Consider the following 139,910-nt stretch of genomic DNA (forward strand, 5'->3'; position numbering starts at 1 on the left):
GGTACTGGGCATAGCAGAGACTCAGTCAATATTACTGGAATATCTTTTTTTTTTTTAATTAATTAATTAATTAATTAATTTATGGCTGTGCTGGGTCTTCGTTTCTGTGCGAGGGCTTTCTCCAGTTGCGGCAAGTGGGGGCCAGTCTTCATCGCGGTGCGCGGGCCTCTCACCATCGCGGCCTCTCTTGTTGCGGATCACAGGCTCCAGACGCGCAGGCTCAGTAATTGTGGCTCGCGGGTCCAGTTGCTCCGCGGCATGTGGGATCCTCCCAGACCAGGGCTCGAACCCGTGTCCCCTGCATTGGCAGGCAGATTCTCAACCACTGCGCCACCAGGGAAGCCCTGGAATATCTTTAAATCTTAGTCTTCATCAGCCAGCATGTGAGTCTTGGTGACTAGCATCCTATACCTCTTCACCCTGGAAATAGACTTGGAATAGCTTCTGCAGGGCACAGACAGGGAGGCTTTCCTTGAGAGACGTGACATGACTTCAAGTGGCAGTTTTCATACTTTAACATATATACAAATCACCTGGGGGGAATCTTAATAAAAACTCAGGTTCAGATTCAGTAGGGCTGGGGCCGGGCCTGAAAGTCTGTTTTTCTAACAAACGCCCAAGTGTTGCAGCTGCTGCTGGTCCAGGGGCCACACCAAGGGTTTTCTGAACTGGTGCATGAGGACTGTATTCTTCTTGACTCTCCTACCAGCCAGCTGTGTGGCCTTAGGTGGTCTCAGTACCTCTCTGGGCTTTGGTTCTTCGTCTGGATATTATATAGGTCAACAAACATATATGAACAGCTCACTACAAGTCAGACTGCCCTGGGTGGATGCTGGAAAAACAAAGATGAATGAATCACAAGCCCAGCCCAGGAGGGGCTTACAGACTGGGGAGCCTAAAGTTCCAAAGATAATATTTAAAGACCACTTGGATTCTAAAATTTCATGGCTCACTGGTAGAAAAGGCTTAAAAGATCTTCCTCTACTAGAAAACATCTTTCCAAACACTATGACAGGGAGCCTCTACCAACTACTGTTCTCAGAAGCAGGGAACATTTAATCCAGAAGTAACTCCCTGAAAATTTAGCCCAAACTATATCTTGCCATTTAGCTGATGGGGGAACTAGAGAACAGAGGCAGAAAGTGTTGGGTCCTGAGCGAATTACTGGTTTCCAACTATGCTTTTTGGAGGTAGTGCTCTCCAATAGAAATTAAATGTGAACCACAAAATTTTAAATAGGTAATTTAAAAATTTGTGCTGGTCACATTGAAAAGATTAAAAAGAAACAGGTGATATTCATTTTAATTCTACGTTTACCTAAAGGTCAAAAATATTATCATTTCAACATGTGATCAATATAATCAAATTATTAATGAGATATTTCATACTCTTTTATGTTGTCCTGAGACTCAGAAATCCAGTGTAAGTACACCGACAGCACATCTCAATTTGCACTAGCCACATTTCCGGCATGGCTCTCATGTTGGATGGTAAAGATCCAAGTTGTATCGTCCTAGTCTAACCTAACTGTACAAACACAGACCAATTTTCCAGTGGGCAATAGCATCATTCCCATGATCAGTGATCATTTTTTATAGACACTGGACCAGAAAGTTAACTGTCCAACAGGAGATGTAGCTTTCTGTGGCCAAGTTGAATAGCATTCCTTTTCTGGGAGGGACCTTAAAAGTAGCCTAAACTAACTTGATGTATGATTTTATGAACACCCGGGGCAGCAAAATAGCCTGCTGTGGGTCCCAGTGATGGCAGGCTGGCAGTTGGAACCCACAATTCCGCAGTTCCGTGTGTGAATTGCTTAGAACACTGTGCCAGCCACCCAGCAAGTGTCCGAGAAACCTCCGCAACCTTATCTCCTTTCTCCTCTTCCAGTTTTGCACCAAACGGGTCTGTCCCCAGAGAAGTTGCTCCATTCAAGTGAGATAGAATTCAGAGCACATCTTGGAGGCAGAAGTGTCGTTTCCAGCCTGCCTGGTAGGTGCATCTCCCTAGGTGACATTCGTTACAAAGCCGCAGCATGACACACCTAACTGATGAATGTCGGCCGCACACCCATTTCAGCCAGGAAAGCCACACCGGTTTCCGCCGGGAAAATAGTGGTGTGGAACTGAGGCATGTAGTTGCAAAAATTACTTTTGCCATCTGACGAGTAGGGTCAGTTCTTGGGTGTTCTACCCAAAGCGCTTTTCTACGGCAGCTCGACCTCAGGAAAAACCAGTTTCGGGGCACCACACCTAGGATCATATGATGCAATCTGATATTAGCGTCTCATTGCATCAGTGTTTTTGACGCATGTGTCTTTTGCGCAGGCAAAAGGCTTTATAATTGGGAAAGAGAAAAAAGAAAAAGACTCGCTGGCTGACATCTAAAGGTACTGTCAGTACTGCTCCTAATTGGCCACACAGGGTGTTTGGAGGACAAACACCCACCTAACCACTGCAGCTTGACAAGCATCGGCATGCCATTTCCTGGAGGGGACCTGATGGCATATTTAGGTGAAATTCTTGTCTGGTTGGCTCTACTTATGTTTTATACCAAAATATCAAGGTTTAATCTCCTAGATCTTTTTAAATACATGACTATTAAGAAGAGGCTTTCAAAGGGTGTTTCGCCTTTCTGAAAAATCTCTGAAATGTACCAGATGATTTCTCATTTCCAAAGTTCTTTTACATAAGTGCTCTTGGCTCCCTGGACACACATACACTTTTGACTCTGATCAAATACCTTAGATTTAGGCCTCTTGGTTTCTCTATCTTCCTTTAAACATTTGTTGCCTCCTGAATCCTGGTTTTTTGTTTTTGTTTTGTTTTTTTGTGGCACCACGTGGCATGTGGGATCTGTGGGATCTTAGTTCCCCAACCAGGGATCGAACCAGCGCCCCTTGCCGTGGAAGCTCGGAGTTTTAACCGCTGGACGGCCAGGGAAGTCCCATGAATCCTGCTTCTTCCTATAGTGGTTAAGGAATTAATTGACTGCAAAAATCCTAGTACTCTAGCCATCTTCAGGAAGTTGCCTAAAGTAGGAATTTCCTTGTGCAGAATGCTTAAGGAAAAAGGAAGCCGGTAAAAATCTTTGGTAGGAGACCAAGTGATACTGAGATCATAATGTAGAAGGGGAGACCAGGCCTGCCTCTTCACCTCAAGCCATACTGTTCTTCTCTCTCAACCCCACGGGACACTTCTCCCAGGAGGCATGTCAAGACCCCTGGACTTTTGTGTGTATGGCTCCCTCCACCCGCCCTGGAAAGTCTTCTCACCCCTGTTCATCTGTTGAGTCTTACTCCCCCTGTCAGTCACTCAGCTCAGATGATTTTTCTACAGGGATGCCTTCCCCGACCCCAGAATAGGATGAATTCCCTTGCCATAATGGTCCTACATATGTGTCACTTTGCAATGCTTATGTAGGGGAGAAAAAAAGCTTTCCTTGACCCGGTCCCTGGTTGGGTTTGAAAATTATGCTGAAGGAGACAGATTAACAGGAGAAAAGCCTACAAATTTATTTTAACCTAAGTTTTACATGACACAGGAGACTTCATAAGGAAATGAAGACCCAAAGGAACAGATCTGTGTATCTTTCTGCTAGTTTTGATGAAGCCTGGACAGTCTGGAGAACTAGGAGAGGTTAAGGAGCTTGAGGCTAAATGTAGTGGTGGGGGGGGCAATTTAACAAGGCTTGTTTATCAGGATTCTTCTTGGTTTCCCTTTGTTTTCAGAGATAAGGATGTCCCTGTCCTCCTGGAACAGGGAGGGCATCTCTCACCTGAGGGTTTTATGACTGTTTTTTGGGAAGAAGGTCAGAATGACCTTCCTGCTTCTGCCGTTTTCTCAAAACCTCTTCAGTTGATTCAATATGCCAAGGTGGCATAATTTGGGGTAGCATGTCTTGAACCCCATCACTTACACTTGCAATTACTTGTTGAATTATCTTTCTTTACCGTTAGACTGTGCATTCCACTAGGGCAGAAATCTTGTTCTCTAGCTTTGTTTCCCCAGCATCTAGCACTGTGTGTCTTGCATGTACTGGGGCCTCAGTAAATATTTGTAAAAAAATGAAAAATTTCCATCAGAACTAGCCTCCAGTGCCTCCTTGGCTTCCAAATTAATTACTAATTAATTCGCTAATACAGCAAACCTTTATGTATGTAACTCTACCGTGTAACAGCACCTTGCTACATACTGGGGCACATCCATAGGCAAATAAAATAACAGTTTCTCTCTGCACAGGAGAAAATTATTCAAATTGTATTCATCTTTCATTCCACTCAATTAGGACACGTCCCTTGTTGGCGGATTCGTGAGCGAAGTAACTATTTTCCAGCGAGTGTCCTCAGGTGACCTGTCTAGACATGCCCAGGAAAAACAATCTAACACTCTCCTAACCCCCAAAGTAATCTCTGACGCGCAGGACGTGCTGCGCCGCCTACGAAACGCGCAGGACCGGGGAGTGAAGGCTGGCGGCGTGGCGCCCAGCGCAGGCTTCGGTGGGCCGGGCTGCCCCGCGGGCGAGGGCGGGGGCCGGGCCGCCGCCGGGTCCGCCGGCCGGCAGGGGGCGCGGGCGCCCCGGGACCCGCGCCGCCGGCCCCGTCGCGCGCTCGCTTGCCGCCCGGCAGCACATGTGTTTCTGTTTTGTGTTGTAGCATTTGTTCTGGAAGCTTGTATTTACATTTTAAGTGTATCTGGTGAGTGGGCTGGAGCCCTCCTCTGGGCTGGGGAAAAAAAAGCGCTTCGGTTCGTCTTTTAGTCTCTCCTCTTCCTTTTTCTCTCCGGTTTCTCATCACTCCACGCAGGTAGGGGCTGAAAATGAAATCGACAATGATCAGTTTGCGGGGTCTGGGAAAGTTTTTTTTAAAAGAGGAGAAAAGGTAAAAAAAGAAAAAAAACCTGGGGGAGGTTGGGGGAATTGAATGAATAAAAAGGGGAAGGAAGGCGGATCCACGTGGTTTAATCGGAGACAGACAGAGATCCCATTGTTCAAAATCAATCAAAAAAAAAAAAAGCAGACAGGACGAAGGCGCAGGGACGCTGGGGGAAAGTAGCGGCGGAGCCGGGCACTTTGCAGCCGGGATCGGAAGGATCGGCTGAGCCGCACGCTCGGGGAGGGGCCGGGAGAGTGTCGGGCACCATTAAAGTTTTTATTTTTCGTGTCTGTGCGAGCAGGTGTTTGGGGCCGGGGGCCGGCTTTATTTGCGCCACCACCCACCGCACCCTTCCGTGGGGGGCAGCCAACCCTAAGGGATTCGGCTAATTAGAGCCCGAGGTCGGAACCCCCAGGCTGGAGCGGAACTGGGGACTCAGGCGGGGGGTGGAGAGAACTGCGTTTGAGTGGGCTTGGGGAGGGGGGTGCGGAGACAAAAGCAGCAGGTGGGGCCGCCGCGGAGGGGGGAGTTCCTTCACCGGGGTGCCAAAAGGGGGTCTTTGAAGTGTCCCAAAGCCTTCTCTAATTAAAGCCTCGGGGATCAGAGACTTCCCTTTTCTTTCCCTTTACTTTTTTGGGGACCTGGCTGCAATTATGATGCGATGTAGGCAAACCTAACTTGAGGATGGGCCCGGGGGGGGGGTCTCCATTTTTTTCTTTTCCTGAGCGGATTGCAGTCGGGGACCTGGACTCCCGTGCGGGATTCCCCGGAGGAGGCGCGCCGGGGCCCGGGAGGGGCGCGATTTCCTCCCGGCTCGCCCCCTCTCCGCCCACCCCGCGGCCGCCACTTTGGGGAGGGCAGGGGAGGAAGTGGAGGCCGGTGGCTCGGCTGGCTCCCCTCCCCCCGCGCAGTTTATAACCCGTCCATTGTGCGCCGCTGCCCCGTGTCTCCTCCAGCGCGACCATGCCCAGGAAGAAGGCGGCGGCGGCCTGGGAGGAGCCGAGCTCGGGCAACGGCACGGCCCGTGCCGGGCCCAGGAAGCGCGGTGGCCCGGCCGGTAGGAAGCGCGAGCGGCCCGAGCGCTGCAGCAGCAGCAGCGGCGGCGGTAGCAGCGGCGACGAGGACGGCCTGGAGCTCGACGGGGCCCCCGGAGGGGGCAAGCGCGCGGCGCGGCCGGCGGCAGCCAAGGCGGGCGGCGCGGCCGTGGTCATCACCGAGCCTGAGCATACCAAGGAGCGCGTCGTGAGTGCGGGGCCGGGGCTGGGGGCCGGGGGGCAAGGGCCGCGGCACGTCACCGCGCGCGTCCTGACCGGGGGCGGCGGGGCCGGCGCAGGCCGCGGGCTGAATCATCGCCGCCGCCGCCGCCGCATAACAAAAGGGCGCGGGGCGGGCGCGGGCCGGGGCCTACCCGACCCCGCCGCCGCCGCCGCCCACCCACGCGGCCGTTGGCCGTTGGGGCGCGCGCCCCGGGCCCCCCGCCGGGGGAGGGGCAGCGGGAGCCCGCGCCCGCCCGCGCGAGGGGGTCATGGCCCCGCCCCCGGCGCCGCTCGAGCCGACTCCCTCCGCCTCCCCTCCCCCTCCCGCCCCGGGAAGGGAGACTTTTGCAAGTTGTCTGCGGCCGGAGGAGGGGAGGCGCGCACCGGGCCCGGGGCGCGGCGCAGCGTGTCCTCGGTCGCCCCTGGCCCCCTGCGGCCGCCGGTCGGCCCCGGCACCGCGGGGGAGGGGGCTGCCGGCGCGCTGCGGGAGCGGCGGTTCACGCCGGGGCTTTGAGGTTCCCGCCGCCTCGGCTCCGGCGCTCCGGGGGGGCGGGGCTTGGCGGCAGCCGCGCATGCCCCGTGCGGCCCTGCGCCGTCTCGCGCCGCCGGGGAGGCGGGGGTGGCGGGCGCCGGGGCAGGGTGCGAGGGCGCATGCTCTGGAGAGCCCTCCCCCTGGAGGTCGGGAAGGGCCCCCACACCCCCAGAGGTGTTTGGGCTTTGTTCGTCGATTGTGGTCTGAAGGAACGGGCGCTTGGTGTGGTCTCTGTGCAGCGCCCCCCACAAACCCCCGTAGTCTGAGTGGGCTTCAATTTGCTCATTAGAGTTGGGCCTTCAAATCTTCATTAAGATCGTGACCAATTTATATGCCTGCAAAACCCTGCGGAGCCAGAGATCTTACGTGGGGTCAGTGATGCTCAAACCCCACGGGTTTAGTGTGGGACTTGTGTTTAGGGAGAGGGTCAAAGCTTTCACCAGTTGCTCAGATAGCTCCAAAAGAGTAAGAACTTGCACTTAGGGTCTAGAGTCTCACGGTCTGGAGGGATCCTTTTCTCAGTCCGTACCAGCGTGATTTCCCCCAGGGGAGTTCAGGCAGTATTTAAATGGTTAAAAATAATTGCACTTCTAGGTCCACTTTATAGGTGCGAAAACTGGGGCACAGAGTCTAAGGGACCAGCCCAATATCACATGGAGCTAGATTTCCACTGGGCTCAGGGTTTTTTTCTGATGTCATCCTTAACGCCTCTGCAAATTGTTCATGTGGAGATGGCTTTGTAACTGCCATCTCAGTGGAAAGGGCCAACGTGTTAGATGGTGGAGGAGGGTGATGTTAAGGAGAGCCTGTATCACTGAAACGTGTCACCTGGGGTTGGGGACCAGGCCAGGGCCATGGCCACAGTATTGAGAAAAGGGAGCGCAGGGACTGTTTTCCTTTAACAAATGTGATCTTCTGTGCGGGACTCCAGACATTTTCCCTCCAATCCTGGTGTTAGGAGGGAACTGAAAAGAAAGGTCAGCTGGGCTCTGCCTCTGCTACATTGTCTCTCGAGTGTTTCCAGTCAACCTTTTAGAGTAATGAGTTTTGTTATCAGGAAGTAAAAGATTCTTACCGTGATGCTGAGATTCACCCAAGGAGGTAGTCACGGAGAGAGAGCATGTGCAGTGGACTGGCCAGCACACCATCAGGAGACTGAGGGTCCAACGAAGGATGCTGTTCTGTGCTTCATGGAAAGTGCACACCTCAAGCTTTAAGTCATTTTCACTTTTAGCATCCGTTGGTCCAGGGTCAAGGCCAGGCCCAGGCTGTCCCACTGCGTTCCCAATGCCTTGCCCTAGGTGGGCATTGCCCCCAGTCCTGGGTGTATCCCTGGTCCCAGGTTCCTAGACTCCAGGGGAAGCGCCTGGGAAGCAGTCCTGAGAATCCTGTCTGCTGCCACAGGCCAGCAGCCGTCCCCAGCTCTTTTCAGAAAGAGAATTTTTACTGAGAATTTCGCAAGCCTCGCTGCTGTTCAGGGCTGTTGGAAGGAGGTTTGTATGAGAGCAGCTGCCATGAGTTGTCTGAAGCCGTGTTGCCTTCAGTTACCTCAAAGCGGCAGATGTTGGGCTTGTGAAAGATGAACCCCAAATACTTGTATGGTTGAGGGACAGAGTTGCCTTGAGAAAAAGCTGTGTATTTTTATAAAACATTCTTAGGATTTCAGTCTCGGAAAATGCTCTCTCCAAGGACCTACAAGGTTTCCGTGTAGTTGTATCAGATGAGCATTTTACGACCCTCTAGGGTTGATGCAGCCTGAATTCCCTGTGAACTTCATAACGCTGTAGGTAAAGCGAGCAGCCTTGGCTGACTCCTAGAAGACAGGTGAGTGTCACAAGCTGTCCAGGTCTTTGTAGTTCTTCTAGTGTTGGGTTGCTCAGGTTTTGTGGACCCTGAGACAACTCTGTCCTGTCTGAAAGGACCAAATAAATACAATTGAAAACTGAGCTTGAAGCCTGTCTTAGTTGATAGCCCACTAGGGAGTAGTCATTGCGGCCCTTTCTCTGAGTGGTCTTCCCTCCACGGAGAGTGGCAGCCTTCTAAATGGATGTATGTTAACGATTCACTCTCAGCCTCGTAAACATGCTCCTTGCACTTGGGCAGTAATTCAAAAATCGCTTTGGACCAGAAACCCCATTTTGTTGATTGAAGAAGGTCGGTGCGTGTGTCCCAGCCAGTGAAATTACCCATCCTGTTGGGAGACTGTTCTCCCAGCTTTTCTGCCACATGATATTTAGACATGGGCAGCATGTCTGCTGATTTCATCCAGAAAACAACCTCTTGGCCCATCGGTGAAGCCCAGGTTACACCTGGGAGGGTCCCGTAACCTCTGGTGCTCACAGCCCTGGCAGCTGTCCCTGGGGTTTCTCTGGATGGAGCCCCCCGCATCCGGGGTCTCTCCCACCTGTGGGTGGGTTCAGCTCTGTGACAAAGAGGGACATGGGCTGTGTTTTTTTTAATTTTATTTATTTATTCATTTTTGGCCGCGTTGGGTCTTCATTGCTGCGTGTGGGCTTTCTCTGGTTGCGTCGAGCCGGGGCTACTCTTTGTTGCGGTGCGCAGGCTTCTCATTGCGGCAGCTTCTCTTGTCGCGGAGCACGGGCTCTGGTGCGCGGGCTTCAGTAGTTGTGGCACGTGGGCTCAGTAGTTGTGGCATGCGGGCTCTAGAGCGCAGGCTCAGTAGTTGTGGTGCATGGGCTTAGTTGCTCCGCGGCACATGGGATCTTCCTGGACCAGGGCTCGACCCCGTATCCCCTGCATTGGCAGGTGGATTCTTAACCACTGCACCACCAGGGAAGCCCATGGCTGTGATTTTTAAGTGGGTGTTAGGAGTTCTGGTCCTTACTTGAATTTTTTATTTCATATAAGGTGGAGGGAAGAATTGAATTATAAGCAGCCTACAGCAAAGAGTTATATAGATGATGACATCTAACGTGTGAGGAAATGAGGCCCATGACATAAAAACACAGTTAAGGTACGGCTTACCACCCTCCTTGGACCACTGTCACTGGAGGAAACACAATTGACCAGTTGATCAAGGTTTCCCACAAGGTGTTTACCTTGTGTCAGAAGGCTTGGGGTTTTGTATAAATGCTCCGCTGGCTCGATGGGCCAGTACACATAAACCCTTGTCCACTTGTGCAGGTGCTGGCATCTCCAGGTCACAAAGGAGACCCTGCTCGTGCCCAGGGTGATGGCAGCTAGTTCTGGCAGAGCTGCAGGTCCCGCAGCAGCCAGCAGCACTTCTGACCTGCTGCTGTGCTGCGCGCACCTTGGTGTGGAGTGGTTTAACCGTCTCTGCCCACCTAGGGGCCAGGGGGGGTGGCCTGGCCTGAGGTCACGGCTATTCCGGTGTCCTCTCCCCACCATCTGGCCTGGTAGCTCATCCCACGGTGCTTTGGTCCATTCTGAGTCTCTGCTGCCCCTCCACGCAGACCTGAGGAATAGTGGAGAGCAAGTCAGTATTGTGGGCAGAGACCCAGGGCTGCTCCTTCCACTGGGAACTTGACAATCCCCTGATGCTATTTGTCTCCTGCAGTAGACCTGTAGAATGTTCCAGCCAGGCTCGCCAGTTAAACAAAGAAGGGGAGATAACCAGGGGAAACTCGGCTCCCATTCAAGTAATTGGAGTCTGGGTGCCGTGGGGTTGGACTACCCCGATTAAGGTCATTCTCTGAATAATTGAAATGTGGCGAAGTCATCCTCCAGCCCTGACTGCTTTGTCGCCCCTTTGCATGCTGACCGTGGGCGCGCCTGTAGATGGACCGTCTGCCTCCAGCCCTGTACTCGTGGCCGAGCGGGCGAGCATGACGGGACCGGGGGTGGGTTGTGTGTGTGTGTGTGTGTGCCCGTGACATCGGGTTTGGGTTGCCCAGAGTTCCCTAAGAAACGGAATCCCCCCTATGAGGATGTGTTCCTCTTACACATGCATGTACTAGGCTGCCAGAACGTACCGCCAGGGCAGTCACTGTGTAGGGGTTAGAATGACTGGATTTGCAGCTGTGTGGCCTTTTTTTCCTCAAAGCCTTCCAAGAATGCTTCTGTAAACCGAAGGAAAACTCTTTGCTTTTAACGTCCTGGGATGCTGATGATGTAAAGGATGAAAGCAGAACGGGAAGTTACTGCTTCCCTTGCCTGTGTGGAACTAAGTGGAGCCTTCAGAAGTGGATCTTTGACTAACAGTCGACTTTAAAGAGTGTACTGGGCATCTCAGAATCGAAGGGAAGGGCTGAGCACAGGACGAGTGCCACCCGGAATCGGACAGTGGCCTTTTTAAGTAGTACATGCTCCCCCTGTGACAGTGAGAGCATGTGGCCCTAGTGATGGAGGATGGGGACTGAGTTATACTGGCGGGGCCGCTGGCCATCAGTCCCCTGGCTCTCGGCCAGCAGTGAGGACGAGCCCATCGGAGGCTGCCCCGTCAGATCCGCCAGCCCCCCGTGGGTCTTCCTCCCTCCAGTGGAGGAATGAACACGGGGCTCTGCTGTTTTCCCCGCGGAAGGCTCCTGGCAGCGAGGGCAGTGCACGGGGAGGATAGGAAAGTCGACCGATGTGATCTCTGTGCAGAGATGCCCCGGGGCCCCAAAGCCTTCAGGTCCACGTGTGGTATGCTGGGCTTGCAGTGGGAAGATGCAGCCTTGGCCCCGAGGACAGCAGTTTTAACATTCACTCCCTGTGTGACGCAGCAGGCCTATTGCAAATACCTGTACAAGGCAGTCTGCAGAGCGGAGGGGAGGAATAGCATTTGGCTTCTTTTGTAGGGTTTTGCCAAAGATGTTTTTAAAGAGAAAGGATTAAAACGACCTGGGCTTAACCAATGAGCTGCAGGGGCAGGTTCGGGATTCCACGTATGGAAGGGGCTGGCGAGGTGGTGCTTATTTCAGCTCCCTCTGTCTGCTGTGTGAACCGCTGAGGGAGAGCGTTAACAATGAATTATTTTGTTTCCTGCTGTCGTTGGACAGATTTGGGAAGCTAGAAGCAGCGTTACAAGCTAATTCTTTCTCCCTCTCTCTTTGTCTCTGTAGAAACTTGAAGGGTCTAAGTGCAAAGGGCAGCTTTTGATTTTTGGGGCAACCAACTGGGACTTGATTGGTCGAAAAGAAGTGCCTAAGCAACAAGGTATGAGAAACAATTTCTAAAGAATAGAAGACGCTACTGTTGATTGAGTGCTTCCTGTGTGCTAGGTGTCCAGTGTGATTCTGGTGACTGTCCGCCAGGTAGGTATTCTCTTTACGGAAGCGCTCAGAGAGGCCAAGTGATTTGCCCAGGGCCACACAGCCACTCTAGTGATGGGGCTGGATTTGAACCCGGGTCTTGGGCAAGTCTCTCACTTGGGTACAACTCTGCTTTTGAAAATTCCGTTGAGATTAAACAGAAAAATCTAAGTAGTAGCCTCAAATAAACCTCGACACTTTTTTCCCATCTTCTCATGTCACTTACTTTCATTAAAATGAAGAGGCTGGTGCTGTGGAATGTCAAAATGTCCTTGATTTTTGTCACGTGTCAGATGGCGGACTTGTTAGACATTTCAGAAGAGTCCACGTTTCCTTGCAAACTGCCAAATTGTTGCGGGAACTGGTTTGACAGAGCAAGTAGCAGTCTGGAGTGGGGGAAGCAGGGAAATCCTAAGAAGTATCTTAGTTCCCAAATGTTTTTAGAAAATTGGTGTCTTTTCTCAGGAGAATACTGGCCCATCCAAGAGAAGTAAGGCTGGTACTTTGCCATATTTTATGGCTTCTTGATTTCATTTGGAAAAATTCCCAAAGTACTTTCCAGCATTGCCCGGTGAACAAATATTTGCACGCTGACACTCCCTGCGGCCTCAGGATGGGCAGTGGAGATCATCTTATTCCATGAAAACAGCGGGCGGGGTTTCAGCGGCACTCAGGGTCCAGATGAGTTAGAAATGGGTTTGAGCCATTTTCTTCCTGTTGGGGAAAGTGCCCAGCCTTCAGGACCAAGCTCTCAGCCTAAGCTGCCTGATGGCTGGTGTCACCTGGAACCTCTCCTGATAACACCAGTCTCCCTGCCGGCCCTGGCGCAGGTGTCGCATTGTTTCTCCAAGCTGTTCTGTAAATGAGTGGCCCAGTTGCAATTAGAGACACTCAGGCCCCAAGCGGGAAGTAGATTCCAGAGGGGAACCCATGGCAGAGCAGGGCTGCCTCGAGTTGAAGGAATTTTGCCCCACTTGGGCTCATTTTAAGAGTGCCTTTTTGTCTTCTCCGAGGCCCACCTTTGCTTCCCAGATGTTTCTCCCTCTGAATGAAGTTTTATGTCATTAAACAAACATTTTAAAGTCTTTCAGTGTCTTTCGGCTCTCCGTGAACTTGCCAGTAGACATAATGGGAAGGGAGGGAGAATTTGTTTTCCCACGGGTGCCAAACATGAAGGGAAGAAGGATTTCCCCTCCCGCCCTCACCTTTCCCAGTCCCTCCCATTCTCGAAGCTGCCTTCCTTCCGAGAGCCCATCGGCTCTTGGGTACGCGTCACTGGATCTCATAAAGTCAGCAGCCTCCTTCGTTTTCAAGATAACACAGTGATTTTGTGCTCCACTTCTGACTGGGACCAGGCCCTGGGCATTAACGACCTCCAGGCAGGCCGAGTGGCCCGGGACTGCTGCTCTGCATTTCGTATGACTAGGATCCCTCTGAAGAAGGTTCCTTGGGAGGCCCCGAGAATCCCTGCCTCTCATGAGCTGATGACGTCTTGGGCACTGACATTCGTGGAGCTCATGCAGGGAAGATGCTTTGGCAGATCAGACCATCTACTCACCTGTGAGGGGGTCCACTTAGCCACTCTGGGTCAGCCGTGGTGTCCCCTGGCGCCTCCTGGCACCGCGTGTTGTCCACAAGCACGGCACACGGCAGTCATGCCACCGTGATGAGCAGACGTTAGCATAGGTGTGAAGGCTGTCGTTTCTGGTTTGCTCTTTCCCAGGAAATTGCTGGGTCTTCTTTCACCTTTCAGTGGTAGAGGAGCGTCTTCAGGTGGAGAAGCTCAGGGGTGCCCTGAATCATGGTGGGGAACTTCCCTCGCTTGCCTGACCCGCCCCAGGTAGTTAAACGAGAGGCCGCGCCCGGCACCCTCTGCTGGTGGGGTGCGGGCAGGGTGGGGATGGGCGGGAACAGTTTTACAGACTTTCGCGTGGAGCCAGGTACTTGATGGAGAAGTTGACCTCTCAGTCCGTTCCTGCATCCAGGTCAGTCTGACACAGTTGATTTCAGCAGCAGCTAGCATTTCATAATAGTCACCACGGACCTAAAAATGGGCTCGTTTTTCTGTCCTTGAGAGCCCCAAGTTGAGGAAATTAAGCCCCAAATTGGCCACGCCCTGTCCACTAACAAGGTGAAGTGGCGGGTGTGATGGAGGCCACTGTCTCTCCTCGCCCCCATGCCCTTGAATGGTTCCCAGTGCCCTGCCCCAGGCACGGGGAGGCCCTGGCCCTCGGGGCGGGAGGCACGTGAACTCAGTAGGATAAGTGCTGTGACAGGATTCACAGGGCGCCGGGGTCCAGAAAGCAACGAGTTGAAAGGGGGATGCGGGCAAGGAAGGCTTCCCAGAGCAAGGGGTGTTTGACCTGAGGTGCAAAGAACAGAGGCAGGGGGCAGGGAAGGGCCTTCCGTGGGAGCAAATACACGGGCGGAGCTAGGGGTCATGACTCGGCCAGCATGATGGGACCCCTGAGAAAGATGGCATGAAGGGGTGCAGGCTCGGGGTTGGCCCCCAAGAGAGCCTCGTGGCTGCAGGCCCCCAGCCTCTCCCCACCCCCAGGTAGAGGGCCGGGAGGGAGCTGTCGGGAGGGTGAGGGAGACTGGGGGTCTGCTACCTGCTCTTCTGGGTCAGTCCCGAGCCCGGCGGGGCTGCAGGGCAGAGGCGGTGGCACCTGCTTTCCGGCCACCGGCTTTTTGGCACATTCGGCAGGTGGGTTCGGGCCAGAGACGGAGGTGGAGCAGTGTCTGTTCAGATGGCCACTGACGGGTCCACACCGCTGGTGCGCTGCCCCAGGGGCCCCCGAGGGTGTGCTTTACGTGGGGAGTTGGGGGGTCGGCCCTCTGGCTGGTGACACTGGGGCAGCTCTCAGCACCCACCAGGGCTCTGCGACTGTTTGACGTGTGTTCCCTTTGCCTTTGCAGCCGCCTACCGCAACCTCGGTCAGAACTTATGGGGGCCCCACAGGTACGGGTGCCTTTCCGGGGTCCGGGTACGGACGGTGGTGTCGGGGTCATGCGCCGCCCACAGCCTCCTCATCACCACGGAAGGGAAGCTTTGGAGCTGGGGTAAGTACCACAGGGACGCGGCGAGTCCCGTGGCGCGGCCCGCGGGTGGGCTCCCTTCCTCCACCCCTGGGGGGAGACCCTCGTCCGCCCTCCGGGGCTGTGCTGCTTGCTGTGCGTTTCCTCGCTTCCTGATGCCCAGCTAGTCTGTGCCCCGTGAACACATCACCTCCTCCCCTCTTCTGCCAGGTTTTGGTCTGACGTAACCCCCGATTTCTCTGAATCCTCTTTAGGCAGCCTTTTCCCGAACGTTCTGACTGACTCTGGATCTGATATCGAGGTGTGCCTAGTATTGAATTCCTATTTTAGGTGTGCTGTCCCCCCAGCACACAGCACAGTGTGACGTAGACCTCTGTTCTTGCCACTTTAAATGCCACCAGCTTTTACATCTGCCACGTGGTGACACCAGCCCGAGTCTATGCAGTCTTGTTCCTCTGTTTCCTGTTCCATTGCCCCAGAGAGTTGAGCTTGCTATTTCCAAGGTGATCTGCTTGCCCTGCCGCTGGACTCCCTCGCCTGGGTGCTGGGGGGCGCTGTTCTTGTCTTTTAGCCTCCCTTCCCTTTCAGGGTTCCTTGCAGAGTGCTTCCACACCGTCTGCCCTGTTTCCTCTTCCAGATCCTTCACACAGGTCCTGGCTGGGGCTCAGTTTCCCCCACACCCTCTGCTGGCTCCTGGACTCTTCTTCCCGCAGGGGGTGTTGGCGTTTGTCCTCACCCTTTGTTTCTGGCCCTTTGGCTAGCTTTGGGTCCATAAGACTGCATTTTTATTTCGGGCTGTTTGAACCTTTTTTTTGCAATTTCATGAGTGGCTGTACCAAAGTCCAAATACATTAACATCTGTTGTCTTCCCTGCACTCTGCTAATTTTGTAATTCTGGTGAAAAAAAAGCTAACAAGTGTGTCTGGCCCAAATTTAAACTTCGTAGTTTCTTAGTGACACGCTGACATTGCCACGATTTTCGTTTGTTCCCAGTTGGCACGGGGTTGTGTCCCTCCCCCAAAACCCCCTCCGGCTCACTACGCCAGCACTGAACACAGCCTCCCACGTCAGGGTTCCCAACTTCAGGTGTCCTCTTTCTGATCTCTCTACTGAATGTCACTTCCGTGTTGCTTCTAAAAACGTCCCCTCTGCTGACCCCCTGGGCAGGGAATGATTCTAAAAGCTGTGCGTCTGCCCTGCCCCAGAACAAAGACATGTCCCATGAGCAGACTCGCCGCTGTAGGGGGGATGAGACACTGGGAGTGTCACGAGTCCACAGTGAGTCCCCGGAAGGCTCAGGGCCCAGTCCAGGGCCCGAGAGCATCAGTGCTGCAGCCCGGAATTCACGGGGTCTGCACCCGCTGACCACCTGGGCCTCTCGAGCCGAAAAACTGCATCCGGTGCTCGTTCGTGCCTTTCACAGTGAACCTGGGCAGTTTCCACTAGAAGCTGGTGTCCGCCTGTCCTGCTGGAGCACCATAATCAAAGCCTGAGGACGGTTTTCCTGTAGTAACGGCAGCTGGTCACCCTTTCTCGAGTCCCATCCAGGACAGTTGAGGCTCATCTTTGTGGCTCTGCTCCCCCTCTTTCACGACTGCAAGGTCAAAGTTCATTGTTGGGGAAGGATGTGGAAACCTCCCCCGCTTTCCGAATTGCCTGGCTTTCTGGCCCCATAAAATCTCCCGAAATGTTCGGTTACAAGTGTGGTTCTTCTCTTAGAGGGACCTGGGAGAGGCCCACTGAGGTGCTGAGTTTGGAACCCTTGTAGCCTGTGTTGAAAACTAGGTACGGTTTAGGGGGGCCAGCCTTCGGCCCCCCAGCTCTCCACACCTGCTTTGAGCCGCAGGGCTGTGTGGGGCAGAGGGCCTGGCAGGTCTCGGCCTCCGGCACCTGCACTCCCCCCCCCCGCCGATGCCACGCCAGCGCAGCCCCAGAGCTGGAGGTCGGCCAGTGGCCGGGGAGGGCCTGTGTTCAGAGCAGGCCTGGCCTTTGGCCGTCGCTGGGGTTCACGTGGCTAAGGGTCCTGCGAAGGCTGGTCCGTGGGAGGTGGGCTTAGAGAGAAGGAGAGAAATACAGGGTCCACGGTAGACGCCTGGGGCACTGAGGGAATCAGACTCCTGTGAGGCAGGTGTTACCGTCTTAAAATACCTCAGAGTGAAGCAAATGAAGGAATTGGCGTCTGGCAGGTGCGGTGAGAACTGAGAGCTGTGAGCTTCCCTGAGCTCATCCGCTCGTGTGTGCCATCCAGGTTGAACCTGGCTTTCTTCCATTTCCCTCGGGGGCAGAGAGCTGGCGAAAGTGCTCCGATCTGTCCCAGCCGCTGCCCCAGAAACGAGGGTCAGAGCAGGTGAGGTGGTGGCCGGCAGCTGCACGCCGAGGCGACTCTGGGGACAGCCCTGCGTATCTCATCTAGTCACCCGACCCCACCAGCAGCCTTAAGGCTGGCATTGCCTGCGGAGCCGGGCTTGCTGTCCCCCGGCGCTGGGCTTGTGGGTTTGGAGGGCGCCTTCTGGGAGACCCAGCCTCGCCCGGCAGCTGCTCCGGCCGCCCTCTCTCCTCCTCCCCGCTTTATCTATCCTGCTCCTGACCCGCAGGGCGAAATGAGAAGGGCCAGCTGGGCCATGGCGACACCAAGAGAGTTGAAGCCCCCAGACTCATCGAGGGGCTCAGCCACGAGGTGATCGTGTCCGCGGCGTGTGGGCGGAACCACACCTTGGCCTTGACAGGTAAGGAAGGGCCGCTTCCCTCAAAATGGGGTCAGAGGCCAAATGGTCCACCTGGGGCAGGGGGTGGGGCTGCCCCCGTGACCCATGGTCACGATCAGAAAGATGCCCAGGGAGCCCGGTGGGCAGCTGCTTGAGGCATCGGGAGCCTCGCCCACGGGCACCAGTGGCCGGGACGGCGGGAGGGTCTCTGCTGGGGAGTGGGTCTGCTCTGAGGTCTCCGCCCCACCCCGTTTTGGAGAATTGTCTCACTTGCATTCTTCCCTGGCAAAGGAGCTGTTTTTATTATTTTAGAGCCTTTGATTCCAAGTCTAGTTCCGAATACTCAGCAGTATTTTCCCTCTGGTGATGAATGTTGTTCTTTCCTTCCAGAAACGGGCTCCGTGTTTGCGTTTGGGGAGAACAAGATGGGGCAGCTGGGCCTCGGCAACCAGACGGACGCTGTGCCCAGCCCCGCACAGGTGCCCGCCCTCCTCCGCCTTCAGGGCCTTTGTTTCTCGTTGCTTTGGGGTTGGATTTTCTGGGGTGAGATCAGACATTCCTCTCCATTGTTTGAGTTACTGGGTCCCTTGTAAAAGCAGGATCTCGATGCTTTGAGTGGGTCAGGTTTAGTAGATGGTCACAGTTGAAGAACATCCTGGAAACAGTTTTTCATTCCGACTGAAATAATTTGTTCCAGAGGCCTGTTTGAAGCCTGTTCTATTCCAAAGTGAGAATTGTTACATGGATGTGATTGGTCTTTATCTGAGAATACTCTGAGTTTTGACTTTGTAACAAGTCACCGGCCAGGTACTTAGAACACAAATAGGAGGTCGGTCGTCTCTTATTCCTCAGAAACTTTGGAGTCATTTGGAGGAGTGGGATTTATACCTAAAAAGTGAACTCCTGACATAAGGCAGCAGGATGCTACAGCGAGTGTCTGACGAGGGAAGAGACTTGGGTTTCTTGGTCTTAAAAAGAGACCTTGACCTTGGCCAAACGTACCTGTAGTCTGGAGGATTTTCAAGGTGTTGCTGTTTTGTTAGCCACTTGCTCTGCAGCGGAACGTGACGGTTTCCAGAGTGAGCCGGGGCCGGACAGAGCCCGGGACTCAGCATGCCCTCCCCAGCCGCATCGCCTTTCCCCGCGATTTCCCGCGATGTCGGTACTTCACACCCTCCAGTTCCTCCAGTCTGGCTTTCCCAGACTGATTAGTTTGCAAGAGCGAGTCTTCTAAGCACTTTCTCAGATTTGTTTCCAAATCCCATGTTAAATTACTCAGGGCCTTTGCTGTCTTCCAAGTTCCTAATTTCGAACCATTATATTTCTTCTTCACACCTTCAATTAAGGCTAATTAGCAAGCGGCTCTTACAGTAGTAAAAGAGAGTGTAAAACAGTTCATTTTACTGGTTGGCAATAACGCTTATAAAAGCTTTTCTTTTTAAAGTTGCGTGACATCAAAACTAGTGACTAGAGTGGGATTTGGGAACTACATGTGATTAGTTCTGTTTTCTGACACCTTCGTGCCCACGCCAGTCAGTTGAATTCAGCATTCACTGGGCACCAGGATGTGTGAGGCACAGCGTTGTGCATTTTGAGGGTTACAAAGACCCGGGGACATGATTTGCTTGTCTGAACTGACTCTGTGCTGGGAGGTGTTTCTTTACATACATTCTAAGCCTTTGCCTTCAGCGTTGTTGGGTCCATTAGAAGTCCTTTGTAGCCTAGTAATTGTTTCACACCAACCTGTGGGGAGGTAGAGACTTTATCAATTAAAAAAAAAAAAAATGTCTAAAAGTCTGCTGTCTTTTCTTTTCAGATAATGTACAACGGGCAGCCAATTACCAAAATGGCCTGTGGGGCTGAATTCAGTATGATAATGGACTGCAAAGGAAACCTCTATTCCTTTGGGTGCCCTGAATATGGTCAGCTGGGTATGCAAAGTACATTTTTTAAAAGCTCTGTAATCTAACCGTATGTTTAGAACCAGAAGTCGGTGTGGGGCTGCACACACATGGTAGAAATGTGGGTAATTGATCGCAGATAATAGCCTTGATCCATTAAGTGGATGTCCTGTTTAGTGGGCCAGCATGTCGTCATTCATGGGGTTGTGGCGTCTGACAGTGACTTGCCGTAATGAAAGTCAGGGCTTGAGTCTGCCAAAGGTTTTTCTTCTGATTTGGGAATTCATTTTTGTATAAAAGGATTTCAAAGCTTTTTTTTTTTTTTTAATCAAACCACCTTCATTCATTTTCATATTTAAAGATTTGCCTTCATTGAAAGTGAGGAGATTATACAAGAGTAAGGTTGTTTTGAAAACCTCGGCCTGGGCCATTATTTCAGGTATACACGTGAAGAGCCCAATATCATGAAAAAGTGGGATTGTCTTCCGGATTTTCATCCCTAAACAGAAGGGATGGAATTTACTTATTATTCATTGAGTAGAAAAGTAAAACTCAGAAGGTAGTTCTCCTCAGTTCTCAGTGAGTGGAAAATGACTCTCCATCCTGACTTTACAAGGTCTCCATTTTCTTTTCCCATCTGACACCGAAGTGGTTTTTTTTTTTCCCTTTCTGGCGTCTTCCCACCTTCCAGCTCCTTCCAAGTGGGAGGTGAGGAGTGGGCGCCCTCTGCTGGCGCCTGAGTTTCACGCTGCTCCGGATCCTCTGCAGCCCCTGGATCTGGGTTGCCTGGGTCTCCACGTCATTAAAAGCAGGCAGATGGAAGACAGTATAAATAGAACAAGGAGCATCTCGCTGGCCTTTAGACTTCAGGGAACAGTGACTTTGTGAAACTAAATATACCTAAGTCAGAAGTGTATAAGAGAGAACAGCCCCATGTGCGTTCAGCTTTGGTTGCCAGGGAGTTGCCAGAGACTGTTGGAGAGACCGTTTCCATGGCCACAGGCCCTGGTGCCGTCCCCAGCCCCGGTCAAAACACTGGAAGCAAGTTTCTGGTTTACTTCTGGAAACGTGCGCAGCCCCCCTGCTGCCTGTGGCTGCCCCAGATCTGCAGACAGGCAGCTTGTCGCAGCAGGTGGATTTTCCTTCAGGGAAATGAAATGCCCTTGGCAATGATGATGACAGCTAACATTTAGTGAGCAGTTACCATGAACTAGTCCCCATTGCAGCACTTTATACCGAATCTCGTTTGCTTGGTTTACGCTTGTTTAAAGGTATTTTGAGAAGTTGGCTTGATTTATATCTACAGAGTCAGTTAATCTTCCCAGCTTATTTTAAAACCGGTTTTCAGTGTGATTGTCCAAACCCAGAGAGATCCCTTTTCAGAATTAGAACTTGACCTCGGAAGGTGCATCCCCAGCGTGCACTAGCCCCCGCGCTCGCTCCCACGACGTGTTTACTGGGTCAGGCAAGGCAGAGGCGAGAACGTACGTTGAGTTTCTGCTTTAACGACCACGATGATGTATTAGGTTACTGGTAATTCATAAAAAAGCAAGCCTGGGAAAGTGGGTTGAACTTTTTTGTCCGTTCTCGGCCCATGCAGGGCTCCTTGAGGCCCCCAGGTGGGGCACAGATAAGACCATTCCTTTGGATCTGGAGCTTCCCACTTTTTTGGCCACAGCCCAGCCCAAACGTAGACTCGCAAAGAATTTTCACAAAAGTCCTCTTTACAGATGGTGTCCTTGGGTGTTTCTTACTCTGTTCTATTCATTTTTCAAATAAAGAAAAAACTCGTTTCAACCCACAACACCGATTCTATGCCCCTCAAGTTGGGTCGTGCCTCAGGTTGGAGGACACTACCTTGGTTGACAGGAGTTCCCACGAGGACCTGCCCAGCCAGGCTGGGCAGGTGCTCTGTGCTCTGGCCGCTGCTGACGGCCGGCCCTGTGGTCGCTGCAGGACACAACTCGGACGGCAAGTTCATTGCCCGGGCGCAGCGGATAGAGTACGACTGCGAGCTGGTGCCCCGGCGAGTGGCAATCTTCATCGAGAAGACGAAAGACGGCCAGATCCTGCCGGTCCCGAACGTGGTGGTACGGGATGTGGCCTGCGGCGCTAACCACACGGTAAGCCTTGAGCGTTTTTGGCCTTTCTTCTGGCTTCCAGGGTGTCACCTCAGTGGAGACCCTTGGCTTTGCAAAGCCAGGAACTGACCCTGGCCCCCTCGACATCCTGCCCTCCTCAAGGGCTTCACACCCTCAGTTGTCCCGGGGCGTCATTCTCACCTGACTGCTTCTGCGTGGCGTCCACAGATGTAGCTGAACGTGCAGACGCTTTGGGTTGGGATCATACAGTAAGAGTTTTTCTGCTTTTGTCTTTTGTCTAATAGAACATCACGGATGTTTTTCCACGTCAGTAGACAATATCTCAGACGGGGTGTTGAATAGATTCAGTCATTAAGGGTGTTTCCTTAAAGGTCAATCTAGATAAACGGCAATAAAATTTTGTATGTGCATCTTTTTTTTTTTTTCTTGGCCGCTCGGCATGTGGGATCTTAGTTCCCCGACCAGGGATTGAACCCGTGCCCGCTGCACTGGAAGTCTTAACCACTGGACCGCCAGCGAAGTCCCTATATGTTCATCTTTTTAACTTAGTTGCCTTCCTGTGGTTATTTTGCCTGAAAATGCCTGAGAGTCAGACTTGGTTCTCGTCTCGCTTGAAGGACCAGGGCCGGGGCTGAGAATTCAGAGACAGGTCGGTCTCCTGTGTGCAGGCAACTGGCTGAGTGACCTCAGGACTGGGAGCTTTCAGTCCCTTCAGGTCCAACAACTGATTCTCCCTTGTACAGCGTAGTCAGGAGAAATAGATCTTACTTAGGCCTCTGGTGTCAAATCATGTTAATAAGTTGTACATTCACATGATTCAAACATGAGACATCAAGGATGCTGTGAAGAAAAGAAGATGGATTTTTAAAATGTTTTATTTTTTTAATTGAAGTATAGTTGATTTACAATGTTGTGTTAGTTTCTGGTGTACAGCAAAAGTGATTCAGTTATATATATTCTCTTTCATATTCTTTTCCGTTACGATTTGTTACAGGATATTGAATATAGTTCTCTGTGCTATATGCTAGGTCCTTGTTGGTTATCTATTTTCTGTATAGTAGTGTGTATCTGCTAATCTCAAACTCCTAATTTATCCCCTCCCTGCTTCCCCTTTGGTAACCATAAGTTTGTTCTCTATGTCTGTGAATCTGTTTCTGTTCTGTAAATAAGTTCATTTGTGTCACATTTTACATTCCACATATAAGTGATATCATATGGTATTTGTCTTTCTCTTTCTGACTTACTTCACTTAGTATGATACACTCTGGGTCCATCCATGTTGCTGCAAATGGCATTATTTCTGTTTTTTTTCACGGCTGAGTAGTATTCCATTGTGTATATGTGCCACATTTTCTTTATCCATTCATCTTTCCATGGACATTTAGGTTGTTTCCATGTCTTGCCTATTGTAAATAGTGCTGCAGTGAACATAGGGGTGCATGTAAGAAGATGGACTTTAAATTGTTGAGATGTCACTGCACACTGCACCTGTGACCAGGTGGAGGTCACCTGTGTGAACCCGCCTGAAGGAGAATCCAAGGTGGGCGGGGCTTTTCCTCTGGGCTCTGTCTGCAGTTTAGTCAGGATTGAAATAGGAAGTGGAGTGCAGTGGCCTGCTCTGGAGACATCACCCTCGTGCTTCCGATGAGGGAAAGGGGAAGACTTGCGGCTTTAATAATGATAATTTGTTAGGAATGGAAAATGGTGTCCCTGGCCGGGAAAACAGCAAACATCCTCGCCATGTGGACCCGCTGCTGGCGCCTCCCCTGTCCGAGGCCGGTGTGGGTCATCTTGGGTGCTTCTGCCCTCAGCCCTGGCCACAGGCTCTCAGAACGGCAGCCACCCCACTTGTCCCCCGTCCCAGCGCTGCCTTTTCTCTCTCCTGCAGCTGGTCCTGGACTCCCAGAAGCGCGTCTTCTCCTGGGGCTTCGGGGGCTACGGCCGGCTGGGCCACGCCGAGCAGAAGGACGAGATGGTTCCGCGCCTGGTGAAGCTGTTTGACTTCCCTGGACGCGGGGCGTCCCAGATCTACGCTGGCTACACCTGCTCCTTTGCCGTCAGCGAAGTGGGTCAGTGCTTCCCCGTCTGGGCCTCGGGAGGAAGGCATCCAGGGCCAAGTCTCGGGTTTCCCTCCCTGGCTGTGTGCTCTGGTGGGGAGTCCCGTGACCTTTGCCCTGTTCAAGACCAGGGACCTTGACTTCATCGACCTCCCGGATTCTTCGGACAGAGCTCCTTGTGGTCACCGGTGCCAAGCGCTGTGCCTGGCGGGTCCCGATCCTCTTCCCTTTCTCCTTTGATGTTGCTGAGGTGAGCATCCAGCTCTTGAGATGATGGTGACAATGGAGACGCGTTTGTCTTTCCCAGGTGGTCTGTTTTTCTGGGGGGCCACCAACACGTCCCGGGAGTCCACCATGTACCCGAAGGCCGTGCAGGACCTCTGCGGCTGGAGAATCCGGAGCCTGGCTTGTGGGTATGTGGCTGTGTCTCGCGGTGAGTGGGGACGTCTGTCCCCGTGCCCGGCATGTTGGACACACCCGGGAGGTGCCCTGTCCCTTGAGGGCTCCACTCTTCCCATGGGGCATAGGGCGCACCAAATTCTAGAGTCAGGAGGGGGAGGGTCTGTGCTCTGGGCAAGAGGGGTCGGGAGGTCTTAGAACAGGTGACTCGCTTTGCTGCTTCTGAGGGTTTCGTTCTTCGAAGGCTTGGTGTGCTCTGTTCGTATTGCAGGTTCAAATCATATTTAGTTAGGAAATTTTAGTTACTGTGATACAGTGGGAACAAGAAAGTATCCTCAGGTCAGTGATTTTCCGTTTATTTTGAGGACACCCGTTGAGCTCTGTCGCACCTCTTGATGAGGAGTTTGCTAATGTTCATCACCTGCCAGGTTTTGGGGAGATGACAGTGTAGTTGTTGGGGGTTCGGTGTGGTTTTAATCTGAAACCTCTAGCCCCGCCCAAGTCATCTGGCAAGTTCCGCCCCCTTTGGAATAAACTCTCACTTCATCCTGATTTGTTCTCTTCTCCTTTTCCCAGTGTGTTTGTTCATCTAAAAGTGACCCCCCCCACCCCAAGAGCCCTAGAGCCCGAGTGGGGTGGGGCGGGGAGATCTGGGGCCCCGAGGCTCCTGGCTCTAAGGGCTTCTGCAGTTTGGGCCTGCGCGGGGCAGCATTTGGGCTTCAGAAGCAGCCCATTGGCCCTGTGCTGTGTTGTTTGGAATGGAGTTTTTAGTGGGACCAGCTTGATGTTAATGCTAGTAGGTCACACCCTGCAGGGAGCCCACGGGAAGTGCCTGGGGCTGCTGGGTGGCTGAGGTGCAGCGCTGGGCTGCCACCCTCGCCGGTGACAGCCTCTGCCCACCGGTGACAGCCTCTGCCCGCCGGTGACAGCCTCTGCCCTCGGCGGTGACAGCCTCTGCCCGCCGCTGACAGCCTCTGCCCGTTTGCAGGAAGAGCAGCATCATCGTGGCTGCGGACGAGAGCACGATCAGCTGGGGCCCGTCGCCGACCTTTGGGGAACTGGTAAGCTGGTCCGCGTGGCAGAGGCAGAGCCCGCTCTGGGTTCCCTGAACCACCCCTGAAAGCTCGCAGGAGGAAGGTGCGTGTGTGTGTGTGCGTGCGTGCGCTCGCTTGCGTGTGTGTGTGTTTCCTTGTTGCACGAAGGTCTGCGGTATTCCCTGATGTTTAGGTCGCTTGAGGTTTCATGAGTGTTCCTTTGCTTATCAAATAATTGTGAAAGTTCTTTCTGTCCACATTGTTAAGTTGAAATTGGGAAGTTTCAGATCCCATTTCCCCTCATGTTTTGTAAACCGTAATTGTGGGATGATGTCAGTAGGAAAGAGGGTGGTTTCTCTTCCCTCTCCCCAGGAGAATTTCAGTCGACAGGAACAGCTTGTCCTTTTAAACGGTGGGGTCAGTTGTGACCATGCATTGAATCTTTCTGGTTTCCAGCCTCTTAGGTCTTTTGGGGACATTCTTCTCTTATTTTTCCCAAATAAGTTTGTCTGTGTTCCAGCTTTTAATCTCAGTTACTTGAGTGACTAGAACCCATGGCCCTCGGATTCCCCCACACCTTTGGCCTCAACCAAACATCTGATTCTTAGCTTCTGGGGCGTGGTGAGTCTTCATCAAGAACAGCGGGGCTATGGAGCTCATCCTGACGGTCTGCCTGTTCTACCTGCAATTTGATCGTCAGCCTGGCTCTTTTATTTCCTGCTGGGAACTCGGCCTATTTTCCCTTCCCTCTGCTCTCATGGGTAGGAGCTGATGGGGTGATGGAAGGAGGCGGGTGCTTCTTGACCCCCTGCGCCATCTCCAGGGCTGGTGGCCTGAACACACCTTTTCCTCGGAGCTCTGTGCCCGCTTTCAGTCCGGTGGCTTCAGAGGGGGCCCCACGTGCCGCAGACACTGGGGGTCCCTTCAGAGGTGGCCCCATATGTGGAAGCTTGAAAGAGACTGAGAACCTGGCCCAGTTTTTTTTTTTTTTAATTTATTTGTTTATTTTATTTTTGACTGCGTTGGGTCTTTTGTTGCTGCGCACGGGCTTTCTTTAGTTGCGGCGAGCAGGGGCTACTCATTGCGGTGGCTTCTCTTGTTGGCGGAGCACAGGCTCTAGGCGTGAGGTCTTCAGTCGTTGTGGCGCGCGAGCTCAGTAGTTGTGGCTCGCAGGCTCTAGAGCGCAGGCTCAGTAGTTGTGGCGCACGGGCCCAGTTGCTCTGCGGCATGTGGGATATTCCCGGACCAGGGCTCGAACCCGTGTCCCCTGCCTTGGCAGGCGGATTCTTAACCACTGCACCACCAGGGAAGCCCCCTTGCCCAGTTTTTATGGGTTGTTCTTAGAGAAGGACAGATGTTCCTAGGGCCTATCAGAAATAGACTCTGAGTATCGATTTAGAGACTAGAGGGGAACGAGGGGGACTTTGGGGGCAGCCTCTCGGGTGAGGAGTTGGTGTGGCACTCAGCCGGTGGCAGATGAAGCTCACCTGCCATGTGGGCCCCTCTTTGAGCTGAGCTGAGGGACCTGTCCACCTTGAAATCGCCCATCTTCACACCACAGCATGTGACAGAACCCCCACCCCCACCCCCCCCGCCCCCGTTCCCCAGGCAGTCCTTGACCGTCCCTTCCATGTCCGGTGTCCTGGAGTCATTGCTAATCATGGACACAGGTGGGGATGGGGACAGCCAGCACTCCTTGTGACCTGGTGGCCCTGAAGGGCCGCAGTTGCCATTTTTTCCTGCCCTGGCCATGGTGTCATCTGACCAGTGACTCTCCCTAAAAGGTGTCCTTATCACATAAACCCCTATAGCTTACATCTTAGTGTCTCGGGCCTGGGGTTAGGAACCGGTCACCTGCTGGCACCTGTGGATTCTTGTTGCTGCCCGGGCCTGGCTTTGGGTCTGAGACGGCGGGGCTCGGCCACAGAGGCTTCCGGGTCCGTGGGCGGTCCAGCCACATGGTGAGGTTCCCTCTTTCTGACTGGTGTTGGTGACCCAGGTTCTGTGAGCATCCCTCTGTTTGCCTCACCAGGGCTATGGGGATCACAAGCCCAAGTCTTCCACTGCAGCTCAGGAGGTGAAGACGCTCGACGGCATCTTCACGGAGCAGGTGAGTGAGGAGCCCTGGGCCCGGGCGGAGCAGGGGCGCGGGAGCAGAGAGAAAAGCAGAGACGAATCGTGCCTCTCCCTGCTTCTGCTGTTTGCAGCCAGCTTGAGCCTCATCTGACATCTCCTTGGGTAGCTTTCCTGTGCCCCGTGCTAGAGTTTTCTGCTGGGTGATGGGAAAGGCACAGAGGTGTGCTGGCTAGGCCCCGTGGCTGCTGTCACCCTGAGGGACACCGGCCAGGATCCAGCCATAGCAGATTTGCTCCAGGCCGAGTGCATCACTCACGTTGGCTTGGTACCTTCACCCAAGCCTCTATACACCATTAGGCTGTGGGCAGCTGGTGGGGCGAGGCCTCTGCTGTTGCCGCACCAGACTGCCAGCCCTTGTCACCGATACGCACCTGGGGCTTGTGCCCTTGCACAAGGCAGGGCTGTGGTCCAGAGAGGCGGAGGGAACAGGGAGCACGGTCCCGAGTCCCCGCAGCCTCTGCAGGCAGTTGGCGTCCAAACACTGCTTGGGGGGGCCTCCTTCCACCTTGTCTCCCCGGGGCAGCCCAGAAGGCAGGCTAGCAGGGCACTGGTGGCAGGTCACGTTGACACTGGTGGTCCTCAGCAAAGGGCTTTTTTGAGCTTTTCAGGATGCCTTTGTTTTGACCTCTATACTGACCCCCGTTGGCGAGCCCAGCTTCCTGGTGTCCCGCCGTCTGCCTTGGGCTTGTCGGCCCCAAACTCTGCCTAGCCGAAGCACCCTTGCCCACCCAGCGCTGGTTTGTCCCCCAGGTTGCCATGGGTTACTCACACTCCTTGGTGATAGCGAGAGACGAAAGTGAGACGGAGAAGGAGAAGATCAAGAAACTGCCAGAGTACAACCCCCGGACCCTCTGATGCTCCCGGAGCCTCTCCAGCTCCACACCTCTCGCGGCAGCTGTCATTTCCACGTGCACTGGGACGGGAAGTCAAACGAGGAATTGTCAAAAGCAAAAGTTGACCGAAGGTGCATTTTTGTTAAGACTCCCTGAGGTTCCGTTTTATACGTGATTCAACGTCAACTACCTTTTCTGTATGCTTTCCAAAGTGTTTTTTTTTTCCCCCTCTTAATGATTAATTAAAATAATTTGCTCATAGTTGACTTACCATTCCTACAAAAGAGGCAGAAACTTTGAGCAATCTAGGTTTGTTTTTTGTTTTTTTGTTTTTTTTAAGTTTTCCTTTTTTACCCCTCTCTCCTACATACACTTGTCAAAAACACCCCTTCCCGGTTGTGATTAGCATTGAGCCCAGTGGGTGCTACCTGGGAGAGGAGTCACCACACGCTCAGAAAAAAATGTCCCTGTGGGGGCCAGCAGCATCTAGGCAAAGACCGTCCCTGGTGGTCAGTCTCCATCCAGAATGGCGCCCGTGTGCTCGGAAGCATCTGGGTCACTTCTCTCCTGCTTTTCCTTCTAGCCCGGCTCAGGCCGTGTGTGTTCTGCTTCTCCCCTTGGCTGCTTCTAAGCCCCCCGCCGCCTTTTGGCCGCGACATTAATAGAACCTGCCGTTTTCCCCCCTGGTGGGGGATCTGTGTTTAGCCATTTATACCTGCTTTAGCTGTAAAAGAAGTCCAAATGAAAATCAGGTGATTGTGGAACCAGTGGGGACTTCGGGGGGTGGGCAGATGTGGGGACAGTGTATCTGGTTCCAGATCCGGCTCGAAGGCTCCTCTGAGCCGGGGCCGCCTCGCCAGCACTCGCCATTAGAGATTGACCAGCCAGCAGTAAAAAGTGCATTCTGGAGTCCTTGCAAAGAAGGATCAGCCCTTTGTGTACCAGCCTTTATCGCCTTTGTGCTTCTGTCTTTATTCCGACCCCCTTCCCCCCGCTGGATCCTGCTGGAAGGGGCCCAGTCTGTTTCTGAGGCCTGGGTTCCTGTTCCGCTAACCCAACTCTCTAGTCACGTTTGCTTGGCTGTGTAACCAAATAGTTGGGATCACGGAAGAAGTCCCCTTCCCTGCGTGTCAGCACAGAGGCTGTGACTGCCACCTCGGCTCCCCGCCAAGTGCCCTGTGCCCGAACCCGTCCCTGGCGTCGTGCTGCGTGAGTTATGAGGTGCCTTTCCCGGAACCCTCCTCTCGCTTGGACCCAAGAGAGGCGACAGCTCTGGCTGGGGCTCTTGGTTTCGAGAGGGTCTGGACTGGTTTGGGTGCTTTAAAATAGATTTTTTAGTTCAGTGGTGCTTATGGGGGAAACGGGAATAGAACTTCAGTGTGAGACTTGGGTGATGGGAAAGTTAAATATTGGTCTTTTTTATTATGAATTTTTGCTTTGCTATTGTTACCACTTTTGTCTCCATGTTAAAATGCCAAAAATGATCTAGTCGTTGTTGCTTTTTTCCCTACTCGTCCCCCCCGCCCTGTCGCTCCTGACAGGGGCTTCTGCCTTCGCAGGGCGCGTAACGGTATCTGTCCTGGCCAGTCCCAAGGCCTCGCGGGAGGAGGCCGGCCTGCCTCTTTCTAAGATTTAGTCTGACTTCATGCTCGTCTCAACTGTCCTGTGTTTATAGTCCAGGGGAGAAGCTTCTGCAACTTCAGAACTTCTGCTAAACTAACCTGATCTGTCCAAATCACCCCCCAACTACCATTGCTGACTCAAGCTTCCCTGCATAGAACCCCTCGGTTTCCTGACAGACCTCTCTCCTGGAATGGGCTTAGGCGCACGCGCTCCTCGTACCCTTGCAGCCTCCCTTGGGTGGTGCAGTCACCGAGAGGGTCAAGGGAGCAGTAGCCTGGGTGGTCCTGGCCTTTGCAGGAGCTGCCCTTGGCCAAGTGGGGCTTCAATCTTCAAGTGGACTCATCTGAAACCCACCGCCAGCCCGCTCTGGGGCCCCCTGCCAGGAACTGGAGCAGGAAAGGGATGTCCCTTCCACGTGGAGACTGCCCTCTTCTCTCCCACAATCACTCCTTTGGGCTTAGAATTTTAGAATGAACTTCCTAAGGGGGAAAATCCTTTAGGACAAGGAGTGGGGGGGAGACGGTCCTGGGCTCCCAGAGGAAGGGACACAGCCACGGGGCTGGGGTGCGCTGATCCTTCGGGCTCCAGACGTGTCTTCCAGCTCAGGAAGGAGACTGGACGAGGAGGCTTAGCGTGAAGGGGAGAGTCCAAGGAGAGGTTGTGATTTGGTCGAAGGTGCCTGGTTTAGTGCTGTAATTGTCTTTTTTTATATATATATTTCTTGGAGTAAACATTTGAAATAAACGACATCATTGTTTACTCTGTTTTGGCTTCTGCACTTCTTTTTCAGCGGAACGAACGTAAGAACACGCAACGGCTTCTTGCGTGAGCCCGGCCCAGGCTCCCACTCTGGGCCCCAGGGGAGCGGGTCGTTTTAGCTTCTAGGCCTGACCCCTGCTGGGGTTGGGAGGTGAGTGGAGCTCCCAGCTCTGTTCCTGGAGATGTGTGACCCTCAGGGAGGCTTCAGCACCCCATTGGCCCAACTCAAAACATGGAGTTTTTCATATTCATCGCACTGGGGCTTTGAGAGGATGAGGCGGGAAAGCACCTGAAGAGGGCTATAAAACGTGCGCTCTTCCCCACCCTCCTCCACCCACTCCTCATAAGGGAGCCCTGTTGTCACTTCAGCACTGGTCACAAATGTGCCCCTTTCAGGCCGTGCTGGCCCCTCACTGGCAGTGTGGCGAGCTGTCTACCCGGGGGCGCCAAACAGCCAGTCATGGGTTCAGAGGCCCCAGGCCTTCTCTGTTCTACCCAAGTTGACAGCCTTTGCTCTAGGCCACCAGCCACCAGCATGCCAACACGGGTGCTGTTTGTGGAGCCTCTGGGATGCCGGCTGCTTTATGTCATCAGATCCAGGTTGGAATGGGGCAGTGCCTGTGGACCTGGACTGCTTGGAGCTTCCCATCGGCAGAAGGAGGGGCAGGGTGGGAGCAGCTGTGGTTCAACCTCAGGATCATTGGACTTAATAGCATTTTTGTGCCATCAACATAGGGGTGGGCAGAGATATGGCAATAGGCAACTTTGGGTCCTAGAGTGGGTGTTTGTTTCCTCTCCCCTGGACACTTCGGGCTTAACAAGGGTCCATGCAGGCCTGCGGGTCGCAGCTTGCCCTTCAGAGTCATACCTGCTGACGCCCGCTGTCCACAAGGCACGGGGGTCACTCTTCTTCGGGCCTGGCCTCCTGCAGCTCCTACCAGGCCGAGGGGGAGTCCTCTCCCTTCCCCAAGCCTAGAGTCTGTCACATTCAGCTCAAGCATCTACATCCAGCTCATCAGATGCTTGAACTGGAGAAGAATTTGCATGGTCCGAGCCCAACCACTTCACTTCTTCACTTCCCACTACACACAGAGACCTTAAAGACGAGGGACAGCAACTCCATGGTAGCCTGGTCCCCTGCCCCTCCCAGTGGGACAGCCTGACCACAGGTGTCCCAGCTGCTCCGCTTTCCATCCTTAGCCATTACCCCCTGCCCCGAAATGAGGCCATGGCCAAAATGCAGTGAGAACGATTAGAGCTTTAATGGACATTCAGTAACTTCTCAGTGACCATTTTCCATCTTTTTCCAAGGGGCTCAAGCCGCCAGTATTGCCACCCCACTGAATGCTGAGGGACGGGGGTGAACAGGGTAAGGGATGTAGTACCCTGACTCCAGGCCCCTGAGCAGGGCAAGGGTCAGACACTGTTGAGTGGTGATAGTGGGCCATTCATGCTGGGGCAGGGCTGGCAGCGCTAAGTTGGGTCTAGGGCACCATCCTCCACCATTTGAAGGCAAAGGGCACCCGGCGGATGTTGGCACAGGAGCAGAAGTCTCCAATTTCAGTCAGGTAGCAGTCAAAGTCGTTAATGAAGGTGCATTGGAATCCCAGGGGCTCTAGCAACTGGCGGATCTTTTCCTCCAGGCAGCAGGTACCATTGATCTGGGGCCCAAAAGGCTTGGGGATGCCCAGGTTCTGGCCCATCACAATCATCTGCAGCTGTCAGAGAGGCAGTGAGGATGAACAGGGGTCAGAGCCGTGGAAGAAAGTCCCCTGTCCCTTCTCTAAGGAAGGAAGGCCACTGGGTTCATTGCAAGGGAAAACCCAGCTGCCTCTGTGGTTGGGCTAGACCAGGAAAGACAAGCACAGGGTACCCCTTCTCCAAGCCTGTGCTCAGACAGACATCGCTAATCCATCCGAGCAAACTCCACCCCGCTATGCCTAACCCTCCAATGACTCCTGATATATTTCTCAATAGCAAAACCAAAATCTTGCCCAGCTGAGGCCTGCCAACTTCCCTGGTTCAGTCCTCTACTGCATTTCTCTTGTCCTGGCCTTTTAGTCTTGTTTCTGCCATAATCTTGCCTACCTCTTCTGGAATGCTCTCTACCCCTGGCTTTGCCATCGGACTTCTGTCCATTTTTCACGTCTTAATTCTAGCATCTCTTCCTCAAAAGCAGCTTCTCCCACCATTACCCATACCTCCCTACTCCCAGGGCCTATGAAGCCTCCTACTGCATGCCCAGAGGGCCTCACTGGTCTTGTAAAAAGAACCATGTGCGATTGAATGCAGGGCCTGTGTCCCTGGGGCTCAGAGAAGAGGCCTGCAAGTGTTTAAGGAATTGATGAGCCCAAGCATCTCAATTCATTCTAAGCACCTACGTGATGGGTCACAGTGGTGAGAGAAAGGTCAGATATAGGCCACGGTTGGAAGGCTTGGCCTAGCAGGGGTCTCTCGTATACCCACACCCCCAAATTCCCAATTCCTGTTCTAAATAGGATGCTGCCCGGATACACGGACAGGAAGACCTCATCAGGGAGCTTGCCCACGGTCTCATGGCCAGCGGACGGCTTTACCCCCTCAACTCTGGTGGAGCCCAGCGTCCCCGTCCGTGAGGAGGGCCCTTGAAGTCGGTCCCTGTTTGGCAAGTCGTCCAGCCTGGGCCCCCGCTCACCTGCTCCCTGGAGGGGTCTTCCCTAACTGGGAGAGAGAAGGGCTTTCACCTCCCTTCCTCTCAGGCGCCACTGTCTGCTGGGCCCTGCCTCCGTAGTCTAGCACTGTGTCCGTCAAGAGACCGGCCAGAGCCGGCCAGACTGTCCCCAGCCCCAGCCCGGGGACACCCAGCCTGCACCCTGCGCCCCTCACCAGGTCAGGGAAGTAGGGCCTCGCGTAGAGTTTCTCGGTCTGCTCGCTGGAGGGGATGTTGGCGATACGCTCCAGGCAGAAGAGCTGCGGGATGTCGATGATGTCCTGCTCCTCCAGGCCCAGCTCCCTTTTCAGGATGCTGCGGTTCAGGTCGATGCACTTCTGCGGGGCGGGAAAGGGCCGGGAGGGCAGCGAGTTTGTCGGGTACCGGGTACCAGCCCGAAGCAGCTGCATCTCCTCGGCACTGACTGCAGGCGGGGAGCCATGCAGGGCGGGGGGCCAGCCCTCTGAAGTCGGGGCTCAGAGCAAAGGCCTGGTCTCGAGAGGCTGGGACCCCTCAGCTCATCAGCGCCAGGGCAGTTCCTAGTCCTAATTGTACAGTAGCGTGGGGCCCCTGGCCCTCAGTCCTGGCCAGAGTGGGGGACCTGGGCAAGGGCAAGAATAGGTCCTCAAACCCAGGCACTTGCTCGCATCCTTAGGAAGGGACACCAGCAGCGGACCCCCGGGGCACTTCCCTGCCCAGACCAGCTAATACCCGACGCCTGAGCATCTCCTAGGTCTTGACGTAGGGCTCATGACCTCACACCCAGGGTGCGTGTCACCAGGGCTCAGAGATGCTGTTTGGACCCCCACCTGGCTGCTGCCCACCCTGCCGTGCCCGGAGGCCTCCCCTGTTTCAGCAAAGGTCAGGGCACAGAGCATGCCTTGGCCGGGAGCCATAAGGACTCAGCGGACCAAGCGATTTTGTGCTGACGGGTGACCTTGGGCCTGTCATCGTCCTTTTTCCAGGCCATGGCTTCCCCGCTAGAAGTTGTTTAATTTCTGGAAAATCTGCTTCTCACAGCCTGTGATTCACATTTTAAGGGACCTGAGGTGCTGGGTGATTCTGACTCTGAGCTGAAGGGCCGCTTCATCCAGAAGTGTTGAGAAGGCCCTGGTGTGTTCTCTGGTGCCCAGAGCTTCCTAGAGAAGTCAGGGTTGGGGAGGTCCTCTGTCGGGAGGTTGAGCTACAGCACTGTCTTCGGGTCCAACACTAGATGACTTGGGGCTCAAACCTGGTTCCCCAGTTCATCGGCTCAGGCTGGAGGCTTTCTTCTGAGCCTTGCTATCCTCGTAGACAAGGTGGGTTTACTTCATACGGTTATTTTGAGGATTAGAGTAAGGTATCGTGTGTGATGCTTGGTCATAGTTATTGCTCAGTTAGGGACCCGTTGCCAAGGTGGTCACTGCCTCCCACTGCCTTTTGGAGAAGGTCCCCAGTCCTTGGCCCTTACCTCCGCATAGTCGTTCTGCTTCCTCATGTTTTCATCAGCCAGAAGTTGATTGATGGTATTGGCCTCCCTCCCTGTAGGAAGGAGGAGAGGGCGGGCAGGCCTGTGAGCCAGGGGGTGGGCCACGTGGTCCAGGGCTGGGCAGACTCCAGTCCTGGGCACAGCTGACTGGGTATATCCTCTGGCCAGTGACAATGGTGGGTGGCCTGACTGGCCTCCAGGGACCCATTCTAGGTCAAACGTCACATGTGGGGACTCAGCAGGGTCCATGAAAGCCCAGGGAGGACTTACACTGCCACAACCGGCCACTCGGTCCCGAGTCGGAGGGGAGGAGCCTGGGATCGGGTCTGAGGCAGGCAGCCTGGACCAGGTGAGCAAGTGCCATCGGCCCCCACTCACCTGGGCACCTCTATGCCTTCTGTGTACAGCCTGGCTACCTGCCACTTAGGATCTTGCCCGGGTTATTTAACTTTGTTCTTCAGTTGCTCCACTTGGCCATCAGCTGAGATAACACAGGGTCTTTGGTGTGTGACAGGTGGCTCATGCTCAAGGTCGCCTTCCATAAGCCCTCCTAGAACCATGAGGTCCTGGGCCCCACCTCAAAATTTGATCTGAAATTCTGCATTTCTCACAAGCTCCCAGGTGATACTGAAGCTGCTGGGCCTCAGGCCACACTTCGAGAACTTCACTGCCCCCCTCACTCCCTTTCTAGGTTTCCAGAAGGTTTAGAACAGAACTGCTGTGGCACCAGGCCCCACAATCTCTGCTTGTCCACTTATGTCTTCCTGCAGGGTGACCAGGAGACCCTGAAGTCCCAACACCCAGGTACTTAACCCAACCTTCCCCGAAGAGATCCAGACACCAGTGCTGGTAGCATCTGGCTTGTCCCCCACCACATGGAGCCATCCGTGTGTTAAGTTCCCCCTTTGCATATATTCTAGCAGCCTCTCAGCCATCCCAGAATTTCTGGCTGATCTGCCTGTCCTGTCCTAGTACCACCAGAATTACCCTGAAAGAGAACAAGATGTTCTAATATGGTACATTTCATGCTTTTATGCTTCCCTAGGATCCTTTTCTATCAGGAGGAACCAAGTAGAAATGGTTCTCTAGAAAGGACATCTGGGACCGAGGAGCCGCCCTCTATTGCAGGGGGTGGGGGGGGCTCCCCTTACCATTAGAAAGGAGCTGATCTTTTCTAATCCCTTCAAACAGATGTGCGTCTCCATAGCCCTCCTTCTGTTTCTCCTTGAACAGTTTGTAGCAGGAGCTGGGGCTGGCCAGGAGCAGCCGGAAGTCCTGGGAATCAAAGAACTAGGGTCAGATTCTAGCTTCCCTTCCAGAAACTTCCAGAAGTCTCTGAAAGAGGGTGGGAGACATCCTCTCCAGCCCCCAACACAGACCTTTTTGTCCTCCACCTTGTACTGTGCAGGGATGAAGCACATGAACTCATAGGCATGGCCGATCATCAGCCAGTCGGAGAAGAGTTCCACTGGGGCCTGGACTTGCTGGGCGTAGAGGAAGTCCCGGAGGGTCTTACTCAGGTTCCGGCAGTCCTTGCTAAAGGGAAGATGGAAAGAACAGCCCGTGAGCCGGCATGGCCCAGCTTGGCTGCCAACTACTCGGTGAGTGCCAGGCTACCTTCGGGTAACTGGCTGCTCTACCCATTGGCTAGTCCATAGGGGGGTGGGGTGGTTATTAAGAATCCCTTACCACTGTATAGCACAGGGAACTATATTCAATATCTTGTGAGAAATCATAATGGAAAAGACTGTGAAAAAGAAAATGTATACAAGTATAACTGAGTCACTTTGTACAGCAGAAATTAACATGACATTGTAAGTCGACTATACTTCCATAAAAATTTAAAAAAGAATCCTTTACTCTGGCTCAACTCAGGACTGAGCCAATGGATTCTAGATGAAGACTGAACCCTGGGACACAAGTATTTCCTGGATTTAGATGAGCGGCCACCAAGAAATCTAGCCACACATCTTGTGGCAGTAACATCATGTTGGGTCAATAGGCCAACCAAATTTAGCATGCTTCAATTTAAACCCTGGAATCACCACTCAATGAGTGGTTTGTCTGCTTTTTCTACCTCTAGTCTCCTACATGAATCAAAGACTCAGAGGTCCTGACTTGACGGTTTAAGGTCCAGAGCAGATGACCTGCTGAGTCCTGTGGGAATCAGGTGGGTCCAGGTGAACTACAAGAGTCCCTCCCTTTGGTTTTAAGGCATCTGGCCACCACCTGGCCTCTTGCCTCACCTGGGGTAAAAGCTGCTGCCAATGAGGATCCTGCCTAGAGGGTATTCTTTCCCTTGGGCCTTGACAGGTGGGGACACCATCAGGTTCCCAATGGAATCTATGCTGGCCACCGTATGGTCCTGGGTGCGTTGGGTCATGTAGCCAACCCCAGGGCTCTGGAAGGAGACCCAGCAGGGGCAGGGTGTTAGGAGGGACAGGCGTCAAGCCTCAGTCTTACCCCATTCCAGACTCAGTAGATTCCCACACCCCCTTCCCCCAGAGGCCACCTGGGCCCTCTCCCCTGGCACCCATCACTTCCAGCAGGCACCGGGCCTGAGAGGTTGGACCAAGTTCAGATCAGTCAAACCGAGCCCCCACCAGTGAGTATTTCATGGGGAAATCGTCGAGCTTGGGGAGCCGAGGGGTGTCGAGGACCAAGGAAATAGTCTTGTGGGGAGCCTGGGTATAGCAGAAGGCCATCTCATCCTGGAGGACACAGGGAAACAAGTTGTGAGTTTCTCTCGCTCCATCAGCTGCTTTCCCGCGTCCAGTGTTCCAGCCCCAAGTGCTCCCTGTGCACGGGCCACCTCCAGAGAGCAGGTACAGGGAGAACCCCCGTCTTCCTGCCACCTCCTGCTCAGCCCTCAAAACCCTGCGCAGGCATCCCCCCCTTCTTGGGGATTTTCCCTGGCCTGTCCTTCTGTTCATCAGGTTTAAAACCTGATGAGTCACCTAAGATTCTTCCTCCTCTCATCTCCTGCACCAAATCCATGAACAAGCCTTGTTGGCTTTATTTCCAAAATATGTTCCAAGTGGACTCCTCTCTGGTACTATTCAGGGAAGCCACCTGGGGAAGACCACCTCTTCCCCATGTGACTGTCAGGCTCTCCAATCAGCATCTCTTCTAGTCCTGCCCCTTCCTAAGGCCGGCTCTCTATTTCTCAGCCAGAGGGTCTTTTTAAAACCTAAGTCAGAACGTTCAACTCCCCTGATTCATACCATTCAATGTCATCTTGCTTGGTTTTGTTTTTGCTGCACCAGCGCGGCTCGTGGGCTTTTAGTTCCCCAATCAGGGATCGAACCCGGGCCCTTGGTGGTGAGAGCACAGAGTCTTAACCACTGGACTGCCAGGGAATTCCCCTCATCTTGCTTGGGATTGGTTTCTTCTCTTCCTTACCTTTGTGTAAAAGGTCCCCGATATATAATTTAGCTCTTACCTACCTCTGTCGGTTGTTCACTCTGATCTGGCCACACCAGCTTTTCTGTTCATCACATGGTGGATCTATCTTCAGTCGGCTGTTTCTGTGCCTGAAGGGCTCCTACTTCTAATCCACCCCCAACCCCAATCTTTGCACGGCCAGCTCCTTGCTTCCCGCGTTTGAAGATGTTCCTGACCACCCAAAGCGCCGAGGTTAATCTAGTAACTCACTAGCTCATATCATTTTCTAGCTTTCATGGTACCTAGAGTTCTATCACGGCAAGATCAGGGGCAGAAGTCGGCCCCTTTCTCCTTCAGTGCTACTACTTAGACAGGTCCTCGTCATTTGTGACTACAGACCAGACCTCAAAAAACTGGGCTCGACACTTCCTGCTCAGCCAGGGTCGAGCTGGACCCTGGGGCAGTGCCCCGGGCCGGCCAGCCTGTAGCTGAAGGCATCAGCCCCTCAGACACCTGGGCCTTAGGGTTAGGTGTTCTGTGGTCTCGAACGCGTACGTTCTGGAATGGGAGGAGGTTGGACTCTAAGCGTTACCCCTTAGTGGCTAGACCTTGGGCAAGTCATTTCATCTCAGCTACCACTGACCTCCTAAGAACAAAGACGCCCCTGCTTAGTCTTAGCTCTGCTGGAAGGCTGAACAGAAGCTGGTGAAGTTTGTTGTATGTGCCGCACATGGTGTCTCCCCCACCCCTCCCCCACAGGTGGGGGGTTACCTGGAGCCACCTGCCCAGGCGGTTGGGGTCCTCGTAGACAGATGCCACCTGGATGTTACTTCTCTCGCTTAGCTCCATCACTGTGTTCACGAAGCCCTGGACCTGCAGCTCTCTGCCACGGGAGATAAGCTGGCTCTAGGAAGGCCTCCAAGGCTCCCCAACTGGTCATGACCTCTCTGTCCCAGGGGAAGGGGGAACCTCCTTCTGGTCAGGAGAGATGGTGCCCCTGCCTGTGAGGTAAGCAGAGCTGCTGTGCCCCCACTTCATGGAGCACCAGCTGCTAAGCTCAGGGCGTGCCTTGCCCGGAATCACTTGGTTTAGCTCATGGCAAAGTCAGGTCAAGAATTGCTAGTGTCTCCTTAAAAAACTAAAAATAGAACTACCATATGACCCATGATTATGGCTCATAATTATGATCATAATTCAAAAAGATACATACACCCCAATGTTCATTGCAGCACTATTTACAATAGCCAGGACACGGAAGAAACCTAAGTGTCCATCAACAGAGGAATGGATAAAGAAGATGTGGCACATATATACAATGGAATATTAACTCAGCCATAAAAAGAATGAAATAATGCCATTTGCAGCAACATGGATGGACCTAGAGATTGTCATAGTGAGTGAAGTAAGTCAGACACAGAAAGACAAATATCATGTGATATTGCTTATATGTGGAATCTAAAAAAAAGGGTACAAATGAGCTTATTTACAAAACAGAAGTAGAGTCAACAGTTGTAGAAAACAAACTTGTGGTTACTGGGGGGAAAGGGGAGGAGGGATAAATTGGGATTGACATATACATGCTACTATAAATAAAATAGATAACTAATGAAGACCTACTGTATAGCACAGAGAACTCTACTCAACATTCTGTAATAACCTATATGGGAAACGAATCTAGAAAAGAATGGATATATGTATAACTGAATCACTTTGCTGTACACCTAAAACTAACACAAAATTGTAGATCAACTATACTCCAATAAAAATTTTTAAAAAATTGCTAGTGTCAGTCTCCGCTCTCATCTCCTAAGACCCTGCTTGTCCCTACTCTGCAGTCACATTGCACCCCCTGCCCCAGCGATCTAGGAAATGCCCCAGGCTCTCCTGCCTTGATCTACCCAGAGGGCTGACTCTTCTCACCGCAAGGGGGCTGTACTTTTCTCCCGAGAAGCCAAGAAGCCTAGTGCCCCCTTGAGATGGCCAACAAGGTTGTCATATTCATATGGTTGGCAGGGGTGGGTCTTGAGCCCTGTGGTCTTAGTGCCATCATGTACAGCACCAGGCTTACAGGTCCACAGTGTACATCCATTCCTTGTTGGAGAGAAACAGTGATGTTTGGGGCTGACATTGAGACCACCCATTTTACCAACAGGTCCTCATGAGTTGAATGCCAGCAAGGTCACCATTGGGAAGTGTAAAAAATTTGGATTCTAATCCAGATCCAAAACTTGAATTGCTATTCCATGCTACTGTTCCAAAGAACCTATTTTTTGATTCTACACAGACAAGACTGCAGGGAACTGGCCAGCCTGACAAGGTCTGAAACAGTCTGAGATGTGTGCTGGGGGAGGAAGTGTAGCCTCAGTCTTGTACACCATCTGTGGCAAAGCTGGGTCAAGCCATGCCTGAATACCACCCTTATGGGAGAGTCTTAGAAGATCAGAGTCTCAGTAGATGCCTCCTGTGAGTGAACTTCTGTCTTCAGATACAAAAGACAAGAAAGATCTTATACCTGGATATCAGTTGTCAGCAAAATCTCTCGAGCTCTTCCCTTTTACCTTCTCATTCTGAAGCCTGGCGTTCCTCTGTGGACCCTACTCCCTAGCAGCCCTCCCGTGGAAGAGCTATTTTTCTTCTTTCCCTCCGCTGAGTCTGGAGGAGGGATGGACGTACTCCTTGCCATGAGGTGCTACAGCCAGGCCACCATGACCTCTTCAGATCCTTGACTTGACAAGGTCTTATTTCTACCCTCCCATCCTAATGGTCTCACCACCTCCAAGATCAACTGTCCAGTTCCATCACCTCCATCTTCCCTGCTCACGTTGGTCCCTGGGCCAGCAGCTTGATATCACTGTGATGCCTGGACCTCAACTGCTTTTATTCCCAACCCCCTGTGTCTTAGCTTTTCTCCTTATCCAACTTTGAGTCTGTGATGCATCATAATAATTATACCCTTATCCTTCCCCTTGGGCTTATCTGCCTGACAAAACTACAACCCTGGTTAGATTCAGTTCTACATTTCTTCTTCCCTAGAGCTCGTTACCAAAAATAGTTGGAGAAAAACCACAGTGACGGTTCTCTAAGTTGGCAACTTCAACAGGTCCTTAGCACCAGACAGCATCCTACCACTAACAGTTGCTCTAGTCAATTTGCTCCTAGAAAGTGGGTGAGCTGTCCTACCTATTAAGGCCAATGTGACCTGTTCACTTTTTCCCCACCAAGTTTTCCCCTTCTCTGCTGGATCACATCCATTAGCATTATTCTTTGCTTCCCATAAAAAGCAGCCTTCCCTTTCCCAAATCCCCTTCAGACCATTTCTCTGGAGTTTTGCAGAGTACTCCCCTCCCATTCTTCCTTCGATGCAGTTGTGACCCCACCGCACTTTCAAACCCACCACTCAGGATCACGCTCTACACAGTGGCCTCCATCTTGCCAAACCCAATGGGCACTTTATTCTCCTCTCGGAATTTCCCATGGTTGGCCCCTTACCAGGTATCACCCTCCCCTAACCTCTGGGTCTCCGCTCTCCTGGTTTTTATCTGAACTTCCTCTTCCTTCTCAGGCTCCTTTGCTAGGTTCTTGTCTGGAGCCAAGGGTTCGATGGCTCTAGAGCTCACTTCTCAGGCATCTTCCTAATATATTCCCTCCTCCTCTGAGCTCAGCTAGGCCTGTGGCTCTGAATACCCGCAACGTGCCAGGGCCCCCCCATCTCCAGCTGCCAGACCTTCCCTTGAGCTCCAGACACTTAGAAACTGAATGGGTGTCTCTAGCTTTATGTCTCCAGAGCCAAAGCACCAATTTACCCCACCCCAGGCAGGGGCACCGCCATTCATCTCGTTGCATCCCCAAACCCAGGGGACACTCCTGTTGCTTTGCCTCCCATCCCCCAGCTAACTTGGGGGCGGGGGAGCCTACCTTCCAAGCAATCCTGAATCTAACCACTGAGCTCCCACCGCCCCGGCCCGAGCCATGGCTGCATTTGGCCCACGTGATCGCAGTGGCTGAACTGGTTCCTTTTATTTGTACCTCTGGTTTTCCACGTGGCCGGAGTGGTTGTGCAGAACCCTGGATGGTTTCCCATGGGTTTTACCTGCCAGAGTCTTTTCTCCCCTCCTCCAGCCGCATAGCTAGAGATCGTTCCTGGCCTCCCTGCCGTTAGGTGTGGCCTGCGCCTCTTCAGGCCATTGGCCCGTGAGCAGAGCAATTCAGGAGCCTTCCAGACTCCAGCAGCGACAAATGAGTGGCTTTGCCCGGACTTTGGCTCTTCCCCTTTCCTAGGGGCCGGGCCTCAGATGTGCCTGTGCTCAGCCTGCATCATAAAGATGAAGCTGCCGCCCCAGGGGAAAGCATTACCACAGCCTGAAAGGAACCCTGACTGCCACTGGGGGCATCTAGGTGGGAGAAAGTTGACTTTAAACCACCGTCTGGGGGTCCGTTACAGTCCCAGAGGCTACGCCCTAATACGCTGAGGCCCTGCTCACCTTGCCCTGTCGCCCCTCCCCCTCCTCTTGCCTGCTCCCTCCTGGTTCTGCAGCCTTCCCTGCTGTCCCTATAACAATCTCGTCCTTACCCCTCCATCCTTTTACCTGGCTTTATAGCCCTGGATCCTACCGGAAACCATGCTGTTTGTCTGTCTCCCCTTAAGACCAGAGGGGGACCGCCGTGGTCACGGCTCCAGCCCTAGCCTTGTAAGTATCCAAACAAGCATCGGATGGCTGCCTCAGGTGGAAGGACTTCACATTCCTGGTGAGAAGTCTAATCATCTTTACCCACCCCGCCGACAGACAGGAGAGCATGCCAGTTATAAAAACGACCCGGCCCAGGCAGCCTGAGGGCTTCTTACCTGCACAGGTATATCTCTAGAGGCATCTGGGTGCTGGGGACAAAGACGCAAGGAGCTACCCGGAACACCACGGTGTCTTTGTACACCACGGTCTCTGGAATCAACTGCGATGTAAGACGAGGTCCTGCTGGGTGACCTGGTTCCCCGTCCACCTTCTCCCCCTCCCCCCCCACCGGGCCTCCAGATGCTCAGCCCAGCCCACCTCCGGGCCCTCACCTGTCCTCTACAGGGCTCTTACCCGAAGGTGACATGACACCCTAGCTCCACCCACCGTGCTCCCATTTTCTGCCCAGCTGTGACAGGTCTCCCTTCCCCCACAGTCCCTGCTCTGAGGGCCGCTTTTCTGCCCGGGGACGTACCGGGTCTGGAGACTCTTCCACCAGGGAGGCCGAGTAGGAAATCAAGCCCGAGAAGCTGGCGGATGGGAACTCTAAGGCTTCAACGTAGAAGGTTTCCTCCAAGTCATCCTCGACGGGGGCCAAGTTGTAGGTGTGCTGGTCAGGCCCCAGCACCAACTCGAAGGTGCTAGAGCTGTCTTCTAGGAAGGAGAGAAGGATAGGCCGGCTGCTGAAGGAGCCTGGTGCCCATCACCACACCCAATGGCATGTTCCTCAGGTCGGAAGTCAGGCCGGGAGTCCCAGGAGAGCGGGGGCCAAGATGGCTTTTCGGCCCCTAGGTTCCTGGTGTTTAGGGCTTAGTGGACAGCCAGGTGTTTGTTCACGAACGGGGGCCAGTTACTCACTCTTCAAAGACCTGTCGGGAGCTGGGACTCAGATAAAAACACCTGCCTTCAAGAGGTGAAGGCTCATGGTGGTTCTACGCTTTGGCCAGCTTTGGGGAGAATATTATAAAGTCTTCAAGATGAGAAACTGTGCAGAGATAGGCTTGGAAGCCTCATCCAAAAAGTCCGACACAAGCTGGGGCCATGGCCTGCTTCACCGGCCTCTTGCTCTGGGTTGCAACACAGTGATCACCCGAGTGGGGCTGTGGCTCGCCTCGCAGACGGGCTCCAGGCGGTTCTGCAGAAGAACCTCGTCACAAGGGCTAGGGGTGCTGGCTGCAGGCTTGGCCTTAGCGTGTGGCAGGCCAGCTGGACAGCCCCAGCGCTGGGGATGTACCTATGTGGCCTCCTGCTTTGGAGGCTTCCTCGCTTGCCTTGAGCCAGACCTTGAGGGGGCGAGACCAGATGACCACCCCTTGCATCCCCGCAGGGCCCCCGCCCAGGGTTCGCAACAGGCGTGCTTGGCGTGCTGCGGGGCTGGATAGTGACTGCCCACCATCCGGTCTCTCTCCAGCTGCTGGGGGCCTTCTCTCGTATCTAGTCGCTTGCTCTTAAGCACAGTTAAGGTTTCTTGTGGACTTACTACATGCCGGCAACCGGGGTCGGGGCTCGGACTCATTTACATCCTCACCATCCTTTGGCGCAGGTGCTGTAACGATCACCCTCATTATACAGAAAAGGAGGCCAGAAGGACCAGCCACAACACAGTTACCTTTACCTAGAAGGCCCTTTCTGCCTTCGCTCAGCTTGGCTTAACCTGAGCTCTCACCACCTCCACTCCCCAAGCCCCTGCTTGGTACTTGGCTGTCTGTCCATCTGCCCTAGGCTTTGAGGGCAAGTAATATCCTTATCCTTCTAGAGCAGGAGCCCCAGGGCACAGAGTAAACACTCCCTTGAACCGTGCTCCTTTTTTCTACCTTCTGTGTACCACTGGGCTTAGAGGTAGGGCAGGTGCCCTTTGATCTTCGATGGCACTTCTAGACCATCTCTTCATTTCTCAAGAATCCTATCCCTTTGAAGGACATGCTATCAGATAATGCCACCTGCCCCCTTCCTCGCTGTACCTGACTACCACCCTTACCATCCTCCGTGGATTGTTCTAGCACTGGCTTGTCTCCACCACTAGGGTGCTGGGTACCATTTACACCATAGACCAGACCATCCAGTCTGCTTCTCCGACCTTATTTCAATGAACTCGAGTTCTGCATCATCTTAGACGCCAATGTCAAGGCTCATGGCTCGGATACCACCTCCAAAACAGATCTGGCATCTTCTTTCAGTCTTTCCAGCTCATCTACAGTCTCATCCCAGCCCCAAACCTTTCTACACGGCCGATTCCCACCCTCCACCCTCACTCCCCTTTGCATCCTCCTCACGTTCCAAGACCCATTACCTGACCCACTACCCTGAACACGCCATCAGCTCCCACACCAAGACCTCAACCCTGGCATTCAAGCAGCCGGAGAAAGCCACACTGAAAGATCTTTAAGGATATGATCAAACCTCAGAGGGGGGCCTCAGCAGTATTTGGAAACACTATTTTGTGGCCATTAACTCTCCCTCTTCCCATACTCTTGAGTCCTGTGTATTCATTCCTATAATTTTCTCCTGAGTCTATTTCACCACCTCTGTTGGATGGGTCCCATCTGCACATGGATATGCTGTGTTCTACCATCTTCAGATACTGTTCCCCACCCCCACCCCATGCCAGGCCCCACCCAGTTATTACTGCCACATACTTCCCTTTATGGCAGACTCCTTCCATGGTCTGTGTTTGCTGTGCCTGCCCATTTTACTCTTTTTTTTGGCTGCACTGTGCAACTTGTGGGATCTTAGTTCCGCAGTCAGGGATTGAAGCTGGGCCACCGCAATGAAAGTGCTGAGTCCTAGCCACTGGACCTCCAGGGAACTCCCTACTCTTTTTTATCCCCATTGTTCTTATCAAGGTCACTAATGACCAGCTTTGAAAAGCAACTTTCCCACCGATCTGGGCATCTTAGTCACTCGACAGCACTGGTCATAGTTGATCACTGCTTTCATGCAAGTGTTTTCCTTTCTTTCTCGAACCTTATGCTCTGGCTTTCAATTTCTCTGGAAATTTCTTAAATTCCTTTGCTCTATCTTTTAGACTATGGCTCTCCAACTTCAGCTCAACTCAGCTTCACCTGGAGGGTATGTTAACACAGTGTGCTGTGTTGCCCTGCCCTAAATTTTTGAATACTTTAAAAGGCAGGTAGGTAGCTTGAAGTATGGCATCTCGGGCAGGTACACACATCCCTGGCCTCCTGAGCAGGCTCCGAGGCCCATCCAGCCCAGCCCACCTCAGAGTTGCCTGGACATAGTGGGCTTCATAGGACCAGAACAGCCCTCGTGGCCTGAACCAGGCCACAGTTTCTAAGGCTCATTTCTAGCCCACATGTCAAAGGACCACATACAACCTGGGCTGCCTTCTCTGCTAGTCCCAGGTCACTTCCAAGTCCAGCTGTGACCTAGGTCTGCCGAAGAGATGCAGCAGCCGACTCGGAGCTGAGGCCCCCGAGCGTGGGTAAGGAGGGAGCTGCGGCACGCTCCCCAGTTGCCCAGCTGAAGCTAGACTTGGCTTTTAAAGAAAGTAGCAAAGAGTTAAATCTCAATTTAGAGGCACTGAATACTAAACCCATTTAGGGAAATCCAAAGACTTGTTTGTTGAAGGGTATTTTGCTGGAGTTGGGCACATCCACTGTCAAAGCCAGCAGCCCTCCACGCTTTCATCTGTAGAATAGGGACGTGCCACCTGCCTGCCGCACAGTACCTGGGCTGTGTGGTACCTGGGCTGGATGTGCTAGCATAGCTGCCACTCTGGCTTCCCAGCCTCTGAATTCTCAAAACCTAATACAGCCAAGTCTCGGTTAAGAAACAGATGGATTCACCTGGCAGGAATACTCAGGAGAAGACATTAATCTATACAAGGCTATAGCCACCATTTCATCTAATGCCCACCTCTCTTCATCCAGCTGTAAAAGTCCTGTAGGAGAGGCACGATCATCGCCCCCACTGGGGAAAGTGGCTTGGAGGTACAATGACTCACCCACGTGTATAGAACTTACTCCATGTTGAAGGTGGCAGCCAGAGGATCCCAGGGACACAAGTCCAGCTGTAACAGACCCTGACCTGCTGCTCTCGGTCCCCAGCTGGCTTCTGACGGGGACCCTGCCGGGAGCAGGTGTGGCCACAACTGGCCCTGGCATGTTGAGAAACACTCACTTTGTGGCCGGTAGACTCTTGCCTTCTCTGACTCTTCCTTGGAGGTGTGGAGAACCACCCGGCATTTCTTTAAAATGCAGCTGGGTCCCTGAACTCTCAGTATCATCTGGGACAGACTCTTTGTTTCTGAGCAAAAGACAAGGCAAAGGTTCAGGGGCTTCTGGAGGCCAGCGCTCCAGGGGTGGAGGGAACAGTAGGGTCGGGGGTGGAGGGGCTTGTATACTGGAGCACCGAGGACCCTGTGCCTCCTGCTCTGGCCTAGGCCTGCATCATTGTCTCTGCTACTTGCTGCACATATGGCTACAGGCAACTTGCCACAGCTGGGGCCCACTCTGAGTGACGGTGGCATCTACCCCATCAGTTGTAAGGGGTAGATGGTTCCCACAAACACCTGGAACAGGGCCTGGAATGGTCAGTTCAGCGTGCGTTCCCCTCCAGCCTTGGTGTGAATCAGGACATCCCATTCTACTGCTGGGACCTGGAATCTACATCCAGACCACAGGTCAGGACCAGATCCAAGAGGGCTTTTGCTAGGACACCCAGGGTCCTGCCCCAGGCTACAAGAGGGTTTTTAGGAAGGGTCTCGCCTACCCCTTGTGTGTCTTCATTTAGTCTTCTCAACCTCCTGGGACGTCCGTTGTATCATCCCCATTTTACAGATGGCAAAACAAGACCAGGGAAGTTAACATACTCAAGTTCATGGCCAGGAAGTAACTGCTTGTTATCTGACATCAGAGCCTGTGTTCTTGCCAAGGGGCCCCTTTCTGCCCAGTTACACGCTTCAAGCCATTAAGCCATTGAAAAGAGACTTGATGGGCCCAGAGCAGGGACATCCGCCTGGACTCTGGGTTTGCTGAGGGGTGGAGCCGTGAAGCCCCAGGGGAGGCAGAGCCCAGGGAGGAAAGTGGGTGATGGTCCTTGGTCAGCGGCCAGTTCTCACCCTCTGTAGAGAACACCTTGCTCTTCCTGCCCACGAGCTGGTGCGCGTCAGCCGGGCTGCAGTTCACAAGAAGGATGGCACCCCAGCCCTTGGGGCCCCAGACCCAGTTTTTCTGTAAAGAAGACAGGAACGTTGGTTCAGGCAGAAGCCAGGTTAAGTCCTTGGCTTTGCAGATGCTATTCCACCTCAGGGGCAGAGCCAAGCCTTTCTCCAGGGCGACGGGGACCTCTAGATCAGAGTTTGCCCACTCAAGTACCTACAGGGACAGGACAGTAACATCAGGTAAGCGGGCTGAGAGGAAGGCGGAGATCTAGATGTGGGTTACCAGTTTCCTACCTTTGCTCAGTGTCAGGGGAGGAGGGGTCTGGGGCAAACTGGAGGAGACATGCCCCATCTGAAGGGGGCAGCTGACCCTCCAGCCTAGTTGGTTACACGACCAGGCTAAGATGGGAGACTAGTGCCACCAGACATTCTAATGTTTTGAAAGAGCATCAGTTCTGATTTGTATTGTAGCAATTTGACACTAGGAAGGCCAAATTGAGTCTGTGGGCCAGATCTGGCTCCTGGGCCCCTGGCCTGCTTCCTGCCCCTGGCAGCCTCACCTTAGCCTGTTTGTCATTTGTCTCGAAGTGCCCACTGCGGTAGACATCCACGTCCAGGGAGAGCTCTGCAACAGGAGGGAAAGGTCTCAGCCACCTAGGCCAGCTGGATGCAGCCTTGGAGCTGTAGGTAAGGCCCCAGGGCTGCCTAAGGCTGGTATCAGGGTCCTCCAGCATTTGGGGCATGCTGCCGGCTTGGAAGAAAGTTCCTCAGAGGCAGACAGTGTCTCGTGAGCAAGCCTGGAGAGGCCCAGGTATTCATGTATCTCCCCCAACCTCCTGGGAGGCCACAAAACAAGTCCACTGTGGTCATGAGGCCATTTGTACCTCTTGGTTTCTTCCCAGGTGATTCCTACTTGGAAGGTCCTCCTCCCCAGCCTTTGGGAAAGCTCTTGGCCCTCTAGGACACGGCCAGGGCTCAATACATGGCAATTCCAAGCCCCTTTAGAGCTTAAGGATCTAGGCTTCTGCCCAAGTATCACCACAGGGGCTCCTCCTGGGTCTTTGCATCCCACCTTTCACCCCTCCCCACCCTGCTGACCACTGAGTGGCTTTACCCTGGTTGTATTTTTGTTCATAACTCTTGACATTCAGTGTGCTATTTCTCAACTGGAATGTCAGGGCCAAGGGAACAGACCTCGTTTACTGCTGTCCACTCAGCACCTGGCACAGATGCTCAAGGATGCCCGTCACCAACCAGGTACTGTTCTAGGTCCTAGGGATACAGCAGCGCACAGGACAGGCCCTATCTTCTTTGATCTTAGGAGGTATGCGTGCGTACTCATGCACACATGCGGCAGTGGCAAGGGGTGAAGAAATAAGTAAAATACATATTATGTCCAATGGTAAAATGCCGCAGGGAACAAGGGGATGGAGGGGGTGTCCCAGTTTTAGATCAGAGAAGTCTTCTAAGTGTGAACAGAGACCTGCAGGAGGCAAGAAAGTGACCCGTATTAGTATCTGGGGTAAAAGCAATTAGAATAGGAAGTGCATGGTGGCAAGTTCAAGGGTCAGAGAGGCCAGTGTGCCTAGAACAGGATGAACAAAGGAAGGGAAAGAGGCCGTGGGTTAGAGGTAGCGTGAGGCCAGCTCGGGTAGGTTGTGTAGGTAACGGTGATGCCAGCTTTAATCTGAGCGTGGGCAAGCGGTAGGAGGCTTTGATTGGAAGAGATGTTATCTGATAGCCTTTTAGAGAGGTGCCTCTCTGGGGGCGGAATTGAGACTGGACCTGTAGAAGATCAAGGATGGAGCAGGGAACCGCACTGGGGACCTGTCGGTGACCCAGGCAGAGATGACCATGCCTCGGACCAGGCTGAGAGCTTTGGTAGTGGTTGGTGGCTGGATTCGAGCTAGACTTAAGGCAACACCGACAAGATTCATGATCAACACGGGCTAAGAGAAAAGTAAGGGCGACACCAAGGGCTTGGGCCTGACCAGCTGGAAGGATGGAGATTCTAGCACGATGCGGAAGACTACTAGGAAAGAGGCACTTGGGGGTAGAGGGCATCGGTTCAATTTGCTGTGTATTAAGTTTGGTTCAGGCTCCACGCTTCCCATGCAGGGGCGCCGGTTTGATCCCTGGTCAGGGAACTGAGATCCCACATGCCAGCAGGGTAGGGCCAAAGAAATAGATAAATAAAATAAAAAGGAGAAATGTTGATCTGAAAATTGCACATCGCTTTCTCTGAAACACTCTCCGAGGGTGAGTAATTTGATCTGGTTTAACATACAGGAAAACTGCCTATCACTCTCAGCATTCAACAAATGTTACCTGTTATTATACAAAACAGTTTGAGACATTGGTCAGACACTCAGGAAGCTCTGTTGGTGAGCAGCCCCCAAGTTTACGGGTGATGCTGGGCCAGAGAGTTTTGCGAGTCACCTGTGGGCTGCGTGTAGCCCTGCAGCACTGCACTGACAGGCGGGGTCGGGGGGTGTGGCCAAAAGATCCAGCACAGGGATCTGAGAAGGAAAGGCCAGCTGCAGAGGGGCAAAGCCGAGTACAGGGTCCCTAAATGGCTCAAGAAAGGACCACCAGTGTCGTGAACACTGAGGACAGGTCCAGGAAGAGGAAGAGAATAGACCACTGAACTGAGTGCAGTAGAGGGTGTTCAGGGGCTCGTTGAGGGCAGCATTGGTGGTAGGGGTCTAGTCTGAGCAGGTTCAAGGGAAAGTGAGGAAAAACTAAGGATGCAGAGAGGTGGGGGAGTGGAGTTTGAAGACTACATAGAATCAGGTCTAAGAACAGACATTATAGCTGGTTCCTTAAGAGAATAGGCATAATAACTTGTTCCTATTAAGGGAATAGATATAGTTTGTTCTGGAACAATCTAAAGAGGAGGGCAGGAGGGGTAGTGGCTTCCTACATCAGTAAGAACTGCTGAAGGAATGTTATTGAATGAGAGGGGAAAGAGTCTGGTATGGTTAGGATTAACTTGGGACCAGACACGTCATCCATTGCAGCAGAGGAAGCGGAATGTAGGACCCTGACACAGGTAGGTGGATGACGTGAACATGTGGGGTCCCGATGGCCTCTGTTCTGGTCAGAGAATGAGGTCAGCAGTGAGCTTTGAGGGACCACGGGAACGGGCACTGTGTGAATCCATCTGTGACCCACGGGAGGCATCTCGTTACAGGGAGAGCCCCCTTCAGCTCCTCTCGCCTCTGCAAAGCCCACCCCTCCTCTCCAGGGCTGGGAGGACACTCACCAATGCTCGTGAGGTAGAGCACAGCTGTGGCCATGGGGACATCCTCACTGTGCTGGTAGTAGGAGACCGAAACCTGTGGAGACAGCACCCAACACCCATGGGAGCATTAGAGGGCAGGGGGGCCGGAGCAGGACCCTGAGCCATGTACCTGAGTCTGGCCGTTTGACCTTGGTCTTGAGTTACAGTTTCTGAGCTTCCGGTGCCTTGCTGTGAGCCAGTACAGAGTCATCGTACTGTAATAACCCCCGTGTATAACATGCTGTGACCCTCCAGGCCCTTCCACACCGAGGCCTCACAACAACCCATCCAGGTGGGCTCTACCCCCAAAGGCAGAGAGATCGAGGGACTAAATCATTCAGCCAGAAAAAGAGGTGGCATAGAATTTACGACCTTGGCTGTCCAGCTCTAGAGGTCAAGCTTTAAGTTACACTAACATCCTCCCCACTCTACCTGCCCCTCCTTGGACCCCACCTGTTGCCCCATGAGATGGGCCATGAGGATGTAGGGCCTCCAATGCGTTAAGCTGCCCAAAAGGAAGCAGGACACTGGGGCGGGATAGTCTTTCCTGTGTCCCACACCAACCTCTGCTTCCAGAGGAGTCTTTAGACAAAGACCTGCCTTTCAGCCACTGGCCTTGACCACAGGCCATCACGAACCACAGAACTAGCCATTAGCTGGGGCCAGGAGTAAGCATCTCACTCTTGATGGTGCTGGAGGCTGAGCCCTGGGCAGAGAACATGTCTCAGATCCTCTAGGCTCAGCTGGGCCACATCACAGCCTCAACCCTTATCTGTGAGATGCTCAGTCTTACCTAAGTGTACTACCTTCCTGTTAGGGAGTTGCCTGCCCTGCGCACAGAGTGTAGAGGGGTATGTGTACTGCCCTCAGTCAGCCCCGCTTAGTCCTCTGCTAACTACCCTCCAGAAAGTTCTGCCAACACGAGTCCCCTGGTCCTGAATGTGCTTCCTCAGCTGTTCTCACCCTCAGCTTCACATTGGAGTCACCTGGGAGCTGTGAAGCCCCAGAGGTTGATTTGATTGGCAGGGGATGTGGCCTGGGCATCAAGTGGTTCTAATCACTCAGAACCACCACTAACCATTCAGACTGATAAGCCCGTTCTACAAGGTGGAAGGGCACCTCTCCCTCACAGGGGCTCCGTTAGGGTGACAGCCTGCCCAGGGGAAAGGGCACGGACTTGGGCTCAGATCCTGGATCTGCCCCACGGTAGTTATGCTATTTAGGTTTACAGGGGTCTCTCTAGCTCTGTTTCCTCGTTATGTAAAAGGAGGTAATGCCAGCCTCTGGAAATTCAACTCATGATACCTAGTACTCAGCGTTGAACTCAGCGTAGCTCTTAAGGTTCATTAAGAGGCTCCACATCTGGGAGATCAGTCTTAGCCAAAAAGCCCATTTGAGTTCTGCTGCTGAAACCTTTTAAGCCAGACTTCAAAAGCAGCTAATTTGGAAGCTGGTGTCCTGGTCAGAAGCACATATGGAGGAGACAGACATGCTTGAGCTTGAATCCCTGTTCAGCTGATTACTGGCTTGGGCAGAGCACTTCCTTCACTCAGTGCCTCAGTTTCTTCGTCTGTAAAATGGGGTCACAGAGTGCCCACCTCACAGGTTTGTTGCAAGCACTGAGTAAGGTCAGATGTGCAAAACATTTGGCACTGAATTTCTCATAGACTCAGAGCTCAGGAAACGTCAGCTGTTAGAAGGGAGACCCCAGGGGTTGTGTTAGCTCCATCTCCTGGGGGAGTCCCCCTCACCTTCCCCCCAAGACCTACCTTGCCCTTGTCGTTGGCAGAGCTGGGGGATGCCATCCCCACCAGCACGTTCGTGGGATGTGACAGGGGCCACCGGTTCATGGCAGCCTCCTCCCCGATCTTTACTGGGTCTGTGCCGTAGATTTGGACCACGACTCCTGGAGAGCTATCGACGGTGAAGGACTTGCACTGCTGCGGAGCACACCTAGGTAGCCCGGCAAGGAGATGGAAGCTGGGGCACAAGAGCCTCACCTTCTCGGCCTAGAGTGCAGCTGGCGTGGAGGGGGATGGACCCCCAGCCTCTCAGGTGCTGAGACACCCTAACTTATGGTCAGGGCAGTTTTGGGGTCCTAACACAACTTCAGCCTTACTCTTACCATGCCCTGCTCCAAGGACCCCCATGTCCTCCCTCCGACAAGCTCCAGCCCAGACCCCATCCTCCCACCGACACTCTAGAAGTTACCAAGCTATTGATACATCTTATTTATCAACTCCTGACTTCCACGGAGGGGAGAGCCACTTGTCTCAGCCACAAGGGATCCCTATAGGGAAAAAACATTGGGAGGTCTGTGCCGCGACCTGGGGAAGACATGACCTTGTGAGTCACCTCCCCACCGAGGCTCCAGCTCACAGGCGCCTCCCTCACTCAATCCTCACGGCTGCCTTGGGAGCCAACCTCACCCCCATTTCACACATAAGGGGACCAAGAAGGGGCAAGACTCTTGCTTCTAAGGCCCCACAGCCCATGAGGGGCAGAAGCAGGACCGGGAGGCCCTTAAAGACCCAAACTAGGCCCCCTGAGATGAGGCAGGACAACAGGGTAATATACGGAGGATGGAGGTAACCCCCAACTCCCGCGTAATCCAAGGGCAGCCTCAGGAGGGGAACGAGGCACCAGCCCGGCCCCGCCCCCAGCTCCTCACCCATTGACGTCTAAGTAGATTTCCATGTCCTGCACACAAATGGCATGGGCAGGGCTGTCCAAGGACAGATGGACAATGCTCTGGAAGGACATGGCACGGCTCTGCAAGCTGACCGCCCCCAGACCTGCTCAGCAACCCTCACACAGTGACCTCAAATGACCCCGGGGCTCCCCATCGCCCTGCCCTCTTATGGGCTCAGGGCCTCTCCAGCCCGCCCCCTCGTTAAGCAGCTACCCAAGTGTAACTGATTTTCTCCGTGGAGGTTTGCCGGGAAGAAGGGAGGTGCCGAGGAGCAGCTGGGGTCAGAGCCCGTGCATCACTAATTTATGAAGCACCTAGTGCCTGCAGACCTTCGGAGGCTGAGGCTGGCTGCCTACGTCTCTGGCCTCCAGCTGGGAGCAAGAGGGGCTCTGGGAAGCTGGTGTCTGGGACTGGTCAACCTGGCCATGGCGCTGGAGGCTTAACTCAGCTGGAAGCTGTCAGGAGCAAATATCTGTAGGGGGTGCATGGGGCAGTGGTCAGGAGGGGGGCACGTGACAGCACCTCTAGGCTCTGGGGCCTGGATTCTAAGGTGTGTGTTTCTTGGAAATTGATGAGGTAAGGCACAAAGTGCAGGACCAGTGGTCCTCAGCACTCTGGTGGTTGCAAAAATGATCAGGGGATGGGGGCTTCTTAAAGTTGCAAATTCCTGGGGTGTGGTCCAGGAAGCTGCCCCCTCTCCCCAGGTGATTAGGGGGATCCTTGACCATAGCTGTGTCACCAGCTCCCAGCAGGGGCCCGGTAGGTATTGGTGGAATGAATGGATGAAAGAGCCCTGCTGAGCGTGGTCACCAGCTGCTCCCCATCTCTGCTGAGTTCACTGAGCAAAGAAATGAGAACACCTGTTCCAGCCCACGAGGCTTACCAGCTAACTTTAAAACTGCTTATTTTGTGTTTTCAGTGTGGGTTATAGTTACTCGTGAATAGCTATGACATTCATGGGTCCAAGTTCAAAAGGGGCTTAGCAACAGTTTCCCTCCTCCTGTCTCTCACCCACTCAGTTCCCTTACGTGCAGGCAGCCAGAGGCATCAGGTTCTTCTAAGTCTTTCCAAATAAATGTTACGCGTCACCAAGCCAACATGAACCTATATCCTCCCCTTTCTTACATTTACGTAAATGGTAATATATATGCTGCATAGTATTCCGTACCTCACTTTGTTCACTTCTTCGTATTTATACCTCAGAGAGATGTTCTTCGTATCAGTAGGTAAAAAAGCATCCTGATCCTTTTTTATGGCTGTGTAGTATTCTGAGGAAGGCTGTACAATCATATATAAGCGTTTGTTTTCAGTCTTTTGCCCTGGCACACGATGCTGTGATGAGTAACCTGTGTGTAACCGCCTGGGGGACATAAGTTGGGTACCGTGTGAAGGCTGCCCGGTGAGTCAGGCTTGGTGAATTCGAGACTAAAAAGAAAACTAGCCCTCCTTGGAGGCTTTAAGCATGCAGCATAACTGCAGGAGTGGCTTTGTTTGGGGGCTCTTGGAGGCAGGGGGTGGCCAGGAAGACTCTAAATGCCCCTCTGGTAGGAGGAGCCCATCATGTGTATGCTCTCACCCCAAATGGCTGGCCCACACCCGTCCCCCCATCTGCTCACACACAAGCCAGCCAGAGCCCGGCTGGGGGGAAGGGATGGTCTGACTTGGGAGGGGTCGAGAGGGCTGGGCTCAGGGTTCCGGAGCAGAACAGCATGGGAGTCCTGTCCCTCCCACCTTTGGGCAGCCCTGCCTTGTGCGGGGCTCTGAGTATAGTGGGGAGGGGCACCCTCGGCCTGGTGCATGGAGAACCTTCAGGGCATGAGAGGGGCTTGGAGGGATCTAGAGCAGGTCCTGCACCCCCTCTAGGGGGATTCCTGTTCACCACTGACTCCCCAGCACCCACAAGAGTCCTGGACATAGTAGGTACTCAATCAGTTTTTGGGGCCCAAATGACTAAATGACCCCCAATCCCTGCAAAAGATAACCCAGTGGGCCTCCCCAGGTCTCTCCAATGAAACGAGGGGTTTGTAACCATACGACAACTTTTACGTGGATTCCCATGCTTCCTCACATGCTGATTCAGTGGAGGAAGTCCTCCCTCAGCTCCTCCGTGATGTTTCCTGAGATAATCAACTCCCACGGTCACTTTGGGTTGCTGGTGGACATTATGGTATGCCACCTGACCCCTTCTTCAGGGCGGAGGCATTAATTCCCCAGCTGCTATGAGTGTTGGCTTCCGGCTGCTCACAGCAAGTCCCTTTCCGGGAATCGTCTACTGCCAATTCCCAAGGTTACGGTCCCTCCTTGGGGGCAGCTACATCCAATGTGCGGAGACAAAGGGCAGGCTGCTTGTCTTAATTCAGGACAACTCTGAGGGCCCAGCCCCAGAGCATCCCAGGGGATTACCCAAAACCTCTATGGTCACTACATCCCAGTTCATCGTCTCCCACTGCCCCCCAGACTCCCTCCCAGGTATGGTTCCTAATAGCATCCTCCCACCATTCCCCCCACCCCCGCCTCCGGCCCAGAAACCTCCTGTGGGCAGAATCTGTTTCCGGGAACCAGACATAAAGCAGTCACCAAGGGCTTCCCTGGTGGCGCAGTGGTTAAGAACCCACCTGCCAAAGGGGACACGGGTTCGAGCCCTGGTCCGGGAAGATCCCACATGCCGCGGAGCAACTAAGCCTGGGCACCACAACTACTGAGCCTGCGCTCTAGAGCCCACGTGCCACAACTACTGAGCCTGCGTGGCACACCTACCGCAGCCCGTGCACCTAGAGCCCGTGCTCCGCAATGAGAAGCCGCCACAATGAGAAGCCCGCGCACTGCAATGAAGAGTAGCCCCTGCTGGCCGCAACTAGAAAAGCCCGCGCGCAGCAACAAAGACCCAACGAAGCCAAAGATAAATAAAATAAATAAATTTTAAAAAACCCAACAACAACAAAAACCGAAAACAAAAACAGTCACCAAACAATCTCAATTCAGAGGTTTGAAAGTTGAACCCCACACAAAAGAAAACCCCTTAATTTGCTTTTATGAAATTAAATCTACCCCCCCACAAAAAGGTGATAATTCTGTGATGGGATAGAGGTATCAGCTAACACTACAGTGGTCATTGTATTGCAATATATAAATGTATCAAATCAACACGTTTGCACACCTTAAACTTACACAATGTATATGTCAATTATATCTCAATTTAAAAAAAGTTAAGTCTTTCTCATTAGGATTTAATGCAGCTGCAGAACTTAGAACTCTGGAAAGGGGATGCTTGGCTTCTTTCTTCCCCTTCTATCTCTCCAGCTGGCAAATGGTGGTTCCTAACCTTTCGTAGGTTGAATAATAGCCCCCAAAAGATATCAAGGCCCTAATCCCTGGAACCTGTGTTATCTCATATAGAAAGAGTCCTTGCAGTTGTGACTAAATTTGCAGATGTGACTAAGAGTTTTTGAGCTAAGATTATCCTGGATTATCTGGGTGGGCCCTAAATGCCATCACACGTGTCTTTATAAGAGAAGCAGAGGGAGTGACATACGCAGAGGAGAAGGCAACGTGACCACACAGGCAGAGATTGGAGTGATGCAGCCACCAGCCGAGGCATGCCGACCGCCACCAGAAGCTGCAAGAGGCAAAGAGCGGATTCTCCCCTGGGGCTCCGGAAGGGACCCGGCCTTGCAGACATCTTGATTTCAGCCCAGTGAAACTGGTTCTGGACTTCTGGTCTCTAGAACGGTGAGAGGATAAATTTCTGTTGTTTTAAGCCACCAAGTTTGTGGTAATTTGTTAGAGCAGCTGCAGAAAACTAACATGTGAATCCAGGAGAAGGGAGGGGAGATGGGTGTTAGGGAGGGGAGGCAGCGGGAAAGTTCTTGCTCCTGGGTGCCATCACAAGATGCTCCATGGGGCTGGTAGGACTGAAACTGGTGCTTTCTCTCACTCGGGCTCCCCTGGCTCCTTTACTGATGCCCCACAACCCCCATGAATGGTTGGAGGAGGCTCACTTGCATTTAGCTGATGTGAGGGCTGCTTTAGCCGTCAGCTCATCTCTCCAGCCTTCTGCAGCCCCAGGAATCTGGCAAGGGCTTCAGCTTTTGTCTACTGAGCTCATTCACTGCTCCAGGCTGTCCTATTGGTCAGGTTTGTGGGGACAACTTCACACCAGCTTCCCCTTGTGCATGGCCCCCTTCTGTCCACAAGAAACACTTGTGCATCTTCTGCCTCAGCAAATTCCAAGCGGGCGGGGGGGAGCTGATTCTCTTCAGAGAAGCACATGGTGACCGGGTTTATGGATCCCTTTCTCCTTAGTCTGTGTGAGGGCAGACACTCTGGATGACCATCTTTTTCCACCATGATGTTCTCCACGACTCACCTGAAAACAGCATCTCTGGGCGTTTTCTGAGCATCTCAGGCTCTATGGAGCCAAAATCTGGCCTCAATCTTCAAGACCTCAAGTCATCAAGTTTTATTTTCTTCAGGGGAATCTTAAGTCCTAATGTCAGGGCCATAAAAGAAAACATATGAAAAGGACACAATGGGGACTAACAACCTCATTCCACGAAACCCATGGCTCCTATTCTGTGCCACGTCCAGCTAGGCAGCGTGTGGCACAGCAGAAAACAAGAGGGACAAGACTCCGCTTTATGTGGCTTTCTAGCTGGTGGAACGGAAATGACAAATGGGAGAGACAATGAGAATTTGCTGATGTCTGAAACGTTTGCGGGTTTGAAACGACAGTCAGTTCTCATGTCCCCCTTGGGTTCTTGCATTCCATGTCTGTTGCCTTTTTTTCAAAGGACAATGTGACCAGGAATCAGGCTGCACCTTTGCCCTCGAACCTGATAAATATCGCTCTGTGGTATACGGAGAAGCCTGAGGTTGACATGACATCATCTCTGCTGCTCTTTCCTGCCGAGTGTCCCTGTGATTTGGTCAACTTTTTATAACTTTATTTTTTTAATCATGAAATACAGAGGAGTGCATTTAGCATACACACACATTAAAGCAAATAATCAAATGAGCATCCATACACCTCAGGCGGTTCACCTGGCTGGCTGTTTGGAAACTGACTTCGGTGCAGCTTTGGGGATGTGCTGCACCCCTGGGGGGCCCAGCCCTCCCCCTCCCCCTTCACTCTCCCTCAGAGGTTCCTTGGGAAGCTTAGAATCAACTAGGCTCAGATCATAGAAAATTTTATAGACCAAATGTATGCCCGGGAAAGAAAGACATACGCAGGAATGTTGGCCTTCAATGTATCCTGGTCGAAACTTCAAGTTTGTAATATTCAATTCGACCATGACAGTGAGTGAATGAGTGAATGAATAAATGAATGAATGCCAGGAGCATTAGCTTGACCTCACATACAAAGTGACTGTAAAACATCATTGCAGCTTCTCACAGCAGAAGTGAGTTTTCAATGCCACGACCATGTTGGGGTCCTCGGTGAGGATTCCAGGGGCTGGGGCACAGGGGAAGGAATCAAGCCACTGCCCAGAGGGTGATCCCCCACCCCACTCCGGGAGCCAAAATGTCCCCAAGAGCTCTTGCTGTGCCTCACTGCAGGGGACCAGAGCCTCTGGCCAGGAGCTTGGGGGGTGGGGATGGGCTCAGGGCACCATGAACCACCACTTGAAGGAGAAGGGCTGCTGGCGCACGTTGGTGCCGCAGTGCACGTCCCCGTGCTGAACATGGTAGGTGTAGATGTCATCGATGAAGGTGCAGTGGAGGCCCAGCGGCTCCAGCAGGGACCGCACCTTCTCCTCCAGGCAGCAGCGGCCGTTGATGATGGGCCCAAAGGGCTTGGGGATGCCCAGGTGCTTCCCCAGCACCAGCATGTTCACCTGCAAAGAAGCGGGAGCCCAGGTCAGGGGCAGCAGCATGCAGCCTGCGGCACCATCTGAGGGCCCCCTTCCTCTTCTGACCTTTGGAAATAACAGCCCCACTTCACAGATGAGCAAACTGAGGCCCAGACCTGTAACATGAGCTACTTAAGGCCACCCAGCGAGTCTAGGACTTATACTCAATTCTGTCGGACTCCGGGGTCCACATTGTTAACACTGTTCTCTCCTTCCCCACTGCCACCCTCTGGCAAACTCGATTACTCAAGGCCCAGCTCAAGTACCACCGCCTCCGTGAAGCTGCCTGTGAATTAGTCATCCTCCTCTGTGTTTCCATAGCTCCCAGCACAGTGCCTGGCACAGAGTAGGCACTTAATAAACATCTGTTGATATGATCTGGTGAATAAGTGACTACCTATTTTGGGGCACTTTCCATATGTTGTACCTTATGTAAATGACTATGTTTCCTCCATTATATTGGGAAGTGGCCTGGTGAGGTGAAAGGATGAGGATTTTGGCTCCAGGCCAACATGGATTTGAATCCCAGCACTACTATTATATAGTTATGTGGCCTTAGGCAAGTCACTTCGCCTCTCTGAGCCCCATCAGCAAAAAGAGCCCAAACACATTTCCATTGCTATGACAATTGGATAAGAACCTGTGTGCAGAGTCTGTGCCAGCTCGTAGTAAGCACGGAGTCAGTCACCAGGGCTTATGAGTCACTGAAGGGGCATCTCACTGCTCAGATGCAGCCAGTGCCGAGTGCCTGGCACTCTTCGTTTCTCCGCCTGTTCCACGCCCAGGCCCACGCCCCCACCTCCCATCACGGGGCTCCTGGGAGAGTCATGGCTCAGGCTCCAGCTCTCTCTGGGGCCTCGCACAGTGGAGGTACCAAGTCGGCCCTCAGCATAGCTGGTTACTTCATCTGAGATGCCTCATCCCCCAGCCGTCGGCATCAGCTTTCTTGCCTGGCTGGGCTAAACTGGAGAAAAAATGAAATGCCTGGGGCCAATTTTATTCCGGGGGTTAAGAGGAGGGTGCCCCCTCCTGTCTCGTTTTAGCCAAGGAAGGTTTATTCTAAACAAAATCTTCTGCAGCACTTCAATGCATGAACAGAAAAAATCTAAACCACTGCATTTGAGGTCCTACCTTGGAACCCCAGGGCCCTGGAGGACCCAGTTTGAGGACCACTGTGCCAGGGACTACTGGCTCTTCCCTGAACTGTAATCCGCAGCTGCAGCAGGAGAGGGGGCTGAAGGACCCCAGTAGTATTGGGTGAGGTTTCTGCCTGGCCTTTGGGTATTCTTGGAAGAGATAGAGCAGGAGGGCAGAGGGATGGGAAATATATACTAGATGACTTCAAGATGGTGCTGGGATCAGTTAAAAGTTCTCGACAAAAGTGGATCTCCCTCAAGTTCACCTTCAGACAGGTGAGTCCCACTTAGCCCAGGCAGTGCCAGCCTAACCTCCTCAGAGAGGCCTTCCTGGACCAGTCTGAAAAAGTGCCCCACCTTTATTCCCTTCATGGTACTTAATTCGACCTGAGAGCATCTTGCTTGTTGCTTGTCTCCCCCACCAAAACCTGCCCCATTCTTACCTCACCCGCCACCGGAAGTCCACAACGGGCAGTTCAGCCAGACCCCAGACTCTGAATCCCAGCTCTGAATCCCACCTCTTGCCAGGGACCTGGTCTCCCTGGGCATCATCTGTAAAGTGGGGGCAATGATAGTCTTTGACCCCCAGGTGGTTGCCTAAAGCCTCTGTAAGGCGGATAGGGCCGTGCAAACCCCAACGGGTGAGGAGACAACCAAGCCTCCTGGACCCAGTGCCCAGCTGGCCTCTCTGACTTAAGGCTACTCAGAAGGTCACTTCCTCACCATGTTTGGGAAAAAGGCTTTGGCCTTGAGGGTCTCTTTGAAGACTTTCTGGAGCTTGAAGAGCTGGGGGACGTCCACGATGTCCCGCTCCAGTCAGCTCCCGCTTCAGCACCTCCCGGTTCTAGTCGATGCATTGGGGGGGGGGGGGGCGGGAGGAGGGGGGGGCGGTGGGTGGGGCGGGGCTAGCAGGGGGCGGGGCGCGGGCTGCCGTGGGGGAGGGGCAGGTGGAGCCGAGGCCGGCCAGGGGAAGGACCAGGGACAGGGTCAGGAAGGCGGTGATGGGCACCTCCTTTTCCTCCCTCCTTCCCTCCCTCTGCTCAGTCCCTCTGCCTCTTGTTTCTGCTTCTGTGTCCCTGCCTTTCCGGTCACTCCAGCGCTTGGCCTATCTCCTGCCCCTGTCCCTCTGTTTCTGAGAGTTTCCCCCATCTTTCTCCAACTCCAGCTTTGCCAATTCTCTCTCTTCCGTGCATCACCTTGTGTGTGTTCCTGTAGTGGTGACCGAGGTCTCCTCTCCCTCTTTCTCTCTCTCACGCACACATTGACCCAAATCCCAGGGCTGTTCATCACGGAGCCCGTGGAAGGCTCTGCCTTGGGCCTCTAACCTCAGGGAAGGGGGCTGGAGGTGGGGGTGGGGGTGTCAGGTCTGCCCGGGGTATGGCATCTCCTGGGCAGCCAGGCTAGTACCTCCACATATGAATTATGTTCTCTCAGTTTCTCGTTTGACAGAATGTCCTTTACTTTCTGCTGGGTTTTGTCTGTCATGGAGAAAAAGAAAAGAAAAAAAGCAGATGAATTCAGAGGTCCATTTTGCTCTTCCCAGCAGGTCCAGTCGGGGCTCAGTTTTCCCATCTATAAAATGGGGGCAGCAATGATTCCTAACATATAGGTTTATTATGAGCATCTGGGAGGCAGATGACTTTAATAAAATAATCTACCAGGGTAAGTTCTCATTAAGAGTGTTACCTTTGCTCCCTTAAATTCTCTTATCTCCAAAGGGATCCCGTTTCCGGAGGGGCAAACAGAGGTCTGACCATTGCCTGATGCTACAAGACATATACAGATATTAGGTGAAAACTCTCAGCCATGGTGACTTCAACCTCTGACTCTGGCCAGTGTCTGTGGACTTCACTGAAAAACATATTTCATTCTGTGCTCCACCCAGACTGAACTTTCTTCAGGTCCTCAAACACATCTTGCGTTCTCCTGCCTCTGCGCCTTTGCTGTTCCTTCTGTCTGGAATATCTCTCTTCCTCCCATCCCACTGCCCCATTTGCCTGGCCAACTCCTGCTCATCTCTCACGCTCATGCTTGATCTTCGCCTCCTCCAGGAAGCCTTCCTTGAGCTCCTCCCAGACACCCCTCAATGCCCCTGTGTTTAGTTGTTTCCTTCACTCACTTTGGCCCGGACTGTGGGTCCTGAGGGCAGGGAGCTATTCTGCCCTGTTCATACAGCATCCCCAGCACTTAGCACAAAGCCTGGTGCTCAGTGGCTGCTCAGAAGATGTCTGTTGCCTGAATGATTCTGTCTGGCAATAGGAGACCATGTGAAGGCAGAGGAAGTTTCCCAGGTAAAAGAACAGGCACGGCCAACTTACTCTTGACCCCTTGGAACAGCAGAGCCTCTCCATGGCCGTCCTCCATCCACTCCTGGAACAGTTTGTAGCAGGACCTGGGGCTGGCCAGAGGCAGCTGGAAGCCCTGGAGGCAGAAACCCTGGGATCAGAGATTAGCTTTGCCCCTGGGTCTCCTAAGGAGGAAGGCTCTGCTGAGGGTACGGGGAGTGTGGGCTTGGACCTGGGCAGGCCACCTCTTACATGCCCCCTCCTGGGGGTGAGGAAAAAACAGAGTCAGGAAGGTAAGGTCAGTCACCCCCAGGCAGAGGCAGAGCTGTGTTTGGAAACCCAAGAAGGAGGCATGTGGCTTCCTCCAGGCAGCCCCCCAGGCTGCACCTTCTTGTGCACTGGAACGAAGCTCAGGAACTCATCCACGTGGCCCACAGACAGCCAGTCGGAGTAGAGTTTCACAGGGGCCTGCACCTGCTGGGCACTGAGGAAATCCTGCAGGTCCTGGTGCATCTCCTGGCTTTCCTTGCTGCCAACGCGGGGTTAAAGGGGTTATGGGGAGATGGGGGTGGGGGAGCCAACAAGGGTGGGGATTAACAAGGAAGTCTCTGCGGGACTGGGACTTGGCGAAGGGGTCAAGGTTCTCCTTCAGGGAAGGGATTCAGGACCCTGGGATGCCTTTTTTTATTATTATTATATCTCCTAACATCTGAGAAATTTAGAAATTGTCACCCCAGTTTTGTTGGGGAAAACTGAGGCATGGAGTCAGTAAGGTAAGTAGGACCAGAGCTTAGCTTCAGAAAGCACTGCCTGTTGACTCAGCCTAGATGCTGGTGTTGTGAGTAAACGTGGGGTCTGGAGCTGGTCCCACTGAGTCGGTGAACTCTTATTAGCTGTGTGCCCTTGGGGACATCAGTTTTCCTCTTGCTCTGACCTCCAAGGTCGTTTGTGATCTAGCCCTTTGCTCTTTCTCTTGCTCAGTCTGTTTTAGCCACTCTGGCCTGCTTGAACCCACTAAGCCAGAGGTCTCCAACCTTTTTGACACCAGGGACCGGTTTCGTGGAAGACAATTTTTCCATGGACGGGGATGGGGGGTGGCGGGAGATGGTTTCAGGATGATTCAAGTGCATTACATTTATTGTGCACTTTATTTCTATTATTATTACATCGTAATATATAATGAGATAATTGTACAACTCACCATAGTGCTGACAGGAGGCAGAGCTCAGGCGGAAATGCGAGCATTGGGGAGCGGCTGTACATACAGATGAAGCTTCACTTGCTCACTTGCCTGCTGCTCACCTCCTGCTGGGGGCCCGGTTCCTAACAGGCCTCGGACAGGTACCAGTCCGTGGCCGGGTGCTGGGGACCCCTGCACTAAGCTATTCCTGCCACAGGGTCTTTGCCCATGCTCTTTCGTCTGCCAGGAACCCTCCACCCCAGATGTCCATACAGCCATGTCCTCCTTGTCATCAGTCCTCAGCTCAAAAGCCCCCTCCCCAGAGAGGCCCTCTCCGGTCACCTTAACATAGTTCCCACTCTTCCTCTGCCCCTCTCTTTTGTGCTCTCTTCACTGTTTGAAATTATCTTATTTGTTTGCTTTTCTATTATGTGTCTCCCCCACTAGAATAGTGGCAGGGACCTATCTGTCACGTTCATGGCTACATTCCTTCCTAGCTCCTAGCACAGTGCCGTGCACATAGTAGGTGCTCAGTAAATATTTACCTACCAAAAGTGTGTAAGTGGCAGAGCTGGACTTTGAGCTTGGAACTGTTGGGCTCCTCAGCAGGTATTCCTTGCTGTGTATTTTGATTGCTCTCATACCCCCTCAAGTTTGTTGAGCCTTCTTGGTCTGGGAGCAAGTAGGGAAGCCTTCTGCTCTGGCCTCTGCTTTTCCCCAGCATCCCTGGGTCCCGGCCACCCCTCTCCCCCCCTCCCCTACTTACCTGGGGTAACCACTGTCCCCAGTGAGAATCCTGCCCAGCGGGTATTCCTTCTCCCCGACTGTCACCGGGGGGGCTCACTTCCAGGTTCCCAAAGGAGTCGAGGTCAGTAACTCTCCCTGTTTGGGGCACTCGAGTCATGTAGCCAAAATCTGGACCCTGAGATGGGAGAAGCAGTGCCAAGAGTTAGAGAACTTAGTCCCTGGGTGAAGAGAGGGTGGGGTCCAGGTTTAAAGATTAGCCTGGTCACAGGGAGTAACCTTTCAGCAGCTGGTTCAGAGCAGGTCTCATTATTATGTGTGGAATATTGAAGGAAAGCTGAGTCAGGGGGGCAAGAAAAGGGACCAGGATCTGTAAGAGTCCCTAATGGGCACCCGCTGCTTCATTAACCTTAACTCGGGTGTAATAATGAATCTGCAAGATCTCATTTTTATCCTCATTTTCAGAGCAGAAACTAAGGTCAGAGTGGTGTGTGGCTCTTCAGGTTCCAGAGCCAGTTTGCAGGACTGGGATTTGAACTGTCTCTACAACAGGCCCTCTTGGTCCAATGGGGCTGCATCCTGACTTCGGGCTGGAATGAACCTCCCCAAATGGCTGTGACATCTCTATCTTCACGAGAAGACTGGGCAGGTGACACACCTCTCACTCCCGTATTAGTTTCCAGCTGTTGCTGTAACCCAATTAGTGGCTTCAAACAACACATATTTATCTCTGACGGTTCTGAGGTCAGAAGTCTGAAATCAGTTTCACTGGGCTAAAATCAAGGGGTGGCATGTTGGTTCCTTTTGGAGGCTCTGGCAGAGAATCCATTTTCTTTCCTTTATCAGCTTCTAGTGGCCACGTCGGCTGGTCGCCTCTTCTTCCATCTCTACAATGCCCATCACTCCAACCTCTGTTGCTGTCATCACATGCCTTTTCCCACCGCAACCCGCCTTCCTCCCTCTCACAAGGAGCGTTGTGATTACATAGAGCCCACCCAGATCCTGAGAATTCCCATCTCAAGATCCCTAACTTAATCACATCTGCAAAGCCCCTGTTGCCGTGTAAGACAGCATCTGGTTCTGGGGATTAGGCCACATTTGAGGAGCCATCATTCGGTCTACTTACTGCACCTGTAACTCTGCTTCCTACAAGTCGATGGTCTGTACCCTGGGGCTTCATGGGGGCCACAGACTCCCTGAAAACAGATTCCAGATAGTGAACTTGGGTGCGTTTTTCTGGGAAGATGACTAGTCTCAAGGAGGTCTGTGATAGCATAAGTCTAAAAACCATCATTTCCAAATCCTCCCTTTCTCTCTAAAACCCATGCCAACCTGACTTCCTCCCCAGCTGGGCCATCAACACTGCTCCCTTGAGGCTCCCTCGAGGTCTTCGTGGTCACACAGCTAAACCCAATGGGCAGTGCCCAGGCTTCCTTGTCCATTAGCAGCATCCGAGTCAGCTGGTCACCCCCACGTCCCTCCCACACTTTCTGCACTTGGCTTCGGCCATTCCTCCCTCTCAGCCTCCTGTGTACTGGGGGCCCCAGACCCGGGCCTTGATTCACTCCCTCCTTTGATGATCTCACCCAGTCTCATGAAATACCATCCACGTGCTGACCATGCCCACGTTTATATCTCAGTCTGCATTTCCCTCCCAAACGCCGTACATGTGGTGCAACGTCCCACTTGGATGTTGCCTAAATATCTCACATTTGCCCCAAACAGAACTGCTGATCCCCGCTTCCCAGCCCCTTGTCCCCTGTTCCTCCCTCAGTGCTCCCATCTCAAGGGATGACACCTGCCACTCACAAGGGTCAAAACCTGAAGTCACCTAGGCTTGTCACTCCCTCACAGCATCAGGAAATCCTATTGGCTCTGTCCTCAAAGCATATCCCAAATCTGGCCGTTTCTCACCCCCTCCCCTGCTCCCCTGGTCTGCAACCCCATCATCTTTCACCAGTTACAGCACCAGCCTCATCCCCACTCTCCCTGCTCCCACCCTTGCCCCGCTGCCGTCCATTCTCAGTGGGCAGCCAGAGGTTCTCTTTAATAACATCAATCAGATCATAATCATCCTCTGTTTAAGACTCTGCAATGATTCCCCAGTTTCTCAGATTCTAAACAAATGGCCTTACGATGGCCAGGAAGCTCACAGGATCCGTCTCCCCACTACACCTCATCCCCATCACCTCTCTGCCTCTCCTACCACTTTGCCTCTTGCTCACTCAGCTCCACCCCTTCAGGCCTCCTCACTATTCTGTGAACGTGCCAGGCATGCCCTGCCTCAGGGCCTTTGCACTGGCTGTCCCACCGCCCAGAACGCTCTTCACCGAGACGTCTATAGAGTCAACTTCTTCACCTCTTTCCAGTTTTTGCTCCAGTGTCAGCTTCTCAAAGAGGCCTCCCCTGACCATTTTATTTAAAATTGCAATCCAATCCCCCCACCACTCTGGCACCTGTAAGCCCCTTGATTCTGCTCTTTCTTTTTCTGCAGTACTTGATTTCACCTCCCAACATATAACGTAATGTATTTATTCATTAAACATATTGTTCCTTGTCTATCTCTCTGGGCTAGAATGTCAGCTCCATGAGGGCAGGGGCCTTGGCATTGCTCACCAATAGATTCCAAGTGCCTAGAACAGAGCTGGACACAGAGTATGTGCTCAAAGAACGTTTGATGAATGAATAGCAGATTCATCCAAGTCACTGCCCTGGCTGTCGCCATGAGAAGAAAGCTACCTAGGCTGCAGGCTTGGATTTCTGCAGGCGAATGAAGGGGTATCCATGGTCTGGAGAAGGGCCCCCCCCAACCCAGAGCAAGATGTGCAGGAGATGCTCACATGTGCTACTTGCTACAGGTTCCAGCACAGGCTTAGAATGTGTCCAAGTTCTCCTCCAGTCTTTCTGGTTCATCAAAGATGAAAGTCCCAGAGTGGGAGATGCAAATCCATCCTTAATACCGGCTAACCTCCCGTCTTAACAAGCGGAGGGCGAAACCTGGTTCAGAGTTTTTGCAGTCATTTGTGTGGAGCTGGATTTAATAGCACTCTTTTGTTTTCATTCTGTTTAACTTCAAGGTTCAACGCTTCTACTTATGGCAAGTGCTACTGGTGTTCCACTGACCCATTTAAAATGTACTGACGTTGTCTTGTGGGAGAACACCCACCACGTGTAAGCTGCGTGCTAAGTGCCTGGTGTACAGTGACGGGCACTACGGCCCAGGCCCTGCCCTTGTGGTGCTTCCAGTCTCGCAGGGAGACAGAGGATGGAAAGTAAACAGTCCGGTGATTTATAACAGAGACTCCAGAAGGAACCAGCAGTGCTGCCGTGGAGAATGCCAGGGGCGCGGATGTGTCCTTCAGTACCAGGATGGCCTCACTAAGGAGGGCATTGAAGCGGAGACCTGAAGGTGGAGAAGCAGCCAGACATGTGAACCGGGAAGCTAACCGGGAAGCGGGAACAGCATGTGAAAAGGCCCTGGGGCAAGCACAAGTTGGGTACATTTGAAGAACAGGAAGGAGGCCAGTGGGGCTGGAGCCAGGTGAGGGACAGGGAAAGTGGCCCATGACGGGGTTGGAGGAGCAGATGGGGCTGTTGCCTGGTGAGGAGTTTGACTTGTGTTTTTTTAAGCATCTTTATTGGTGTATAATTGCTTTACAATGGTGTGTTAGTTTCTGCTGCATAACAAAGTGAATCAGCTATATGTATACATATATCCCCATATCCCCTCCTTCTTGCGTCTCCCTCCCACCCTCCCTATCCCACCCCTCTAGGTGGTCACAAAGCACCGAGCTGATCTCCCTGTGCTATGTGGCTGCTTCCCACTAGATATCTACTTTAGATTTGGTAGTGTATATATGTCCATGCCACTGTCTTACTTCGTCCCAGCTTACCCTTCCCCCTCCCCATGTCCTCAAGTCCATTCTCTACATCTGCGTCTTTATTCCTGTCCTGCCCCTAGGTTCTTCAGAACCTTTTTTTTTTTTTCAGATTCCATATATGTGTGTTAGCATATGGTATTTGTTTTTCTCTTTCTTACTTACTTCACTCTGTATGACAGACTCTAGGTCCATCCACCTCACTACAAATAACTCAGTTTCGTTTCTTTTTATGGCTGAGTAATATTCTATTGTATATATGTGCCACATCTTCTTTATCCATTCATCTGTCGATGGACAATTAGGTTGCTTCCATGTCCTGACTATTGTAAATAGAGCTACAATGAACGCTGTGGTACGTGACTCTTTTTTTTTAAAGGGTTTTTTTTTTTTTTTTAATTATGTGTAACACAGACAAAGTTATTTAAGTCAATAAATTTTTAAGGAATTTCACATGTTCTGATTCTTTCCACTGCCAATCACCTTAGTTCCTCCAAACTCATAATCTTCAAGATAAAATAGCCCTTTCAAAAAGAAGTTATCATGTGAGTCAGCCCACAATTCTTTTAGTTAGGCTTCTTTGATCTCCCATGAAATATGGACACACTTCAAAATTCCCCACCTGTAATCTTTGGGATCCAGTTTCCTCAAGCGATTTACTGTAGGACCATGTTTAGGGTCAGGAGATGGATCTGCCTGGTTCTGAATTTGACACCCTCTAAAATTGTATTAGGTTCAAATCATATTCACTCCTAAGCCATCACACCCTAGAACAGTACAGATCATTGGGATATGCCAATACCTAAGATAAAAAGTTTGTTAGGTTTTTCATAGTTTACTTGGCAGTTCTGTCTTGTAGTTCTTTCCCACAGATCTAACAGGTAGTTCTATGAGTAAAGGAAACCACACAGTTAATCTATGAGGCGTTTCCAACGATGTAGGTTTACAGAAAAAGCCCCATCAGGATAGACCTCAACCATGACTCTTTTGAATTATGGTTTTCTCAGGGCATATGCCCAGTAATGGGATTGCTGGGTCATATGGTAGTTCTATTTTTAGTTTTTTAAGGAACCTCCATATTGTTTTCCATAGTGGCTGCATCAATTTACATTCCCACCAACAGTGCAAGAGGGTTCCCTTTTCGAGGAGTTTGACTTTGATCCCAATTCTTTTCCTGAGTGATTTGAATACCCCAGAAGAGCGTGGCTAAGAGACTGTCGCAGCCCCCCTCTTCCGAGGCTGTCTGTGGGTTGGGTGAGGACACCTGTGCTGCGGTGTCCGTCTGTCTGCCTGGCAGCTGGCTGGTGACGTCAGAGAGCCTAGCCTTCCTCACCCTTGGACACATGGCCACTGAACACAATAGGACTGAAATCAGCGAGAAGGGCCAAAGTCTCAGCGCAACTGGCAAATTCATCCTGTTGCTCCTGAAACAGGATTAACCTGATTCTGTGGCAGAGAGATATCAGTGACCCCAACTAAATCCCCTCATTGGCACCACTCAGCACAGGAGAACAAGCGAGTTAAACTCAAGTTTCCTTTCAAAGCCTCCTTCGTGGGCAGGGCCTCTTCCTTTCCCCTTGGGGCACAGGGTGCTCCTTGGAAAGCCATTCCCCACAGCAAACCTTGCACCCTGCACCCTTTCCTTTGTTTTCCCTGGTGCCTGAGGTTAGGGGGCTGTCCAGGCTCAGATCGCAGGCCTGGGGTCTTACTGGGAAAGCAGGGAGCAGGGTGCTCATGGCCCAGTTTGAATTCTAGCTTCACTCTCTTTTTGTGTGACCTCGGGAAAGCTGCTTCACCTCTCTGAGCCTCAGTTTCTTCGTTTATAAAATGGGCCTAGTGATAGCATCTACCTTAGAGGTTGTTAGATTAAATGAGTCAGCTCATGTAAGACTTTAGCCCTGTGACTGCCACAGAACGCGTGCTCAATAAATGTAACCATTATTATTGCTATTATTATTATTATTCTTTGCTGAGTTTGCCCGAAACTGCCAGGTTAGTCAAGCATGACTCACTAATATGTCACCCTCGCCCCACCCCCCAAACACATGTAGAGACCTTGGCTGATAAAGTCACACTGAGGAAATGACCACTCTGATCCTGAACATCCCCATGTCCCAGAGGGAGCCCCCCAAAGACCAGACTCCCACCCAAAAGACAGAGCCTCCAGCTGGACATTGGGGAAGGTTCTGGTCCTGGCCCTACCCCCACCTTCCAGCAAGAGCATCTTTTTTTTTTCTCTTTTTGGCCGCATTGCACAGTATGTGGGATCTTAGCTCTCCGACCAGGGATCGAAACCGTGCCCCCTGCAGTGGAAGCGTGAAGTCTTATCCACTGGACCGCCAGGGAAGTCCCAAGAGCATCTGTGGGGAGGACTTATGTCCTCAGCAGGGTTTTCCTGAGGACAAAGTGAGCTCATGGCCAGAAAGGGCTTTGGGAAAGGAAGAGCCAGATCTCATCACATAACAGAAATGCCCCGGCCACCTGTGTGATGGCTGCTTGGGCAGGACGCACACCTGCAGGGCGCTCAGCAGCAGGAGGGGGCGGGAGACAGAAAATGAGGAAGGAGGCCTCAAGGCAAGGGTTTCAGCGCTGGTGCCCATCCCCGCCTAGTACGTACCAGCACGCATTTGATGGGGAAATCCTTCAGGCCTCTGTTCCTTGGGGGAGTCAAAGACCACGGGCAGCGTTTTGTGTGGGGCTTGGATGTAGCCGATCTCCATCTCATCCTGTGAAGAGCGAGTGGAGGGGAGGCTGTTACACATGCTGCCTGGGTCTCAACCCCCAGCGCAGGGATGGAGGTGGGGAACCATCCACACTCTCCCCCTTGCAGTCAAGGGCAAGCACACGTGGGACATTCAACTCCAGAGGAGGGGCTCCAGGAAAGCAGAGCTTACTGTCCTGTGTTTGAACCAACGTGTAGTGGAAGCAATGGCGTGCCCTTCACTCTCGCTCCTGGTGAGTGCCGGGCCAGATGCCAGGGACCCATGGTGTACGAGCCTGTCCTCGAGGGGAGATCCAGGAGCTGGGCACTCACCACCCGGTGCTAGGAGGTGATGGGAGGGAGGTGAGGGGTCTTCGGGAACACGGAAGAGGGACTCCTGATTCAGTTGGGATGGGTCAGAGGAGAGTTCTTAAAAAGAACCTACTTTATAGCACAGGGAGCTCTACTCAATGCTCTGTGGTGACCTAAAAGGGAAGGGAATCTAAGAAAGAGAAGATATATGTATATGTGTAACTGATTCACTTTGCTGTACAGCAGAAACTAACACAACATTGTAAAGCAACTATACTCCAATAAAAATTAATTTAAAAAAAAGAGAAGGAGCGTTGCTGAGCTGAGGCTGGAGGGCAGAGGTAGCTCTGCCCCAAAGGAGGGCAGGTGAGGCCCCAGCCAAGCCCATAGGGCAGAGATGGGGAGGGCGCAGAAATGAATCGAGTACACATCCTGCCTGTATTTTAGCAGGCAGGCATGATGTTGGACATATCACTATTAGCTGAACCATCCGAAATTGCCATTCTTGGAGGTAAAAAATGGTGGCATATCAGCCATTTCTTCTGGTTCAACCTGATTTAACACAGATTGAAGGATGAGAAAGGAAGAGAGGGTATTATTTAGAGGTTTAGAAGAAAGAGGAATGAATTCCCCGCTGGAGGGATTGAGGACATTTATGGAGGGGATTCGAGCTGGGATTGGACAGGACTGATTTGGACGTGGGGGTGGGAATGGGGAGGGCGGCTGGAGAGAAGGAGCAGGGCTATGGGATGGGGTGGGAGCAGGGCGGGCAGCATGGAAGGAGAGGCACGGAGGCTCGGTCAGCCCGCCAACTGCCCACTGGCACCAGCCAATGCCAGGTTCTGGGTGCTGAGCTGAATGAGACTCCCTCTCTGCCCTCAGGGGGCTCATGGCACGACGGGGTGGAGGGGGAGCCTGGCACAGAGACGGAATGGTGATCCAGTGTGGCCGGTGTGGGACAGCCAGATTGAGAGGCAAGCTGAAGAGGAGGAGATGGGAGCCATGGAAAGTGCTGGAGCAGGGGTGTGGCCTGGCCTGGTGGCCGAGCCCGGGAAGGCTGGCTTGGAGGGAGGCTGCTAGGGAGAATGGTTGAGCTCCAGCCCCCTGAGCTTTGCAGCATTTCCTCAATTTCCTGAAGTTGTCTGAGACCTTTCAAGCAGGAATGTGGTCATCTTGGTGACCACGGCGGGCATGACGTGGCCGCAGTAGATGTCAGTGGAGTCACTTGCCTGAGCCCTCCGTCTGCGAGGACCCTCAGAGGCTCCTAACTCTCTGAGGAAGGGTGGCCAGCCAGGTGCTCGGCCGAGCCCCAGGAGCCCAGGTCCCCGTGTCCCTTGACCCTCAGGGATGCGCCTCCTGTGCGCCCGGGCCACGCACCTGCATCCACTGGTCATTCATGCTCTCCTCCTTGGCACAGACCATCAGCTTGCACCTGGCTTTCTTGGCCAGAGCAGCCCCTGACTTCAGGAAATCCTCATTTTCAAATAACCTAGAAAGAACAGAAAGAACAATCTCCTTAGTGCCCTTGATTCAGCAGCCAGTGGCCTTGGCTGGCCTCCGAGGGGCAAGCTGGACCCCTGGGGTGTCTCTAGGGATGGAGCAGGAACTCAGGGCTGGGTGGAGTGGGGGAGGGGCACAGCGGGTGCTTCAAGACACCTGGAGCCTGGACAGAGACCGCAGCTCACCCTGTCTCTCTGCTCTTAGCAAGCTTAGCTCACTGAACTCTGGTAACAGCCCAGGAGGGGAACTAGCGGGCAGCCTTCCACCGAGGAGGAGACAGAATGAGGAGGTCAGAGGTCAAGTCACGCCATCTGGATTCGAACCCAGGCCTTGCTGGCTTCCAGCCTGTGTCCTGACCACAGGGTTACATTCTCACCCCTTCTGCCCCAAAGCAATGGGAAGAGGAGAGGGGAAGGTCCCCCTGTGACCCCGCATGGTTAGCAGGGGCTCTCAGACTGCGGGAGGGATGCCGAGCCTCCCCCGGCAACTTGTGAAAACACAGCTGGGCCCCGTCCCGCCCCCAGAGTCGAGACCCAGCAGTTCAGAGGTTGGCCCGGAACGTGCATTGTAAATGAGTGCCCAGGGGTTCCTGGTGCAGAAGGCTCACAGGCTGCCTTCTGAGGAGCCCTGGAGGCCTCGCCCAGGGACCCAGGGTTCTCATCTTCCAGGTCTGGCCAACTCTAGAGGCCCCCAGGAGCTAAAGCAGCCCTTGGCCTGCCTCAGGGCAGGATAGTGACACGGAAACACCACCAATAATGATTTTCCTGACCTTTTTATGGTTCTTAACAAGCCTCAGCCCTCAGCAAGTCATAGCACAGATATCACCTTTTCCCCATTTACACAGCAAGTGCGTGATGGGCTCCTGGTCCAGGGCTCTCCCTGGGGGTGTGTCTGTGCCCCGCCCTCAGCCCTCCAGGGCCCCTCACCTGCACACATACACCTCCTTCGGGGACTGAGTATTGGGGGTCATGATCCAGGGGGCCACATGGAAGACCACGCTGTCTTGGAAAACCAGGGCCTTGGGGAGCTCCTGCAGGGGGTGGGGTAGGGGAGGAACTGTCACAGCAGCCAGGGCCCAACACCTACTGCTTCCCAGTGGCTGTTTGGAGCCCCCTCCCCAGCTGGGCCAGAGCCTGGAAGCCTAGATCCCCCCTCTTGGCCTACTGGGTTGGACGTGTCCAGCAGGGAGACATTGAGGGAAATGAGCCCTGGGAAGCTGGCATCTGGGAAAGCCAGGCCCTCCACATAGAAGTCTGTGCTGTGATGGCCACCCTGGAGCTCCAGGGGGTGAGAGGGGTGCTGTGGCCCCAGGATCATGCCATACCTGGAGGGCTGTTTGTCTGCTGGGAGAGAGCAGGGGAGGCTCAGGTCTGCGTCCCTACTTCTGAGACCTTGTCTTCTTGGTGTGTGATGCCTTCCCAAGGCCGTGGCATCTCACCCCTAAGGAACCCTCACAGCTGGATCTGGCAGGCGCCTCCCCTTAGGAGGAAGGGACTAAAGGCCCCGCCCTCACCCTCCCGATGGAGGTCCAGGAATGGAGTGATGAGGTTGCCTGAGTCATTCACAACTTTACAGAAAGTCCAATATACATTATAGTTCATTCATTCGTTCATCCATCCATTCACTCCCTATCACCTGCTCTCAGCTGACACCTGGAAAGACCAGGGCGACAGTCACTGTCCTGGTCCCCAGGGAGTGCACAGTCTCCTGGGTAAGTAGGGAGGAGCAAAGACAGTCAAAATTACAAATAGTAGTAAGTTCTGGAAGGTCAGGGAAGGCTTCCTGGAGGAGGTGATACCTCCACAGAGGCAAGGAGTTGGTTTGTGGCCAAACCAATGTCAGTCTAATCGCTGTGGTTTGAATGGAAGTCAGATCAAGTTGCGCCTCTGCACAGCCCTCAGATGGCCCCCCACCTCCCACAGACTAAAAGCCACAGTCATTTCCTGCCTCCCTGACCCAGCCCCTTCCCCTCTGGCCTTTCTTCTCCACCCTCATCCCCCGCTTAACCTTTGCATGATGCACTCCAGTGGAGCCGGCCTCCCTACATTCCTCAAGCCCATGGGCACATCCCACCTCAGGGCCTTTGCACTTGTGGTTTCCTCTGCCAGGAGTGCCCTTCCCCTGGGTGTTCCCACACCTCCGTCTGCTCAGTGACACCTTCTGGGGGAAGCCTTCCCCGGCCCCCCTTCCCCACACCCCTCGTTCTCTTCCTCTTCGCTGTTGCATCCTTCTGTGTAGCATTTAATGCCGTCTGAGGCACTAGACACTTTACTTAATGATTTTACATATCATTGCTCTCAACCCGCTGAGATGAAAGTGACATGAGGGCAGGGACTTTGTTTTGTTCTTTACTCCGTGCCCTGTGCCTAGAGCCGAGCCCAGCACTACCTTGGGAGGGAGGTCATTTCCTTCTCAGTGCTCATCCAGCCCCAGACATCATCTTGTTTGCCTGCATTTTGTCTGTGCCCTTTCTACAAGGTAATGGGCAGAGGTGTCCATCTTGCTCACTGCTGCATCCTCGGTTCTTAGAACCTGGCACAGGGTAGGTGCTCGGGAATTATTCACTGACATGTGTGTGAAGGGGCTGAGTCCCATTGGCTGGGGTGGGAAGGGAACACCAAGGTGACGGCCAAGGGCGACTCACCATTGGCTCGAAACACCCTGACTTTGTCCATCTCGGATTTGGCCACATGGGGCACCAGCTGGTGCTTGCTGAAGAAGTCCCTGGGGGTCTTCGTGCTCAGGGTCACCAAGGACATGTCCTTCAGGTCTGGAATGAGAAGGGCGTGGCCTGAGACGCAGGCCCCTGAGACTACGCCCCCCTCACCAAGACCACCCTTCATCGCGTCACCTGGCTTTATTTTCCTTATGCTCTTTCCAGTATTTAAACAATATTTTTCATTTTAGAATTAAAGGAATTCAAGGTTTTGGTCCTCTCCCACTAGGATGAGCTTAGGATGTAAGCTCGCCAAAGCAGAAATTACATTTACCTTGTTTGTTGCTCTGTTCCCAGCTCCGAGAAGCATCTAGAACAATGCCTAGCACAAGGCAGGTGCTCAATAATTATTTGTGGGGTGAATGAGTGGAAAGGTTTCTCCCCGGGGCCTGCGTGGGAAGTGAGCCAACCTGAATAGTGGCCGGCAAAGGCTTGGGGAGATTGAAGCTGGACGAGAGTCAGAGGCTGGACAAGAGTCACGTGGTCAAGGGCACTGGAGTGGGCGGGGCTTGAACCCTGGATCTGTGTGAGCCTGGGGAGGTATTTCAGCTCTCCGTGCCTCTGCTTCCTCGTAAAAACACAGGGCTAAGCGCAGAGCCCACACGGAGGGAAGGGTGCAGTCATATGTGTAAAGTGCGTATTACAGCGCCCGGCATCCTGGGAGGGTACATATGGGCTGTTTGATTATTACTGGGTGCCAGGCACCGTGTAGAGGCTGCTCCCTGGCATCAGGCCAGGCCAACTCCACGCAACTTTAAAATGCATCCATTTCTAGGCCATTCTAGCAACTCCCCAGGAAGGCGGCAGCTGCTGCCCTGGCCAAATGATCCCGCCCCCCCTCAGCGCCCTCCTCCAGTGCAGGTCTTCCACCCGTGCAGGTCTTCCACCCTGGCCACGCCTCAGAGGTGTGCCAGCAGGGACCCTGCGCCCAACTTGTGCCCCTAAACCTGCCCTGGTGTTGGGATGCCCAGGTTCAAATCCTGAGCCTATGACTTACTAGCTGTGTGACCCAGAGCAAATTGCTTAACTTCCCCATACCTCAGTTTTTCCATCTGTAAAGTGGGGGTGAGGACCATACATACTTCTGAAACTTGAGCTGAAGGATCAAATGAGTTAAGAATTCTGAACTGGTCCGAGCAGTGCCCAGCCTATGGCAGGGGCTCAGGGCTGCTCTGACGTGAATTTGGGGCTCTAGTCAGGCTTTCATTTTGAATTATTTTGGGCCCCAGGTTTGACCCAAGAGCAGAAGTTTGGGTTGGTCAACGGGCTGGGGATGGAAATTGGGCCCTGGAGGAGGCATTGGGAGACTCAGCATTGCTCCCAGCTCTTCCCTGGCTGCTGTGTGACCTTGGGCAGGTTACTTGCCCTCTCAGGACCCCTGTCCATTCCTTCACCTCCATAACGGGCATGTTAACAAGAACACGCTTCCAATAACCCTGGTTTCTGAGGGTTGTTACAAGGCTCAGGACAAAAGGCTTCACAAAAAGGCAAAGCTCTATTCCCATTGGTTCTTGGGGGGTCTTTACCTTTGCTGTCAAGCTGGTCATCCTTGCAGTCCACAGTGGAAGATATGGGACTGTCTCTGTCACAGTTCACAAGCAGGATGGCGCCCTGCCCATGAGGGCCCCAGGTCCAGGTCCTCTGTGGACACCCAGCAGAGATGGGACACACTTAGGATCCTGTGTATGTCCCTCTAACTCCTGGGAAAGCCCAGCCACCTTGCCCTAGCACCTCGATACCCTTGTGTGATTTACACATTTTGTTCCCACATCGGGTAATTTTTTGGTCCCAAGAGTGGATTTTTGCCTGCCCCAAAAGTCATAAACAAATTCCATTCATCCACTTAAAAAAAGGAGCCCAAGACAGTAAAATTGATTTCAACAGCTTTTAAAAACTGTTGGATTAGCAAACCAAACTGAGCTAAATATTTGTGTCTAGATTCAAATCTAAATAGCTCCTCTTCTGAGAACTCTTAATTACTCGTTCACCAAAGTGTGGGCACTGTTCTTAGCAGCTGGTTACTGTCTGCCCAAAGATGAAAGCAAATTGAGCAACCCCTCCCAGCGGGAATCTAATAGTGATGACATCTTCTGTTTGTAGGAGAGCATTCTCCCCCAGGGAATGACTGCGTTTTGGGAGGGACCCAAGGATGAATTCCACTCCCAGAGCTATAATTCTTCCCCCCACTTTTGACTGACCCCACAAAGGGATCTTAATTTTTGACAGGTCATATCATCCTAAAGTGCACACCAGCATATGGGGAATTCCCTGGCGGTCCAGTTAGGACTCGGTGCTTTCACTACCCAGCCGGGGAACTAAGATCCAGCAAGCCACGCAGTGTGGCCAAAATAATAATCAATCAATCAATCAATCAAATCAAATCAAATAAAGTGCACACCAGCACAAAAATGTGCAGGAAGCTTTGGGGTTTCAGGGACACCCTGAGGTTTATCCACGCACCCCAGTTAAGACGATTCATCACCTGCATACCACACCACCCTATATTTCTGCAACATACATTCCCTTCCCCAACCTGGCTCCTTCCCTCCTCCACCCCCTGCTTCTTTTCTCTATTATTCACCCCATGTGAACCTCTCTCACTAGTCGCTAAAGTCTAGTATAGGGGATTTTTTTTTTTTTTTTTTGGCTGCGCTTTGCGCTTGCGGGATCGTATTTCCCAGACCAGGGATTGAACCCGTGCCCCATGCAGTGAAAGTGTGGAGTCCTAACCACTGGACCACCAGGGAATTCCCCATAGTATAGGGGATTTTTGAGCCAGAGTTGAGACCTCCCTGCAAATTTTTTCTCTGCTGTGCATGAACTGGGTGAGTCTAGTTTCCAGTTTGTGGGACACACACATTCTCTGAACCCACAATCGTGAAAATCTAGCTTTGTAGGATAGATGGGACCTATGTAAACCAAAACGGTAATGGTATTCGTGATTTTAATTTTCTTTTTTTCCCCCTGTTCTTCTTAAATTTGTGTTTCTTTTACTATTAACATGGATACATGAGACAGACCGCTGTTCACCTCATCACCACCAGGGGGCGCGCTAGGAGAACCCAGTGGAGTTACGGGAGCATTTGGGGTGCCGGACAAGGTCGAGCCATACCTGGTCCTTCCTGCCTCCGGTGGACTTCATTTTGCCAGTGCGAGTGAAGTCCGCGCTCAAGGAGATTTCTGAAATCCCGGAGAGTAAGAGGAGAGGGTTAGCGAGGGTGCAAGGTAGGAGCACTCAGTCTGGTCCCAGATGGACAATCCTTTCCCCAGGAGACCTATCTGCACAAAGGCTTCTTTCTCACCGGTTCAGAGGAGACACAGGTTCTAAGACACCCCCATGTCTCCCAAGAAGAAGTCTGGCTGCAATTCTGACAGCAGAGCCGGGGCTTCTAACCACACGCATTCTCCTCTCATGGAGGACCTGCCACAGCTCTGATGCCAACCAGACCCTGCCTGTCTGGCCACCCCCAGGGGTCTCAGAAAGAGTTCCCGGCCACCCCAATGGATGTATGGTACGAAGTCCCTGCAAGGACACCTTGCCAGGCTCTCAAAGGCCTCTGGCCCCAACTCCAGCCCCCAGTGACTTTGGGGTAGGGGACACAGTGGTTATTCCAACCCCACCTAGCTCTTCGTTCTGTGTAGTGTGACTGCACTGGGGACGAACCACAGCCCCAAACATACCCTGCTCTGTCCAAATGGCATGGCTGAGAAAGTATATGTTCGCTTCTGAATCCTTCCCCTCTCATCAGAACGCATGACTATACGGTCATTCCAATGACATCGTGTAGCGACCTTGTGAGCTCACAGAATGAGATTGACCTAGACGACCTTTTAAACATATCCATAGCCATGTATCAATGTTGGGCCATAGAGCATAGCGCTTGGTGGCCAGAACTTCCTGGCTCCTTTGCTAACCAGCTGTGTAATCTTGGGCAAGTCCCTTTACCTCTTGTACCTCAGTTTCTTCCTCTGTAAAATGTGGTAATAATAGCGCCAATTTCATTGGATTGTTGTAAGGTTTAAATGTAAAGTCTTGGCACCCTGCCTGGCATAGAGTAAGTGCTATATAATAATAACAACAACAATAATAATTATTATTATGAAAATGTGTATTAATGAAATAAATGAATGAAATTCATTAATGAAAAGAAACCTGAAGCTTTCACATGCTGTTCATATATTTAATGCATGTTTAAATAGTAATAATAATATTATGATATTATTGCCCCAGATGAGGTCAAGTTAAAAATGTACTTTATTTAAAGAAGAATGCTAAATAAATATGAGTACAAGTAGATCACTGATGTGGCAAAAATGGTAAAGATGGGATGTAAATAATGGAATTTGGGGAACATTGGTCTATATTATTGTGTAAAACAGTCTTATCATCTACTTTTTCTCATAAGTATTTGAGGTTTCAAAAAGGTATAGAGATTCATATGTTGAAAATCCACGTACCACTTCCTAAGCTGAGAAATAAAATTTTGAGATGTAATTGAAGCTTCCTGCAAATGCCCTCTCTCCCCAGCTCTATTCGGGGTTCACTGACTGGGGAAGGAATACTTATGAACTACCAGATGCATGACTGGCTAGAAATTATCCTTTTCTCTGCTCAGTCTAAAGTAAGCTTCAGGGTGTAGTTTCTCCTGGAGAGATGCCTTGCATGGGTGTGTGTGTGGAGGGAGAGGGGTGGTGCTCCAAGATCCCTGGCGTCATTTACCGACCCCAGTGAAGTAGAGCAGGGCTTCAGCTGGAGTGGTCTCAGGTCCATAGTATGAAATCTGAACCTATAGGACAGGAGCAAACCACTAATGATTTCCCTTAGTCATTCAACAAACACTAACTGGCCTGCTATGTGCCAGCTCAGAGCAGGGTGCTGAGGAGACAAGGAACAGGCGCCCAGCCTGTTAGGGACACCCCAACTGGTGGGAGTGGAAGGGGAGCAAAACACTCAAGTGACTATGATGTATAGAAGAGGGTCCTTTGGGAGACCAGGGAGGCAGGGGCTTCCTCTGCCTGCATGGTGTCAGGGAGGTACCCTTTGAGGTAGATCTTGGAAGGGCAGCGGGAGTTCAGCAGATGCAGATGTGGTGGAAGAGGCATTGGAGGGAGAGTGGCACCACCAACTCCCACTGCCCAAGGTTAAAAATCCAGGAAGAACCCATCTGATTGGCCCAGCCTGGCCAGAGGAGGGCAGAGTGTCAGGAACCACACTTCTAAGTAAGATGATGGAGGGGAGCTCCCCAAAGCAAAACCAAAGAGCTGCCACCAGAAGAATGGGAGCTCCTGAGGGTCGCACTGAGGTGTCTCGACCTGTCCTGCAGACAGTGGGAATCCAGGGAAATGTCACAGCCACTGTCACCTTGCATCTGGACCATGGCATCAGCCTCCTGACTGGTTGCCCTGCCCCCAGTCTGCTGCCTAGATCTAACTGACTCACTACACTGCAGCCAGTGGGTCTTTCTAACATACATATGTGGTCTTGTTACTCCTGGATGAAAGGTTTTCATTGGCTTCCTGTTGTCCTAAGAGAATGAGGTCTCTGATGCCAAACCCTCTAATACTGGCTCCCTCTCTCCCTCACCTTCCCTTCTACCTTCCTTTCTTTCCATACAGCTCTTCCTCAGCTTCCCCAACACACATCGCACCCTCTCTTATCCAGAGTGTGCACACAGGCCACATCCTCTGTGTAGAGCTCTCGCTCCTCTTTTCCTCTCGTAAGCAGGTCATTGATACCATCCATCAGCTTGCCACTTCTCCCAGGAAGCTTTCTCTGATTGCACCCTTGCTGACCGGCTTTGATGCCCAAGGTCTGTATTGTTACAGCAGGCAACAACTCTGCCCCAGGAGGTATCCTGCTTGGCCTGTCCTGCTGGGAACAAGTGGTTGTTATCCCAGATCCCTGTGGGAATCCTGGAGGGTCCTGTTGAGTCCATCTGTAGTCAATGCAGCTACAGTGGGTTGAATGGTGATTCCCCAAAAGATATGTCCACATCCTAATCCCTGGATCCTGTGAATGTGACCCTATTTGGAAAAAATATCTTTGCAGATGTAATCAAGGATCTTGAAATGAGAACATCCTGTATTATCCAGACAGGTCTTAAATACAATGAAAAGTGTCCTTATAAGAGTGAGGCAGAGGGAGATTTGACAGGTTGAGGAGGAGGTAATGGACCACGGAGGCAGAGATTGGAGCGATGCGGCCACAAGTCTAGGAATACCAGCAGCCACCAGAAGCTGGGAGAGACAAAGAACTGATTCTCCCCAGAGCCTGTAGCGGGCTGGGGCTCTGGGTCGATTGAGTGGCTGACCTGTTATGACCTGCTGACCTCCTGCTACACATCCCAGCCCACGGCTGCCACACTCACCTTCCGGTCACCTGTGCTGTCGCTGGCAGCTGTCATCTTCAGGCTCACCTCCAGCCCAGGGTCCCGGGGCCACTTGGAGGAACCTGTGAGATTCTTCTTGGCTGGAGGGTGGTGGGCAACATCCACGACCACTCCTGGGGAAGCACTGATGCTAAAGGATGTGCAGTCCTTGGGGGCAGAGCTGTGGAACAGACAGATGGGGAGGACAGGGGGACATGGTGAGGCAGTGCCTGGCCCACTACTGCTCTCCCCAGCGTTCTTCCTTTTCCCACCAGTGTGGACACCAGAAGGCAGCCAGACTGACCCTGACCATGGGAGTAAGTACTGGTAGGTTGTCAGGAGGTAGTGAGAAACAGAAAGAAAATCCCCTGACCTGGAGAGGTTACGCTTGAACTAGGAAAAGACACACACACACAGATGTGTGCATAGAGTGATGTGTGCACCCAGAGGTTTATACTACACAAACATGCACACACAGTGTTGTGCATATATGAAGAATCACACAAACAGTACAAACAGTACTCTGAAGGACCTTCCCCTTACAAAACAACTGGATCATGGTTAGAATATACTTTTCAAAGCATTGCTGAGATGTGAAAAGTAAGAGAAATTGCCAAGAATTCCCTTCTCTGCATACACACACACACACACATCTCACTGTGGTTAAGAATACCAAAGACAAACAGATCTTAAAGGTATCCAGAAAGAAGAAAAGTCAGGTCACCTATAAAAGAATAATAATTATCAATAGATTGAAAGTAGACTTCACAACAGCAGTAATGAAATCCAGAAGAGAGATGAATAATATCTTCAAAGTATCTTGAAAAAATAACTATTAACTTAGAATTGTGTACATAAAAATTATATTTTAGGGCTTCCCTGGTGGCGCAGTGGTTGAGAATCTGCCTGCTAACGCAGGGGACACGGGTTCGCGCCCTGGTCTGGGAAGATCCCACATGCTGCGGAGCGACTAGGCCCGTGAGCCACAACTACTGAGCCTGCGCGTCTGGAGCCTGTGCTCCGCAACGAGAGGCCACGATAGTAAGAGGCCCGCGCACCGCGATGAAGAGTGGCCCCCACTTGCCGCAACTAGAGGAAGCCCTAGCACAGAAACGAAGACCCAACATAGCAATCAATCAATCAATAAATCAATAAATCTTAAAAAAAAATTATATTTTAATAAAAACATTTTCAGATGAAGAAAAACTGATATTTTAAAACCAACACACTTTCACTAAAGCAACTTCTAAAGACATACTTTAAGAAGAAGATACCTAATGTCAGAAGCATCTGGATGCAAGAAAAAATGGTGAACAAATAACATGGTAAATATTTTGGTAAATCTAAAAAATATTGTCTGTATAAAAAAGTTTATAAAAATATCAAAATTGTGAGATTAAAAAAAAAGAGCAGAATGTAAACTGGGAGAGGTAATGAGAGTTAAAGTGTTATGAGGTCTTCAATTGAAGAGGGAATTAAGATAGTGTTTAATTCTAGATTTTATAGAGTTAAAAATTTATTATTAAAAGGTAAAAGTATTGACCAAAAGAATAGAAATGGAGTTCATAAATTTTTATACATGGAGAAAATGCAATAATTTTTAAAAAGAATGGATAATTCCATACAAAAAGGCAATTACATAGAAAAAGGCAACATAGAAAAAAATAGACAACTAAAAACTAAAAAGCAAATGGTAAAAACAAACTCAAATATATAAATAATCAAAATAAATATAAATAATGTTACCAGTTAAAAGAGAGTTTTGGACTAGTTAAAGAAATAAAATCCAGCTCCATGCTATTTATAAGAGATGAACCTAAAATACAAGGATCCAGGAAAGATGAAGTTTAAAAAAAAAGGAAAAAAGATACATTAAGCCAATATTAGCCAGAAGAGAGCTGGGATGGATATATTAATATCAGACAAAATTAATTTTTAGACAAAAACCACACTATTAGCATATAATTTACATTAGGAAGAAATACTGTAAAGTACCTAGGATAAATCTAACAAAAGATGTGTAAGGCTTTTATGGAGAAAAATGATCAAACCTTATTGAAATCAATTAGAGAAGACCCAAATTAAAAGAAAGAAATACCATGAACATGGTTAGGAAGGCTTAATATCATCATGGTATGAATTCTCTCCAAATGGATTCATGTGGTCAGAGAAATTCTGGGGTTTTACTTGAACTTGACAAGTTGATTCCAAGGTTTACTTGGAAAACCAAGAGGCTAAGATAGTCAAAGTACCTTGTAAGAAAAAGAAGCAAAAGGTGAGGGACTTGCTCTACCAGGTATGACTTACTGTAAAGTCATGGATTGCGTTGTAATGGCTTAGGTAAAGACAATGACAGATGCAACTTAAGAGAGATTCTACTTGATCTATGACAGAGGTGGTCTTGCAAATAACTGGGGAAAGTGAAGATTGTGTAATAAATGGTGCTGGGACAATTGCTTATCCATATGGAAAATGATTACATTGAATAAATAATTAAATTGATCCCATCCTCACATCATATACTAAAGACTTAAGAAAGACAGAATTTTGCATCTTTTTTTAAAAAATAGCTCATTTTCTAGAGAAGTTTTAGGTTCACAGCAAAATTGAGAGGAAGGTACAGAGATTTCCCATATATCTCCTGCCCCAACTCATGTATAGCCTCCCCTATTATCAACATCTTCCCCCAGAGTGCTACATTCATTAGAATTGATGACCCTACACTGACACATAATTATCACCCAAAGTCCACAGTCTACATTAGGGTTACCTCCTGGTGTTTTACATTCTGTGGATTTGGACAAATGTGTAATGACATATATCCACCATTATAGTGCCATATCAAGTAGTTTCACTGCCATAAAAATCCTCTGTGCCACATCTAAAGACGAGTTGGCTATATCTATGCATGGCCATTTCTGGTCTCTATTCTATTCCATTCTTTCATTTGTCTATTCCTTTGCTAATATCACGTTATCTTGATTACTGTAGCTTTACCGTTAAGTCTTTTTCTAAAAATAATTTTTATTAGGGTATAGTTGATTTACTTTACAGTAAGTCTTGAAGTCAGGTAGTGTCAGCCCTCCAACTTTGTTCTTCTTCAATATTCTGTTGGCTATTCTGGGTTTTTTTTGTTTTGTTTTCTTTGTTTTGTGTCTCCATATAAACTTTAGAATCAGTCTGTTGGTATCCACAAAATAACTTGATGGGATTTTGATTGGGATTGCACTGAATCTACAGATCAAGTTGGGAAGAACTGACAATATTGAGTTTTCCTACCCATGAACATGAAATATCTCTCCATTTTTTTACTTCTTCTTTAATACCTTTCATCAGAGTTTTGAAGTTTTTCTTGTACAGACTTTATACATATTTTGTTAGATTAATACCTAAGTATTTAATTTGGGAGGGGTCAAATGTAAATGGCATTGTGTTTTTAATTTCAAATTCCATTTGTTCATTGTTGGTATACAGGAAAGCCATTGACTTGTGTCCTGCAACATTGCTATAATTGCTTACTAGTTCCAGAAGTTTTTTTGTCAGTTCTTTGGGTTTTTCTACATAGATGATCATGTCATTGGTGAACAAAAAAAGTTTATTTCTTCTCAGTAGGTATCCCTTTTATTTCATTTTCTAGTCTTAACCTTTAGCTACGACTTTCCATATTGTGTTGAAAAACAGTGGAGAGAGGGAACACATTTGCCTTGTTCTTGACTTTAGTGGAAAACTTCAAGTTTCTCACCATTAAGTGTGATGTGAGCTGTAAGTCTTTTGTAGATATTCTTTATCAAGTTGAAGAAGATCTCCTCTATGCTTAGTTTACTGAGACTTTTTATCATGAATGAGCGTTTGTATCTTTCAAAAGATGTTGGAGACATCTTGATGACCTTACTTAAATAAGACACAAAATCCATAAACAAGAAAGAAAAGATTGATAAATTCAACTAGATGAAAATAAATAACTTCTGTTCATCAAAAGACTCTATACAGTGAAAAGGCAAGCATAATCTGAGAAGAAGATATTCACAGCATAAAACCTACAAAGGCTTAGCATCCATAATATTTAAAGAACTTAGGCTACTCAACATGAAAAAGACAAACAACTCAATAGAAAAAAATAAAAGGGCAAAAGATACAAACAGGCATTCACAGAAATTGAAACACAAGTGGATGATAAACATAGAAAGAGGTGCTCCACATCACTAATAAGTAAAGAAATGAAATATTAAAGCCTTGAGACGGGGTTTTACGCCTATTTGATTGGTGAAAAACAACATCATAGACTATATGGTTCAAAGGCAACTTTAACACACCGCTCATGGGAGTGTCAAGTTAAGCATTTTGTAAAAGAACTAGCTGTTATCTTGTAAAGTCAAACATTAGCCCACCCCAAACCCAGCAATTCCACTCTTGGAGAATCTTTTGCACACGTACACCAGGAGACACGTTCAAGGATGTTCAGAGCAGCCCTTTCTGTGACAGTGAATGACCCACAGACAGCGAAATCCCCACAGACAGAAGGGCTAATAAATTGGAGCAGATTCAAACCGTAGTGGAAACAACTTAGAGAGGCAGCCCTCACTCCATAATGTCACAAGACATGGATTTTATGATTACACTTTTCATTTTTATTTTTGTAATAAAGTTCTTTGTCTCCATATCAAAAGCTGTAGGTATTCCTTATAGAGAATTAGGAAAATACGGGAAAAGTACGTGGCTGGCAGGCTTCTGAGATGTCTCCGATAATCCCCACCCCGGGTGTTCATGCCCTTGTGTAACTCCCTCCCCTTGAGTGTAGGAAGTCTCCCCAGAGACTTCCTTTCAACCAACAGAAAATAGCAAAACTGATGGGCTGTTAGAAAAGACCTCTTCCTCTGTCTCTCTTTTTCTTTCTCTCTCCTCTCTCCCTCTCTCTCCCCCGCACTCTCTCCCTCTCCTTCTCCTTCGCTCACCTTGATGAAGCCAGCTGCCACGCTGTGAGCTATGGAGAGGCCCACATGGCACGGAACTGGGGGAGGCTTCCTGCCAACCACGTGAAGGGAACTGAGGCCCTCAGTCCACAAGCCCACGAGGAGCGCAATCCTGCAAGAGCCACATGACTGAGCTTGGACACAGGGCTGCCCTGGTCAAGCCTCAACATGATTTTAGCCCCGCTAACACCTTGATTGCAGCCTTTGAGCCCCCAAGGCAGAGGGCCCAACTAAGCTACACTGGATCCTGACCCACAGAAACTGTGAGATCATAAACGCTATTGTTTTGAGCCAGCACGTTTTGGGGCAATTTGTTACATGGTGATAGATAACTAATACAGGATCAGTCCTTGACAAAGATACCATTCCACTTCTGCTAAACTCTAACAGCAGGTGTCCCTGTGTGTCCCCTGGTGCAGGCACTGACTTTCCTACCTGCCCCCACCTGCTCCCAGCACAATAGTGGCCGGGGAGCAGGATGGCTGGGTTGTCGTCCCTGGGAGGCACTGACTGTCTGGGTCGGGGAGACAGCCAGGGTCAATGTGGACGAAGTATACAAACTATGCCTGCCACCACATCGAATAGCCCAGGGGCCAGTTTGTCTACACCAGCTGGCTAGGGCACATGTCTGTGGATGTGGTGTCTGCAGCCGGCTGGGGCTCTTTGTGATCAGACACTTGCCTGCAGACTAGCGGGGACGCAGGGGCTCAGCTGCCCATGGGAAACCTCTCCCAGGCCAGCCCGGGAACAGCAGGCAGTCTCAAAGGGCTGGAGATTGGCAATGGGCTTGGACCACTTCTGACAGGCTGTGTGACCTTGGCCTAGGCACTGACCCTCTCTGGTCTCAGTTTCTTCCTCTGTAAAATGGGAATAATGTTTACTACGATGATGCTTTCTACGATGTTGTGCAGATTGAAGGGACCACGTGTGGTGCTCGCCCCTCTTCAGTAGCTAGGTAATAATATCAGAAATGAAGGGACATGATAGTAACAGTAATAATAAAGAATGCGTGGCCCTTGCTGGAGGAGAGTTCACGTCCAAGGGATGGTACAGCAGAACCAGTGCCCCTCTGCTCAAGTGCCTCAGTTGATCTTACACCTCCCTGGCCAAACCAAAACGTAAGAAAGGCCCTGGTTTCTCTGCCAAAGCCTGGAGGCTCCTGCTCTGCTCCATGCGCAGCTGTTTGCCTTTATGCTCACAAAGCCGAGGTGGGAAGCCGGGCGTCCCCAGCTGCCCAGGTGCTGCGGCAGGAGGATGGGGATGGGAGAGGGACACGCCATGTGTCTGTTACAACAGGAGAACGAACAAGCAGCTCAAAGAACAATGGGGAGACAGAGACCTGGAGACAGAGACAGTGGGGGACAAAGCAGGATGCAGGACCTGCCCGCGGGGCGGTTCCCCTCGGCTCGCTCTGCCCGGCATGGCTTCCGCTCCAGAACCAAGAGAAGGGCGCGGACAGATGGGTCTGCCACCTGCTGGGGCTCTACAGCCATTCTCTCTGCCAGATGGGAAACCGAGGCTCAGAGAGGTGAGGCCCTGCTGGGAAGTGGCACCACTGGGATTTGATTTAGGATGCGTGTTCTTTCCTTTGGCTGTTTTCCAGACCCTCTCAGGTCCTAAACAAGGGACTTTCATAAACACACAAGGGTTTTTATTGTGTTGGGGGCTGGGGGACCCGTGTGCGCTATTATAAGATAAACCAGAGCTGAATCTTCTAGTAACTTCCAATAGCCTCATAGAGGCAGCACCAAGAACTTGAGCCCCAGACAAATGACATCATTCCTTCAGCTCCTGCATCTAACATTTCCTTACAACGATCACCAGCTGGGCAGCAGCGTCTGCAACACTCTCACGTGCAACAGCACATGCAATCCTTACAGAAAAGGGGGACCACTCTGCCAGACTCTTGGCATGCATTTTATAATTTAATCCTCACTGCAACTCAGCAGGGTGGGTGTTAATTTCCCCATTTTACAGATGAGTAAACTGAGGCTCAGAGACACTAACAATCTTTTAATTTCCCCATTTTACAGATGAGTAAACTGAGGCTCAGAGACACTAACAATCTTTTAATTTCCCCATTTTACAGATGAGTAAACTGAGGCTCAGAGACACTAACAATCTTGCCCTGCTCCCCACTGTCACACTGAGTGGTTTCCTCACCCCAGTGATTGCAGCTCCAGAATGCCCACGGTCCTCCGTGGTTGCCGCCTCCTGGACCCCCCACTCCCACCCTCACCCCTCCGTCCTGGGAGCCCCTGAATCCTGCAGTTTCTGACCCCCATGTGTCAAGCCCCAGCAATGATGCTCACCTCAGGCATAAAATTACCTGGATGTCCACTTCAGGGGAAGTAGGGGACACTCCGATGACCCTCCTCAGTCCCTGCGGTCCTCGGTGCCACGGAGCTCAGACTGGGGAGGTATCCACACAGCCTCTGGCTCAGTGCAGGGCACCCAGGAGCGGCCCCTCACAGGATGGCTGGTCCCCTTGCCCTGCTCCGGGGGCCTCTGTTCTGACTCACCAACTCCGCTACTTACTAATCATGTGACTTCAGGTAAGCCACGCCCCTTCTTGGTCCGTTTCCTTGTCTGTAAAATGGGTTCATTGAGTCCTGCCCCACCTGCCTCATGGAACTCCCTGGATAGGATAATTCAGACACATGGATGGTAAAGATGTGGGGGTGATGGAGGGAGCCTGTCCCCGGGTGTCGGGCAGCTCTGACACCTGAATTCTAGCCCTCCCACTGATCAGCTATGTGGTTCCAGGACAGTTACTCTGAAGCTTGGTGGCCCCACGTGTGAAGTGGGGATCAGACCCTGCCTCTCAGGGCTGTTGTCGGGGCTGGGGGAGGTCACGGCTGCCCCATGCTGGGTGCATGGCCAGTGGTCCTTAAAGGGCCAGTTTCCCAAAGTATCGCACCCGACATGGAGTGGGGACCTGCCACCCACACGACAAGGCCTGGTTCCCATCACCCCTTTAGGGGGCATCCCCTGTGCCCTGTGTTGAGGGACACCCGACTTCTCCCACTTTTTAAATCCCCCCTGCCCTGGGGCCAGAACACTGCCTCCAGCTGGGTCTTGGTCTCAAACTTAATGGGCAGAGAGAGGAGAGGAAGCGGAGGCATCCTGCCTCTGAGAAGTGAATGGGGTCAGGAAGAGAGTGGCTTAGGGGAAGGTGAGGCCCCTGGGCAAAGGGGTCTCCCCAGGCAGCGGCTTCCCTCCCCCATCTCTGCTTTCTCTCCCTCATTCAGAGTATCAGAGACCACGAGTCAACCCTCAGCCTACAGATGGGGAAACTGAGGCCCGACACAGAAGAACTAGGACAACTCCTCCCTTCACAAGGGGTCCTGGGAAGCAAGAGAAGGAGCAAAGGCTGGCTCCTGTTCAACACTAGGAGGAAGGTGCTATGATTATCCCCATTTTACAGTTGGGGCAACTGAGGCCCAGAGCGGTGATGTGACTCACCAGCAGACTCACAGTTTGTGTTTGTAAGTTGCAGAGCTGGCTGGCTCCAGGGCCAGGCGCTTACCCACTGTGCTACCCTGCGCTCTGGATAAAAAGAGGGCCCTGGGCCCTTGTGGAGTGAGATCACTGCCTCCCCATCACTCCCTCAGACCAAGGGACCTGCTTACGTGACTGTCATAGAGGTCGTTGCTGGGAGAGTTCATGACCACGATGATCTGCAACCCCACATCAAAGCACCACCGCCTGGTGTCTGCATGCTCCCGGTCCCTCTCCACTCCGGGAGAGATGTAGGTGTCCACGCCGGGGGTTCCGTAGACCTCAAACATCTCTGTTCCCTCAGGTACTGACCTGGGAAGAACAGGGAGCCACGGAAAGTGCTAGAGGGCAGCCCTTGTTCTGATGCTTGAGCTCTGGCTCAAGCTCTTGCTTCCTCCAGGAAGCCTTCCCTGACTACCCCAGGACTCTCAGATTCTCACAGCAAGCTCCTGGAAGTCAAGCCTGGACCTCACACACAGATAAGCATCCTCACATTCTAAGGTTCTGTGTTCATTAACATTTCCCTTGTGAGTTCTCCAGGCATGAATTGTAGGGTTAAAAATTCCACGCTGTTCTGTGGCCCTGGGACCTCATTTCCCCCACTCCAGCTAGTCTGGGAGTCCTGTTTGAAATCAGTCTGTTCATCCTCTGATTGTCTGTGGGGTGCCTACTGTGCACGCTGGCACTGCTGGGCTGAGGAAGATACGCCCACTGCCCCCGAGCCTTCAGTCTGGCTAGGGAGCTGAGGACAGCACTGCCCAGGGCAGCCAGATGGGATTCAGGGTGACGGGGTCAGGGGTCAGTGGGATCCCATGTAGGGAGAGACCACTGTGGGCCAGAGGAACCAGAAGGCTTCCTGGAGGAAGCAGCACACACATCCAGCTGGGGGATAACAGTAGCTGACTTCGGTTGAGCCCTTGCTATGTGCCAGCCCTATTTGAGTTTCTTTATGTGCCTTATGTCATGTAATCCACTCAAAAACCCCAGGAGGTAGAGACTATTATTGTCTCCCGTTTTACAGGTGGGAAACTGAGGTTAAAGTAAACTGTCCAAGGTCATGGAGCTAGTTAGTGGCAGGACTGGGGTCCAAACCCAGGCCTTCTGGTTCCTGAGTCCACATTCTTACCCAAGAGTAATAACAACAGTAATCATAACCCCCAGGGCTCCCATCCCCTGAACATTTACCATGGCAGGCTTGGCTAAGACTTTCCAAATATCAGCTCATCTAATCCTCAGCACAGCCCCAGGAGGAGGGGATCATTACTCCCGCTTAATGTAGGGAAACTGAGGCTCAGGATGGGCAAGAGGCTTCCCCAAGCTTGCACAGCTGGCCACAACCACTACCCAGGTCCTTTCCCTTCCCTGCCTCCACGTGGAAGAAAGCAGACCTCCTCCAAAGCACCCTCTTCACTCCTCTGCCAGCATGAGTCTGACACTTCTCAACATGCCTTTCCTCTAAAAAAAGAGAAATAAATGAAGCCTAACTGTACTCCACCAGGTGGGTCCCACTCCAGGGCTTGGCCCTGCCAGGTATCTTCACCAGGTGGGAGGGGCTGACACACCTGTGTCTCATTCCAAGCAGGGCTGCCAGATTTAATAAAATACGGAACACCCAGTCGAACTTGAATTTTAGATAAACAACAAACAATTGTTTTAGTATAAGTATGTCCCATGAAATATCTGGGACATACTTACACTAAAAAATTATTCATTGTTCATCTGGATTTCAAATTTAACTAGGCATCCTGGATTTTATCTGGCAACCCTACTCCCAAAGCTGTAATTTCCAGGGCTCTGTCCTATTGTGCCCTGGATGTGTGAGAATCTAGATAGAGAGACATGGGGATACAGAGACAGCGACAAAGGGACATGAAAAGATATGGAGAGACAGAGACTCATGGAGATAGACCCGGGTACGAAGGGCCCCCGGTATCCTCCCGCCAAACACAAGCTAGAGCGGAGCGCCTTGGATGGTCCTTCTGGTATGAAGCCCACCCAGTTCCCAGGCCCCAGCCTCTGGTTTGGGGTATCTCAGCCCAGCTCCCCTGCACCTCCCTGGCCCAGGCCTTGTATGAGGCACCAGGGGACCCCTGATGAAGACAGAAGTGCCCCTGCCCAGGAGGGGCCCAAAGAAGCCGAGAGCTTGGTAGTGCCAGGACCAAGGTCAAGAGTCAGGTTCTAGACTGGGCTGGGTTGCCCATCAGCCAGGTGACCTTGAACAAATCACCTAGCCTCCCGGGGCCCTGTTACCTCACCTGTAAAGTGGGATAATGACACCTACTGGGCCAACCTCACAGGCAATTGTGAGGCTCAAGCACGATAATAGATGGGGAATTCTTGGAAAACCACCGTCCCAGGACTGGGGAAGGGGTTACGAGGGTAAATTAGGGCACAGGAAATGGGTGGATGGGAGCAGGTTGAGAGGGTGTACTGGGGTGTCTGGGGAAGGCTTCCCAGAGGAAGGCAGGTAAACCGAGGACAAGGAAGAGACACATCTAAGGGGAAGGGGTTTCCACTGCAGAGCCTTAGGAGGTCAAGTGCAAACTCAGGCTGCAACGAGCTCACTTTCATTTCACCCCTATGTAATGGGAAGCCAGCGACGGTTCCTGATCAGGAGGGGCAACCCAGTGGAACCATGGCGAGGTGGTTAAGCCTGTGGGCTCTGGGGCCAGGAAGCCTGGGTTCAAATCCCAGCCCCACCACTCACTAGCTGTGTGACCTTGAGGGAGTGACTTGGCCTCCCTGTGACTCAGTGTCTACATCTATAAAGTGGGGTGATGAGAAGACGAAAGGAGTGTGAGTAAACACTGGGGATGAGTAAAATTTGGAGGCACCTGAACCCATGCCCTCATTTCACGGCTGGGGAAACTGAGGCCCAGAAGAGGAGAGACTAGAAGACAGGGCCCTAGACTCCCAGTCTAGCGCTCATGCTCCATCATGCAGCCGTGTGTTAGGAAGATCAAAGGGGAGGCTTCTAGGAGGAGAGCCTGCGTCAGGTACAGGAGGATCTGGATTCCCCATTTCCTGGAGGACAGGGAAAGCGGCCAGAGGCTCACATGGATGAAGTTCTTCCTCCAGCCAGGCCCCCCCGAGTGCAGCATGCTGCTCTAGACAGCATCCCCAGCCCAGTCCTGGGGGCACTTGTGGCTGGGGGCCTCGTCATCCCCCAACAAGTGGGGCAGTCCAAGACCCTCCCCAGCACAGAGACCTTCTAGCCAGCCCAAGGGCCCAACTGATCCAGTGGTACAGCCAGCCTAGGAGCTGGTGCACAGTGGGGAAAACATGATGGGATGACCAACAGTTCTGGTTTGCCAGGGACTGAGGCATTTCCTGGGGTGCAGGACATTCCATGCTAAAACCTAGAAAGTCTTGGGCAAACTGGGACAGCTGGTCACCCTCACAGTGGTCAACTTCAGATCTAGCTATTGAAAATGCAGATTCCAGAACCATAAGTTCTGCAGTCAGAGCTCAGGAACCTGCATTTTAAACCACACTGATGCCCAGTGAAGTCTGAGGACCATGGCTAAGGATGGACTGTCTCAGAAACAGTGGACCCTGGTCCCCCGGGAGTGTGGGAGTGACTCAGTGCGAGCTCACATCCTCCTGGGAATCAAGACAGGTCAGGTCTTCCTTTAGAGTCGTGCCACCCCTTCAATGGTGAGGATGATGGTGGCGACAAGGGTGATGAAGATGGCTCTCCTAGTCATAGGACGTCAGTACTATTTCCCCCACTTTACAGATAAGAAAACGGAGGCCCAGAGATGACAGGTGACTTGCTCAAAGTCACACAGCTGGTGAGTGACAGAGCCAGGACTCACAGCCAGTTCTGTCCCCACTCCCTTGCTAACCAAAACCCACCCTCTCCCTTCAAGGGCTCAGGGCCTCCACCTCTGGGAAAACAAAATCAGACATTTCAGAGCCGGGAAATTGATAGTAAAGGTCTTTGTGGCTGAAAACAGGAAAGTTGACAAGATGACCACCAAGGTCCCCAGCAAGTTGGCCCACAGGAGCCGAGGAGACCAAGGCCCAAACAGCTCAGGTTCTGGGTACCAGCTGCCCCTCCCTCTTCAGAGAGGCTCCCAGATCCCCGACTGCACTGGCCTCGCCAACAGAACACAATTCAGGAAGTCACTGCCCCTCCTTAATTCTACGTCTTCCTGCCCCTGGAAAATGGCAGTCACACAAACACTTTTTACAAAGTCCAAATAGTTAAGAGAGTTAAAGGTGCGTCTGCCTCCCAGAGCCCAGCTCTCTGCACAGGCAGGTTGGGGCTTTACATCAAACAAAATCTGGTAGAGACAGAAGGGGAGCTGCTTTGTCAAATCAGGGAGGAAACTCAGAGGCCTCCACGAGCAGAGCTTGAAATCCACTCTTCTACGCCAACCTCCTCAGAGTACATATGGGGAAACTGAGGCCCAGGAAGGAGCAGAAAGTTACTCAAGGTGACATAGCAAAGGGTGAAAGAACTAGGGCCAAAACTCAGGGTTCCTGGCCCCCAGGTGCCCCAAGCCTTTTCTTTCTATTAGACCACCTCTGCTGAGCAAGGGGTGAGTTGTTTGCCCTTCCAGCTAGGGCAGCGGTTCTCAACCCCGGCTGCACATCCAGCATGTGGCTCAGCACACCTGTGTATTACACTTCCTTACCCTCCTCCCTAAGAATCCCTATTCAGGAAAGCAAAACCCCCTTACCAAGTCTGGGCCATCTCCAACTCAATGGAAGGAAGGAAGACAGGGTTTAATCCACTAGTGATTAGAGAGCCCCAATGGTCTTGCTCATCCTGCAAGGCTCTGGTTGGTGCCCTTTCTCCAGGAAGCCTGCCCTGACTGCTCAGCCTGTGTTAATTTCTCTTTCTCATTTCCTCCTTCTCCCAGTATGGCTCAGAGTTTGTTCCCCAGCCATCTTGTGGATGGCAGGTTTGGGGACGCTTGAGGCTGTCTAGAGATCCAGGAAGGATACTTAAAATGATGATGATGGTTATAATGGTAGCAGTTACTATAATTGAATGTTCACATGCCAGCCATCGCCTACGTGCGCTGCATGCACAATCTCATTCAATCGTCCCAATGGCCCTTTGAAGTGTCAATCGTCCCAATAGCCCTTTGAAGTGAAGGCCAAAGTGCTCGGGCTGCATCCTGGCTCTGCCTCTCCTCACTGGTTGTGTGACATGGGGCAAGTGACTTAGCCTCTATGTGCCTCAGTTTCCTCATCTCTGCAATGGGGATGAAGACAGTACCCATCTCACAGAATGGTTGTGAGCATTAGTTAACATATGTAAAGCCTTTAGGGCAGTGACTGGTATGGAGCAGCCTCTAAGTATCATTGCTGACATTATTATGACCTTCATTCTATAGATGAAGAAAGAGCAACTTGAGAGGTTAAGTGACTTTCCCAAGGTCAGACTTGAGAGGTTAAGTGACTTTCCCAAGGTCAGAGAGCTGCTAGGTCGCAGAGCCAGGACTGAGCCACCACGCCTAGTGCCCTTTCTCTTGTTGGCCCACAGTCTGAGCACCAAGGATTACTAAATCACTGTATCTCCGAGCCGGAAGGGACTTTAGAATTAGTCCAGTCCCGCTCCCCTTGCAAAACAGGAATCCTTTCCACAGCACCCCTGCAAGGCGGTCCAGCCTCTACTAGAACTGCAGGACAGGTTCTCAGAGGGCAGGGACCACGCCTGCTTGTTCACCATTGTGTCCCCATGCCTGGCACGCACTAGACCCCCCAAAAATACTTGAAATGCTTGACGAATGTGTGAAAGAACAAACTAGGAGCTCTCCCCCATCCCCAGTGTGGTCTGGTCATTGGAGGCCCAAGAGTCCCCCGTGTGAGGGTGCCAGAGGCTCCACCCCCCACCCTGTGACTGTCCCACCCACAGCTCCTTTGCAAACCCCAAAGTGGCCCATCTATCCACAACACCCCAAGATACTGCTGCCTTTGCCTCTCATGGCCCAAATCCTTCCTCCATCCTCTAGGAAGGTCTGCAGGGAAGGAACCAGCCCCCAGTTTCCTGGGGCAGGTCAAACTAGAGACACATCTGCCCCATGGGCGCGAGGAAGCCAGGGCACGAGGCAGCCATGGGCACACAGCACTGGAGGAGGCGGTGGTGCCAGCCGGCATGGGTACACCTCCTCCTTCATCACCCCTCTGTGGCTGCCCCCTGCTTCAGGATCAGCTGAATCCCCTTCCCACTCCTCACTGCCCACCCACCCTCAACTGGGCTTTAGCTCCTCCTACTAGCTTGGAGGGCTTGTTCCAGACTTGGTTCCCTCCCATGACCAGCTCCTCACCCCCTGTCATCTAATGCCCTGGGACCAACCCCATCTCTGCTTCTAAGTTCACTCCAGTTTTTAAGGTCTTAGTCTGAGACACTGGTTCTCAGCTGGGGGTGATTTTCCCTCCAGGGCACACTTGGCAACATCTGGAGATGTTTTTGGTTGTCATAAGTCGGGGGTGTGCTACCGGCATCTAGTGAGTAGAAGCCTCTCTACCCCCATTCAGTCTCCCACACTTAACACCCCCTAGCGGGGGTTCTTTAAGAAGCCTGGCTGAGAAAGACGAGGACCCAAGCTTCCACGATTGGCAGCTATGCGAAGGCCAAGACTCAGGAGAGGGCAGCCAAGTCAGGCCTGAGCCTTGAGGAAGCCCCACACAGCTCGCAGGGAGAGCCCAAGAGGTCAGCACCAGGGGCCTGCAAACCCCCAGGCTTCTGGCTCTTACCCATAAGTGTCCACGAGGGTCTCCACGCCAGCCACACACACGGCACTGGTGGGATGCCCCAGGGACACTCGCACGATCCTCTGCAGAGACATGCTAGCCTTGGGCTGGGCTTGGGCCACAAAACCCCTGGCATGTGGTTTAAAAGCCCTTGGCCTTTCCCTTCCAGCCCAAGATGCTAATTCATTGGCTCCTGTCCTGGAAGCCCAGCCCCTTCCCAGAGCCAAGAGCTCAGGATTGGCTGGAAGGAACCCAATATTTGCATATGAACCTGTTGCTCCCACCCAGGCGCAGAGAGTTAATTTCTCACTTTAAGGGGAGCAAGTAAGTACCTGGCCAAGGCACCAGGGCCCTGGGGGGCGTGCAGAGATGCAGGGTATGGACCAGGGGACCTTCCTTGCTTTCCACACTCAGCCTCTTCACCCCTTTTGCTGCATTTTCAGAGATCATTGCTTTAGTGGGGAGTTTCTCTACCCTGATGGAGGAACTGATGAAAACGCAGATTCCCAGGCCCAGCCTCCAATCTGATAAGCAGCCGGGCGTCTGGAGTCTTTTTTTTTTTTTTTACAATTTTGAGGCACTTTGAGGAACACCAACTTTTTTCTTAAGAGCATGGATTTTACAGGCAGGACTGGATTTCAGCCCTGCCTCAATTACATCCTGACTGGGTAACCAGGGGCAAGTCACTTAATTGCTCTGTGCCTCACTTTTGGCATCTGAAAAAATGGTTGTTATGAGGGTTAAAGGGGAAAACGTGGGTGGAGCTCTAGTGCGGAGCTCAGTATTATTTTATTATGGATGTTGTTATTGTTATTATTGTTAGATGCCAAAAGCCTCTGGAAGGAGTTGGTGATAAGGGTGAAAACCCTCTCTGGCCAGGAGGAGCTTAGAATGTCAGAGTAGGAAGGCTCACTCGTTAGGTGGGGAAACTGAGCCCAGAGGGGGCATTCGGCCACCTGAAACGGAAGGAGCGAGGGCTCTGGGGAGAGGGGTCTCGGGTTTGGACCCAGGCTCCACCAGGCACTGGCTGTGTGGCCTTGGGGGTTATGTCCCCTCTCTTGGAGCCTAGGCGTCCTCATCCATAGAAAATGTGGCTAATCACCAGCCCTGGCAGAGATAATGGTGGGACACACCCTGTCCAGCAAGGCTCAGAAGGTGCTGAATAGAGGTTCCCTCCCTCCTCCCCGGTGATGCTGACAATCTTAGGCAGGGTGGGGACCAAGATCTGCTCCCCAGAGTCCCCGGCTAGTGCATTCACACCAGTTCAAGGATCTCAGCAAGACTCTAAGACTGGCACCCCTATATCCCAGGTTCTGGTAAGGATGTTCTTGTCAAGGAGAGCTGCTGGGCTGCTGGGCCCAGGGACAGCTTCACTTTTTTGGCTGTAAAACGGCTCGGGGGCTGACTCAGCTCTGGGTAAGAGTCAGCGTTCAGGAGGAAGCCCCAGGCAGGCTCCATAGCCTGTTTTGCGGGCACAGCTGGGGAACAGATACAGAAGCAGGGGCATTCCTCTGGGCACTGGCCCACTGTGATGGCGACAGGATAGCCTCCAGCTCAGAGCCCTGGATCTCCCTTTGGAAGTAGACTCATGCTTTCACTTCTCCCCAATTACTACATGCCAGCTTTTAGAAAGAGATCGGTGGTTCATTCAGACTAAAGTGTCCATGACTGATGGGCAGCAACTTTTTGCCTCTTAGTCTACAACAAATCTAAAATAAAGTGAATGAGTGAGTGAGTGAGTGAGTGTCAGGGGAGCAATCTGAGGCAGCACCAAGTTATGTAGGATGAGAGGGGTGATAATTTCAGGTCCCTGAAATCAGACCACTGAGGCTGGGTAGTTTAGTAGCTTTAGAGGCAGGAATGCAAGGGAATTATATTGGCCTGTGGCCCTGGGCACCAGCCCTGCTGGGGACTCTCCCACTCTGCCAATAGGGCCCAGCCTGCCTGCCCTCTGAGAGATGGAGGAGATAGCCCAGGGAAGGGAGAGGGCTGAAGAGATAGGACCCACCCTCCCCGATGGCCATCTCAGCAGGGCAGGCAGCCTCACGGCAATGGGCGTGTGCCAGCCATCCTGCTGCGTCAGCCTGCCTGCCTGGCACTGGCCCTGGGGGCTCTCCCAGCTGGGTAGGAGCTGCCCATGGCCAGTGGAAGTTGAGCCAAGGAGCTGGTAGCATAGCGGGTGGAACTGAGAGCACCTCTCCCCCCCTTCCCTCCCCTCCTCCCCACGGCCCAACGAACAGAAGCTAAGGAGGCAGCCGCTTGAAGAAATGCATGTTGACATTTTTATTAATCCGAAAGGAGGTGACCAGTCACCTGGAACATTCTCAGAGGGAACATCAGCAACGCACCCCCCAAACAGCCCAGCAGCAATTCCAGAGCTCCCCGCACTCAATGCCACTCCCCGCATTCAGTGCCACCATCCCCATCTCTCTGCAATGCCCACTCCCCTCCCACCCGCAGCGCTGTCCCTGGGGAACCCCGGCTGCACACCCTTGGCCGCCGAAGAGATTCCTTCTCCTCTTGGCTCAGCCTAAGGGGCACCATGCTTATGAGCAGAAAGTGCACGGGCTGGACCAGGGGCTTGCAAATGGGGTTCCACAGAACCTTCTGGAAGGGGAGGATCCTCGTACACCACCCCCACCACCTTAAACCAGAGCAGCTCCGTTTTCATCAGTTTCACATGCTGGGTCTCCGTGGTAGCCTCTGATGGCTAAGTGTTCCACAGCTAAAAGAGTTTAAGGGTAGATGGCTCAATCTAAATCTCACCAGGAGCCAGAGAGAAAACCCAGAAGGTAGAGGCCCAGGGGCTGAGAGCCACTGAGATGGCCCCAGAGGCTGTGGGAGAGGAAGGCAGACTGGTTCCCTCCTGCCCATGCTTATCTGGGGCAGGGGCCACCTCTCGCCCTGCACCGGCCAAGCCAGCTTGCCTGTGCATGTCCCGGTGACCTCACCTGGGGCCAGGCTATTAAATTCCCATGGCAGCTCTGCCTTGCCTTCTATGGGAGGGGACACAGGCCTGCCACGGGGCTTTACTCACAGGTGAAACCCAAGCTACATGCAGGGTCTCTGAGTTGCTGAGAGAGACTGGGCGAGCCTTCCCTCCCACTGCCGGCAGAAGAAAGGGGGATAATTAACGACTATTAAAGGAAATTAAACCCCACCCTCAAAGATAACCTAATGACCCCCCACCACCACCCTCTTCTAACGTCTGGGCCCCCTCTCCTTGCTGCATCTGGAACAGCCAGACCCCATCACATCCAGAGTCCGACACTTAAAGCCTAGGAGGCCTAGGGCGCAGAGGCCAGGTCACAGGTTTTATCCCCGTGCCTCAGCCTCCTCTGCCATCCTGGCCTCCTCCCCCTGCTGCCCAGCCTTCCTCCGTGTGCCCTCCTCGGGCCTCACTTTAGCCTCTCAGCGTTTGTGAGCCGGAGGCAGCCAGCATGTGTAATTAAAGGCTTTCCAAACAGATAACAAGCACCCTTCTGAGGAGGGAGTCAGGTATTAAAGGGGTTTTGTTGCTTTTTCTTTTTAAAACAGTAAAGCAATTATGCTCCAATAAAGATGTTTTAAAAAAAAAAAGAAACAGGCCATCAGACGCTGAGTTTTCCTGTCCTTATTTGCCTACATAAATATGGCTGAGGGGTGCTAGGAGATCTCAGCATGGGGGCCCCCTGAAGGAGAAGATAGCCAGAAAAGGAAAAAGGGGGCCCCAAATCCCCCTTCCTGGTCTTACAAGAGCCACCGGTGGCCTAGACCCAGGGCCCTCACCCCAGGCCCCAGGCCCTGTGAGCCCCATTCCTGGTGCAAACACGAAGGGAATGTCAGAACAGAGGAGGGGCAACTCAAATTGGGGCAACTGCTGAGGCCACACGCTGCCATACTTGCATGTGCTAAGGCTGTTGATCTTTTCCAGAACCTCTGGGAGTTGTGGTTGGGGAAGAGGGGAGGGAAGAGTGAAAGCAGTCCTTCTTGAGCTGGCAGGCCATGCCAGAGGTGAGGATGTGCGGTGTCCATCCCTGTATCCTGGTACCCACGGTGACCAGCACACTTGTGAGCACACAGGGGGAAGCGTCCAAGGCTCCCCCAAGAGGATGGAGGCCAGGTGGAGGTTCCTTATCCTGGCGGGATTCCCTGGCAGGTGGGGAGAGAGCCTGAGCAGGCTCAGGGCACCATGTGCCACCACTTGAAGGGAAAGGGCTTCCGGCGCACGTTGGTGCCGCAGTGGATCTCTCCAAGCAGCTTGTGGTAGGACAAGTAGTCATCGATGAAGATACAGTAGAGGCCCAGGGGCTCCAAAAGGGACCTCACCGTCTCCTCCAGACAGCAGCTGCCGTTGATTATGGGCCCGAAGGGTTTGGGGATGCCCAGGTACTTGCCTAAGACCACCATGTTCACCTGTAGAAGCGAGAAGACAAGAAAGAGACCCTGTTAGCTGGGATGCTCTACACCTGGGGCCCCTTCTGGGTTCTGGCTCTGGCAGACCCATCCCCAGGGCCTGTCCCGTCTTTGCCAGCATCTCCGGCCACTAAGGCTGGCACTCGCTCAAGAACTAAGGTCTATGGAAGCAGAAAAGACGACGTAGATCCGTAGTTGGAAGAGAGGATTTATAACAGGCAGAGCTGCCAGTAACATACATGGTAACTTCATATAAATAAAAGTCACCCCTTCCTCCAACACTTTCCTCCACCTATCAGAAAAGTAGATTATAATGACTTTGTTAGAACAAGATTTTACCATTATCTGCCAAAAACTTGTACAGCAAATGTATCCATCTACAAGGTCCACGGTGTGAATGTCGCAGGTGTGGTGCGTTTATTTGTGCAGTACACACCAAGCTCAACCGTTCCTGGAAGCCCTGATAATTGTTACCGTTTATTGAGCATCTTCTACGTGCCAGATATAGCATCCGTAAACCTCACAGCCTCCCTCCGAGGCCATAGCTTGGACCGGTTAAGTAATATAATTAAGGCCACACAGCCAGAGAACAGGGAGACTGAAATTTGACTCAGGTCTGACTCATGCCAAAACTCGTGCTCTTTCTACGCTGCCAGAGTGTAGCACTGTGGCTGCCTGGGGCGCTAAGGAGTTGGGGCAAGGGGCTGGGAGCCCTTGGGGGCACCTGGGTTTATCTCCAATGGCACTTCTGCTTCCCCGGCTGGGGGACCTGGCAGGGGGCCCTAACACCAGGGAAGGGAAGTCTGCCCAGTGCAGGGTATGGAGGCTCCTTAGAGGTAACTTCTGGCCCAGTGGATGGCCAGAGGAGATGTCCTTGGTGTTCAGAGGGGACACTCTGACTCGCTGGGTCATCTCAGTGTAGGGTGGGCTGCCCTTACACTCTCCACGCCCCAGCCCCTCACCCTCAAGTCTGCCCCGCAGGGCCGTCCGCGGCTGGGACCAACATGGAGCTGGAGGGTCCCGTGGGGGTCAGTCACATGGCCTTGGCCCTGACCTGCTTGGTTGCCCACTAATGGGCCAGAACATGGGGGGTGGGAGTGGGGCACACAGAGGGACAAAGGGCAGGGAGAGGAACAGGGAGCGGTAGTCGGGACCATTGCCAGCCTGGCTCTGCTTCCTCCTAGATGAGGACTCAGGAGACTGGAGGTCGGCCCATTTGCTCGCTGGAGACCTCGGGCAAGTCAACCACTCTCCTCCGAGGGCCTCTTTCCCCTTCTGACAAACGAGGGGTTAACTGTTCCCTAAGGGCCCTCCAGTGAGAACATGCTGGGATCCTCTAGCTGGGCCTGGACTGAAGCTGGGAGATTCCCACGGAGGGCTGTGTGGTGGGGAGGGGCTCCCAGCAGGGGAGGGCAAGGCCACAGCCCAGGGCTGACCACGGTCATGGGCCTTCCCCCACGCTCAGCCAGAACCAGAGGCAGGTCACCCCGTAGAGCTTCACTGTCTGATACGGTAGCCATCTGCCACATGTGGCTGCTTTTTACTTTCATTAAAATGAACGTAAAACTTCCGTTCCTCAGTCACGCTGGCCACATTTGAAGCGCTCCGTAGCCACATGTGGCGGCAGCCACATCATACTGCACAGATGTAGAACATTTCCATCACCCAAGAAAGTTCTGACAGCACCGCGCTAGAGCAGTGGTTCTCAACCAGGGCGATCTTGCCCTCCAGGGCATTTTGCAACCATCCTACGATGCACAGGACAACCCCCAGAGCAAAAGATTCTTTAGCCCCAAATATCGGTAGAACCAAGGTTGTGAAGCCCTGACTACGAGGTCTCTGCAGGGGCCTCACAGCGAGGGGTCAGGAGTGAATGCGACTCTGGCGGGGAAGCCTGACCCTATACACTGGCCTCCAATCAGGACCCCAGGATTCACTGGCTGGTCCAATGACAGGGATTCGAGTAAAGGCCCCAGGCTGAAGAGGGAGGGTCTCCTATCCTAGGGAACAACCCCTCACTGCTGCCCATGCCCCAGCTGCCACCTGCCATGCCTGCCCAACTCAGGATCCCTCTGGGGAGCAGACAGTGGGGTGCCAGCCTGGGGAGCAGAACAGGCAGCTGAGACCCAGAAGCAAAAGCTTGAAACATTGGAACCAAACCACGCTTCCATGTTCCACTTTGGGGGGGGGGCGGAAAGCCCTTAGTTGTGGGGCTGCCCTGTGCCCTGTAGGATGTTTAGCAGCATCCGTGACCTCCACCCACTAGATGCCAGTAGCACCCTCCTCGTGTGGCAATCAAAGTGCCCGCGGCGGGGTGGGGGAAGAAATCACCCTGGTTGGGAACTACCGATGGAGATTTTCTATATCTGCCCCAAAAAGCAAACACTGGCGAGGTCCGCAGGGCCCATCCCAGCCTCCTTGCCACTCTGCCCCTGGATAGGGACGGCTTCTCCTCTGGACCCCCAACTGACCGCCCAGCAGGACCCTGCCCAGCACCAAGGATGGAAATGACCTGTCCTCCCTCCACACTCTCACCATGTCGGGGAAGAAGGCTTCTGCATAGGAATCCTTCAGGAAGAAGAGCTGGGGGATGTCCACAATGTCTCGCTCCGTCAGGCCCAGCTCCCGCTTCAGCACCTCCCGGTTCCAGTCGATACATTTCTGGGGGGGGGCGGGAGGAGGGACACAGGCACCCAGGGAGCCAGGAAGGATCCAACGTTTCTGAGAGCCTGCTACGTGTCGGGCTCTGTGCACCCGACATGTAGGTGCCCTCTGCACCCTTTAGCTTGTTTGATCCTCACAACAGCTTTGTGCCATTGCTACCGCAAATGGGGAAACTGAGGCTCAAGTGACCTGCCCAAGGGGACAGAGCTAGGAAGTAGTGGACCTGGGGTTTGGATCCAGGCAGCTTCTGGTTGCAAAAGTGCTTGCCGTCACCACACACTGTCCCAGCCACAGCCGGGCTTACGCTCCTCCCCAGCTCAGCTGTTTAGGAGGAAAGGTGTCGGGCGCCACTGGGGAGAAGCATGGGGCCTCCTCCCATCTACTGAGCAGGACTCCATGCCAGGCCTACACCAGGCACGTGGCAGGCATTAGCCCTGCCCCCTCCTGGGACCTCCTTCCACCCCATGTCCTCACCAGGTCACCCTGATTCCCACCCACCCCAGCCCTCGCCCCTACAGGGCCCCATTTCCCCACCACATCTCTCCCATCTTCCCAGATTTCTTGGGGAACTCAATTCTACTTCCGCTGAAACCCATCATTTCCCCAGAATGGGGGCAAGATCTCCCCCACCGGACTGGCACAGCGGTGTCTCTTCCATCAGACTGTGGGTTTCCCAAGAGCAGAGGCCCTACCCAACCCACAGGTCTCAGCAGCCCCCAGGAGAATCAGAGGCCCAGGGCTGAACCCCTCACCCCCACCACGGCAGTTCCTGGGGCTGCTCCACCCCACCCCCTCACCTGTACATGGAGGTTGTCATTCCTGAGACGTCTGTCTTCCAGCATCTCATTAATGCTTCTCTTCGCCTGGCGCTTTAACCCTGCAAGAGAAAGAAGACCACAGCCTGCTCAGGGAGTACTGCCTGGGGCCACCTCAAGCCTGGGGTGCAGAATCCGGGCCAGGATTTTTCTCCCACCTCAGCGCCAGGGTCTAAAGCAAGGACAGAGAAAGCCAGAGACTGGAAACTCTGATGGGACCAAGCTCTGGCTGCAAGTAAATCCTGGTGATGGATTATAAACTCCTTAGGAAGGGATGCCTGAGCTCAGAGCCTAAAAATTACAGAAGAGCTACCGTTATTGAACACCCACTATGCTCTGGGCCTCCTATTATATTTATTATTGATCTCTAAAACAATGCTAGGTCAGGTTAGTTATCACCCCGCATTCAGAGAAGAGGAAATGGAGGCACTGAGAGGTTCAGAACACATCCTTGATCTCATAGCCAGCAAGTGGCAAGACCAGGATCTGAATCCAGGTCTATCTTTGCTGAAGGCTATGCCACATCCCTTCCAATGCTCCATTCCTCAGGTGAGAACACTGAGATCCCTGGTGGGGAAGGGGGAGGTGCTCAACGGGGCCAACCTGGCCCTTGGAGGGTCTGTCGATTCCCCGAGGAAGGTTCACAGAGGGGCCCTGACCACCCTCCTGGCTTCTCACCCCTCCCTCTCTTGAGCCCCTGGCCCTGCTGCTCCCTGCTGCTTAGCCCTGGGCAAGCCGCTTCCCCTCTCTGAGCCTCAGTTTTCTCCTCCATGAAAAGGGATGAGGAGAAGGGGGTGAACGATCTGATTGGGCAAGAGCATGAAAGTGCATGCACGGACAGGCACGTGGGAAGGCTCATGGCTTCCTGTTCCTTTCTTCCCCTGGGGTGTGGCCAGGAACAACCCAGTGTATGGAGGAGGCCACCCAGGCTTCCATCCCTGGCCCAAGAAAGGGAGAGCCCTCATCCTTTGCTCCCATATGAAGGTGTTGGGAAAATCAGTGATGGACTCTGAGCTGAGAGCTGGCAGACGAATGGCCTGTAAACAGAGCGCAGCCGTGACAGGCATCAATGGCGCCCAGGGCTGGCAACGAGAGGCCATGGTCTGGCAGGGTGATGGGCTCACTGGCACTCACCGTCAAACTGGGCCGCCTCCCCGTAGCCCTCCTCCTTCTTCTCTTGGAACAGTTCGAGGCAAGCGCTGGGGCTGGCCAGGAGCAGCCGGAAGCCCTGGCACAGAGGATGGGAGAGCAGCTCAGTGGACAGGTTCTCCCCTGATGCAGGAAACCCCAAACTCAGGAGGGGCCAGAGTTCAGAGGCCAGACTGCACATGGCACCCCCCCCCTCAATCCCCCCCACCAGCCACAAAGGACTGTCTGTACTCCCCCCAATCCTCCAAGCCAGTTCACACCTGCAGGCCTTTGTCCATGACCTTCTCTTTTCCTGGAAGCCCTTCCCCACTTTGTACACCAGGGAGCTCAACCACTGGTCACTGGGAGGCCTCCCCTCCCAGGCTGCCTGCTCCCTGAGGGCTGTACCCTCCCTGATCACCTCTGCAAGGCAGTGAGTGGTTAACATGCTGGTCCCGAGCCCACCATCTTGGTCTGAATTTTACCCTACTAGTTAATTGCCCTTCTGAGCCTCGTTTTCCTTATTTATAAAATGGAGGAAATGATAATAGTACCCACCTCATGGGGTTGCTAGAGGATTAAATGCATTAAAACACATACATCTCACAGGTGCTCAGTAAATGTTACTAGTTATCACCAGTGTCAGTCCTGGGTCTTGACTGAGAGGTCTGGATCAGAGCAAACACCCAGTAAGTGTGAGAATGAGTGTATGAGAAGTGAGCGAACGAGTTCCCTCCTGACCTGGGCTCTGACCTCCTCCAGGAAGCCCCCCCCTGATTAACACCACCTGGCCCAGAGGGTACCCTGACTCCAAGCTCTCTATGGACAGAGGTGGTGAGCTAGTTTCAGGTGGTTTTGCCTTATCCTGACCCATCAGGATAGGGAGGGGCAGAGGTAGCTCAGGCAGGAGGAGAGGGGATGTACCTTCTGGTCGGAGGTGGGCACAAAGCTCAGGAACTCGTCCACGTGGCCCACGTAGAGCCAGTCAGAGTAGAGCTCCACGGGCGCCTGCACCTGCTGGGCCTTCAGGAAGTCGCGCACCACCTTGGCCATTTGCTGCCCGCCAGACCTGGCCAGGGAGGGAAAGAGCAGGGTCACCTCGTGCCTGTTGTGTGCTGCTTCCCTGCGGGCACTTCCTGAGCCCCTCCCTGCCCACTGTCAACCCTCTGAATGGGTCTTCTTTGGTCCCTGCTTCCTGGCCCCAGCGCCCAGGTGCTCCCAGGAACTCGCTGTCCATCCTGAGTATCGCCCAAGAGAGTCTGTCCCTCCCTCACCTTAAAGCATCCTCCCCAAGGCCAGAAAGGTCCTGCCACCCCTTCTTGCAAAAGAGAGTCAAATGAGAGCCCTCCATCTGCCAAAGGGAACTGAAGACCCTCATCTCAATTCCTGGGACTCAGAGAGGTTGACTCTTTACCCAAGGCGCCAAGCTTTTTGTTCAAAACATGACTGGGACCTGGCAAGCCACCCCCCACCCTGCTTAGTCCAGTGTTTCCCAAAGTGTGGGAATTGTTGCCCACTCCCCATGTCCTTCACTTTCTTCAGGTTTAACTCAAATGTCACCTCTTTCTCTATGTGGACTTTGGAAATAACAACAACCCCTCAACTCCTTTCCCAGCTTTATTCTTCTTTACAGCATTTGGTACTATTTGGCATACTTGATATCTTGTTTATTGCCTGGCAGCCCACTAGAATGTAAGCTCCAGGAGGGCTGGGATTTTTCTCTAGGTTCACTGCTGTATCCCCAGCACCTCTTATAGAATAGATGCTCAAAAATATTTGTGAATGATATTAAGGCTTTTGAACAGCTGTGTAAGAGTCCACAGTCTATATAACTTGAATACGTCCTCAACGAAACTAGAAGGGAGACCCAACAGGCAGTGACACAAGACAACACTGATTTGTTTCAGGGGATGGGAATGCGGAAAATATTTTTCTTGTATTTCTGTTTATTTTAATATAATATTTAATATTTTAATTTCTGTTATTTTAAGTCCCTCCTTGGGACTCTGCAGCCCTCTGCCTGGAGGCAGGGGAATGCACCAGATGACTCCAGCCTTTAGAAGCATCAGACCTGGTCTCTGAGTCACATCAAAGCTGCCACCAGGAGGCAGAATTGTTCCAAGATCGCTTTAAATGTGGGGAGCAGAGCCTGGAGAACCCAAGATAGTAGGGAACAGAGGAGCCATTTGCTGAGCACCTGCTGTGCGCCTGCCTGAGGCTCCTCACACTGGGTGTCTTGTTTAATCCCCATGATAACCCTATTATGTACGTAAAAATAACAGGTCCATGTCATGATCTGAACTCTGCCGGACCAAGCTCTCTGACCTCATCCCCCCACACCCCCTTGTTCACTCTGCTCCAGCCCCACTGGCCTCCTTGCTGTTCCTCTAATGTCTCCAGCACACTCCTGCCTCAGGGCCTTTGCACTAGTTGTTTCCACTCCCTTGCACATTCTCCTCCCAAATAGCCACATCTTTAACTGTCTCATTTCCTTCAGGGAAATGTCAGCCTCTCACCAACACTTCTTTTACCTAACATACTAGATGATTTACTTATTTATTATGTTTGCTTATTGTCTGTTTCTCTCTGCTAGGATGTATGTAGGTTGTTTTGTTCACTGCTAAGGTCAGAAGCCAAGACAGGAACACAGGACAGCAGCCTGGATGTTAAATTTTAATTCGGGGTCCCAGGAGGAGATATGAATTCTGACTATTCCCCTAACTTGCTGTGTGGTCCTAGGCAGTAGCTGCCCCTCCCTGAGCCTCAGGGTTCCATCTGTCCACCAAGAGCTTTGTTCCTGGTTTTCAACACAATAGCCAATGGAGTGAGGCCCAGCTCTGCTAGTGACCCCCCACACGTTCCCATCCAGGGTCCTTGCTCTGAGCCTGGGATTTTCCAGAACATTTCTTTTATCCCCAGCACGGGGCCCCGAACCTGGCATATAGGAAGTCTCAATAAATATTTATTGAATTGATAAATTTATCATTTATCTAAGCCTCAACTTCCTCATCTGTAAAATGGGGATAATAGTCATCTCAACCTCATAGGGCTGTTGTAAGAATTAATGGAGGTAACCTGGGTAAAGCACCATGTTCATGGCATGTAGGTGATCAATAACTTTTATCCATTGAGTTCCAACCTACTTCAAGGCACATCCACTGCCAGGGGTCCAGCTAAACAATACCCAAGCATTCAGAAGTTGGTTAATGTGAATCTTTTATCCCCAGTAACGGCTATTATATAGCTAGGACAGGGATTTTTTTATAAGCCCATTTCACTGAGGAGGACACTGAGGGATGACGTATAAAATAATTTGCCCATTTAATAATGTATCTTTGCCACCTGATGTATCCCTAGTACCTTCAACAGTGCCTGGCACATGGTAGGCATGCGATAAATATTTCTAAATGAATTAATCAAGCACCTACTATGTTCCAGGCCCTGTGGTAGGCACTAGTTAGGTGATGTACCCCAAATCATGTGGCCAATAAGTGGCAGAGGCAGGACTCGAACCCAAATCCATTAGTTTTCAAAGCTTGTGCTCATTCCTCCCGGAAGCACAGAATGACCGCCCAGAGGTCCCAAGGCCCTTCTGCTCCCAGAGCTGGGGGCAGGATCCAGCCCCAGAGTAGTTCTGCACATGAGTCAGCAGCAAGGTGAGTGCACTCCTCTTGTCCTGGCCAACCTCAGCCCCGGGCACCCAGCCTGGGCACCCGGCTTCATGCCTGGGGTTGGTGCCAGGAAGTCTCACCTCACCTGATCCAGAGCCGTGAGGCCACCAAGGTCACCACTTGAGCCTGGGTAACCTTCCCAGGACTGTCTGGCTGCCTCTGGGCCCAAGACCAGATAGCCGGGGCTTGGGGACGCAAGCTGGGCACGCCTGGGCTCCATGCCAACCCCACACAAACCGGAAGGCAACCTCCAGGGCCTGGGGTGGGCTTCATCTTTAGGCAGGAAGCAGGGGATCGCACTAGGACCCCTGTGTTACACACCCCATTCTTTGACTGCCCACAGGCTGGGTGGGGACCCACTCGGGAGATTTAGCAGGTGCTGTCATCTGTCTGAGCCCTAAACCCTAAATACCTTGTTTCCTGCTAGATGACAGCTGTCCAGGGTAGGACCTGTCAAGTTACCTCTGTCACCCTGGTATCCTGACCTGCAGCCTCGTGGTGACGGCTGTACCCTTTCTAGCTGTTGCTAGGACAACAGCTGTTTTGATTTCCTCCCTGGAGAGGTCAACGGATCCATCTCCTACTTCTGCCCTGGATTACACATGACCTTCCCGCTCTTCTGATGTTTCAAAAGAAGTCAGAAATCTGGCTTTTTACGTGAAGTCTCCTGATATATGTATATTTAATGTTGGTGACGAATTATGCTCATAAAATACTAGGCAGGGCAAAAGACCGTGGGCCAATAGTTTGTTTTTTCCTAAGATTCTGTGATCTTTCCAACCTATGATTCTAGGGCTCTATTCTAGGATTCCACGCAGGAACTTAAGACCATTTTTCAGACTGGAGAATTGTGTTTGCGGTGGAGGCAGGGGGGGTTGGAGAGTGGATGCTGCCTTGGGTCCCCCGGGCCCACCCGTGACCTCCACCACCCTCCTACCCTGGCTTCTCACTTGGGAAAGCTGCTGCCAATGAGGATTCGGCCCAGGGGGTACTCCTTGCCCTCCACTGTGACGGGCGGGCTGACGTCCAGGTTGCCGAAGGAGTCAAGGCCAGAGACGCCAGCGAACGGGATTTCCCGGGTTACATATCCAAAGTCGGGACCCTGAGGGAAAACCGTCGAGAGCCCCCCACCCCCAGAAGGAGGGGTCAGTTAGAAAAGGAAGAGACAGCTCTTGGGGTAGGGGAGCGAGGAGTGCTCCCGGGAGAATCCCACTCCCTGAAAAACAACCGCTATTCACTTTTCACACATCCTCCCGGTGCCCTGAGCATTGTGCTGTTAAAGCCGAAGCCAATAACAGAACAATAACTAGAAAATCCCTGAATGTTTGGAAATGAGGCAACATACTTCTAAAGAACCCATGGGTCAAAGAAGAAATCAATGGGGAGGTTACACAGTATTTTGAAGTGAAAGGTAAAAACCACACAGCACGTTAAAACTTGAGGGGATGCCAGTAAAGTTGCACTTCTAGGGAATTGTCGCAGCTCTAAACACATATATTAAGAAGAGAAAGGGTTGAAAAATCTTAGCTTCCGTTTCCAGCTAAGAAAAGAACAGCAAATTAAACCTAAAGAAAGTAGAAGGAAGGAAATGATAAAGACAGAGCAGAGAACAGTGGAAAAGGCGCTGGCCAGGTCAAGCCCAGGGCTTGGGGTCAGGCCCTTTGTTGATGCAGACTCACCCCACAGAGCTCACTGTCACCTCCCCACCTTGATCCCTCCAGGCTGGGGTAAATGTCCCTGCTCTGTGTGCCCATGAGTTCCTGGACCTTTCCCATCATATCCCCCACCAGACCCTGGCATTGTCCTGGAGGTGGGGGACAGGGGTCAGTAAACAGGCAGAGATGTGAGTTCTGGGACCCGACCCACCTCAAAAGGGGGGTTAGCCTAGCGGTAAAGTTCAGGGGCCGTGGAGGCAGCCCCTCTGGTTTTGAAGCCACTGCTAACTAGCTGTGTGGCCTTGGGTAAGTTGCTTAACCTCTCTGAGCCTCAGTAAAGAGGGAATAATAATATCCATAGGAGTATGGATATCCATACTTATCCATAGGAGTCCACGTGGATTAAATGAGCAACTGTGTAAAGCTAGGAGGGAGGGCCTGGAACTTGGGACACGGTTGCTGGAGTGGCTCCTGTCGCCCTCCCGTGTATAGAAGCAGCATTGTGCCTGGCACACAGTAGGTGTTCAGAAAACATTCGTTACCTGAAGAGAGGACCTGGCTCACAAAAGCAAGAGCCATGAGGGCTCACTAAGGGTGCGTTGCCCTCAAAAGGCAGTTTGGTTTCCCCAGAGCTGACTCCTTTGTTCACTCCCCCTTTGGGGAGAGGAAGGACCCCAAGGAGGACTTTGCTGGCCTGTCCCTCCCAGAACAGGGGTGATTTGCGTGAGATTTGCATTTCATTTACATATTCCTCCCAAACCTCCCACTAACTCCCCATTTGCCAGAACCCACCACCTGTGTCCTTTTGTAGCCCCTAAAGGACTAGGACCAGGCAAGACTGACTGGAGAATCCTATAGGAGGAGCCAGCCACGGTTTCCCCACTCTGCCCTTTGCCGCATACCAGGATACTCTTATAAGGGAAATACTTCAGGCGTCTGTTTCGGGGGGAGTCAAAGACCACTGGGAAGGATTTGTGAGGAGCCTCGATGTAGCCAAACTCCATCTCATCCTGGGAGGGGAGAGAAAAAGACCACAGTGACTGCCTCAGTATAGTATTAAGAATGGGTTAATCCCCCCAGGCCCGGGGCGGGGCAGGGCAGGACAGTGGATCTTCCCCAAGACCTGGAGGGTGCAGAGGCCAGGGAACAGTGGTGGAGTGAGGCCTCTCAGGGCCACAGCCAGAGGAGGACTCTGCCTGGGACCAGAGGACTTGGAGGGAAGCAGGAGAGACTGGGGCGATGCAGGCAGTGGCGGGGGGGCGTTCCCCTAGACTGCATGTCCCCCACCCTAAGTCCTGGCACCCAGGCCGGCCTGGCTTCTCTAGGGAAACGGAGGCCGATAGGAGCCTGCGCAAGCCAGCTTTCCCAAAGCCAGTGTAGAGGACAGGGTTCAGGCCTCCCGGGCTGCCCTCCTCTCCCGGATTGCTCCCGCACCCACCTGGATCCAGCGGTCATTCCCATTCTCAATCCAAGGGCAGACGATCAGCTTGCAGTTGGCTTTCGATGCCAGGTCAGACATGTCTTTCAGAAACTTCTCATTTGAGCCATGGGAGTCTACGACACTGCGAAACACAGGGAGAGGGGAGCGAAATAATGACCGCTGACTGTGGCCTTGGCCTCAGGGCCAGGAGGCAGGGGATGGATGGGGTGGCCTTGATGCGGTCTGTGCTAGGCCCCGTGTGGCCCCTGGGCACAGGGGTTCAAACCCAGTCTCTGCACTAGAGAGACTCATGGGCTAATGACAGAGACAAATAATGTCCCCAGATCACATCAGGAGGCAGGTGCAAGGGGAGGGACAAGCCCGGGGCTGTGGAGCCCAAAGGCAGGGCACCAAAGTCCTGGAGAAGGTGACTGGGGACTGAATCTCACTGGTTAAAGTGGTAGTGAGGGGGCAGGTAGCCCCATCTCCTCCTGTTTCTCACAACTGGCCTAAACAAAGGAGTCAGGGTGGGGTTAGTGAGCAAACAGAAAGAAAGAGTTCCCTTCTGAACACCTGGGCCCAGCTCAGCAGAGCAAACCTGTTTGGCCACACCCTTCCTGGCCTTTTGACTTATGTTCCAAGTCATCTATGGCCCTTTCCAGTGGTCCAACCTCTGATGCAGAGGCCTGGAGTAGCCTTGCCAATCCAGGCTCACCTGCCCATCAAGGGGCCTGACAAGGATTCTGAGAGATGGCAGAAGGACCAGGGACCCAGGCTGGGGCAGGGCTCACAGAGGATTTTGGAGTCTGGGTCCCAGGTTCTCTGCAGGCCCAGGAGTACACCCACATCTGAGCAAGGCTGGGTCTCCTGCAGCTGCCATCAGTCTGAACGGGGCCTGGCCCCACTGCCTGGAATAAATCCTGGATGTTCTGGGGCTGCTACACGCAGGACAGGGTAGGGCAGGTGTGCTGGACTTGAACCATTGACCTCAGCCAGGGCCTTAGCTGCTCAGAGCAGGTAGGGCTGACAGGCCCAAGCCAGCCTGCTGCTATCCTATTCCCAGCTTGTGTCCATGGGTGCCTGCAATGAATCCGTCCAGTATGAGTGCAGGGCCAAGCCTGGTACGGCATTCTGTTCCTATCTCTATGAGTCCAGAGACGGTGGGAGAGCTGCAGGAGGGGCGAGGCCTCACCTGCACACATACAGCTCCAGGGGGCTTTGGGTGTTGGGGGTCATGATCCAGGGGGCCATGCGGAAGGTCACGGTGTCTGTGAAGTGGGGCACCTCAGGCAGGGTCTGGGGGGAAAATGAGGACTCAGTGGGCCCTGCAGGGAGCCCCATCAGGCTTCAAGACCCCGCAGCCACCAGTCTCCCAGCCCTGGAGCCTCCAACCTGGTCCCTGAAGCCCCTCATCCCCTATCACAGCCCCCAGCGCCATACATACCTTGGTGTCCACCAGGCTGACGCTGAGAGAGACCAGCCCCAAGAAATGAGCGTCGGGAAAGGTGAGCCCCTCCACGTAGAAGCTGATCTTCCGCTCCCCCGGATGCCGCTCCACTTCGTAGGACAGACGCCAGGGCCCCAGCACCTGCTTGTAGTCTGAGAGAGAATTCCCACCTAGGGGGAACCAGAGTCAGCACTGGGGGCCCAGTGCTGGGACAGGGGTGTGGGGCTGCGAGGATGCGAGGACAGGAAACCCGAGGCCAGGAATGTAGAGGCAGAAGCACCTTTGTGTTAGATCTACTTGGACTCCTCTCCAGCTCTGCCATGTGCAAGCTGTGTGACCTCAGCTCAATGACTCAACCTCTCTGAGCCTCAGGTCCTCATCTGTAAAATGGGCTAATATTATGTTTCTCATGCGGTCAGTGTAAGCTTTAAACTAGATAAGGAAGTAAAAGCAGCTGGCACAAAAGGTGAAAACAACCTAAATGTCCATCAACGGATGAATGGATAAACAAAATGTAGTATGTCCATATGCTGGCATGTTATTCATCCATAAAAAGGAATGAAGTATTGATACATGCTACAGCACAGATGAACCTTGACATTATACTAAGTGAAAGAAGCCCAACACAAAAGGCCTCATATCATATCATTCCATTTGTACGAGATGCACAGAATAGGTACATCCCTAGGGACAGAAAGCAGATTAGCTGTTGCCTAGGGCTGGGGGTTGGGGGTTGGGGGTTGGGGAGTGACTGCTAATAAGTACAGGCCTTTATTTGGGGGTGATGAAAATGTCTTAGAGCTAGAAATTTTGTGGTAGTTACCCAACATTGAGAATGTACTCAATGTCACTGAATTGTTCACTTTAAAATGGTTATCTGGGGACTCCCCTGGTGGTGCAGAGGTTAAGAATCCGCCTGCCAATGCAGGGGACACAGGTTTGGGCCCTGGTCTGGGAAGATCCCACATGCCGTGGAGCAACTAAGCCTGTGCACCGCAGCTACTGAGCCCGTGCTCTAGAGCCTGTGTGCCACAAGTACTGAGCCCACGTGCCACAAATACTGAAGCCCACGTGCCTAGAGCCCGTGCTCTGCAACAAGAGAAGCCACCGCAATGAGAAGCCCGCTCACCACAACAAAGAGTAGCCCCCGCTCGCCGCAACTAGAGAAAGCCCACGCCCCTCAACAAAGACCCAATGCAGCCAAAAATAAATAAATTTATAAAAAAATAAAGTAAATAAAATAAAATGGTTAATTTTATGATATGTGAATTTCATCTCAATTTTTTAAAAAAATCACCTGGCACCTAGTAGTTCTGGCCCGTCGCCTTTTCCCCTCCCCTGAGGGTTGTCTGGGAAGCGCCACCCTGGCACGCTCTTACAGCATGAAATGTTCTCAGCTCACTTACGGAGACTTTGCTTATGTTCTGGTATCACAGAAAGTGTTTCCAAGCCGGACTCCTGGGTAACATTCCACCATTGGAACATTCTGGTCCCTGCCAGGCTCATTTAGCTGGGACAAGTTCTGAGTCAGTTTGAACAGAGGAGGATGAAGCGGAAGAAGGAAGGGGCAGGAGAGGTCTCTTGTGATTTATGAAAATGTAAGGGCACCTCAGGGTTAAGGGTTAGTGTTTTTGCTGGGGGTTTTTTTGTTTTTTTTTTTAATCCACAGACTTTGATTAATAAACTGTCAGGACAACTGGATTCTGAAGGCAGGCCTGGGCCTCAGCTTTGCTAGTCCCTGCCTCCACCCTACCCAGCCTGGACAGTGCTTGTTTTACATCGAGAACTCATTCCATGCTAACCGACCAGAGGAAGGATGGGCTCGGGAGAAGGGGCAAGGGTAGTGGAAAGAAGAGGGGCTTTGGTGCCCAAGAGACTGGCTTTGAATGCTTGCTCCATCCCCAACTGGTTGTGTGACCTTAGGGCAGTGAATTCACATGTCTGAGCCTCAGTTTTCCCCTCTATAAAATGGGTCTAGTTTGGGAACCTCTTTCTTGGGCGATATGTCGTGTCCTGATGGAGTGGCTGTTTGTAAGTGGTAGTGAGAGTTACAAAATGATGATGGAAGGAGGGAGAGAGGTGGATAAGAGAAGAATGGTTTGGGAAGCAGAAGATGGAGCAGGGAGGGGAGAGACCCCTCCAGGCCACTCACCCCTAGCGCAGAAGACCCCCACTCTCCTGGAATCAGAAAGCGGCACGTTCAAGACCAGCTTGTGGCTGTCAAAGAGCTCATCAGGGCCATCGCAGTTCAGCACCATTGGGGCCATGTCCTGCAGGTCTGGAGAGAGTGGTGCCCATGAGACAATCCTGCTCCATCCCACACCATCACCCGGGACGACCCCATACACCCCTTCTGGTGCTCACCATCCAGTGATGTCAGCTGAGTGTTGGCGAGGTCGATCCCCCTGGACCTGAGACTATCCCGGTCACAGTTTACCAGCAGGACAGCCCCATAGCCCTCAGGGCCCCAGCGCCAGGTTTTCTGTGGCAAAGCAAGAGGCCTTAGGGTCAGTGGGATCCAGGGGTCTCTGGGAAGGGGTTCTGGACATGGCTAGAGCTGTCTGCTTTGTTAACTTGGAGACGTCTGTATTCTGGGTTTGCTTAAAGATTTATAGAGGGATCATAGATTTGGGGAATGGAGTTCCAGGTCCCTACACCCAGAGCCACTCCACGCTTGTGCAGTGAACAACTTGAACAACAGCTCCTCCCAGCCATCACACTGGAAGAGGAAGGGTGATGGAGCCAAACCCAGAAATGGCCTTTGCCAGTCTGCTGAGCTTTGGTCCTGCCAGCAGACTAAGACTGCCTCGCCCTGACCTTGATGGGGCTGGAGAATTCCTGGGAGACTCTCCCCATCCCAGTCCTCTCCTGGGGCCTGTCCCACAGTTTTCTCTGACTTTCACTTGAGATCCTGCAGGCCCTGCAAGATAGTCTGAGCTGAGAGGTGGGGAAGATGGCTGGAACCCTGCCTCTGTGATCAAAGCTCTTCCTGATGTGCTTCTTTTTTTCTCTTTTAATTTATTTGCTTATTTATTTTGGCTGTGCTGGGTCTTAGTTGCGGCACACAGGATCTTTGTTGCGGCATGTGGGATCTTTAGTTGCAGCATACATACTTCTTATTTGCGGCATGCGGACTCTTAGTTGCGGCATGCATGTGGGATCTAGTTCCCCGACCAGGTTTGGAACCCCAGGCCCGCTGCATTGGGAGTGCAGAGTCTTACCCACTGGACCACCAGGGAAGTCCCCTTCCTGACGTGCTTCTACTTTATCCCCACTAGACTCTGCAAGGCAGGGCTTATTTTCCCCATTTCACAGAAGAGGGAAAAGAGGCTCTGGGGTGTGAACCCCAAGTCACATAGATGGGATTCAAACTTGGATCTGGGGGACCTTACAGGACCACTGCTAACTTATATGGCACTCTTGTTCACCTCTCTGGGTAGATGCTTCTCTGTACACGGCCCAAGACATGATTTATATCATAGGCCCCACCCACCACCTTGCCCAAGCAACCTTGTGCAGTGAACAACCTGCACAGCCATCCGTGGCAGCCCTACTCCATCTTGTCCACAAAGTCTTATATATGATTCAGGCTTCCTCTCTGGGGTCTTTCCCTGAAAATCATATCTTCTACCCTCCCAGGATGGCTTTCAGATACATCCGGTGGGGTAATGCCTTGAGCCCACCTCATCTTCGTCCTCACTCTTCAGGATCTGTCAGTCACTTGACAAGTCACCTACCATGCTTGGGGGTCCAAATACAGCCCAGGAAATAGAAAAGGCCTCAAGAAAAAGAACCAATCCCAGTTCTAAGGTGGCACAAGAGAGACCCAGAGAGGGTAAGCTGTTTTCCAGGAGTCACACAGCATGTTGATCACATAGTGTAAGTTAAGGCCCATTCATGCTGATTTGGGAGTCCTCAGATGGCTTCCCTATACTGCTGGATACCACAGACCCTAGGAATCCATCACCCTTCTGGAGGAAGAGCCCACTCCACCCCAGGACCACCCCCAGGTTTGCCTGTCAACTCTGCCATCTTGGGGTAACCAGGAGAGTCCCACCTTGTCGCCTTGGCTCCTCTTCACCTTGCCCGTGCGGCCCGTGTCGACGTCGAGGGAGATGTCTGCAAAGAGATGTAGAGGGACTACCAGGGCTCCCCGGTCCCACCCTCGCACCATAACGTCCAGGTCGGGGCAAGCTTCGGCCCCTCCACAAGCCCTTGAGAACCAGGAAGCCCTGTTCTGGGGACCACACCCAACACCCGAGAGGCTCTTGTGGCAGCCCCTTGTGGTTCTGGGCATTGGAGGGACCCAAGGCTTTGGCTCTTGAATTTTTGACTCATCTATGTGGGCTGAATTGCTAGCTCTTGGGGGCCCTGACTCTGGAGGTCGGGATCAGGCCTGAGGTTCTAGGTGCTGGTTCTGCGGTTCACAGGGCCAGCTGCCGGGGTCTGGCCGAAGGTAGCATGTGGCTCTCCATGGTTTAGTGATGTCTTGAAGTTCCAGTGAGTGTGATAGGCAGACTCTGGATGAAGGAGGCCTATTGTGGGTCTAGCTGGTGACCCATGGGCAGTGCAGTTTCCAGATTCTTATGGCCCTAAGTATGGCTGCGACTCCACCCCTGAGGCTCTAGAGTGGATGAACCGCCTCTGAAGAAGCCAAGCTCCTCGATGGGGGAGAAAGATGTCCATGGGCCTTGCACTTGGGGGCTCCCCTAAGACCCTCAAGCAGCCAGCATGGAGGGGTTGATGTACGGAGAGCCAGGGAGGTGGGACTTACCGGCGCCAGTGAGGTAGAGCACACTGTGGCCCAAGGCACTGTCCTTCTGCTGCCCAAAGTAGGAGACGTTCACCTGTGGGGACATGGTCAACCCTAAGCCAGCACGGCCGCCCCTTCAGAGATGGCTGTGACAGGGGGAGTGAGGGGACACTCCGGCGGCCCTGCTTAGAGGCAAGGGAGGCATGGGGGCCCAGCTACTCCCTGCTGCTGAAGGCCCAAGGCCCACGGGCTCCCGCCTTGGATCCAGAGCCCCCTTCTCCAGCTGGAGAGGCTGTGGATGCCTCCTCAGCTCCCAGGGCTGAGCTGAGGGGCAAGGAGGGCCAGATGGGGTGCGGGAGGATCCCAGAGGGAGCAGCTGGACCCTCAGGAATCCATGGGGATGTCAGAGAGAAAGAATGAGGGAAGGGACAGCTGTCACTAGGGACAGGCAAGTTATTCAAACTCTCTAAGCCTCTGTTTCTTCATCTGTAAAATGGGAACAATGACCACCCCCCACCCCCACCCCATAGTAGCAGCCCAAGCTCACAGAGCTTTCCCCATGCCCTAGAACCCATGGCCAGGGCTCGACCCGGGCCATCTCAGTGGGCCCCCAGGATGACCCCAGTAGATGGGGCTCAGAGGTAGGATTTGAGCTCCAGGGCCCCTACTCTCAACAGCTGCACAGTCCCCACCTTTTTGGTGTCATTGGAGAAAAGGCTGAATCAATGAATCAGGGGTCACTGTGTGTGTGGTGGGTGCCTGACGGTGAGTGAGAAGGGTACCATCTGGGAAAGAGAAGGCTTCCTGCTTCCTTAGGTGGGACACACACACCCTGGTATGTACCTGTGTCCACGTGCGTGCATGTGTGTATGGGTGCTGTCGAGGACTCCTGTCTGCACAGGAGTTGGGGGCTTGTTTGGGGTCTGTGTGGAGCTGTGTTAAAGGGGGCGTTTGTGAATTTGAGGGGGCGAGCAGGAAGGCTGTGCTTTTACGGGAGCATTCGTGTATGTGTGCATGTGACGTTGGGGCATTGGGGTGGGTTTGCATGTTTGGGTGTCTGTTGAGTTGCACTAGGATGTGTCGCGTGGACGTGGGTGGCAAAGCCTTGTGGGGTTTGGTTGAGTGGGGGTAATGTGTGAACGGGGTATGCTTTGTGGGGGACTCTTACCTTCTGTGGGGAAGTAGCCTCTTACCTTGAGATCGTTTAAAGCCTTACTGGCTGCGTCCACAGATATGATCACGTCCACGCCAGCATCCAGGGGCCAGTGGGCCTTGTCTATGGGCTCTGTCACCTGTGCTGTGTTGTAGACCGTGAAGACCTCCACCCCGGAGCTCCCAGAGACCCTGAAGGTCTCAGCACCCTTGGGCACATCACTGATAGAAAAGAGAGAGGAGAGCATCCGGGGGCTCAGGAGAGAGACCAGCGGGGTAGTGGGCTGGGGCTACCCGGCTATGCAACAGCACCCCCTAACAGCTGGAGTGGGGAGCGGCGGGGGGGGGGAGGGGGCCACTGGCCAGGAGACCAACCTGGTTGGGCCCCAGGGCTCCATTCCAGCTCTCCACTGATTCCCATGTGACCCACCCTGGACACGTCGTCCCCGGGCCTCAGTCTCCCCCTCTGCAACATGAAGGGCTTGGAGCAGAGCAGTGGCTGTTGAGCTCTGTTTTAGTGGCAGAGCCCTTTCAGTGGACCTCGCGTGGAACCCCAGACAGAAGAAGGACAAAAGGGGGCCGGGGGGGTGGTGCCGAGCCACGGTGTTTAACCCTTCCACTCCCACCGCGGCCCCTGAGGCTCCAGAGAGCAGAGACTGAAAACCTCTGGACATCCTCAATCCCCCTCCCCCAAAGCTTCCTGCTTTTATGCTTCCAAATTCTCTAACCCAACAAGAAATCCATTCGAGACCACCTCTCACCTCCTCCACTGCCACCCCTGCACCCACCTAGAGCGCTGGGCAGCTTCCTAAGCCCACCTGTGCCTGCTCCAGTCTGTTCCCCACTCAGAGCGGATCACGTTGTTCTTACGCTCAAAAGCAATGGTTCGCATCACACACAGCAAAGTCCTCACAATGGCATACAAAGCCCCTCCTAATATGCCCTCTGCCACCCCCCAGGAACCTCCTCCACCCCACTAGGCTCAGTCCTCACTCACTCTGCTCAAGCCACACTGACCTTCCTGATGTTCCATGAAGCTGCCAGTCTGTCCTGCCTCAGGGCCTTTGCACTGGCCATTTCCTCTGCATAAAATGCTCTTCCCCCAGATATCCACAAGGCTCACTCCTTTACCTTCTTCAGGGCTCTGCTTAAATGTCACCTTCTCAGTGAGCACCCCCCACCCCGCGCCCATCACTCTATTTAATGCTACACCTTGTCCCACCTTCTCCCACACTCTCCTTATCCTTGCCACTCTACTCTGATTCTTTTTTGTTTGTTTGCTTGTTTGTTTTTAACATCTTTACTGGAGTATAATTGCTTTACAGTGTTGTGTTAGTTTCTGCTGTGTAACAAAGTGAATCAGCTATATGTATATATATATCCCCATATCCCCTCCCTCTTGCGTCTCCCTCCCACCCTCCCTATCCCACCCCTCTAGGTGGTCACAAAGCACTGTCTGCTCTGGTTCTTAATCATACTGTTAGGTATTGTCCGTCTCTCCTGCTAGAAGGTCAGGTCCACCAGGGCAGGGAGTTTTGTCTGTTTTGCTCATTGCTATCTCCCAGCACCTATAACAGTGTCTGGCGTGTGGTCAGTCTCATAAACACTTGTTAAATGAATGAATGGATTCAGTTGCCCCTAGTCTGCAGGGGGATTCAGGCCCATCTGCACCCAGTGGCACAGAACTTGACTGAGGCCATACCCTGCAAAGTTCTCCCCGTCTACCTGATATACCACATCCACCCAATACTCCAGAGCTCTGGGCTCCAGAAACGGGGATCAGGAAGCCCTCAGTCTGCCAGGCCCCAGCCGGGGGCACCCATCTTCTGGGCCTCCACGCTACTTCTCAAGCCACCAGCTGCTTCCAGCCACAGCAGGTAGGGGCCAGCCTTCCTGGGCCGTAGATTCAGAGGGGTTGCTCTGCAAACTCGGGCTACAGGGCACCAGGAGCTAAGCCAGCAGGGCCTCTGGGGGCGCTTGTCCTTCTTCATCCCCTGAATAAACCTGAGCTGTGTGCCTCCCTGTCCCAGCCCTGTGATGGGCCCCAGGGTTCCATGAAGCCCTTGGCCACGTGGAACACACACACTGGAGGGGAAGTCAGACAAGGGAACTACATGTCAGGGCTCCCCACTGCTGTCCCCCAGGACAGAGCCATCAACCTCAAGGCCACCACCCAAGGTCAAGTCAACTTGCAAACATCCACCCGACTGCAAAGATGCCAGGGCCACAAGGGTCCTTTGATGCATCCTCCTGCCTCCATCGTTTCCTGTATCCCTGAGAAACCACCCAAGTATTAAAGCCCCTGGAGAAACCAGACACCCCTCCCAGATCCCCACTGTGGTCACTCAGTCCCCACAAACAACTGCCCCCATTGACAATGGTGGTGATGGTCGTAGTTACAACAGTTCCAAGTCCCACGCGGGACCTGGCTCTCTGAGGCACATCATGGCCCCATAAGGCAATTATTATTCTCGTTTTAAAGATGAGTCTGGGGTGGAGAGGGGCCCCTGAGCCCTGCAGGCTGCTGGCAAGACCCACAGGCCCTCACCCCACTCCTGGCCTCACCGTCCTCAAGAGGCACTTTCAGGCATCTTCCCACCTTACATGCCCTTTGCCTTTGTTTAGTCAGTTGCCATAGGAACCCAAGTCTCCCAGACTTAGAACCCCCATTTTCCATCTCCAGACTCAAAGCTGTCTTTTGAACATCTCTTTAGGGTGTCTAACAGGCTTTTTACATTTAACGTGTCCAAAACGAAACTCTTAGTTCCCCACTTCTGCCCCGTCCAAACCTGCCCGGGTCAGGCCACATCATTGGATTCATCCTGGCCTTCTCTCCTTCCCTCGAGCTCACATCCAGTCACCAGTGAACCCTGTCAGCTCTCCCTTCACAACATCACCTGCTGACATTCACATCTCTTCCACGCCTAACGCCCTGGTCCAGGCACCAGTGTTTTCCGTGTGGATTTGCACAATAGGCTGGTCCCCCTGCTTCTTCTCCTGCTGCCCACGATCTGGCCTCAACACAGCAGCAGAGGGATCCTCTTAACACAAAAGTCATTCAGCATCCCTTCTGTTCACAGCCTTTCCCCTGGGGCTCTGCAGTCTGCGCCGAGTTGGCTGCGCCCTTCTCACTCCTGCAAACCCAGCTCTTGCTCTCCCTCCGGTTGCCAAGCTCCCTCCTGCCTTCGACCCTTTGCACTTGGGTTCTCTTCGTTCACAATGTTCAGCTCCCGAGCACCCGCTGGGGGCTCCGTGCCTCGTTTCCTTCTCAGAGGTCTTCCCTGACTGCCCTATTTAAGGCTGTGTGACATGGGTGACACCACGAACCCCACATTCCCTAACCCCATGACCCAGCTTCATTTCAACCCATGGCACTTGTCACCTGACATGTCATGTTTATTTGACATGTTTTTCTCTTGTCCATCTCTCCTGTTTCTCCCTCTAGAATGTAGGGAACGTTCCCATTTTACTGTCACTAAAACTACTGTCATCTCAGCACCCAGCGTGGTGCCTGGTGTGGGCAAGGGGTACAAGAAACCCCTGTTTGAACTAGAACAAAAAATTTCACAATTTGTATGGAAGCACAAAAGACCCCGAATAGCCAAAGCAATCTTGAGAACGAAAAATGGAGCTGGGGGAATCAGGCTCCCTGACTTCAGACTATACTACAAAGCTTCAGTAATCAAGACAGTTTGGTACTGGCACAAAAACAGAAATATAGATCAATGGAACAGGATAGAAAGCCCAGAGATAAACCCACACACATATGGTCACCTTATCTTTGATAAAGGAGGCAAGCATATACAGTGGAGAAAAGACAGCCTCTTCAATAAGTGGTGCTGGGAAAATTGGACAGGTACATGTAAAAGTATGAAATTAGAACACTCCCTGACACCATGCACAAAAATAAACTCCAAATGGATTAAAGACCTAAGTGTAAGGCCAGACACTATCAAACTCTTAGAGGAAAACATAGGCAGAACACTCTATGACATACATCACAGCAAGATTCTTTTTGACCCAGCTCCCAGAGAAATGGAAATAAGAACACAAATAAACAAATGGGACCTAATGAAACTTAAAAGCTTTTGCACAGCAAAGGAAACCATAAACAAGACCAAAAGACAACCCTTAGAATGGGAGAAAATATTTGCAAATGAAGCAACTGACAAAGGATTAATCTCCAAGATTTACAAGCAGCTCATGCAGCTCAATAACAAAAAAACGAACAACCCAATCCAAAAATGGGCAGAAGACCTAAATAGACATTTCTCCAAAGAAGATATACAGATGGCCTACAGACACATGAAAGAATGCTCAACATCATTAATCATTAGAGAAATGCAAATCAAAACTACAATGAGATATCATCTCACACCGGTCAGAATGGCCATCATCAAAAAATCTAGAAACAATAAATGCTGGAGAGGGTGTGGAGGAAAGGGAACACTCTTGCACTGTTGGTGGGAATGTAAATTGATACAGCCACTATGGAGAACAGTATGGAGGTTCCTTAAAAAACTACAAATAGAACTACCATACGACCCAGCAATCCCACTACTGGACATATACCCTGAGAAAACCATAGGTCAAAAAGTGTCATGTACCACAATGTTCATTGCAGCTCTATTTGCAATAGCCAGGACCTGGAAGCAACCTAAATGTCCAGAGACAGACGAATGGATAAAGAAGATGTGGCACATATATACAATGGAATATTACTCAGCCATAAAAAGAAATGAAATGGAGGTATTTGTAATGAGGTGGATGGAGTTAGAGTCTGTCATACAGAGTGAAGTAAGTCAGAAAGAGAAAAACAAATACAGTATGCTAACACATATATACGGAATCTAAGGGAAAAAAAAAAAAAAAAAAAGGCCATGAAGAACCTAGTGGCAAGACGGGAATAAAGACACAGACCTACTAGAGAACGGACTTGAGGATATGGGGAGGGGGTGGGGTGAGATGTGACAGGGTGAGAGAGTGTCATGGACATATATACACTACCAAATGTAAAATAGATAGCTAGTGGGAAGCAGCCGCATAGCACAGGGAGATCAGCTCGGTGCTTTGTGACCACCTAGAGGGGTGGGATGGGGAGGGTGGGAGGGAGGGAGATGCAAGAGGGAAGAGAAATGGGAACATATTGTATATGTATAACTGATTCACTTTGTTATAAGGCAGAAGCTAACACACTATTGTAAGGCAATTATACTTCAATAAAGATGTTAAAAAAAAAAAATTTTTTTCAAAAAAAAAAAAAGAAACCCCTGTTTTATGGATGAGGGCAAGGCAACCCAGGAACGTGGAACTGTACCCAAGCAAGAACCTATGGACCTTCCCGGGACAGACCCCCCCCACCTCCACCATGTCTTCTGCCTGCCTCTTGTTTGTAATTTTAGCCTCCTAGGCCTTCCCCAAGTTCCAAAGAATAAATTTAATCAGAAAAATGAGAAAATGCAGAAACAATGGAAAACAGCCAAGCAAGACAAAATAATAATAGTTCAGCCATTAAACAAAGTCAAGGATCTTTAGTTCCTCCTCAAGGGCTATAGATAATATTGTGAGCCACATCCTTTGAGCTGTTTTGCAGATACTGAAGCCCCCACCAGGTGGAAGAAGTTAACGGTATGCTGCCCACAAGCACATAGACCTCAGACCGGTTGGAACCAGAAGGTTGATGATGTTGACTCCCAATTACCTCACCACCAACCAATCAGAAGAATGTCCACGAGCTGATCACACACCCCGAAACCCTCTCCCTCACCCTGTCTTTAAAAACCTTTCAATGAAGTTAGAACACTCCCTCTCATACACAAAAATAAACTCAAAATGGCTTAAAGACTTAGACATGAGACATGACACCATAAAACTCCTGGAAGAGATCATAGGCTAAACATTCTCTGACATAAATCGTACCAATGTTTTCTTAGGTCAGTCTCCCAAGGCAATAGAAATAAAAACAAAAATAAACAAATGGAACCTAATCAAACTTACAAGTTTTTGCACCGCAAAGGAAACCATAAACAAAACGAAAATACAACCTAATATTTGCAAACGATGTGACCAACAAGGGCTTAATTTCCAAAATATACAAACAGTTCATACAACTCAACAACAAAAAAACAAACAACCCAATCGAAAAATGGGCAGAAGACCTAAATAGACCTAAATAGTTTCTCCAAATGAGAAATACAGATGGCCAATAGGCACATGAAAAGATGCTCAACATTGCTAATTATTAGAGAAAGGCAAATCAAAACTACAATGAGGTACCACCTCACACCGGTCAGAATGGCCATCATTAAAAAGTCTGCAAATAACAAATGCTGGAGAGGGTGTGGAGAAAAGAGACCCCTCCTACACTGTTGGTGGGAATGTAAGTTGGTGCATCCACTGTGGAAAACAGTAGGAAGTTTCCTCAGAAAACTAAAAATAAAATTATCATATGATCCATCAATCCCACTCTTGGGCATATATCTAGACAAAACTATAATTCAAAAAGATACATGCACCCCTATGTTCATAGCAGCACTATTCACAATAGCCAAGACATGGAAGCAACCTAAATGTCCATTGAGAGATGAATGGATAAAGAAGATGTGGTACATATATACAATGGAATACTACTCAGCCATAAAAAAGAATGAAATAATGCCATTTGCAGCAACATGGATGCAACTAGAGATTATCATACTAAGTGAAGTAAGTCAGAAAAAGACAAATACCATGTGATATCACTTATATGTGGAATCTAAAATATGACACAAATGAACCTATCTATGAAACAGAAACAGACTCACAGACATAGAGAGCAGACTGGTGGTTGCCAAGGGGGAGGAGGTTGAGGGAGGGATAAAGGGGGAGGTTGGGGTTAGCAGATGTAAGCTTTTATATATAAGATGGATAAACAACAAGGTCCTACTGTATAGCACAGAGAACTAGATTCAATATCCTATGATAAACCTATGATACAATATCATAGGTTTTTGTACCTATAGGTTTGTATACCTATACCACTTTTATACCTATACCTATAGGTTTTTATACCTATACCACTACAATATCCTATGATAGTGGATAAGAATATAAAAAGAATGTATATATATATATATGTATGTATGTATAACTGAATCACTTTGCTGTACAGCAGAAATTAACACAACATTGTAAATCGACTATGCTTCAAGTTAAAAAATATTGGAAAGAAAAAACATACCCCACAACCCTCTCCCTCACCCTGTCTTTAAAAACCTTTCCCTCAAAGCCATCAGGGAGTTTCGGTCTTTCAAGGACTAGCTGCCTGGACTCCTTGCTTGGTGCCTGCAATAAACGCTGCCCTTTCCTTCACCATAACCTGGTGTCAGTAGATTGGTTTTTCTGTGCGCGGGCAAGTGGACCCAAGTTTGGTTCGGTAACAGAGTGGCTTTCCCCAGACTGCTCAGCTGGCAGGTTGGTTGAGCTGGAATTTGGATCCAATCTGCTTGGCCCCAGAGCCCTTGCCCACACACCCCAAGAGCAAGTAAGCATGAGCCCAGGGCACCCAGCTGATGGCAGAAGGGTCTCCAGCTCCTGGGAGACCCCTACCCCCACCCCACTCAGAGGCTGTCATCGCCGGCACAGCCCTTTCCAGGCGAGCAGGATTCCATGGAGCAAATCCCCAGCTTTGGGCAAAAGATGACATTTCCAGGTCACAGCCCTGCCCATACAACCTCTTATTTGGAGTGTTGGTAGAAAATAATAATAATAATCGAAGATGAAGGAGGAGGAGGAGGAGAAGGAGGAGGAGGAGGGCTACCAGGACCTTTGGAGCCCAGCCTGGTCTCCTGCAGTCTAGATCGACCTCCAGCCTTGCTCTGCAGCTCACACCTATTTCACCCCTCTCTGGGGTGCTGGGATCCTGGTCTCAGCTTCTTTCTCCCCAGCAGGTGCCAGGTGAGTCCCTACAAGGAGACCTTGGGGAAAGGAGGCTTCCTGCAGGAGGCACCTGATGGGCAAGGCTGAGGCCCAGGGCAGGTCTCACCTGCCCTCTGGGAGGGGTCTGTTCGGGTCCTAGGCCCCCTGCCTTCCAGGCCCCGTCAGCCCATCCAGGTCACTTGCCTTGTGCTGTCTCTCAGGGTGGAAAAGGCGAGGGGAGCTGAGGCTATCCCAGCAGTAGCTTTGCAGGCTGTGAGGCAGGGGCTGCTGCTTTCCGCTTGGCAGGGTGTGCCAGGCAGGCACCTGGCCACCTTGGTTCTCATTCCCTCGGCATCCTACCCCCTCCCCTGCCCCCGGCCCTGGGGACAGGGTCCACACTGCCTTTCCTCACCTCTCAGACTCCCTGATCTGTGGGTGGGGCTGTGGATTAAGGGCTGCTCTTGGGGGCTGTAACAGGCAAGTGTGGGAGTTGGGGTGAGCCCCGGGCTGCCCCACAGTGGAATTTGTCTCACTGGTTTCCCCAAGCTGCTCTGTGGGTTCCTCCCAATCCACGCACCGCAACCACCCCCAAACCCCACCACCACCCTCACACACCCACCCCACTCCCTCCTGACCCCGGCAGCTACTTCCCTTTGGTCACGTCTCATGATGCAGCCCCCAGACCCAACCAAACCCTGGTATGCAGCCCTGGTTCATCCCCAAACTCAGAGTCAAGTGAGGAAATGGATTTAAAAACTCTCCTTTACTTTTTTTTTTTATAAATTTATTTTATTTTATTTATTTTATTTTTGGCTGCATTGGGTCTTCATTACTGCGAGCAGGCTTTCTCTAGCTGTGGCGAGCGGGGGCTACTCTTCGTGCCGTGCACGGGCTTCTCACTGCGGTGGCTTCTCTTGTTGCAGAACACGGGCTCTAGGCACGCGGACTCAGTAGTTGTGGCTCGCGGGCTCAGTAGTTGTGGCTCATGGGCTCAAGAGCACAGGCTCAGTAGTTGTGGCACATGGGCTTAGTTGCTCCACGGCATGTGGGATCTTCCGGGACCAGGGCTCGAACCCGTGTCCCCTGCATTGGCAGGAGGATTCTTAACCACTGCGCCATCAGGGAAGTCCCAAACACCCCTTTATTAAATGAAGGGGACGAAGTCATTGCCATACTAGAGGCTCCCAGTCGCCCAGGCAGTAGGTGTCATCATTGTTATTATCTTTATCGTCATTTCCTTTGTTATTATCTTTATCGTCATTTCCATTGTTATGCTGATGAGCCTGTGAGCTGGTGCCAGCACCCTGCCTTCTTTCTACCCCCTCTCTGCGGAGGTGGGACGAGGATGGGGATGGGGAGGGGGCAGTTTTCTGCATTCTTGGAGACCCACTTCAAACGCCACCCCTTCCGTGGAGTGGAGTAAGGGCTGTGTGTGGAGTATGGCCTGGGACCTGGTCACTCAGCTGCTCTGAGCCTCGATTTTCCTCCTCTGGAAAATGGATATAATCCAAAGAGCTACTTCCTAGGGCTGTTGGGTGATTTCCATGAGATGATGCATTTAAAGTGCTTGGCGGGCTTCCCTGGTGGCGCAGTGGTTGAGAATCTGCCTGCCAATGCAGGGCACACGGGTTCGAGCCCTGGTCTGGGAAGATCCCACATGCCGCAGAGCAACTAGGCTGGTGAGCCACAACTACTGAGCCTGCGCGTCTGGAGCCTGTGCTCCGCAACAAGAGAGGCCGCGATAGTGAGAGGCCTGCGCACCGCGATTAAGAGTGGCCCCCGCTTGCCGCAAGTAGAGAAAGCCCTCGCACAGAAACAAAGACCCAACACAGCCAAAAATAAATAAGTTAATTAAAAAAAAAAAAAAGTGCTTGGCACAGTAGGTGCTCAATAAGTGTTAGGTGCCATCATCGCTGTTACTACCACTCTTCCCAGAACCCCCAACAGCCCAAACCCAGTCAGGCCAGGACCCCATGTCCTTTCCTCTGTGTCCCCACAGCACTGGTCCAGACCTTCCTTGCGGCCCCTTCACAGCCTGTGTCACCCAGCGTCCCGACTCACCCTGTCGCCAGGCCCAGAGCAGGGCCTGGTTCACCAGGTTAATAAAGAGGCTGCAAGGAGAGTGGAGTCAATTCTTAGAGAATCTCACAAAAGGAAGCACAGAGGATGGGACGGGGAATTTTCAATCAACAGGAAATTCCCAGCCTTGCCCACTTGCCTTGGCAAGACATGTGCCCACCCACCTGGTAAGGCATAAGGACAGCATGTTTCACAGGTCATATTGGGTAGGGTAGTATTGGGGTGGCATTTTCAAGCACCTACTATGTGCAAGGCACATGCTCAGCTTTTGATGCCTCATCTACACTTCACAACAACCCTCACAGGAACATGTTGCTGTCCTCATTTAGCAGATGAAGAAATCTTCTCAGAGAGGTTAAGTAACCTTCCTGGAGTCACACAGCTGGTAAAGGATGGAAGGAGCAGCAGGTTTGTCTTCTATGTTATGCTATCCCGCTGACTTGAAAATGAGTGTGTGTGCCCTGAGCGTGTCCCCGGCGGGGACCGGAGGAAGGAAATAGTCAGGGAAGATGTAGGAAGGAAAAAGGGAAATGTTGAAACTTTGCAACACAAGCTCCTCAATATGATCCCTTGGGAGCTGGCAGGATGTGGGGCACTGAGGCAGGAAAGCCCTCTTCCCCCTCCACGCACCTGAACTTTGCAGGGGTGAAGTCAGTGCAGACCAGGAAGATGGCACCCATGACCTTCTGGCCCCTTTCTGCCCTAAGACAATGAGACTGTGGAGTATCTTCATAGGCCTTGGGTCAGAGAGGGGTCTCAGAGGTCATCCTGGCCAACTCCTTGCCCATCGCAGAACTCTGTGCTTGAACAGGTCCTGTGACAGGCAGCTCACTACCTTACAGCCCTCTGTGCTTTGACAGCTCAGGTAATTAGAAGGCTTTTCCTTTTACTTGGCTGCAACCTGCATCCAGAAGCTTCCTCCCACTGGGGCTCCACAGGCCACACCTTACCTCAACTACTCGGAAGTTGATCACCTGGTCTCTAGGGAGAAGAGAAACACAGCAGTCATGGAGTCCCTCCTATGCCGTCCATCTTACCTGCTACTTGGATACCACCAGCCCCTAGGGACGATCCCAGGGGTCAGGCCACCCCTCTGCCCAGCCTAGGGTCTGGGCAGGGAGGGCAGAATGGTGCTGACCCCGCCTCCAGCTAGGGGAGTGGGTATGGGGGTGGCGGCAGAGGGCTTGCCCGGGGCATTGTGCTGGGGGAGAGGCGAGGGCAGAAGGGAGAATAATGCAGAACTGGATAGAAAGGCTGAGGAGCAAGCTGACGGGCAGCCCTTGAGCAGACCAGGCCAGCCAAGCCTGTGACTCCCCCTTCACACTTGATCAGCCACCTGTCTGCCCAGAGCCCCAGAGGTGCCACTCTCCAGGTGTCCTGGACTTGACGTTCCCTGGACTGAAGCCACAAGAAATGCCCTGGGACCAGCCAGCAGGACCTGGCAAGTCCTCTCAGGTATGACCAGCTCTGTAGTCGCTTCTGCCAGGAGCCGAGAACTGCTGTGGCCAACAGTCCCACGGAGCTGGCCAGACCCCCCACAGGCTCCAGCCCTAAAGAACAGCAGCTCCGCGGAGCACACGGAGTCCTGTTAGTGCTGTCGGCCGCTCTGCCTCAACATGCATTTCCTGAGCACCTACTGTGCCACCCTGGGCACCAGGACAGAAGAGATGAGTCACCTCTGGCCCTGCCCTCATGGGATCCACCCAGGGCAGGGACATCACGGTCCCCAAAGTGCTTTTACTCCGTTCTGATTCCATCCCCACGGTCCCTGCTTGCTGAGCAGAGCAGTTATTCTTCTTCTCCCCATTTTACAGATGATGTGAAATTCAGAGGGAGGCCACATGCGGGGCAACAGCGGAGAGCTGAGATGTGACCCCACTCAGGGTCTGACTCCAAAGCTCATCCTCTGCCCTGCCTCCACCCACCCCTCGCACCAACCCAACAACGTAGAAAATTCCGCGATAATGGGCTCTCTTGGGGTTGAGCTCATAGAATTTGGGATCAGGCAAACCTGGGTTCAAATCCCAGCTCTGCCATTTGTTGGCTGTGTGACTTTGGGTAACTCTCTTGACATCTCTGTGTCTCAGTTTCCTTGTCTGCAAAATGGGGATCGTAGTAGGCACTACCTCATAGGCTTGTTGTGAGATTTAATTGAGATAGTACAGCAAGCACTGTGAGCTGAAGAAGGTGCTGTCACCATTGTCATTACTGTCACAAGGGGCATGGGGAGCAGGCAGACCCTGGGGAATAGGATTTGTCCATCTCCCTTCACTCTCAGACCTGCCCCCAAACCCGGTTAGCGATGCAATTGTTAGCGTCCACATTCTGAAGGTTTTTTAGCTCCCAGACTAAGATGGGAGACCCTCGGGGGCGGGGGGTGGGTCGTATCATCTCCGAGTGCCTCAGCCCAGCACAGAGCTGAACAAGGAGCAGGTGACCAGTAACATTTGTTAAGTGACCACAGCGGGGCAAAGGTCACAGAAGGTTCAGGCTCCTGTGTGGCTTCCTCCTTGGTCCTCCCTGGTTGCTGGCTGTGGCCGACAGAGGTCGGGAAGGCGATGGCCGACATCACATCACAGGCAGGGATTTTCCCCTAAATGTAGAATCACACTGGGTGTAGCTATGTCCTCTCCCTCTTTCCTTCCTTCCCAGAGATAAGAATCACGGGTGCGTTATGCCTTGTCATTGCTCAGCTAAGGCCACACCCAGAGAGCCTGCAAGGAGGGCCCGGGCTGGCCAGGCCTTCTTTCAGTGGACCCCTGCCTGCCCAAGGATGGGGGCTAGAGATGGGGGGTGGCAGCTTTCCACCCCGGGCCTTCCCAGCAGAGGCAAACAGGAGCTGGGGGCCAGAACACCCTTAAGAGAAGAGCCCTGAATGGAAAGCCAGAATCATGAGTCACTTCTCCCCTCTCAGCCTGTTTCCCCATCTGCAAGATGGGAAATTGTATGGCTGTGCTCCGTGGATTATGCAATTCTCATCTGTAAAATGGGGGCCAAATTCACAGGTACAATCAATGGGTGATATTATCCTCATCTAGCATGGGAGGAAACAGGCTCAGAGAGGCTAAGTAACTGGCCCAAAGTCACACAGCCTGCAAGGACCAGCCTGACCCTAGCTGGTGGTTATGACTGGTTACCAGCCATCTTGTTCTCTGCAGTCATTGAACTGACTCTCGGAGGCCCCATCCCAATGGAGCTTCCTCCTCTGGGGCCCAGGGTGCACAGAGCCCAGCCTTCCTTCTCGTCCAGGTCCAGAAGCCCCAGCCCACCCTTTCACTACATCTGGCAGCCTGGCTCAGACCACACCCTCTGCAGGATCCTCCTGAGGAATTTCTGGCCTTCCCTTTGCCCACCCTCCCAGCACGGCAATGGAGACCCAGGTGGGGGTAGGCGAGGTCATAAATGTGGCAGGGAAGGTGTGCTGGAGAAACGCTTGGCAGGGCTTCAGGTGGCCTTGGTCTTAAATGCAGGGTGACTGGGTTCTCTGTTCTGGGGCCCAGGGTGCATTTGGAGACCCAACTCAGGTCTGTACCTGCTGCGAGGCCAGGCTCCTGAAAAGTTCCGGCAGGTCCCAGCTCCCTCGGCACCTGCCCCTGGGTGGCAGCATTCGGAATCGCTCCACTTCTCCCGGCCCACAGCTGAGGTCCCCCTCCTGGGCTCCCCAGGTGGCTGATGTCCTTGGCTGGGTGTGGATTTGCCAGTTCCTTCCAGCCTCACCCCCACCTCCCACATATCTTTGAGCATCAGGACCACTTGGCAGAGCTGAACAGCTGCTTAGAAGCCACAGCAAAGGGAATGGAAGCTTCTCTGGACATAGCAAAGGAGAGGACAACACATCACAGGGAAAGCATTTTGGGGGTCAAGGAGGCATCTACATCATGGGTGAGCACCCCTCCATTCCCTGCATCTCGAGTCTTCTCTCGGGGTCCACTGCCTGGCCCCGGGCCCGCCACCAAGAGAGGAAGGCGGGGATTGGGAGGAGGAGAGAGAAGTGGAGTTGGAAGTGATGGGAGCAGGAGGGGGAAGAGGAAACGGTCAAAGATGAGGAGAGATTCCAAGACCAAAATGATGGGAAGGAGAAGGGGGGACAGGGAAGGGGCTATAGGGCCAGAAGAGGGGAGGGAAGAGTGACGGAATGGATTCCCAGGTCTCAAAATGGGAGTTAGCAACGAGGACCAGGGAGGCAGGGACATCTGTAGACTTAGGGGGCTACTGACCTCTGGTACCCTCTCTGATGCTAGTACTTTATGTTTCAATAACTCACACTGCCCCATTTCACATCCAGATCCTGTAACTCCCTGGCCTCCCCTGGCTCCGTGGACCTTACAGGGGACCCCGGCCTCATAATCTCCAAGAAGCCTCAAATCTAAACGTTAACATCACTTCCAATAAAGGAATGCGATGCAGCAACAAGATGGAACAACTAGGAGAGGAGATCCTCACCCGGCTTCAAATCCAGGTCCCAGCCCGGCTCTTGGAGCCTGTCAGTCATCACGAATTAGTGTTGGCATCAATCCTGTAATTATCCTGCGAGGAGCACGATTATGTTTCATTGTACTTCTTCGCAAGTTAAAAGCATTAATTTACTCAATGTAAACATCAAGAATATATAGATCAGGACTTCCCTGGTGGTGCAGTGGTTGAGAATCCGCCTGCCAATGCAGGGGACACAGGTTCGAGCCCTGGTCCGGGAAGATCCCACGTGCCGTGGAGCAACTAAGCCCGTGCGCCACAACTACTGAGCCTGTGCTCTAGAGCCTGCGAGCCACAACTGTTGAGCCTGTGTGCCGCAACTACTGAAGCCCACGAGCCTAGAGCCCCTGCTCCGCAACAAGAGAAGCCACTGCAGTGAGAAGCCCGCGCACCGCAACGAAGAGTAGCCCCTGCTCACCTCAGCTAGAGAAAGCCCGTGCGCAGCGACGAAGACCCAACGCAGCCAAAAATAAATAAATAAAATAAATCTATTTTTTAAGAAAAGAATATATAGAACACAAGTTTTACAACTCTGTTTTGGCATTTTGGGTTTTTGAAATACAGGGAACCCCAGAAAACAGAAACGGTCTGGGTCTTTTCTCTGGCTCGTCTGAGAGGCCCTACGGAGACCCCCCTTCCCTGTGCTCCTGGAATTCTAGTCATCTTGGATCTAAGAGTCTATTTGGCTTTGAGGCTTGTGTAGGGCTGGGGGTGGCTTAGAAAAATCCAGGAGACCGTCCCCGGCCCCACGCAGCCAGCCTTCTCCTCCATCCCTAAGGATAAATGTTCATGTGATCTCCAGCCTGGGGCTCCGATCTGGCCTCTGGGCAGCAAGGGAGCGCCAGGCTGGACCACTAATGGATTCCCCACGCCACACCCCCTCTTTTTTGGCATAAATCCTCTGGGGACCACCTCCAAGAAAAGGACAGAGACAGCCAGGGCCGTCTGGCCAAACCCAGGGGGTCGCGGTGGAGAGCTAGCCCGCTGGGGTGAGGGTGTAGGATCTGCAGCACATGCTGAGTCAGGGGATTTCTAAGGTTCCTTGGGCTGGGACACCCTGGGGCACACAATTATCCCCAAATAACCAGTCTAGAGAGCACATGGGGGAATTAATCACATCCCATGACGTCACTGCCACAGGCCCATCTCCACTGGCTCTGGAAGGCTGGGACTCTGGGCAGCTCAGGTGACCAGCATACCTCCTCTTCTGGGGGGCTTCCGCCTTCTACCAGCAAGGCCAAACAGAGGCCCCTTGCTTGGCCTCAGCTGGAGCCGGGCACCTGGCACTGGGGGTGGGAAAGCCCCAAGTTCATCATCAAGTACAGCCCCTTCATCCTAGCCAGACAAGGTCCTGGAGTGAGCTCCAGGCTCCTCTTAAACCTTCCCAGGTTGTCAACCCACGGCCCCCTTCCTCCACCTGTCTTGACAATTCTACATCGCCTTTCTCCACCTATCAGAGACCTCAGTGGCTGGAAGTTCTTCTTTAGGTCTACTTTTAAACCAACTTGCTGCAGAATAAACTTCTGTTTTCTGGTTTAGAGATTCTCTGTGGCTATGACGCTAGTCACTACCAACCTCCAGGGTGAAGTTTCTTGAAGGGCTCTTGGGTACAGATCCCTCACGGTGCTCACTCAGGACCCCAGGGCAGCCCCTCTCCCAGAGTCAACCAGAGCACAGACAACCGGGCGGCTTCCCCTCGGCTGGGCCACGGCCCACACTTGAGGATACTAAAGCGCTTGGCGATCCCAAAGGAGTTTACAGATGGCATCGCCCCGTGTTCCCACCACACACCCGCCGATCTATCCTCTGCTCCTCCCACCCTCTGAGACATGATGGGAAGAACAAATAGTGGAGGAAAGGGAACCCACAGAGCTGTCAGAGCTGTAAGCACTTCCCACTCTCACAGAGCAAGGGGCCCTACACATGCATGCTCACCTTCACCCTCCCCCTAACCCATGAACATCAGTGCTATTGCTTCCCCATTTGTCAGATGAGGTAACAGGCTTAGAGAAATGCAGCAGTTTGCCCAGGGTCCCACAGCCAGCAGTGGAGCTAGGATGAGAAGCTGAGTCTGTCCAAGTCCAGAGTGTGGGTGCTTTACCGCCACGCTGAACTGAAAAGGGGGCTCAGTTCATCGTGCCAGGGCCCAGAGAGGGCCAGTGGCTTGGCCCACACCAGACAGCAAGTCAGCGGCAGAGCCAGAACCAGAACCTAAGTCTCCTGGATCCCAGTCAAATGCTTCTGCCCTCAGTCAGCAGCACAACCTATCATGTAGGGCCTGAGGTTCTGAAATTACCTTCCAGAAATAGCCATCCCCTGGGATGAGAACAGGGGTCTGGAATCGGGAAGATAGGGGCTCACTAGAGACCTCTTTCCTACTCTTGATGTTAAAGCAGAGTTACCAGATAAAGTACAGGGTGCCTAGCTAAATTTGAATTTCAGCTGAACAGCATTTAAAAAAAAAAAAAAGTACGTTCCATGCCATATACTAAAAAAAAAGCATTTTTAAAAATCTGAAATGTAAACTTAACTGGGTGCCCTGTATTTTCATTTGCCAAGTCTGGCAACCGTATGATAAAAGGGCAGCAGAAAATGGGATCTCTGTTGGCCACCCAGATGCAAGAGAACCAGCCCCACGCCAGGGCACCCAGCATGACTTAGAGCCGAGGTCTGGCCTCCCAGGGCTCCTGGCTCTCCCTCCCCAGCCCCAGGCCACTGCCCCCTCCCCATCTGCAGGGGCTCTGGTCCCATCCGATCCAGTAGGGATGGAGCTCATAGAGAGTGTGTCGAGTTGGAAAGACCCCCAGAGACCCCCAAGACCAACTTCCTCAATGGCCAGGTGGGGAAACTCACACTGGGCCAGGTCCCTGGACCTCCATCTGGGTAAAGCCAGGCCAGGGAGGATTGGGACCAACAGGGGAAGCTGATGCTTCCACTGCCCCTCAGGTGCCATCATTGCCATAATCGCCATCATCCTCCTGGCAAACACAAGCCCCGGGCTTGTTCCAAGTTCTTTTCCTTTATTAACAAACACATTGAAATGTAAGCCCCAGGCTTATTCCACTTCTTTTCTTTTATTAACACATTGAATCATTCCCTAACCACTCCCACTTGATCCCAGTTGCCCTGGCTGGCCTTCTAGGATCAAGCTGCACCACATACACTGCCCCTCCCCACCTCAGAGAGATGGGTCATTGGCAAGGAATTGAGGGCAAAATCAGGGGAGGCCAGTCCTGTCCCCTGTCTTGAGCAACAATTCATTCTGATGCTCCACACAAGTTCCACTGGGATGTCAGAATGCAGAACCCAGACCCTAAAGTCTGGCCCCAGGGCTCAGAGCTGGAACCCTCATCCAGTGGCTTGAGGTCAAAGACTTGACCCTGGTGCCAGGAGCCAGAGCCTCAAAATGGACCTGATAACCTAGCCCCTCTGCTCTGCTGTCAAAACAAACTCTTGTCAGCATCCTCCAATATGCCCCATTCGTCCACCAGGCGCCCACCCCGTTGCCGCGGGTCCTCCAGCCCAGCCCAGCCCTCTGCAGCCAGGTGGGTGCTTTCGGCTCTCACCTGTGAACATCCACGTACGTTTCGATTCCCACCACACACACAGCGTAGGTGGGCTTTTTCAGGGACAGCTGCACAGCTCTCTGTGGGGCCATCCTTTCCCCCGGACTCCAAGCCTCCGTGCGCCCTGGCTTCCTAGCTCCTCTCCCAGGCACCTCGTCGCCAGGAAGGAGTGTGAGTTCTGAAGATTCTGTGCTTTCCTCCTCCCTTTTAAGTTCACACTATAACCTGATTAGCCTGCCTGAGCCCGTTCCCCACCTCCTGGCTCCATGCCCATCCCTCCTCGCTTGGGCCTGTCAATCCAAGAGGCTGAGGGTGGAGGCACCCAAGGCCTCTCTGGGGGATGGGGAAGGGGGGACCCCTGGTGGAGCAGGGCTCAGCTGTCAACAGAAGACAAGCTCCCCAGCAGCCCCCGTCCCCCTTTCTCTAGCTTCACCTCTATCCTCAGACTCTCAGTGCCTGAATCCACACGGTAATGATGTCAGCATTTTCTGAGGGCTCTGTGCTGGCTAAGTGGCTTGCAGATCTTATGTCATACATTAAGGGATCAGTTAGCACATAAAAGCACAGTGCAATCAGACTGTTCCTGCTCTGCCACTTACAACCTATGATCTTGGCAAGTTCTCCAACCTCTCCGTGGCTCCGTTTCTCCACGGAGAAGAAGATGGCAGTTGTAGCCGTAGTACCTATTCCATTGGGTTGATGTGGGGATTACACGAGCTATGTGTAGGAAGGTTAGCACGTGCCTGGCACCTAGTATTCACTAGAAGAAAGCCTGGCAACTATTACTAGTCTCCTCATTTTACAGGAAGAGTCTGTATGAGGGGACACAGTCCCCACCTCCAGAAATGCCCAGCCTGATTAGGGAGATGGGAAACACAAAAATGGCATAGACTTTTACTTGGTTACTTTGGATTTCGAAGATCTTCCTGGAATGATCTTTCTTACTGCCAACATACCTGATTGCAAATGTTCTTGATCTGCAAAGTTCATTACACCCAAAAGCACTGAGGCAGAGTCTAGGTTTGCCACATGGATGCGGAACCCAGCAAAACAGCACTTCAAGGACGCGCGATGATTTTGTTTCCATCACTCTCACCCCTCCCCATTAACCAGGACCT

The 139,910-nt window shown here is 52.4% G+C and overlaps 4 protein-coding genes and 1 long non-coding RNA gene across 10 annotated transcripts in view; 1 reads left to right on the forward strand and 4 right to left on the reverse strand.

The window, feature by feature from the left end:
• Window positions 1-3,489: 3,489 nt before the first annotated feature.
• LOC309609604 lies at window positions 3,490-7,730 on the reverse strand. The gene is made up of 2 exons (XR_014233510.1): window positions 6,514-7,730; window positions 3,490-4,811 (listed from the first exon to the last, which is right to left on the reverse strand). It is a non-coding gene; the product is annotated as an uncharacterized lncRNA (long non-coding RNA).
• RCC2 (regulator of chromosome condensation 2) lies at window positions 4,591-30,462 on the forward strand. Of its 4 annotated transcripts, none has more exons than XM_082351288.1 (13): window positions 4,591-4,696; window positions 5,830-6,115; window positions 11,686-11,779; window positions 14,794-14,937; window positions 17,508-17,639; window positions 18,009-18,097; window positions 19,435-19,549; window positions 21,476-21,642; window positions 23,510-23,690; window positions 23,986-24,091; window positions 25,066-25,138; window positions 27,144-27,221; window positions 27,998-30,462. In XM_082351288.1, the coding sequence occupies exons 2-13, from the start codon at window positions 5,837-5,839 to the stop codon at window positions 28,100-28,102; spliced, it is 1,563 nt and encodes a 520-aa protein (XP_082207414.1). In that variant the 5' UTR covers window positions 4,591-4,696; window positions 5,830-5,836; the 3' UTR covers window positions 28,103-30,462. The 4 variants fall into 4 exon arrangements, with proteins under 4 accessions (XP_082207414.1, XP_082207412.1, XP_082207415.1 ...); XM_082351286.1 differs by having other exon boundaries at window positions 4,663-4,804; XM_082351289.1 differs by lacking the exon at window positions 4,591-4,696 and adding an exon at window positions 5,258-5,274.
• A 1,238-nt stretch (window positions 30,463-31,700) lies between these two features.
• Window positions 31,701-56,282, reverse strand: PADI6 (peptidyl arginine deiminase 6). The gene is made up of 16 exons (XM_082351318.1): window positions 53,807-56,282; window positions 52,905-53,088; window positions 51,118-51,190; window positions 48,413-48,477; window positions 47,811-47,922; window positions 46,871-46,996; window positions 43,206-43,384; window positions 42,847-42,950; window positions 38,775-38,886; window positions 37,223-37,330; window positions 36,866-37,020; window positions 35,999-36,155; window positions 35,771-35,894; window positions 34,602-34,672; window positions 33,328-33,489; window positions 31,701-32,180 (listed from the first exon to the last, which is right to left on the reverse strand). The coding sequence occupies exons 1-16, from the start codon at window positions 53,896-53,898 to the stop codon at window positions 31,947-31,949; spliced, it is 2,058 nt and encodes a 685-aa protein (XP_082207444.1). The 5' UTR covers window positions 53,899-56,282; the 3' UTR covers window positions 31,701-31,946.
• Window positions 56,283-56,713: 431 nt separating this feature from the next.
• Window positions 56,714-97,773, reverse strand: PADI4 (peptidyl arginine deiminase 4; the record flags this gene model as incomplete). The annotated part of the gene is given in 19 exon segments (XM_082378535.1): window positions 56,714-59,779; window positions 61,256-61,364; window positions 62,153-62,290; window positions 63,131-63,233; window positions 63,485-63,626; window positions 65,044-65,114; window positions 65,116-65,199; window positions 71,517-71,561; window positions 71,563-71,625; window positions 73,290-73,401; window positions 74,339-74,442; window positions 74,577-74,755; window positions 76,057-76,182; window positions 77,655-77,769; window positions 79,241-79,308; window positions 80,849-80,915; window positions 82,497-82,889; window positions 91,099-91,279; window positions 97,682-97,773. Coding segments are annotated over 19 exon segments (2,544 nt in total). The 3' UTR covers window positions 56,714-59,427.
• Window positions 97,774-99,936: 2,163 nt separating this feature from the next.
• PADI1 (peptidyl arginine deiminase 1) overlaps window positions 99,937-139,910 on the reverse strand; it is a 41,134-nt gene continuing 1,160 nt past the window's right edge. Inside the window, exons 1-16 of one of the 3 annotated variants that reach the window (XM_082402925.1) lie at window positions 138,793-139,443; window positions 120,820-121,000; window positions 119,648-119,720; window positions 118,931-118,992; window positions 117,238-117,355; window positions 117,026-117,151; window positions 114,871-115,043; window positions 114,619-114,722; window positions 113,445-113,568; window positions 112,909-113,016; window positions 111,302-111,453; window positions 107,605-107,749; window positions 106,687-106,780; window positions 105,535-105,614; window positions 104,609-104,734; window positions 99,937-102,073 (exon numbers count right to left, since the gene is read on the reverse strand). In XM_082402925.1, the coding sequence (XP_082259051.1) occupies window positions 101,840-102,073; window positions 104,609-104,734; window positions 105,535-105,614; window positions 106,687-106,780; window positions 107,605-107,749; window positions 111,302-111,453; window positions 112,909-113,016; window positions 113,445-113,568; window positions 114,619-114,722; window positions 114,871-115,043; window positions 117,026-117,151; window positions 117,238-117,355; window positions 118,931-118,992; window positions 119,648-119,720; window positions 120,820-121,000; window positions 138,793-138,884 (1,992 nt within the window). In that variant the 5' untranslated portion in view covers window positions 138,885-139,443 and the 3' untranslated portion in view covers window positions 99,937-101,839. The other 2 variants (XM_082402926.1, XM_082402927.1) reach the window with 2 other exon arrangements.

This window comes from Balaenoptera borealis (genome assembly GCF_965194805.1).
Source record: "Balaenoptera borealis genome assembly, chromosome: 1".
NCBI classification, from domain to species: domain Eukaryota; kingdom Metazoa; phylum Chordata; class Mammalia; order Artiodactyla; family Balaenopteridae; genus Balaenoptera; species Balaenoptera borealis.

Coding starts and splice junctions, on each gene's coding strand:
- RCC2 (XM_082351288.1), top strand. CDS start 5,837: ATGCCCAGGAAGAAGGCGGCGGCGGCCTGGGAGGAGCCGAGCTCGGGC. Junction 14,938..17,507: donor AGGGAAGCTTTGGAGCTGGG/GTAAGTACCACA, acceptor CCTGACCCGCAG/GGCGAAATGAGAAGGGCCAG. Junction 24,092..25,065: donor ATCCGGAGCCTGGCTTGTGG/GTATGTGGCTGT, acceptor GCCCGTTTGCAG/GAAGAGCAGCATCATCGTGG.
- PADI6 (XM_082351318.1), bottom strand. CDS start 53,898: ATGTCCTTCCAGAGCATTGTCCATCTGTCCTTGGACAGCCCTGCCCAT. Junction 48,478..51,117: donor GCTCTACCTCACGAGCATTG/GTGAGTGTCCTC, acceptor CTCCTGTTGCAG/AGCTCTCCCTGGACGTGGAT. Junction 37,021..37,222: donor TCCCCATGAAATACTCACTG/GTGGGGGCTCGG, acceptor GTCTCCTTCCAG/AGCCCTGGGGTTGGCTACAT.